Raw genomic sequence first — 144,179 nt, forward strand, 5'->3', positions numbered from 1 at the left:
ACATGAATTCTACTTTGCACGTTCTACATTTCGTAAGCATTTCTACAATTCTCTACATTAGCCCACTACGTATACGGGCCTTCTAAATCTAATGCATGTTCTAAAGTGAATACAGTTACATTTCCTATATTACTTTGATTACATCGGTTAACTTTATGCTATAAGTGTCAACTTCACATTACAACTCCTATGTTTATGCGATATGCTTGTAAGTATGGCTCATACATGTTTTTTATTCAAATTGCGCTCTCTCAGAACCATCCGAATGGAGTGGTCTGCAATGATCTAAATAGACACATCGTAATGGCTTATTGGAAACGTAAAGAGGTGTCTGTGGTGGGTGAGCAACAGTGGAACTTTAATTTATTGAAAAAGGTTGCAACTAAGGACAACATTTTTAGTCAGTCAATCAATCAAAGTAAGCTTTATTCAGTTTTTTGTGTAGAAACCATAACACCAAAATTCAGCAACAAAGACCGTAGTTAAAATATGCAACGCATAAACAAATTAAACTTAGGCATAAAATACATAGATATAAATAGAATTAGATAGAAAGTATTATACCTAAAAACCTACACAACACATAACCAACCATTATCAGACAGGGGAAAAATCAGTCACAGGTTTTACTCAATCGCATAGCGGCTTTCAAAAAGCATACCACATTAAAAAAATTACTTCTTCAGGTAAAACATTGCAAATACAAATAAGGCAGGACGACCTTGAAAACAATTCATTCCTTTAAGCAAAGGTATAATGTATGCCTTCCTTGAAACCTTGTAAAATGTACAAAACATTATAAAATGCAGGGTGGCCTGCAGAGACAGATTATTGAAGCAGTAGGGCTCCAATAGGTGACCTCAATTGCTCTCCCAGGGATATGCCAATAAAAAATTAAAAAGACCAACCCTAAAACTGGTCCACAGCAATTGCTCATACATGTATGCTTTTTACAAATAAAAGATAAAAGGAGTGGGCTTCAACAGGAGGTGGGCACGCACTGGGGGTTTAGAAAGGGCACCCTCTTCCCTTGATACAGACCTAAACAAAAAATGTCCTTAGCCCATTTGTGATCAGACCTCACAATTCCCTCCTGTGAGCTATACAGCTCACTCCAAACTTTACTCTGAGAAAGATCCTTAATATACTTGAGCCAGGGAATCTGCAGAGAACTTCCAGATACATAGTCTTTAAAAAGCTCCTTTTTTTTTTCTTTTTTTTTTTTTTTATCCTCATTTGCCGTCTTGCCGCCCCTTCTTCTCTCTAATCCACCTCTGGGCTGTTATTATCTCTTGTGCTGGATTTAGAGTAATGGGGCATAGACACCACATATTCTGGGCCTGGCATTCCTCTAAGCTATCCTTCTTCCCAGCCTGACCCAAGATGTGTGTCTTCCACCAACTCTCTTTATCGTACTGGGGTAGTTTCAAGTTCCAGCGAGCCAGGCACGGGCTTAATCATTGGACTTTAACATAAAATTAATTTTTTAACCAAACTTTTGCAGGAAGGGTAACCAAAATCCTCTGTTTCTTTTAGAGCGATCTAGCATATCAAGCTTTGCCACGTACCTCATGGCTAAAACCCAATCTAATAAAGTGGGACTAAGTGGTGAGACCCACAATTTACATAACTCTCGGCGTGCCAACAACATAGCGTAAAAAATAAGTCTGACATTATTATTCAAAAAATTATTTTGTAAATCAATTCTCCCAGTAATAATTAATTCAGGGCTTACCTCAATGGGTTGATTCAAAGTTTTGGAGAGGGAATTACTCACGTCTAACCAGAAATTCTTGATAATTGGGCAAGATACAAACATGTGTAAGTCGTCAACATTTGGAGCTTTGCATTTTGGACATCCAACAATCCCTCCATCCTTAAATTTAGAAAGCCTGTATGGAGACCAGTATGCCCTGTGGATAGTAAACAAGAGATTTCGCCTCAGATTTGCCGGTTTAACAATTTTATATAGCATGCACATAGTTACTTGCCATTGGTCTTCTGTGGCGATCCTTGGCAAGCTTTCCTTCCACAGGGTCTCTGGCAAATCAAATGTTCCATCCTCCAAGTCTAGTATTCGCCAATACCAGAAAGCTACTTCCTTCTCGAATGCCCCCGTCTCCAGCTTTGACTCAAACTCATTTTCCACTCCAATCTTTATTTCCAAGTGGCTTGCCCAGCTTTGAATCTGTAAGTATTTATATTTAGAGAAAACTGAGCCCCACTTTTGTTGGCAATTACCCCAAGGAATTAAATTGCCATCTTGAAACAAGTCCTTCCACCTTTGCAGATCAGGTTCCTTTTTCAAACTTAAAGCAAGCAGATCTCGTGTCCAAGAGGGGGCTCCAGGAGAATCCCATATCGGAGCACTATGGCTAAAATACGAAAGATTAGATACTTTTCTAATCTTATACCATGTCTCCGCCAGGTCTCTTAACGTCTTGAGTTTCACCTTTTTAAAAAACTTAGGGTCTCCAAACTTATACAAAAAACCAAACTCATGATAACCTGATCTCTTCAGCATTATCGCAAAAAGGCCTCCAATCTGAGAGTTAACAGGGGTACCCAACAACATCCTGCAATTTTTTAAACAGAAAGCCCATGCATATATTCGTATGTCTGAAGCCGCCAGTCCTCCTTTTTCAACTTTCCTCCTGATTTTCCTCCACGAAATTCGAGAGGATTTTGATGCCCATATAAATGATGTTATCATGCTTTGTAACTTCGCCAGCCATTCCTTTTTGAAGCCCAGCGGAATAGTCTCGAATAAAAAAGTAATCTTAGGTACAATCACCATCTTAACAAGATTAGATCTTCCATATATTGACAGGGGTAAATTCATCCAACCTTTTAACGTCTCGCCAACCTCTTTCCTCACCCTATCATAATTAGTTTTGGCCATATCTTCGATTTTCTGAGTAATCCTAACTCCCAAGTACCTCATCTCTTTTGTTGTTTTAACATCTTCAGTATCAAGGTTCCAAGTCATTATTTCAGTTTTGTCTTGATTTAACTGATATCCTGAAATCCTACCGAACTCCTTTGCCGTATTCACTAAATTTTCCAAAGTTCCAACTAAGTCAGTAGAATAAACAATAATGTCGTCCGCATAAAGTCCAAGTTTCTTGGACCAATCCAACACAACAAAGGGGGGTATCTCTGCTGAAGCTCTAATTTTGCATGCAAGAGGCTCTATATATATGTTAAAAAGCAGCGGTGACAAGGGGCATCCTTGTCGGGTGCCCCGCATTACTCTGATAGGAAGCGTAAGGGTTCCATTTACTAGTACTCTTGATGTGGGTGCATGATACAGAGAAAAAATAGATTGTGTGAACTTATCCCCTAAATTAAGATGGTGCAAAAGGGATTTTAAATATACAAAATTGACTCGATCAAAAGCCTTGGCAGCATCTAACGCAATGACTGCCAAGGGATAGTCATATTTAGAGGCTACATCAATCATACCTATTAGTGAAAAAGTAAGATCTTTTAAGTACCTCTTCTTGATAAAACCTCTTTGATCTTCATGAATCAATTTATGAATGATTTTGCCTAGCCTATCAGCTAAGATTTTGGAAAAAAATTTGTAATCGCAATTCAAAAGTGAAATCGGCCTATACGCATCCATACTTTTTGGGGATTTCCCTGGTTTTAATATTAAAACAATAGTAGCTTCATTCCATGAGCTTGGGATTGCCACTTCTCCTCTAAAGATTTTATTATACAAAAGACACAAAGTGGGAGCCACCGTATCTCCCAAAGCTTTATAAACCTCCACAGGTAGACCGTCTGGTCCAGGTGCTTTCCCTCTTTTGCCTTCCTTGATAACTTTCATCAGCTCTTCCTGAGTTATTTCCCTATTTAATTCCAACATATCCTCATTTGCAAGCGGTGGGATTAGGGGCAGCCAGGAATCAATCTCAAGCTGATCTGGACAGAGATCCTCTGTATAAACATCTGCAAAGTATTGCTGAAACGCTTCTACAATCTGTTTATTTTCTGCAATAACTTGATCTGTCCCTGGTTTCTTGATCTCCTTAATTTGATTCCGTATAGCATCTTTCTTTGCTTTCCACGCTAGTAGCTTACCACATCCCTCTCCATATGAAAAGTGTGCCAACTGACTGGCCTCCCATCTCTCCTTAACTCTTTGAGTAAGTGTTGCAGTAAGTTGAATTCTTAAATCTAAAAGTTTTTTCTCGCATGACCCATCTAGGATGGTAGCTCCCTGCGAGATTCGAATAAGTTCAGCCTCTCGTATCTCTTTTTCTAGATTGGAAACTTGACTATAATATACTCTACGTTTTTTTGCACCTAAAGCTCCCATTCTACCTCTCATAAAAGCTTTGCATGCTTCCCACACTATGTCTTCCCTAGCCGATCCCAGGTTAATCTCCAAAAAAGTTTGTGTCTCTTCTTTAAGAGTCTCTAAGATTTCAGAATCCGCTAAAATTGTGCGATCTAATCTCCAGACCGGGGTCGTGTCTTCTGGTTTCAGGCTTAAATTTAGACCTACAGCAGAATGATCTGATAGATGTGCCCCTATATGTTCTACACTGATAACTTGCTCTTTGATCTTAATATCTGTCAGGAAAAAATCAATCCTTGAACTATGTTTATATTTCTTATTATAGAACGTGTATCCTGGCTGATTTGCTGCTTTAAGTCGCCAAATATCACACAACCCTAACTGAGCCATAAGTGACTTCACTTTAGCAGTCATTTTACTGTTCACTATTGCCCTAGGATTACCAGTTCTATCCAGCTTAGCATCTAGTACTGTGTTAAAATCTCCTGCCATAACAATTTTACCTGAGAAGTCCAATAATTCAACTTCTATTTTCTCTAAGGTTGTAGGATCGTCAATATTTGGGCCATAGTAACCGACTACTACTAGCATTTCTCCCGGCAATCGTAACTTACATATCACCCATCTCCCTCTACTATCTACTAAACTGTTTTCAACTACTATATCAGAACCTCTTCTAATTAGAATAGCCACTCCCTTTGTAACCAAGTCTTGCGATGTGTAGATAGCCTTCCCAATCCATTTTTGAGTAGTGAATATATCCTTACATTCCTTTTGTGTTAAGTGTGTTTCCTGCAAAATAATGATCTGTGCTGGCGAATCTTCTAAGTATTTCAAAATTAGTGATCTCCTTGATTTAACTCGGAGCCCGTTAACATTCCAAGTGAGGAACCTTAGCTCCTTTTTATTAGCCCTGCTCATGATATTTATCATATAGTAACAAGATTTCCCTACTGATTAGGACACAGCAAGATAGCTCATGAGGAATATTTTCTTTTTTTCTCCCTGACCCTGTTCCCTCCCCTCCCCTCCCCACACTCTCAGTTCCCTCCCCGGAAAACCCAACCATTGCTCCCATGGCCCAGGCCAGTGGACGTCTCAGTGGTGATGTCACTTTTTAAATATATATATTTTTTCTTTTTTTTAAAAAAAGCTCCTTGTTTAATTTGGCACTGGCCTAGTCCAAATATCTAACCATTTTTAGTCTGTATATAAAAACCCTACCTCTAACAAAAGAGAGGGACCCATATCATGTTTATCATTTTCTGCTTCTAGTTTGTGGTATTGAAACCATTTGTATGCATGCACGTTTGGTTCCGAATTGTGGTCAGCCTATAAGTTCACCCGAAGGGGAAACTTTATTGACAGTCTATAAAATCCCTACCACCTGTAACATTTCTGTAGCAAAGAAACTGTAGCTGTCACAATAGCATGGGCAGACACTAATCCTTCATTAGCAGCTATTATTTAATCTAACTTGTGGTCCTGGTTGGGTATCACTTGATCACACACCCCAGGAATGCAGGCAAAGGGATATTTTTAGGTCTCAATAAATACGTGTTTTTAGCTGAATAGCCTTTAAGTAAGGGCTTGCCACTAGCAGAAGCAGTGACCGCAGACATTATGTCACCATCTATCCTCATATGTGAACGAGAAATTGCAGCTACTAAAAAAGTATGAACAGCAGCCTTGGCAGCTTCATTGGCCAATTAATCCCTGCAATGTTTACACCAACGTGTTGATGACTCAATGTATGATTTATTTGAGCCCATGGCAAACCATCCTTTAGTGCTGCCACCTTTTCCTATAACAGCTTATGCTTTATAGCCTTTCCTTTGGAATCAGTGAATCCATTCAAGCTCCAGTAAGGTAAATTATCATTAAAGGTTTGGACTCAGTAATAGGAATCACACACAATAAGTGTGAGGAATTCTGAATTTGTATTCTGAAAAGCCAGAACCAAAGCTTTCAGTCAGTCAAAATAACTGTATTTGATTCTTAAGACTCATAAAAGTTTACATGTATACATAATATAGTTCTTAAGAAAACCTATACAAAAAATTCTGTCACAAAATACATGATCAAACTTTAAAAATCTAGGATTCAACACATATATCATCCTCCAGAATCAGTCTAACTCTCCCTGCAAGAATGTCATAATTAATAAGATGAATTCATCATATTAGTCCACCACACATAAATATTAAATAAATACTATAAAATCATTTCAAAACTTAGTTTCATACCGTTTCCTAATCGATAGGGCAGTTGGAGTAAAGTTCAGCATAGCAATGCAAATAGTAGCAGTAGATATTGAACGTAAGAAATTCAAACCTTCTGATAAGAACAGGGTCTAATATCACACAAGACAGGTTTGATAAAACGTGCCCTTGGATCTTTGTAGAGATTGCAGAACAATACAAAGTGAATCGTGCTTTGTTGGGCTAAATTGTTGCACGGACAGGGAGTTAGTCTCTCACACCAACTCACCTGTTTAGGAAAAGATACAAGAAAGTGCAATGTGCAGAGTTGAAGTCTGGTCATAAGGAAAGGTGTATGAACTTGGATGGTAAAAGACAGATAAAATTGCGGCTGGTTTGGGCGCCCATCAACACAATTGCGTGTTTCACAATCCCGACTATACTTAATTCAGCATAATAGGCATTTTTTTATTGTCAATTTCATATTAAGTTGACAATGGAGCCCATAGTTCGTGGTTGCTTTTAAATAAATCCTGGGGCACCCCGTCGGGCCTGGTGCTTTCAAGGAAATACCCTTTGTTAGAGCGCTTATAACCTCACAGTCAGGGAGGAGCTAAGGTCATATGCTGTATCTAAGTTAATTACTAGTCAATCCCTTTGTACATCTGGAGAGACGCAGTTTGGATTAAACTTTTTTGTAAAATGAAGTTCCCAGGCTTCCCCTAGTATTGCTGATTCTATGCTCCTCACCTCGTTTGTGAAGAGGGGGTGATTGATAACCTCCCAGAAACTTTTAGAATCCCAGAGAGCACTAGCTCTTTCAATATCTTCCCTTGCTTGGAATCAGTGAATCCTTTCAAGCTCCAGTAAGGTAAATTATCATTAAAGATCTGGACTCAGTAATAGAAATCACACGCAATAAGTGTGGGGAATTCTGAATTCGTATTCTGCAAAGCCAGAACCAAAGCTTTCAATTCAGCCAGCTGAACAGTACAGTCAACCACATTTTCTGTATATGTTTTATGTTCCTGAAATACACCTGCTTTTAATAACACCTTTCACTGCAGAATATGTAGGCAAGTAATTGTACTTAGTAGCAACCGCGAGCTGGGCTAACCATCAGAATAGATATTGAAAGCATATTCATTTAGATGTAAAATTTCACTAGACATGAGGTATACTTGTTCATACTGCAGGTATTCCTGTGTTTATAAAGTAGGATCAAAAATATAATCTACATCAGTAGCTGGAAAGGAAGTCGCCCACTGGATCCTTCATGGATTTAAACCTTTCGCGTTAGGAACGCTGACATTAGTGACAACCTCTAAGGCGGGAACATGAGACACCACAAATATGCGTTTCCCTTGAGCCAATGGATGTTCCTTCAGGACAGCTGTTTTAACTGTAGTCACACTTTTTTCTGTCAATACAAAACACATTTCTGCATAGGAATACATATGAGATTTATAAGCAATCAGTACTGTTTCTCCTTCATTGCATGAAAAATATGTAGCCACTCCACCCTGAATTATGCATATTACTAATTTGGTAGCGTTAACAAAAGTATGTAAGTGTTTAGACTCAAGTATGTCTGTTTGTAAGTTTCTGAAAATAGTAGTGGGTTCAGTAGTCCAATGTTGATTAGAAATTGATTACGTTGTACAGCAGTTTAACCTGTTGTGCATATACTGGTATGTATGTACTACCAAAATTTAAAAATCGTTAAAGCGATTGAAGCTTTTTCAATGTATTTGGTGTTTACAAGAGAGCACCTTTCGTTAAGAAATGTGGTGCTAGGCCTTTGCCTGCATTTAATAGCTCATATCCTAAAAACAGGACACTGAGAAAGGCAGTTTTAGATTTTGGAAAGAGGAATTTATAGCCATGGTAAGCGAAGTCCAAAATAATACAATCCACTCCGTCAAATATGTGTTTACATCATCTATGAATTAAATGTCATCAATATAGACCAATGCTTCTGATTCAATTTTGAATAAATTGACTTTACTTTGGCTGCAAACCACCTGGGCTGTTCTCCCCCTGTGGGAGCCTGCAAACCTTCTCTGGGATCCTAGTACTTGGAAAAAGTGCCCATTGACTTCTATGGCTTCCTTGTGTCTGGGTTTTATGTGTTGCTGCTGACGAACGAATACTCAACATTTCCTGAGTTTGTCAGTACCAAGCACAGTTGCCATAGTGGTTGCTTTTGTCCTCAACAACATCTTCTTGACCCACAAAATACCTTATGCCATCATGTTTGATACAGGCATACTTTCATTGAGTACATGGCATTCTAGTAAAGCAAAGTACACCCCTCTTGCACCAGGCCAATAGTATGTTAGACCTTTTTTTAAGAAAAAGCTGAACAAGGACTTGTACGTTCCAAAGATGGAGAGCCAGTGCATCATGTGACTGGGCCTTCATTGGCATCACTATGGAGCTGCATTTCTAGCTTGAATTGAAATGTGTTGCTTGGTCCTAAGTGCCCAGGATCTTCAACAAATAAGCCTATTTTTTTTGCTACCAGTATCTTAATAAATACCGGAACTGTTTGAGACCTGGAACAAGCCTTACAGGGTGAAGACCGTTTTTGTTACAGGAAAATGTAATTATCCTCAAAATTTCACGAGCCACACCTTTCTCCTTGAGGCAAGTGATTAAGCCTGGTGCCAGTAATCCACTAGGTGTGTTACGATTTCTTAAACTTACAAACGGAGCAGAGGATAATCCACATTAGTGTCCATGAAGACTAATGATAGGATGCTGCATGACACAATTCAGGAAACTTCAACAACTTCCCTCTTTCAACTGTCTTAAATTTTATTGTTACATAAGGAGTACTGTTCAACATATATATCCTCAAAATCAGAATACCCTACCAAGACGGTGTGGTGTCATGGATGTGTATGATAAATGCAGTTGTGTAAACAAAAACACTTTTCTAAAGAGGGCTCATTTTGGACAAAATATTTTTTGTTCGGTAAAATCAGTTGTGGTTAATTTAATCAACCAATAAATTAGTTATGTGATATGAAACATTAGGTAACAAACATGCAACATGCAATATGATCCTGTTAGATGCTGTTTTGATGTTCAATCACAGGAAAAAGGGAATGAAAAAAGTCACTAATAAACAGTGCCGGTATGTACAAGTCAAGGACCAGTTTGTGGAGGAAAACAATACTGTACATCAGTTGTACTAAACAATTCATTTTCTATTCGAGGTCACTAGTGCCATTGAGAACAATTTTACCCTAAAGAAAATAGACTTATCATCAAGACAGGAGAAGGATTATCTGGACACCGGTGTCTAAAATTATATAAAACAAATATGAATAGATCTATTCCTAGAGTACTTGAACTTAATAAGGGAAATTACATGATGAGGTGGAATTGCTAACAGCGGATAGAATTCTCTCTTCTATGGATATGTTAGTGAATAAATGGATCACCATATCTGGAAGCAATATGTAAGGATTACAGGAGGTGACCCGTGCAAGAATTGGTGGAAAAATGTGCTTTGCTTGTGGAAATGGGTATTTGCAGCTGGTGTACGCTGCAGTTAGCTGCAGAGAAAATTCTGTGTCTACAGTGCGAAGTACCAACATTGGAGGCCATGTGGAGAGGCCTGTGAAAAAGTGGGCAAATCAGGAAGTGGTTGTAGTGCTCAGATAAACAATAAACCAAAGGCACATTACAGAGGGCAAGACTTACTTTGGGTAAGAGGAACGCTGAATTCAGTAAAAAAAAAGGAAATTAATAAAGTTTGAATAAGGCTGTAGTTTTGGGATGGAAGAAACAGTGAAGGTGTAAAGACGGAAGTAGTACTACAGAGGGAATCTGTGGAAGTAAAAGTACATATGAAGGAACATGAGGACAATCACATATTGCATTTGAACACGGAACTAATAAGAGTTACAAAGATCTGTTTCACAGGAAGCTCACAATCTTGATGTGCTGAACCATTAAAAGAACGACCACATAATGGTTACATTGCTCCTTTTCCCCATTGAATTCAGTCCCTCAGTAATTCATTCACATCAAGCAATCTAATTATATTCATATCTATTTGCCATTTGTGCAATGCCACCCCCACAGGTTGTTCAGTGAATACCTCAATCATTTGCCATTTTATGCCTGACTCCTTGTGGCCAAAGTTTAAGTGTGTGAGGCCATGGGTCTATTCACAATATTGCTTATTTGGTTCCTAAGCAGCATTAGGAGGAATTCGATAATCTGTCCATTATAATTGAAATAATAGGGGCACCAGATGGCAAGCATAACCTTGGTGGAATTATAGTTTGAAATATGCTGCAACATTTATTTAGTTCTTTCTTGCTAGAATTACTTTGTATTGTATTTAAATTGGCTGATTGCTCTGTTGGAACATGTACAGTGCCCTACTATCAGTGTAATAATCTCCAACAGCTAGTGAGGGATGCATTACGGGTTTATAGTCACGTGCACAAACAATATGCTCTTTTTCGTTATGACCCTTCTGAATAAAAACAATGGGAATTCTGTCATAAATCTACCTGATTTTAGAATTGGCTCGTGTTTTTAAAAATGCATTTTATTTAATTAATAACATTTCATTTTTTTGTTACTGACTAAATAGGGTTATATGACAGAATATTGAGAACAACAATATTAATTGCCATGAATATTGTGTCAAAAATATTGTTTACAAAAATATCATGTGTATATGCTTACAATGTAAACAACAAAACTATCATGTCAATAATATTGTGGAAAAGAATATCTCCCAAAAAGGTATTGTGTTTTACAAATAATTATTGATTTATAACTAATTTATTGAAAATAGTGAATTACTAAAAAAAGAACACATTGTAAAATAGTTTTAATAAGCTACTGTACATATATATTCATATATATGTAAACATAAAACATATATTTATTCCTAACAAAATAATTTTTTTAAACAATGTGTTAATATATTTACTGTAAAATATTAATACTAACATAAAATTAAAATGAACAAACATCAGCAAGTCCCATAGCGGTTGCAGGTAGCAAAGAACACACAGGCACAGACCATAGCTGCAGGTGAAATAGTGAGATTTATTCACAAGTTAAACAGGCCCACGTAACGCGTTTCGGCCTCCGACCTGTGTCCTTGATCACATATACATGCAAGTAGCAGCTTATAGGCAGGTAAGTGAGTTGCATTATGTTAAAAGTCACAAAGGCATATGTTTTACGGTAACTGTAAAGTACAATTATAGTGCAAACTGGTTTACTGTAGTTTTACTGTGGTACATGACATGCACAATCACGGCAGTGCCCCTAGTTATGGATAGATATCCGATGACGAAATGAGAGAGGTTCAGAGGACAGTGAAAAAAGAAAGAAATGAGAGTGGCGGCGCGGTGCGGAAATAAAAATGAGAAGGAGTTGCGTGGCTTGCCTGTAATCGTACAAGAGTATGGCAAGCGTGGGTGGAAAAAGCCATTAAACCGATGAGATGCGAGTGCAATCTCAAAGCAAAATGAGGAATATAGCCTAATAACAGCACAGTGCTGGTTGAGGGATCCCCACAAGTTTAAGCAAAGTGGCTAATATGAACAGGCTGACGTGCAATGTTACCCCACAGAGCCATCCCAACTGAAAACAGTCCAAACGGAAACCCAACAGGTGACGGGGAAAGCTGTGTGATGACAGATAAGTGTGAGTGGAAAGAGTTAAAACACTTGGAATGTGGAAAAAATGTACATCCAAGGGGTGGGTAGGTTGGACAGCAATTTTAAATGCAAGTCAAAAAAAGGATGCATGCGAATGCTTGCTACAAATGATAAAAAATGGGCACTGTGCAACAAGTTACCGTGTAGTGAAAAAAGATCTAAAAGTGCAAAGTGGTGCAATGTTATATACAGTGACTATCTGCAAAATGTGACAAAAATAATAAGAAAAACAAAAACCATGTGCCCTGTAGAGGCAAAGTTCACTTAGGAACTATGCTCCAATCCCAACAGGGACAGTAAAAAATACTAACCGCTTAATGCACGAATGATGATTCCATAATGGGAGGAACAAGGGAAAAATTACCCTCAAAAAAGCATACAGAGTAAAGATAGAAGTAGAATAAAGATTAGAGATAGAGAAACATATCAAATACATTCAGCTGTATAAATGACCAGAATTAGCATCTATCTAAGCAAGAGCAGAAAATGGCTCTCGGATAAAGCAGTGGAAAATGCAGATTGACACAGAACAGTCATAACAGGCTAGACTAAGGAGACTCAACACAGCAGAGGTTGTAGACAGATAGACTAGCTAGCTCATAGGTAGTTGTATGGATCCTCGCTACTATTAAGGCCGTTAGGTGCCTTAGTATCAAGCTCAAGAATATAACGACTTTCAAGCTGTCCGACTTTCTTCTCACGGTTACCCTCTCGCCTGAGAGTAGGCACACTGTCAATCACAAAATATTGGAGGTGATCGAGATTGTTGCTATGTACCTCCTTAAAGTGCCTGTCTATAGGATAGCTCGGATCGTTGTTAACAATTGCCCTGAGGTGTTGAAGAATCCTGATATGTACCTGGAGTTTGGTACTGCCCACATATTTGAGATCACAACTGCATTGGAGGATGTAAACTGCGTATTCTGTCCTGCATGTGTATTTATGTTGCAGTACTATGGGCTTGTTGCAGAACCTGGCAGTGACCTGAGTAGTGTTAATGCCAAATTTACAGGCTCTACAGGTATTACATTTGCGAAAACCCTTGACATCAGATAGCCAGTTAGTTTTAATCATGACCCCAGGGCTGCTCTTGACTAAGGCGTCCTTCATAGAGAAAGCCTGTCAATAAGTGATGATGGTTTGTTGGCAACCAAGGGGCCAAGAACTGGGTCAGTTTGTACAATGCACCATTGTCGGTTGATGATGGACTTAATAGTCTGTTCCTCTCTACTGTAGGTGATGATCATGCGGGTATCAACTGTGCCTTGAGTGGAGGTTACGGAGTGGCATCTGTCAAGAGAGTGTCTCTGGGTATCGCATTGGCTATAGTTCTGGCTTTCGGTATGGAGGTGATGCTGTAACCTCTAGCTACGAAGCGATCATGTGCCTCATCCTGACAGGATTGTAAGTCTGACTCTGAGCTGCAAATCCTCCTCAGACGGAGCATTTCCCCATAAGGTATGCTATTGATGAGGTGTGTGGGGTGAAAGTTATTAGCATGAAGTGTCGAGCTCCCACCAGTGTTCTTACGATGGAGTTTAGAGTGTAGTGCTCCTTTCTCAATGTAAATAGTGAGGTCCAGAAATTCGATAGAACTTCTACTGATTTGGACATTAAACTCAAGATTGAGGTAATTACTATTGATGGAAGAAACAAACTCCATAGCACTCTCAGTGGTACCATTACACACAACAGATTTGTCATCTACATACCGGAGCCAAGTAACAATGTGGTTAGTCCATGCCTCAATGTGATTTACCCTCAGTACCTGTTCATCAGAGAGTAGTAGTTGATTGGAGGTCAAAGAGATAGGATCAGATTGTAGTTCCTTCATTGTCCAGATGGTGGAGATGTCGGAGACTGTGAGGTTGTAGTCAACTGTATCAGAGGTAGAGGAGGTACTAGGCAAGGGGAGATTAGAGAGCTTGATTTTAAAGAACTTAATGAGTTTCAATTTACGTATAAATTTGTAAATGTCCACACAGGTTCTACTATAGTTAAGCTACTCTCCGTACAGTACGTGAGGCCAAGGGAGAGAAGTTGGGTTTCAGCTTTGCTTAAAACAGTGTCAGTAAGGTTGATCACAGTGTTATATGCATATATGTATATATATCAGTTTTTCGTGGTCCAACCAACCATGACGCGTTTCGGGCTTTACAGCCCTTGTTCACATGCAGGGAATAGCTGATTTTTTGTGACATTTAAAGTGCATTAGTGCCCCGCCTACCGCCCACCTTCAAAGATGGTCATGTGGCTTGACACGCATGACATAATGCAAACCTCGGAACGCATACAGCATAAACTGCAGCCTCTACCCCACCCCTCACAACTCGTCATAGGGCAGGTACCACCCCCTGTGACGAATCGGGAAAGGGTGGGGTAACAATCATCTCCTCTCCCTGACTGACGTGGATCCCCGGTGCTTCAGGGCTTCATCCTGAAGCGCCCGGGCCAAACTTTACCCACACGTCATCAGGGGGTGGAGACTGGAGCTCGAGTCTATGTCTTTGCCGAGCTGATGACCTCACAGACCTCAGGGATGTGAGCTCATACGCCTGGCAAATACATTTGTCTCAGTCACTCAAGCGCCAGGGCTCGCCCAGAGGCAGGAAGTTTAGGAATATAACTATCGGACTGGCTGGCAGTGTGTCAGCACATCAACTGCCTTGCCCCCAACAAACGTGTGTATTTTTTTTATCATAATAGACTGCCCTTAAAGAGTTTATTTACTTTAGCAATGCCGACGCTGGGGGGGATGAAAATAAAGGGGGCGGAGCCCCGACGTCCTTAACCAGAAACCGCCACTGCTGACTGCCCATTTAAACAGGAGGCCATCTGATCATAATAGTGGAGCTTAGCCAAAAATTATTATTATCTAATTCAATGCGAAAGCAAAACTAAACACATTTGGGGCAACAGGATATACGGGACTGCTTCCTAATTATATTGTACTTAAAGAAAGTTGTAAATATCTTCAGTATTATTCAGGCCATTCCGCCATTTACTATCAAATTCTAGAATGAAGCGCGTCTCAAGTTGTCGCAATAACAGCTCTCTGTTGCCACCTCTTCGCAAGGGCGGTACTGATCCCACCACAAAATATGTAAGACAATTAAGATCTTTGTTATGTCTTAGTGCAAAATGGCAGGCTACTGGGTAGGTGGAATCATTGTGTAGTATTGCCCTGAGGTGTTGTAGAATTCTGACGTGCACCTGGGCTTTTGTACTCCCTATGTAGTGTAATCCACAGGTGCACATCAGAACATAAACCGCGAAGTCAGTTTTGCAATCATGACTGCCTTTGATTGGAATGTCCATTGAGCTAAATGGTGTGCGATAATGTGTCTTGTTCTCACTGAATTTACACGCCCTACAGTGTGCACATTTCCGAAAACCAGGCTTGGCCTTCAGCCATGTATCTTTCTGTTTGAGTTCCGGACTACCGACATCTAAACAGGCTCCCATGTTTCTAGCCCTGCGGAAAGTTATTGTTGGTTTTTGTGGTAGGGTAGGGTTAAGAATATTATCGGTGAGAACTATCGGCCAATTCTCCTCACTGCTGTAAGCAGAGATAAATCTAGGACAGGTATTAGCCAATATGTCTGAATCGATAGGGGACTCAATAGTGTCTGTGTCAGCATTGACTTTAGGCAACAGGCTCTCTCTGCTTCTTAATCTTGCTTTAGCCAAAGCTTGGTTAAAAATGCGATCAGAGTAGCCACGTTCTTTGAAACGGGCCCTAAGATCATTGACACAGCTCTCAAAATCTGCAGCAGAACTGCAGATTCGTTTAATCTGTAACATTTCTACAAAAGGGATGCTGTATATTGTGTGCTTAGGATGGAGACTAGAGGCATGCAATATATTATTGCCTGATGTAGGTTTGCGGTGTAGGGTCGATTCTAATCTATTGGCTCTCACATATAGTTGGACGTCCAAAAATTCTATTTGCTGGGGACTAATGTGAGAAGTGAAGCGAAGATTGAGAGAGTTTATATTGATTTCATCTATAAAAGATTTTGCCTCATCTTCACTACCTTGCCAAAGAATGAAAATGTTGTCAATATATCGTAGATATTTGACGATTTTTTCTCTAACCCACACTGCATGCATGGCACCAAGGACCCGCTCCTCCCACCAGCCTACGTGCAAGCACGCGTAGCTGGGGGAGAAGCAGGATCCCATGGCCACGCCTCGTAGTTGTCTCCACAGTTCTTTACCTAAAGCAAAATAATTATTCTTAAGACACCAACTCATTAGTTCAAGAATGACTTTGTTGTGTTCATAAAAGTCAGCTGATCTTGTGTCCAAAAAGTGCTTAGTGGCCCTTAGTCCCTCTTCATGTCCAATACTTGTGTAAAGGGACTCTACGTCCAATGTAATGAGAAGCATGTCTTCTTGCCACTCTATATCCATAATTTTAGAAAGAAAGTCACTGGTGTCACGGACATAGCTGGGCAATTTGGTGGCCAGATCTTGTAAAAAATAGTCAATATAACGACCCACATTTTCTCCGGCACTGTTGATGGCCGAAATGATCGGTCTTCCTGGAGTTGGCAAGGTCTCTTTATGAATTTTTGGTATTAGGTAGAAAACAGGGAGTACTGGGAATTCTTTGTTCATAAATTTATATTCCTCTCCTGAAATCAATCCCTCTCGCCGGTATTTGCCCAAAAGTCTTTCCAAAGAGATCTTTGCATTGGAATATTCTTTCTTGTTCGCTTTACTGTAGCAAGAAGCATCGTGCAGCTGTTGCAAAGCTTCTATTACATAGTCACTCTTTGCCCAGATTACAAGGTTTCCACCTTTATCTGCTGTCTTCACAACAATATTGGGATTTGTGCTGAGCTTCTTCATTAGTGCTATATAATTGGCTTGATGGTAATCATAGCTTGTCTTGTGGCGTTTGCGTGATTTAGTATGCAACAGCTTAATCTCATTAATGATACAATCTTGGAAAGTGTATATGGCGTCTTTGACCATCAAAGGGACAAATTTAGACTTGTTTTTGAACGGTGTGATGTCTGCTCCCTTTTGGATGATATTAATTTTAGCCAATCTGGTCTGGGTGTTGCTGACAATGTCATGACCCATAGGTTGAGAATCAGTGGCCCGGCAAAGGTCATTTAGGGTTAAGAAAGTGGGAACGTCAGCAGCTCTTACCTCTGGCACTCCGTCCGGAGTGCATGGTTCACCGGATTTCAGCTTCTGTGTGGCGAAGAATTTTCTTAATTTCATTTTTCTTATAAAGCGATAGACATCAATGCGGGTTGCCGCATAGTCAAAAGTTTGCGCTGGACAAAAATTAGGCCCCAAAGAGAGCAATTGTTCTTCTGCCTTGTTCAGAACAATATTTGAGAGATTGACAACTGATCTGTTGTTACTCATTTCCTTACTCAAAAGGAAACCAAGTTACAACAAGCACCCTCTATGAAGTCAAATGTCAAGAAAGTTCTCATAGCACATTGGTTATTTCACGATTTTTTCACCAATTTCAACCAAAGGTTCATAAGAAGTAACAGAGCACTAAAGTATGGATCCAAAACAGTACGTTGTTCTTCAAAAATCTTTATTTCAAGCCCATTAAAAGTTTTCCAGCTTTGCACTGCTGACACGTGTTTCGCCCACTCAGGGGCTTTTTCAAGGCAATCTCAGTCAATATGGACAAATATGGCTGTCGGGATGTTCTTATCAGTAAGACGACACAGGTATGATGAGAAAATAATAGAGATCCTATTGATTGTAGTACCGACGGTTGCGCTGTTCTAAATGTAGGTTCTAACCTGTGGTTAGTGCACAGCGGTGGAGATCCGGCCCCTATGCGTACGAACAAAAGACTTATCAAGGTCTTCAGGACTATATGAATACAAGATCTTATCTCCACGCAGTGATTTGCGCTACCCCACAAAAACCTAATTCAAAGTGGGGACTAATCCCTTGCAGTTATCAAGTTGGAACCTACATTTAGAACAGCGCAACCGTCGGTACTACAATCAATAGGATCTCTATTATTTTCTCATCATACCTGTGTCGCCTTACTGATAAGAACATCCCGACAGCCATATTTGTCCATATTGACTGAGATTGCCTTGAAAAAGCCCCTGAGTGGGCGAAACACGTGTCGGCAGTGCAAAGCTGGAAAACTTTTAATGGGCTTGAAATAAAGATTTTTGAAGAACAACGTACTGTTTTGGATCCATACTTTAGTGCTCTATTACTTCTTATGAACCTTTGGTTGAAATTGGTGAAAAAATCGTGAAATAACCAATGTGCTATGAGAACTTTCTTGACATTTGACTTCATAGAGGGTGCTTGTTGTAACTTGGTTTCCTTTTGAGTATTGACACTAGCATTCAGTTGCTTTGTTTCACACCCTTGGTGGTGGGTGTTCTACCAGGCTCTCAGTGCACCTCTTTCTTTGATACTTTACACACAACTTATTCAGTGAAAATATTCGCCAACAGAAGGTGCGGATGTTTTCTCTCAGTGAGAAACGCTACCACCAACATTACTGCATTACTCATTTCCTTCGTTGCCATGGCGCTTTTGTTTTCTTTGTTTGCGCCTCTTTGTCTGGCTTGTTTCCTTCGTTCTCGTCTTTTTTGGTTTTTGCTTTTACTATTTGTCCTTGGCTGTTTAGGCGTGGGCGCAAGTTTCTTAGTCTCTCCGCCACTAAAAAATGAAGTTCCTCTTCCAAATTGAGGGTAGGTGCTGATTGCAGATCTCTGTCAAGATCATCACTTGAACCGCTTGATATTGATAAGGTATCTCTACTTGCTGCTTCATCATTCAAGCCACCGTTAACTACATGTGCGTTGTGTGTAGCCGCAGATCCCATCTGTTTTTTTGGTGTTCCCACTATATTGTTGTCGTTTGGCTACGCTATAATTACGGGCAAACGTGAAAATGTGTCCATGTGCATAGTCGGCCTGATCACGTGCGAATTTGCGTACTTTTCTCGCTTTTATTTTTTCCTCATGTTTTTTGAGTCTGCCTTCCATCGCTTCCCTGAGGTTTTTTGTTGTTTCTGTTTCTTTGATTTTAGCGATGTCATCATTTAGTTTATCGATGTTTGTGAGAATTTGAGCTCTATCAATGGCAGCATACTTTATCAGTATATGGACAAGGTTCATTGATGCTGCCAAATTACTCTCCCCCCATTCTTTTAGCATCAGTGGATTTGGACGATCAAAGCTCGGCGCAAGCATTATGCGTAGTCCTCCGGGAACGCGACCAGCGTCAGCATACTTGGTTAGTGAGTAGTGTTCCCACCACTTAGTGACCTCTAAACGCTTCTGCTTTTCCAGGTTTCGATATAGGGTCCTGATATCCCCGTCGTCATTTTTCTCCGTCCCAGTCGGGACCTTTTGCGATATTTCACCTGTGAAAGTGATCTTTTCGAAAAGTTTTTCCGCCTCCGCCTCCCTCGCACGGAAAGCCTCCGCAGACATGTTGGTTAGCCACGAGGTTTAACAATTATCTGAAACGCGCTCGGCAAGCCACCCGTGAGTCGTTTATGCGGCTTCAGCTGTAGAGTTCTTGAAATATGCCTGAACGACCTCTCCACCTATCGTGCCGTGTGATAGAAACGGTCCCGCGAGACAAAATAGTTGTTGCTGGTTTAGTGTCTCTGCACACTTTCTCAATGCTGTTCAGTGTTAAAGTGCAAGTGCTCCTACTGTAAATTATGTCATGGATTGGTGTTTCCATGATTGACATTGTTGATTTACTGGGAAGTCACTGGTAAGGTGCACCGAGAGTGCCAGGGCCTGTAAATCAAATGCTACTAGTGGGCCTGCAGCACTGAATGTGCCATCCATGGAAGTAGCCCGATAAAGGTATCTCAGACCTGCCACTGCAGGGTTTGCACTCAGTTTTTACTGCCATGCCGACTTGGCAAGTGCATCCTCTTGCCAAGCCCTAAGCTTCCCTTTTATGACCTGTAAGTCACCCATAAGGTAGGCCCAAGGTACCCCTATGGGCAGGGTGCAGTGTATGTGAAAGGTAAGACATGTACTGGTGTGTGTGACATGTTCTGATTTTGACTATTGAAAGGATGTATGTCCCATCGGATAGAATAGAAGATACTTTGTAACATCTTACAAGTATAACTTCCCATTGGGACAAGATAGAGAAATGTTATATAGTATGCATAAACTCAGAATGTAAAAATGCATCTTTTAGGAAAAATGATTTTTATGTTGTGGTTTGAAAATACTACTTTTAGAAAGTGAGTATTTTTTGCTTAGCCATCCTATGTGCCTCTGCTGGGTTGTGCATTGACTGTCTGGCTTTGGAGTGACAGGTACTGGGGATGTGCATTCACTGTAGACAGCCAATGAGGGCTTGAGGTGTGTCATACCTTTCCTGGATGAGTCGGGCTGGGCTGAATAGACCTGGGCACCATTTAGAGTAGTGGAGAGAAGATTTCCTTGCACCTGAATAGGCCTGGTCTGCCTTACACAATGCTGTCTCCACCCTCCTGCCAGGAAGCCAGGCCAGAGAGGACAGAACTGGTTTGGACTAAGCACAGAGACTCTTTGTCACAAGAGAACAAAGGGAATTGTGGTATACATATTGGGGCCTAAACCCCAGAAGTTTAGAACTATTTTAGACTCAGAAACCTGCCAAGAAAAAGAGCTGGAGAAGCTATGAGGAGGAACTACCACTTTGATGTGTGCTTTGTTGTGTTGGCCTACAGCGGCAGCTTCTGTCTTGGACAGAGAAAGGACTGGACTGAACTTTCTGCAACTTCTTTGTTTGAGATTCTCCAAGGGCTTGAGGTAGAGCTTGCCCCCTGTTCAAGAAGTCTCAGGAATAGCAAAGACTTCACCTTCCTCTGGGTACCGTCTCTGGGACCGTATCTCAGTTGCCACAGAGGGAAACCCAACCCGGCGCCTTCACTAAGACCGATACCGGTTCTGTGACCTGAAGGTACCACAGAGGACACCTCCACACTTTGATACTGCACCCCTGGCCTCACAGACTACGATCGCAACAGAGCTGCTGCTTGCACAGAGACCTGTTGGCACCGTACTCCGCACCGCCTCACTTCACTCTGCCACCCTGGTCTCACTGACAACGGTGTTGCCAGCTGACATCACCGCTGAGGTCTGCACCATGGTCAGGGGGCACCGAACATAAGTTACACAAAGCACCGCATGTCCCACACCACAGCCGCGGCCCACCGACGACAACCTCATCGACCGCTGATCTTCGACAGACTCTGCCGCTTGCACCGTGACCGTCAGCACTTCGACAAGCACTGTCCTGCTTCGCACCGCAGCCCTGGTCGCAACAATGCCCCCAGACGACCATCATCGAGTCCCTGCCTGCACCGCGACTTGAGGGAACCGCACGCTGCACCTCTCCGCTTTACACTGTAGTCTCCACGACCGCCTCCACTGTCCCACACTGCTCCGGTCCGCTCAACACAGACCCGTTTCCGTATTCGAGACGCCGAGAATTCTAAGCGTTCGTCACCTAGTAAGTTTACACTTCTATCTTCCTTTTCCCATTCATCCTAACGTTTCTCCACTCGTGATTCTCATGAGTTTTGACACGATTATACCGCAGCATAGCAGGCAATCCACTCTTCGTTTGTTTAATGATGAACTTTATGCTAATACCTTACGTGTAGGTCGCATTTTGCAATAAATTGCTATTTGTTTTGCTTGTGAAGTTTTAATATGGATGAATCACTATCTGTGTTGGTACTAGTTATGAAATATATGAAATATAGGAATATATGCAAGTAATCTGGTACCCAATCTAACTGAATGTTTATGTTTCGACAAACTATCCATGGTTCATTTGCTGACTGCTAAGGTCCTGTATGTTTCCATTGTTCACAGGCCCCTGAGGAAGGGTTATTCCCGCAACCCGAAATGCATCGGGCATGACGTAATGCTTTTAAATTATATAATTTTGAAATGAAGTTGCAAAACATCACCATGATAATGAAATAAAACATATAATGAATTCAAGATATGTAAAAAGCGTTTTCAATTAAACAAGAGCATCAAATCATATTGAAATAAGTTTAGAAACCAAGGTTTCACGTTGAATGAGCGCGTCCTTCGTGATTGACATATCACATATTCTCGGACTATAATAAAATTACCACCTGAAAGAGGGGGTCTGGATTTCCTGGACTTTAAAGCTTATTTTTTTGCATCATTTTAAGCCGGCTTAGGAGTTTGTTAGATAAAAACCAACATTTCCTTTTTTTATCAGTTTATGCTTGGCACTTATTCAAATCAATTCTTAGCAAGAGAGCAAGATCCTAACTATTTTTAGCGGGTAAAATTTAAGACTGCAAGAGATGTCGTACGTATTTGGAATTTGATTTTGACTTTCTGTGACACTTCTTTTTTTCATACTGAACTACCACTTTGGGACAATCCTGGGCTTCCAGATATTTTTAGTGATAAGATAGGGAGGGACTGGGCTAATCTCGGAATTAAGACGCTAGGAGATCTGTATGGTCCAGAGGGCTTCTTACAGTTCTCAACTTTACAAATTTCATATAACATGCCCGAAGTAATGATATACAAATATATGCAAATTAAGGACTATTTGATACAGAAAATGAATCTGAAAAAAATAAACAGTTCAGACATGTGGAGCTGTTTATACAGTACGAAAAAGAAGTCTCTAATTAGTATGGGCTATAACAGTCTTTGTCAATATAAATCGGATGACTGCCCAAGATTGTCGCTAAAATGGACTGCTGATTTAGGAATCAATGTGACATCACAGAATATTTCAAATGCTTTTGTTAATATTAATAAATTAGTCCATTCCTCTAGCTTGAAGCTACAACTATATAGGACGGTTAGTCAAATATACCATACTCCATTAAAAATATCTAAATGGTCACAAAATATTTTAAGCAGTGATCGTACAAATTGCCCTAAATGTGATCTGGTGGCAGCAGATCTCACATATATGATCTATTCATGCCCCATGCATACTAAATACTGGCAATAATTTATTATTTCAAAAACAACTGATCAATATTTCAACCACTGCACCTATGGTATTATTATCTCTACACCCTATGTGTATTAATAATAAGAGTTGGTTTAAAATAGCTTTGTCCTGTGCGAGACTGGTTGTAGCCAGAGCCTGGATATCGCAGAATCCCCCACATACAATCGAGTGGTGGGATCTGCTACATGAAATATATACCATGGAAAAGGCTCTTGCAAAGGGTAGAAGCTTAAAAGCTGTAGCTAAAATCGAAAAGATCTGCGTTAATTTTGTATAATTTATAAAGGATTTACGCTGTATTTTTTGTTTCATACGATATTATAGATTTATGTGGTTTTTTTTCTGATCTTTTAGAGAATGGCTTGCTTTTTATTTTTGATGTATATGTTGAAGTAGTGTGGCTCACTGGTTAGAGGCGGCAGACCCGAGAGCAGAGGACGGCCCGGGACCAGGGTTCGATTCCCGGCGCGGCAGGTTTCTGGACCAGGGTCAGCGGACTCGATAATTCTCTCGCCTCGGTGCCCACTCTGATCAGCGATCACACTCGGCAACTCTGGGCATTAGCTTGCCTCATCTTCACTAACGGCCCCACCAGACCGCCGGGGATGCCTGGTCTCACCCTGGAGATACCCATTAAGGGACCATCTCTCAGGGAAGCCAGGAAGGGTTTCGCAGCGGTCGAAGCGCCTTGGGACCCTACGGGTAAGTAGTGCGCTATATAAATGCCAATACAATAATGATCTGTCCCTGTAATGAATGAAAAAAATAATTTCTTTACTTGTATGTTTAAGAATATTTACTGTATATTTGGACTTGCTTGTCAAATTAAAAATTAAAAAAAAAAAATTAAAAAATAGTTATGAAGGGCGTTTTTTTACATTTTCTACACATTTTCCTAAATAAATCATGTCTCGGGGGCGTGGCTTGTCTGCAGACGAAGATGGTAGCAGTGTAGCGGATCTCCGGTCCGAGCACAGAACATCCAAATGAATCCTGGTCTCTGGGGGATGCATATCCTGCCAGAGAGGTGCAGGAGGTATGGGGTTGTCCCCCCCGAACCTTTCACCCTTCTTCAGGCCTCACAGCGAGGCGCAAAGCCGAAGATCGCAGGAGGCACAGGTGACGGCCAGCAAGGTGCCGAAACACCTTTCCGCCCTTGCCTCTGCAGAGGTGGGATGAAGCCCGTGGGTGTGACCGCCAGACGTGGGGCCTGACCCAGCTCACTGAGGAGGTGAGTGACGGGCTGAAGAGAGGGAACAGCCTGACCGGGGGGCGCTGATGCAGGCTGGCAGGACATGGAGTTGCAGCAGAGTCCATTCAGGGTGACTGAGTCGGCCAAAACAGCTCTTGACCCCTGGGAGACGTGGGGCCCCTCATTTGAAACCCAAGGCCGTGCCTGAGCAGTAGCAGAAATCCGGGTGAACAACGTGGCCACGTACGGGCGGTGGCGAGGGCATGAATAGCGGGGGATGGAAGCAGCATAGGACACGTACTTGACTTGCCCAAGGAGAGGAGGGCTCCATTGGCCTAGATTGAAGGGCCCGCACCGCCGCAATTTCCAGAAGCACAATAAAGAGATAGAGGGTGCGGGAGCCACTAGATCACTGGACCAATCTCCCTTCCATTTGAGTCAGGTGGGCCAGGGTAGGTGTAGACCTGATCTAGGGTCGCACGACTGTGGTCCTCAAAAGGCTGCGCACACTCAGGACTGATATAACTCAGCAACTGGACTCAGATTAGACCCAACACCACTGGCCTGCAGTATGACTGTGGGTAGCATAAACAGGGCACACAAGGGAAACCAATAGTGGCATTGAGATCCTGAACGACCATCAATCAAAGTATCTGTCATGGAAGCGGGCGGTCTATAGGCCCCACATAACGATAACATGGCAACAGTCAAGGAGAAGATGGTGAAACCCATAAGTGTGGGCCCCACCCACACCAACAAGATGGACAACTACGCCATCCCCAAGCCTGCCAAATTGGCGGGAGAGGAGGAAGGAAGGGTCGGAAGCCGTCACTTTCAGCTATAATGTTGACGATCAAGGATGTAAAGTGCTCCCTGGAACTGAAAAAATAGATTCTGTGTCAATTGAAGTTACCTTGATCAGGGCAGATCTTTCCAAACTGTGTGACAGAGTAGGACAACAGCAACTTCTTATGAGACATTACTTTGCCACGAATCACAGGGGAAGATAGAGAGATGCTAGAGGGCGAGCTGACACTTGAAAAGATAAAGGCAGCATTTTGTGCTATGCAGTCGGGCAAAGCAGCAAATGGTCTGCCAGTGGAAATGTACATATCCATGCTGAATGAAACAGCAGAACACCTGCTGGGTACGCTGGAACAGGGAAAACAAGATGGAATACTGCAGTCGAATCAAAAGACCGCGGTAATAACGTAATACCAAAAGTAGGTAAACCACCAACGGAGTGTTTGTCGTATAGACCAATCTCGTTGCTCAATTAAGGGGTAAAAGATCTGCCAAAACTCTTGTCCATGTGCCTGGCTGGAGTGATTTCGTCCCTTTTACACCCGGACCAAGCAGGGTTTATGCCATGCAAAGGAACTAGACTGAACCTCCAGGTTGTTCGGAGTCTTCCATTTAAACGGGGAGCGCGCCGGGGACTATTCGGCCCTCCTATCCCTAGACACTAAGATGGCCTTCGATAGTGTGGAATGGAATAATCTTTTCGCAGTCTTAGGTCAGTTTGGTATGGGCCCCAAATTCATAGGGTGGGTTAAACTTTTCTACCAACAACCACTGGCCAGAGTATGGGTTAATGCCACAGTGTCTCGAGTGTTTGCCTTGCACAAGGGGACAAGACAAGGTTGCCCACTATCCCCAATTTTATTTGCTTTGGCCTTGGAGCCACTGGCAGCATGGATACATCAAGATCCATTGATCTGGGGGATACTGATTGGGGAAGAATGGGAAGAAAGAATACAGCTTTATGCGGATGACATCCTTCTATATGTTAAGAAACCGAGACAAACAGTAGACAGAATACTACAGATATTTCGCATATATGGTGACTTCACAAGATATCGAATCAACTGGGACAAATCATTGCTCTTCCCCTTGGCGGGGGAAAGACCTGTGTTAACGACCAGGTGTGTAGTGTCAATTGTAGAACAAGGCATTAAATACCTCGGGAAAGATGCCCAGGAATTCTATCGGAAGAATATGGGCACACAACTAGACAGATTCATAGCGAACGCTGCCTCTAACCATGGTGGGCCGCGCTGCGCTGTTCAAAATTATGGCTCTCCCACAACTACTATACGCAAGGCAAAAAACACCATATAAGTTGCTTCCCTCCTTCTTTCAAAGGGTGAATTCGGAATTGTGAGCTTCATTGTGGTGCGGATCTGCACCATGGATAGCACTGTGCAAACACCAGAGAGGGATTTATGAAGGTGGGATAACAGTGCCCGACATACAGGTTTAATGCTGGGCGACCCACTTGGTATCAATAAACGGATAGATATTAGGAGAAAGGGCCAAACCAGCATAAAGGGTGGATAGATCGCCCATGGATTTGAAAGGACAACAGGCAATATTATACACCAGACGAGCAAGGGGGAATCTACCAGCACGCACTAGAACAGTGATAAAAGCATGGTATGCAGCAACAAAATATTTGGGCTGGGAAGGTAAGCTTACTGGGATGTGCGCAAACTGGGGGGCTACACCAAGTGGGAGCTGCTGGGCTTGGAGACCCTGGAGGATGTGTGGCAAGGACAGGCATACATAACATTCAAAACCCTGCCAGCAGAATACAAAATGGGGATTGGCTAAGATACACCCAGTTAGGACATGCACTGTAGGAATACATCAGGGAGGGGAGACTCTGAAGGAAGACTCTCCTTTAGAAGACAGGATATTGACGGAACAGCTACAGAAAAAAAACATTTCATTGCAGTATAAGAAGATAATTAATAATGTCCCAGGCACCCTAGGCACACTGAGGAGTACCAGGGAATGAGAGGTTGGCCCCTAGAGGAAGAGGAATTGACAGAGGTGCTACAAGGCCCGCAAGAGGTGGCAATACGAGCACGGTTCCGATTGATACAATTAAAAGTTCTTCACAGAGTGTATTATTCTAGATCAGTGCTGCACTGAATGGGGCGTAGTGAAAATACACATTGCCAGAGAGGGTGCCGGGCACAAGGGACCTTTATCATTTACTTTGGAATGCACACCCCTACAGACATACTGGCGGAAAGTAGCTGAGGTGATGGCAGTAGTCATGGGCGTAGAGGTATCAATGGAGCCAATATGGTTCCTATTACTGACCGCAGGGGAAGAGGACTAGCCGGGACACGTAAGGCAGTGGTTGGCGAAAGGGAATATAGCAAGGAAATGGGGGGCAAGTGCCACTCCGACAGTAGATGAGTGGAAAAATGATCTAGAATGGTGCTGGCAAGCAGAAAGCACAGTATACAAAAGTAGAGGGTGCCCCAAGAAATGGTAAAAGATATGGGGGCATGGGAGGCCTACAGAGGTTTATAGGGAGGATACTGTATAAGGCAATGCACATGAACACTCAACATCGTTGTAGTAACAACATTGTATTGCAGATACCGAACAAATGTATAACCGAAGAAAATAGTAACATAATATAACTGCATCTTGTATGTACAGCTCCTTGAATACTTACTGATAAAAAGAGTTATATAAAAAATCATATCCCTAAGCCTACTTATCCAAAATGTGATGTTTCATTTTGTGTTAATCATTAAATAGGTCTTCTTTGTAATAAACTGGTTTGGAAATTTTCCAATCGATATCTTGAAAGTAATCTTGTTTTGGTGTTGCTTGATACGTTTACAAGGATTTCCCTGAGGAAAATCTTGCTTCTTGATGCCATACCTACCAGGGGTAAGCCCGTTTTTTTCCTCGTTGAAGCTGTATTCACATAACACGCACTGGTTTACTAATTGTGTGTGAGTTCTTATCCTGCTCTCCACCGAGTTAAAAATCCAGGAACTCAAAATGGAGCATTAAGAATGTTTGCCTAACCTTTTATATCGAACCCTGATAGAAGATCACTCTGAAGGAAAATGTGTAACTTGGCATAATCCAGTTTTCTCTATTTTTCTCAGCAACCTTGTTTCTGAGTCTAAGTTGGACATGTAGTCCCACTCATACCCCTTCGCTAATGTATTTTATTGCTTTGCTTACATGATGTGTAGTTGAAATAAAATCAGAAAATGAGTGATCTAGTACCCAAATAAAAACATTTGCAGCTGTAACGTGTCAAGAAGTCACCCTCACACGATGTTGTAAGAATGGTAAGGTAAATTAAAAGATGATGTATTCAATTATCTTGTTGAGTGTTACTGGTCCAGAGTAACTTGAGAAGCACCATTTTCCAAAGCCTTCCACAAAACCCCATGGCTATAAACTCCCAAATTTTAGACTAGGGCATCGCAACCGGTGATTCCTAAACGCTGGATCAGAGAAACTAAGAACCTGTACCGCAGAGAACTCGAGGCTCGCTGCAAATTCGACCTCCCCCGCATATCACAACAGTCAGCGGCCTCAATGATCACTATTCTGCGTCTATCTCAAACATCCTGGATGATCTAGCCCACTAAAGTTGAAAAGAACCCAAATCAAAGACAGAAACCCCTGGTTCACTGGATACCTTAACAACGAGAGGAGAGTCCTACGACAAGCTGAAAGATCCTGGAGGCAGCACCTCTCTGCCGCCCATCTAAAACTCCTCCGCCAGGCCAGAAATGCCTACAACAGGTACATACTCGTCCAAAAAAGACTTCTACAGAACTGCACGAAAGAAGGCCAAGAACAGACCCCAAATGCTCTTCGAACTGGTCAAACACCAATCCAACAAACTGGCCAAAACTTCAAAAGAAACTCCTAAGTCTCTTATGTCCTCAGAGGAATTCTCCTAATTCTTTGCTGCGAAATTCTCAGCTCATGGAAATGAACTCCACTCCATCACATTACCCCAAACACCACTCGACCCGCATTCTCCAGACACATCGCCCCCACAGGATTCACCCAAAAACCATGCTCACTGGACTGACTTCAAACTCTATGACGACGAGTCAGTGTCCAAATTCCTATCTTCCCTAAACCCTAATAACCATTTTAATGACCCGCTTCCTTCAAACTGCCTAGCTGCCGTCGCCCAATCCATTATTCCTAGCTGGACTACAATAATTAACGCCTCTCTCTAAAAGCCGGCTAAGTCCTCCCCATTCTGAAAAAGCTGTCACTGGATCCAGCCTACCCTGACAACTTCAGACCCATCTCCAACATCCCCCTCTTGGCCAAAGTGATGGAGAAATGTGTGCAACAGCAGCTAAGTCAACACATCAACATCTTCCACCTGCTTGATGACTTCCAATCTGGATTTAGACCAGGGCACAGCACCGAAACCACTATGCTCCACTTCATTGATGATGCTCTACAAGCCATTGACCAAGGCAAAACCTGTCTCCTAATCCTCCTGGACCTATCCTCGGCCTTCGACACGGTCAACCATGAAAAAACTACTTGAGCGCCTCAAATTCCGGATGGGTTTGGATGGCACTGTTCTAGAGTGGTTCAGATCCTTACTCCATAACCGGTCCCAGAGATTCCTTGTCAACGGCAACCTATCGGCACCATCCCTTGTCACGGTTGGAGTCCCTCAAGGATCAACACTTCCCCCACCCTCTTCAATCTTTACCTGGAACCGCTTACCGAAGTACTACGAACTGCTAATATCTCCTATCATATGTACGCTGATGACACTCAGATCTACATCAAAACCTCATCGCTCAAAGAGATCCTCTCCCTGAACGAAGTCTTGAAACTCACTGTCCAATGGCTCGCATCCAATCAACTCAAACTCAATGCAAAGAAAACTGAATTACTCCCGATTGCCCTGCCTAACACCAACCCTGAGATTCAATCATGGATTAAGACTATCACAGCCTTGAATTGCCCACCAACCATCGTGGATTTGGCCAAATCCCTGGGAATCACCCTCTACAGCAATCCGAACATGCAGGACCATATCAATTCAATGGCCAAATGAGCTAGATTCCACCTGAGCTATCTTACGAAACTGAAACCCTTCCTCGATACTCTTGACCTAAAAATGGCAGTCCAAGCACTTGTCATCTCTACACTGGAACATGGCTGTTCTACCCTCTCGGGTCTACCCAAGATCTTCCTGGCATCTCTAAAAGCCTGACTAAACGCGGCCGCCAGCCTACTCACCGGCACGAGGAAATACTATCATATTTCCCTGCACTTGAAAGCTCTCAATCAATCAATCAATAATACTTTATTTGATTACAAAATATAATCATAAAAGCACAGAATAAAAACACTTGTTAAAATATTAAAACAACAATTAAAAATTGCTACAGAGAGGGGGATAACACCGTGTACATAAACATCAGACCACAGGTCATTTACATGTTATCACATCATGATTGTTTTCCTGCATTTAAAAACATTCTTTAAGAAAACTGTTACAGAGGCTACTACAAACATAGTTTCTAATTGCTGCAGTATAACATATGCAGGCCGGCATGTCCTTACACCTAATAGTTTTAAAACCGGAAGAATCCATGTTTTCCTCTGCATAGTACAGAATTTGCAGAAATATGTATAGTAGACTGGTCTGACATATCATCACACGGACATTTGCAGAGCTGTTTTGACCAGTCATTTGTGTTTGAGAAAGTTAATAATCTATGGAGTGTACCTAAATGGAAAAGTATCAATAAAAATCTTTTAAAATCAATCGTTATAAGGTGTAGGTATGGCTGGAGACTAAAAGATATTAATGTGAGATTGTGTTCTTGCACCATAGGTTTACTCATTTCCACGCACAATCTCCGTTCACTCAGGAAGCTCAGACACATTTTCTTAAGAACCTTCCTACTCATACTAATCATGTTCGGCGGATCTTCATAAAATTCCTGAAGACCTATGTCATAGAAAAATGTTTTAAAATACACTAGGCATTTGATTTGTTTCACCCCATCCAGCCCCCTACAGTCATTTAAGATCTCACAATTAAAATTAGTTTCCTCTGTTGTCCATATCCTATGCCACAACCAAACTGGTTGTATCTTTATACTGTCTTCCAAATATGACAAACCAAATTCTGAGTGGCAAATAAAAGAGGAGGTGCTTTTAGGGGCCATCAGTAGGAATCTTAAGAATATATTTTCAGCTACCTGCAGCGAACTTACGTCCGCGTAACCCCATATACCTGCTCCATATGAGGCAACAGTAACAGATTTCGCTTTATAAATGTCTAGTAACTCCGCTGTGGGTCGCCTACCTAATTTCCTACTGAAACTAGATAGTGCAGACAAAGTGATCAATAAAAATAGATCTCGTCTTGGAACCCCCTGGGCCACAATTCATTATAAACGTTTTGGCAGAGTTAATAGTTAGACCTCTATCTGTCATGAAATTCGTAAAACTAGTAACCACCCTTTGCAGTCCCAATGGAGTGCGGGCCATAGGACTGCGTGGTCCACATATAGCAGTGCGGGGATGGGTTGTTTACCTGCCTCAGGAAGATCTTTACAATCCTGAACCAAAAACGTCTCAAGATTATTTATGTATAATGTAAAAAGAAATGGGGCAAGGACACAGCCTTGCCTCACGCCCCGTTTTACTTTAAAATGACCTGTGCATTCCCCACCCACCCCAAACCTCACCGATGCCCTTGCAAAAAATATCTTATAATGGAGATTAAAACTAAGACGACTCCCAGTTCTTCTAGAATAACCCACAGTTTGTTATGTCTAACACAATCGAATGCCGATGATAAGTCGCGCTTTAATGTTAACAGTAAAGCGCTGGTGCCGCGATTATACCAAAAGTAAAGAAATAGATGTTTTTTTCTATTCCTTTACTTTTGGTATAATCGCGGCACCCGTGCTTTACTTATAACATTAAAAGTAAAGCGCGGGTCCCGCGCTTATACCAAAAGTAAAGAAAAAGTGGCAAGCGCGGCACGCCTGTGTCTGGGTGCGCGCATAAGCTCCTCCCACTGCCTATAGGTGTCTAGTACGCGCACCGACACCAATAGGCCGTGGGAGGAGCAATGCGCGCGCCTCTGGCCAATTGCATGCAGTCTTTTACAATAAGAAGCATTCAAAGGCCGATGGGGGATCTGAAAAGGAAACGCACACGCATCAGCGTGTATGATTCCTGGGTCAGCTCACATTCTCCGTTTTTCACCTCCAAAGTGCCTCGCGCTGCGTGGGTACTGCTGTGCAGTGCAACGCTAGACCTAAAAATACAATCTGTGCTTTTAAGTCTCATCAAATGGGCAGTATTCTTCAAAATGTTTCTGAGACGCAATCTATCGCCAGTGCCATAGAGTGTTGTTACTGGCTGGGGGCAGTCGTGGAGCCCACTAAAAAGTATATGCCTGGTTATGATCCTGCAGTAAGGCAAACCCTAGAAAGGGCTTGGCCATATGACATGTATCATATAGCAAAGGTGGCGACGTTGTCTAGTGGTTGGATAATGAATACATCTGGACAGGTCTCCTGAGTAAGCCTCCGTCTGGTAACTGTTCTGAAACATCGAGTCAGTCTGTGTTTGAAAGGGGGCACGTGGCAAAGTGAGCCTCGCAGATAAGACGGCTTGCTGTGCACAGGGATTTAGGTGACGTGCACTGACTTGGGAACGTCATTTGCTTTAGGATGAAGTAACATAGCGTGGCTATGGCAACATTCTGTGCACAACAGAGAAATATAACAACGTGCACACAGGCGAGGCGAGGCGTCTTGTAGTCAACATAGAAGGGTGAGGTCGTACATTATGCAAGTCGACGAGGTGACGTTCTATGCATATAGAGAAGTGACTTGCACATGGGTAAGTGAGTTAAGCCACGTGACGTTAAATACCTGGTGAACTTAATATGACCATGGAAATGTTTTTGACAGAAGAAATAATTAGAAGGAACTGTAGATTTAAAAAAAACTTTGTAAGAAAGTCGGTGTGCAGTTTTTCTGGTCGTGCATGGCAAATGAGCGTCACTAGCGCAGGTTGAAGTGACATGCTCTCCACCGCTAACGACGAGAAATGACAGGGACGTAGGGGATGTTGTGGTGATATCAGAGGTGAGCGAGCCAACAAATGAACGGGGAGAGCCGAGCCAGAACGGAGCCAATCGTCTGCACCTCTAGACGTGCTGTTTAAAGGTTGATGAAGTACACCGCCACTCGCTGTCTTCCTCTGGTCGGTGGTCCGTATCTGCACCGAGACCCTCTGGCCAGGAAGCCGCTGCCAGCCGCGAATGCTAAATTGGGGTGAGTCACGTGAGCTTGTTGCCAGGGCTGAAAGCAGCGCGAGACGTTGTGGGTAGAGCGAGCCTGTGGGAGCTGGACCTGGCGCCGCCGCTGGAGAGCAACAGGGCCGCGCCCAGCCTCGGGTAAGCAGCAGCCGTGTCTCGCGCGCGCCCCTGTCCTCCATCCCCACCAACCGCCGGCCACGGTACGGCGCTTCCGTGTCCTCGCGCTCTGGTGGACATCCAGCGCACATTGCCCTTGCATGGCAGTGGAAGCACAGCACGGGCAAAGCCTGGCAGTGGAGGCAACAAGCACTGCTGCATGAAAGGGAAATAATTTACAATAACCACGAAGCGCTCGCTGACATTGCTGCCGACAACACCCATTGTGCACTGCTGCAAATCACTCCCACCGCTGCAAAAATGTCTCCCCCCCCCCCAATGTACAGTACTACAACACATGTACATTGTATTCCGTTGCAAATCATGCGTCACTGTGGACTGCTGCAAAACGTCTTACTGCTATATTTACTTTCCGGCTTTATGCAAAACGCACTGCTGCAAAAATGCTACCCTGTAGAACGCTGCTAAAATAAACAGTTAAATATGTTGTTGTGAATTCGGAACGCTCTGTTACCGCTTATCGCTTGTGGGTTTACCCCTAGAAATATGCATTCACGCGAATTGTGCTGCAAAACATGCACCTTTATATAGTGTACTTAAGGTCGATGTATATATAATTTAACTATGCGCTGTTATAAAAATATATACAACTGCACAGCAATGCAGCATTTTTGTCTGATCCAAAATGACAACAAAAGATAAGTGTAAAACAAGAAATGTGTGCTATCACACAACGCCTACAAACACATGCTCCTGTAAATACATGGATACAACTGGCACAAAGTAACCAACAATGTATGCTGTGCATAAAACCACACAACATTGTATTTCTGCACAACATGCAAACGTGTACAATCCTGCAAAGCACATACATTTGCACATGATGTTTTCTATATTAGTGCATAATGCTACTTTGTACTTTTCTTTAAAGTATTATATATGCCTCAAAATCTTGATCTATTGTTATAAAACGGGGATCTGTTTATGCTTGAAAAATCAACAACTCAGTACAGTGCATGCGCCTGTTAGTTGTAAACACACGTTGTACATAACTTCAATATTCCATCCACATTATGTACAGTTTAAGAAACGCAGCTGAAATGCAAAACACTATGCGGCTGTACATCATGCATTTGCGTTCTGCTGCAACAACGCCACACTTTTAAAGCCTCAACCATGCGAAATATGCTGCAATATATACGTATTCAAAAAGCAAAACCGTGCTAACAATTGCACAGTGCTCTAAACGGGTAAACTCTATGGTACGGTTAGAAATGGCATAACTAAGTGCTATATGCACACATCAATCGTTCTAGTGCTCATAAACAGGGGAGGCAGTCGTCCTTCCAAACCTACAGAACTGCCCTAACTCAAAACAATGATTAAATCTGCTGCAAACATGCAGCATTTATTTTCTGATGAGCATTGTAACCCTTCCTGCTGTTATTGACAGAGAAACCATACATGGAGTGGCAAAACACACCATTTTGTACTTTTTAAAACTACCAACACTTTAGGCTGAAAATAAACACTTCGCCTCCAATGTTCGATAGTGTTATGACACCGTCTGCGAAAGCAATCATAGCACTCTGCATATGCAAACTATGAATTGCTGCACAACATCAAGCATTGCAACTCTTGATGGATGCTGCAATATGTGCACAATTGTATTACATATAACACGTGGCACAGAAGTAGTTCGAAGCTGTAAGAATGCACCCTTATTCACTGCAACCATTTATTCTACTGTACATATACACCAATTTGTAACAAATAAAAGTCTGTATTAGGTTGTTACAACATGTACTAACCAGCATTGGCAATTCTAATGAATGTGCCTTATGAATGATAGTGCCTTTATTGTTTTTGATTGGTTTGGGCACTCAGTTAAGTCATCTTACATGTACCATGCCACTCGTCTTTGTACTCCTGCATCTGTTCTTTCATCCACTGACTCGTTCTTGCAGTCTCCCTCTGACACAGCAGCAATAAAAGACAAATTCCACAATGCATGCAAGCTAAATTAAAAAAAACAAGTAGAAAAAAGAAAACGTGCTGCTGTCTAAACACAGCCAGCATATGCTTTCAATAACAAAACTAAATATAGCAGTGGGCCGTTGTCTTGCAGAGGTATTGTAAATAGTCTATCTTTGTTTTAACGTCCCATCATGGCCACCGCATTTCGACCAAAAATGTTGGCCATCTTGGAATGGTAAAACAATGGTACACTATGGCAACAGCATTCCATAATGATCTTCTGATTTAGTTGACATGGTCTTGTGGGAAATTAGCGAAAAGCAGTGACCTGTTAGCACTCTCTGAAGAGCAGAGGTATCCTCTTAAAAAGCATTAAAATAAACAGAGGCAATGCAAAAAAATGAAAGCGGAACTATAATAGGAGAAAATTCCAGACTACATTACTGGCCAGCCTTGAAACTGAAGCACACTAATTTTCAGGTAGATGAACGCATAAGAGAGCCAAGGACTGATGTGGACGGAACCATAACCTCATGCAGTATACTCATGCAGTATGCATGATGGGAGCAGAGTGTAAATGACGCCCAGACACCCCAGTGTCAGAACAGAGCTGACCCAGACAACGTATATACACGCATGTATGTATATATAATACACACACATATACACGTTGAATTATTACTTTATTGCCTTATTACCAGATCACAGCAGCCAGTTAAGAAGAGATTCTAGCAATAAATATTACAGTGTAAATCTTCTTCACCCCGAGTTTGTCAGAGATGGTAACTAACACTAAAATCCCTCCATACAAAGGTAATCTGCAATATTTCATATAACAAAACATCTCCTTCTGTCTTTAATACAGAGAAGTAGCAAACAAACCATAAATGCTTATTGACTGTTAGAATATGCTTTTCATAATCAAGATGTCAGGCCTGCTACCTTTGTCCTAACTTTTCTTAATAAACAGATCAGACCTTTGGAATTGGAAATAGTTTTTCCTAGGGACCCAATCAGGTTTATAGTTGTTATCATTGGCTGATCACCATAATGTACTGAGGCTTTCTTCATAGCACTTAAGCTTTTCCGTAAGGCAGTAATAACATTTCATAGTATTCAAAATGACAGTTGGCAAAGCAAAATGCTATCTCACCTAGACAAGTTAAAAATGATTCTGACTGTGCCAATCTTCTTTCCTGCTGGGGGCCATTACAGGGGAAAACTCACCGCCTCTCCAGTCATAGGGCACAGTACGTTCCCGCAATCCCCAGGCACCAGTCACCGGAGCTCCTCCCCTCCGACTTGGGGGCTCCCCGAAGCCGTTTCCGCATTGCGATGCCTCCCATGCAATCCAGGGCAAAGGTGGCAGTCCGGCATCCGTGGGTTCAGTCGCGGGGATCGTTGGACAGCACTAAAGGCGGGGCGTAACGCCGGCACTCACGATCCTCACCAGCAGACGCAGAGACTCTGGAGCGGTGGCAGGATCCCCTCGTGCCAGCGTTGACCGCCGATGGCACGGTCGGGCAGCAAGTCGGTGTGCGGCCGTTGGCTCCGCCGTCTCTTTCGGCCCCAGGAGTCAGAGGAGCGCCGCTGGTCTAGGCTCGATAGCGATCAGGAGTGAGGAGACACCATTTTTTGAGAGACCGCGTGCCAATCCACCTTGGAGAAAGCGGGCTTGGACAGATACAAGAAAAAAAATTCAAGTTTAGAGACTGGCAAATGGGAAAAGAAGGCACTGAAGTTTGAGAGGGGTCGAAAAAAAGAATCATGCCCTCCTGGTGAGCGGGAGCAGGACACGCAAGAGCTGCTCACTGCGGAGACCGAGGGCATTGCAGGAAGGAAGAGCACGAAAGGCAACGGGAGGAGAAGGACGTGCTTATGAGAGCACAACAAGGGAAGAGAGTTACGGGAACAGAAGATAGACGAGCCTGACAGGATGCCTGAGACTGCGGCACAATCACAGGAAGAGCGTCCAGCAGCCTCCTTTCCTCGGAGTCTGCCAGTGGCATCGGAGTCAAGCGGGAGAGAGGGAGAGGGCTGTGGAAAGTTCCCGCCGGAGAGAGCTCTGCGCTCCTTACATGGCCCTGCAGGGCTGGAAGATGTGACTGCGGCCCGCTGCTTATCTGGCCGCAGGGCTGCGCTGCGGCACCGAGGCCAGCATTGTCATGGTTTACCCATAGCAAGGCTTTCCCTTCTACGCCACCGCGGATGTGACGTCACTTGGCAAGTGCTTCATGCTGTGGTGTGCCAATCTAGGATGCTGGAGAGGTTGACTCTTTCGCATCATTCAGCATGGAGCACAACCTCAGTTGGCTGCCCCTGCTATTGTCACCCAAAGGACAATAGGAGCAGCTGCAGTCCCTGTTGCACCTCCTGCACCCCCGCAGGGCTGGAGAGGAATAGCCAAAGTCCCAGTGTCATTGCGTGACTGCGGAGCGCTGTGAGGTGGAGAGGATGCGGAGTAGCGGCCAGAGCTGCCCACTTTGTCGCCGGGGAACCGGGTTCGAGTCTCGGCGTCGGCTCAACACCATGTGATTCCCGGCAAATCACTTCATCTCCCTCCTACCTTCCAAAAACGAATGTGTCATAAGTAACGTAACTGGTGTTAACGTAAAGCACCCCAATACTTTCGGGTCAAGATCGCGCTATATGTAAAAATAACTGTGAGCAGAGCCTGGTGCATTCTTCACAGCCCTTCTCCTCTCCCATAGTACATTGGGGCAGCTCTGTGGGTTTCATGCAGGGTCATGGACCCCGCTGATTTCCAGCCAGAACTTGGGGTGGCAATGCCTAGCGCCCCCTACTGTGCTCTCCGCTCTGCAATTTTGTTTGTTTGCAGTCTTCTGCATGACTGCGGAATCAAATGCTGGGCTGGGATCCTCACTGGACTCCCTGCACAGCTGGATGAGGAAGCCCTGCACTTCTAGTGTACTTCCTGCAAAGCCTGGGCCGGAACAGTAGGGAACACGGAGTCACTTCCGTGCTTCCTGCGAGGCAGGGACAGTTTGCACACAGTCCCTGAAGTACTATCCACCGTGCGGGAGAGAACGGCCGACCCCCCTCGCCTTACTCCCTGCAGGTTTTAGCTCATAATTTGCCACGCGCACTGCTAAAACCATGCAGGCGAGCCAAAAATACTTTATTGATGTGACTCATCCTGTGTCAGAGAGGTGTTGCCAATGTAAACAAACACACGGGACGCGCACCGATCGTCGTGCCAGAAAAGTCTCCGATTGCGGGCCAAGAAGCCTTGGCGCAGTGTTTGAGGGACACCTACGTTTTCCAGAACCCAGCAGTCACCAAGGGCTCAGCGTAGCGGCGAGGAGGAGCAGGATTTCAGCTGGATATTAGTCAGGGCCAGCGAGGTTGTTCCTGCCAACAACAACAACAAAAAAATGGCAGCCGCAAATGTCTGAAAATTTCGGATTCGGGGGCGTGTTTTTGGCGTTCGGAGTGACGAATGAAGTCACAGTCGAAAGAACGCAAAAAAACATGCCCCCGAATCCGAAAGAGATGGGGCTTTAAAGGAGTGACGCCCCTCTCCTCCAATGGCTGGCCTCCATTTAGGAAGCCAGCCAATGGAGGAGAGAGGCAGGTTCAAGCCCCCATACTCCAAAACATTAAATCTCCTCCCGGAGACTGCACAAGCACAGCCTTCGGTCCGTGACCTAAAAAAACAAGGAGCAATCAATCACCGCTTCTTTTCAGAGCATGCTGCTACCGGACTCACAAGGAATAGAGCAGATGTGCTTAGGGGCAATCTTTGGTGGTCTTGAGATCGCGAAACGGGTGGGGTAAAAAGTCCTTGGAAAGCACCGGTAGGCCAACAAAGTAGAAAGTAGACAGCAGGTCAGCTCATTCAAAATAGTTGAAAAGTGGCAGCCCTTCCTTCAGCCCAGAGGGCAGCAGGCCAACACAGCAAAGCACAAAAGTGGAATAGCGTTTTTTCCTGGCAGCACAGCTTTCCTCCTGGCAATGTGCAGATGTAGAGCCACATCGAGTTAAAAGTCCCATACAGTGTCTTAATACTTGGGGTCAGAACCCCAGTACCTATACTCAGAAATGTCTTTGATTAAGGGGTGACTTCAAAGGAACCCTTAGAAGTGTGCAAAAATCCCTTTCTGCCAAGCCCTGGTTCCAGTCGATCATAGGGGATAAATCAGCCCTTTGTGTGAGGGAAGAACACAATCTATTCAGATGTGAGTGTGAACCAAGTCTAGGGTCACAAAAGAATAGTGCCAGGTTCCTAGTGTGAGCTTGAGGCAAGCCTTTTGAAATGTAAGTGGAGCAGGGTTAGCTCCTCCCCAACCACCCTGGCAGGATGGCCCACACAGACCACACCTATTGTACACTGCCTGGGCCCAATACACATGCTTAATGAGGGAAACATAAACAGGCTCAGACAGCTGGAAAGTCCTATAATGCAGCAGAAGCTTTTGGGCAGAGTAATGCCAACTTTTTAAAAGTGGAATTTTCAAAATTGTATTCTAAATTTGACTTTATCATTAAAGAGACTTTTAAATTAAAATCCATTTAAGTCCAAACAATAATAAATTCTACCTGCTCCCAATCAAATGTTAGCACTTATTAAATGTAATAAGGTAAGCTGATGTTATCCAATAGGAGAAAGAAACCTTACTGTAGTGAAAAGCAAATTTAGGATATTTTCACTACCAGGATATGTAAAATGTAACCCAGCATGCCCTATTTCTTAAATACAACGCACCCTGCCCTATGGGTCTTTAGGAGTGACTTATATGTATTAAAATGGATGGTTTAGGCATGGCAAAAGGTTTATTTTGCCACATTAAAATGGCAGTTTGGAACTGCACTACAGGCTGTAATGGCAAAAAGAGATGTTTTATGGGGCTACTTTAGTGGATAGTAAAATAAGTGCTGCAGGCCCATTAGTAGACTATAATTTACAGGCCCTGGGTACATATATTACCATATACTAAAGACATAGAAGTAAATTAAATGTGCCAATCAGGTGTAGGCAGATGTAACCATGTTTTGGGGACAGATCACGTGCACTTTGGCACTGGTTAGCAGTGGTAAAGCACACAGAGTCCTAATGCCAACAAAAACGAATTTCAGAAAACAGGAGCAGTGAAGGCAAAAGGTCTGGCGTTGACCGTGCAGAGAGGGCCAAGTCCAACACGTGGCTTATATGTTAAGCTACAAATATGTGTCCAGATCTGCCATTACACTTCCTGGAGCTCCTTTCCAAACCAATTACTGATATACCTTCAGCCTTCATATAAACCCCACAATTTTGTTTCACCCATGAGTCTACGCTGTACTGTTTTAATCGCCTACCCCAACAGTTGATTCTATACTGTCCTCTTTCAATCGTTTTCACTCAGCAGGTTAAAATGTTGTCACTTAAACTGTAGAGTACATAGCACTGTACTAGTTGCAATTCGACACCTTTTATTAGCCACACCTTTGGAGGCATTCATGTTCCAGTATATTCTTTTCAGTTGCGATAAGCCATCAAATTCACCATTTACCCAATATATGTCCAGTTGTGTCCAGAGAAGACTTAAAAGTGACATTTCTTGGAAGATGATTGCTCTCCACCCTAGTATATACCTGTTAACCTAAATACAAGGATTGTTATCAAAAGTAGAATATAGTATGGCATGATGCATGTGTTTGTGTACATGGAGTGTCGGGAGATAACCGACTGTTCAGTGATCTCAACTTGTGATCCTGCATGAAGACAAGTAAGGCTTTGCCCTCCTTGTCTATCCTTTGTGGTTACATACCGGTGTATACACCTATTCCAGTTGATCCATGCAGAATTTCTGTCTCCCGCAGATGAATTTAAGAATAAAGTCTCCTGTATTAATCAACTCAGATCTTTTTTCGAAACAATCTTTTTATTGAAACAAGTATTCGATCCATCATTACAATCATCACCATTCTTAAAAAGTTTCCTGACATCATAGGTCCCAAACTCACGGAAATATTTGATGCTATGTTTTCCTCTAACATCTTTCCTTCCATCTGGAAGAAAGCGACTATTAAACCTCTCCTTAAGAAGAGTTCTTTAGATCCCTCTATAGTTGCCAACTATAGACCTATAGCCTGCCTCCCTCTCCCCGCCAAAATTGTTGAAAAGATCATGAATATCCAAATTTCAGATTACATAGATCACAATAATTGTTTGGATAACTCACAATTTGGATTCCGGAAGGGACATGGGACGGAAACCGCGCTTATCAAAGCTACGGATGAAATCAGGATAACACTCGATGGGGGAGGATCGGCAGTGCTTATCTTGCTGGACCTGTCTGCCGCGTTTGACTTGGTCGATCATTCTATCTTGATCGACCGTGTCTCAGTGGTGGGGATCACACATGGTGCTAGGGATCTTATTTCCTCTTTTCTTGCTGATCGAGTACAATCCGTCGCCTTTGGCAATTTCACTTCACCAACTTTTACTCTCCCTTGCGGTGTCCCCCAGGGATCCTCGCTAAGTCCGACACTTTTTAACATCTATATGTCGGACTTGGCGAGGGTCATTAAATCCCATCACCTGGCGGTGACATCCTATGCTGATGACACCCAGATTGTCTTGGCTATTAATAAAAACGGAGATAAAGTGGCTTCTAATTTTAATTCAGGAATGCTAGCAATAAGTGACTGGATGTCCACAAATTGCCTGAAGTTTAACTCCGATAAAACGGAGGTGATGGTGTTTGGTAATCTCTCCCCAGTTTGGTCACCCACTTCCGCTCTTAGTCAATGCTCAGGAAGGAGTCATAAAAAAACTACAGTTGGTGCAGAATGCTGCGGCCAGATTGATCACTGCGACCCCCAAGTTGACCCCTATTTCCAGCACTATTGAACAGCTTCACTGGTTGCCAGTAAAGAAAATAACTAAATTTAAGGCACTCTGCATTGCCTATAAAGCAATTCACTTCCTAGGACCTGCTTTCTTAAAAGATGCCTTTTGCCCTTACACCCCTGTTAGATCCCTCCGCTCATCTACTGCCGGTCTTGTGCAGGTCCCAAGGACTAAGAAAGTCTCCTGGGGTGACAGGTCCTTTATCTTGACTGCCACCAAACTTTGGAACAGTCTTCCTAGCCAAATCAAAACCTGCACTTCCCTTCTTTCCTTTCGCAAACAGATAAAAACTTGGCTTTTTAAACAGTAATCATTTCATGGATAGCACAGTGGACACTCAGCGCCGAGACACCCTCGGGTATTTGTGCGCTTAACACATTTTCTAAAATAAAAAAAATAAAAATCAGTGATCATTGAATAGCCTTATTTGAACAACATTCGGGACGCGAGGTGCAATGTGGTGCATGCTTGGTAGATCTCTGTTGTAACCCATGGCTCTTTCTATACAGTTCATCTGTATTACCCTCACTTTTGTCCTCGCAACTCGGTTAGGTCCTATATTTCCCCTATGCAGTCCAGATTCTTTCCCATTTCTTGGCAAGGCCTCTACTCTCATATACCACATTTTCTGAGAGTTGGCACCAATTGGTTATTTACAGCTCTCCAGGATAATCCACTGTTTTGTCGCCCAGGTTGACCAGAGGGATAACAGATTTATTTGTCATCTCCTCTTGTCTTCCTCAAGTCTTCACCACTCTGTTTTTTTAAGCAGTAGGCGGAATTGATAGGGAAAAATCACAGACGACTCGACCCTGGAGAATGTGCACTTTTGCACTAAGTTCAATTAATTTTAGCCACAAATCAGTTGGTTGTACTTTGCACACAAGCACATCCTCATTGAAATTCACCATTGTAGCCTAGAGGCTGTTTCAGCTGCCTCCCCCAGGCTCATGATCTGGCCACCCCAGTGGCTTAGACCTTTTTCCAGAGTTAGGACCTGATTGGCAAGGAGCTTTATTTGCATATTGTAGACTCCCATTCCTTGAAACTCTGGTATGAAAAATGTAAACTAGAGGGTCTTCCAGTTGCTATATACACTCCACCCTGAGGTAATCAAAAAGCTGTCTTTGGTTGTTTTGCACTGTGCTCCTCCAAAGAAGAAGCAATTGTTTCATAATGAACTCATTTTTGTTCCTTTCAGCTAGGAGGAGTGGTTAAAAGTGGGCAAATAACTGACGTTCAGATCCTTAGTCAGTTTGTGGAGCTGCTACTATGCAAATCAATTAATTTTCCCTCTCATCTTCACAGAAGCCAAATATATAAGTAGCATGGATGATCCACAAGGATGGGCTGACATCTCTGTTTTTCTATTTCTATAAATCTACTTACACTATTTGAATATGTAGGAGGCCTGATCTAGGGGTCTCAGCTTAGGTTTGATGTCCATAAGCTTAAATTTAATTCTCACAGTTTTCTGAGATGTTTTCATTGTTCACTATTCAATGTAGTTTGCATAAAAATATGCAGCAGAATATATTGTTTAGTGGATATAACTGGGGACACTTAATCTGCCATTTGTTGGAGCCTGCTGGAAGGAGCATCTGAAAACCCAGCGAAGACTTGCCTACCTCTCGCGGAACCCGCTGCGCGGGTCCCGCTTCGTGTGGGGCGATCCACCAGGAACTGCTGGGAAGCACGACGGTGTCCCTGAGAAGGCGAGTGACAGGCGAGGCTGCGAGCGAGAGCAGGCGCTGGACCGGGACTACAGTTCCCAGGAGCGCTTGCCAGACCCAACTCTCAACACCTGGGCCGCTCTCCTTGTCTGCTCCTCCCCTTCCCCTGCGCTTAAAGACTTTGGCGCTTGTGAGGCACTTGGGACACTTAATCTGCCATTTGTTGGAGCCTGCTCGAAGGAGCATCTGAAAATCCAGCGAAGACTTGCCTACCTCTCGCGGAACCCGCTGCGCGGGTCCCGCTTCGTGTGGGGCGATCCACCAGGAACTGCTGGGAAGCACGACGGTGTCCCTGAGAAGGCGAGTGACAGGCGGGGCTGCGAGCGAGAGCAGGCGCTGGACCGGGACTACAGTTCCCAGGAGCGCTTGCCAGACCCAACTCTCAACACCTGGGCCGCTCTCCTTGTCTGCTCCTCCCCTTCCCCTGCGCTTAAAGACTCTGGCGCTTGTGAGGCACTTGGGACACTTAATCTGCCATTTGTTGGAGCCTGCTGGAAGGAGCATCTGAAAACCCAGCGAAGACTTGCCTACCTCTCGCGGAACCCGCTGCGCGGGTCCCGCTTCGTGTGGGGCGATCCACCAGGAACTGCTGGGAAGCACGACGGTGTCCCTGAGAAGGCGAGTGACAGGCGGGGCTGCGAGCGAGAGCAGGCGCTGGACCGGGACTACAGTTCCCAGGAGCGCTTGCCAGACCCAACTCTCAACACCTGGGCCGCTCTCCTTGTCTGCTCCTCCCCTTCCCCTGCGCTTAAAGACTCTGGCGCTTGTGAGGCACTTGGGACACTTAATCTGCCATTTGTTGGAGCCTGCTGGAAGGAGCATCTGAAAACCCAGTGAAGACTTGCCTACCTCTCGCGGAACCCGCTGCGCGGGTCCCGCTTCGTGTGGGGCGATCCACCAGGAACTGCTGGGAAGCACGACGGTGTCCCTGAGAAGGCGAGTGACAGGCGGGGCTGCGAGCGAGAGCAGGCGCTGGACCGGGACTACAGTTCCCAGGAGCGCTTGCCAGACCCAACTCTCAACACCTGGGCCGCTCTCCTTGTCTGCTCCTCCCCTTCCCCTGTGCTTAATAAATTGACACTGCCTATACCGCTGCGCGGAAGCGCGCGGGAGCGCCGGGAGAGGGGCCGAAAGAGGCCGGGCTGGGCCATATCCCTTATCTTTTACTTCCAACTATCACTCTGATTAATGCGATGCCCTCGCCGACACCACGCGAAACTCCATTAAGGGAGGGGGGCAGCAACACAGGGACGCTGGACAATTACTTTAAAGCCGCCAAGGGAGATGCGGGAAAAGAAAACTCTCTGGAGAGACGCAGGGCGGAGCGGCGGCGCTCCATTGAATCTATGAAGAGCAGACCCTTGACTGAGATCATCCCGTATCCTATTTCCCAAGAGGAAGGTACGCCCCCCAATAGTTTAAATCCCCCGACCCTTGAGGATTTCCCCCTCTTACTTCGGGAAATTTCTAGCTACCCTGGGTTGGTGCCCGCTATGTCCATTGACACAACTCCTCCCACGACTTGTGTCACCCCCGTTAATTTGGTTACCCAAACTCCCCCTTTGCATGTAACCAAGAAAACCAAGCCAAAACAAAGTGTTGTGGTGGAGTTGCATAGGCCCCCACCTAGCAAACGGAGTAGGAAGTCAATGGGGGGGCGGGGGAAAACCAAAGTATCCCATCTAGATTTTGGTAAAAAACATATAAACGCACTCCAATCTGGGAAGAACAATGAGATTGTGACTATCGCTCTTCCCTCTAAGGCCCCAAGTTCCAACATAGCTGACACCAACAACGACCTAGTAGCCAATACATCCAATATAACTCCCCCTCTTACATCTATAGGGAGTATAGAATTCCTACTTCGTTCCCTTCTGCAGCCTATTAGCGATAGCCTCAAAAAAGTTGAGATTAGGCTCACTCTACTAGAGACATCTCTTACTACCTTGAACACCTTAGTTAGTAAGCAATCCAAAAATGTGGGTTCTCACCTCCCCACAGGAAACCCTCCTAAAATAGGAGCCCCACAGGGTGCTGACAAAGTCCCCCCACAGAGTGTGCCTACTGCCCCCCCCCCCCTGCAGCCATTAATGGCCATTTCAGTCCAGGCACCGCGCAGTAATTCAACCAATAGGCCTTCACAACCAATAGACCCTGTCCCTCAAAGCTCCCAGATAGGGATTAACGATGGCCACCAAGTAGCCGGCAGCGCCCCTTTACTCTCCCCGGGCCGCCCAGCCCAAAGACCACGGAGACCAGATCTGCCGCCAGAAGCTAATAGTCTAACGGTGGTCCTAGCAGGTGCCCCCCATCTAAGATCAGGGGAAAATGAAGACTATCAATCCCTAAAGAAAAAGGTCATTAAATGGCTAAACTGGAATCGACCCCTACCATCGCATTTCAATAATGAGATTATTATGGTTAGAAGGGTCCCTTGGTTAGGGAAGACCAGAAAAACAATAATAGGGGATTGTATTTTGGTAACTTTTAAAGATCCGGGCACTGTTCTGCATATATGTGAAGGAATAAATAGATCACTGGACTCCACTATTCAGACCCTTCCAGTATCCTTCTTTTTCCCCCATATTCACATGCATTATGCTCCACCGCATGATGAATGGACAAGGGTGGAACGTAGACGCAGACACAAGGATTATGTGCAACGCCCAAATCTTCATTTGCCGGACACACCCTACTTTCATTTCAACCGTTTCAATTGCCTGAATGGCTTGGATGGGGTCGATTGACTTTCCACTCACAAGCCAGTGACCCGGGATTGCGGCTCCTGCAGACTTTTTGAGCCATCTACCCCGATTGTTGGTAAAACCCTTGGCCCACTGAATGATCCAGTGCTTCTGGATAATGGCACCAGCAGCCTCTTTGATCTATCTGCCCACAATGTTGACAATGCCTCTGGAATACTGAATAAATCAATACTTGTGGAGAACGGCTCCTGTAGACTTTCTGAGCAATCTGCCCCTACTGTTGGTAATGTGTCAAAACTTCCGACTGCAGTAGAGTCTGGAACCATTTCTTCTAACCCTCCTGGCGCGGCAACTGACACCCCTGAACATTTGAGGCAAATCTGCTGGAATGTTGCTGGACTGGCCAATAAACTGGGTGATCCGGACTGGGCAAATTATATTGAGACTGGAGACGTATGTATGTTCCAGGAAACCTGGGCCAGAGAGGACTATGGTCACCAAGGCTACATGTCATTCTTCATTCCAGCGAGGTGGGAAGGCAAAGGCCGTCCGTCAGGGGGGCTTACGACCTGGGTCGCATCTCACCTGGGCTGCGTGGCTACACGGTTGTCGGCTAACTCTGAAGATATCCTTGTGGTTTCATTATTATGGCCTAACCAAGCCAAACTTTTGTTCATCAACATCTATTCTAGGCCAACGGGAATTGCAAAGGAATCACCGACTATAGATGAACTCTCCAACTATATATCTGATTTACCAGGTGATTCTTTCTATGTAGTGGGAGGGGATTTTAATTCTCACTTCGAGCCACTCCCCGGCCTTCTGGACGGGTTATCATCGGAAGAAGAGGCCAGATGGGCAGTGCCCCTAGTGGAAGCTCCACCCCCGAAGGCTTGGACCCCACTAGCACTACAAATCACAGCCCTCACCCTAAAGTTCGGAATCAGAGCTTGCAACGGGCGAATGAAATCCGACATACCTAGTAAAACCACCTACAATAGACCGGGAAGAGAGTCCCGTCTGGACTATGTCTTGGCCCAAATGGTGAAGTGGCCGACAATCCAGGACTTTAGGGTGAGGGAAAGGACCGACAGTGACCACAATGCACTTGAGCTTGACCTTGCCCACCTTGGCCCCCAAGCTCCCGTGACTAACGCGGAAGGGAATAATCCTGCGCTTCTCCTAGACAATAGCAGGAGAAGAATCAGGTGGGAGCACTTGGTGACAAGCAAGAATAAACTCCCCATGTTCTATGATGGGATAACTCCCATCTTGGAAATTGTGGGGAGCTTGGATACCGAGGCAAATAACAAAGACTCCCAGGACAAACTGTACAAGGCGCATGAGGACCTCATAAAAGCTGCGGCACCTCATTTCACCTGCAGTTCACGCAAGCCAAGAGGGGGGCGGCAAGGCAAAACATCATGGTATAACCCAGCATGCAGACGGGCAAAAACAGAACTCCTCAGATTAATCAAGGAGGGCTCAGGGGGGGATAGCCTTAAGCAAAGCAGGCGAGCTTACAAGAAACTCGTTGCCCACGCTAAGGCCGAATGGGAGGAAAACCAGTGGGAAGAACTCACCAAGGCCCTAGCGATCCAAAACCAACGCCTGTTTTGGAGGATAGTGAACGGGGGATCGGGGAATTTAAAATCGGCACTAGAGCCCAACATTGCCCCAGGGGTGTGGCAGGCTCACTTCCAGTCCCTATACAGCTCTGAGCCGGGAGAATCTCCTGCTGACACTGAGGTGGGCTGGCCGGGTTATGAAGGGGAGCCAATAACGTTGGGCGAGGTCACTGCTGCCATTTCAGGTCTGGTCTCCGGAAAGGCGCCAGGACTGGATCGTTTACCAGGGGATATGTTTAAACAGGAGCCCATTATCTGGGCCCCTTACCTTGCCGCCCTTTTCAATGGAGTTCTTGGCGGCATGGAGATCCCTAGTACTTGGCTGGGGGCAGAGGTGGTCCCCATCTTCAAAAAGGGCTCGCCTCTCCTCCCAGCCAACTACAGACCAATCAGTTTAATAGACGTGGCACAGAAACTGTTTGGTAGGGTTCTCCTGAACCGACTCCAGGACTGGATGGAGGAGGTGGGTGCCCTTAGCCCCTACTAGGCTGGATTCAGGAAGGGGGTATCCACAGTGGACCAGGTTTTCAGATTAAACCAAATCTATTGGAGGGCAGCAAAATTCGAGGGCGGTAGTCTGTACACAATTTTTGTGGACTTACGGCCCGCCTTCGACCTGGTGCCCAGGGGGAAACTTTGGAGCGTCCTGGCAGAGATGGGCGTTCCCCCGGACATCCTATTGATCTTACAGAGGCTGCACCACAATAATTACGCCCGAGTGAGGTGCGGGAGGTCGGGGGAACTGACCGATAGATTCCCCGTTGGCCGGGGGGTAAGGCAGGGTTGTGTGCTGGCACCGACCCTGTTTTGCCTCTTCGTCAACGGAGTAATCGCTCACCTGAACGCCACTGACTATACTGACGCCCCCAAATTAAATGGCAGCAGGGTGCCCGCAATTATGTTTGCGGACGACACCCTGCTGCTATCTAAAACCCCTATGGGTATACAGAGGATTCTGGATTCCTTTGTGGCCTTCTGTACTGATAGGGGGCTGGAAATTAATGCGGCAAAAACCAAATTCATGGTCTTGAATCCGAGCCAAAAACTGCGGCCAAATCCGCAATTGGGAGCTGCATGGCTCGAGAGAGTAGCCACCTTTGAATACCTTGGTGTGACTCTTAACGAAACCATGACTTGGGGATCCCATCAGAGTAGGGCTAACCTCAAACTTATCCAAACCACTGGAGGTATCGCTCGTATGATGACCGGTTCAACATACCGTCCATTGGGGGCACTAATCCAGATATATAAGGCCCAGGCTAGGGGAGCGAATTTGTATGGGGCAGAACTGTGGGGTCACACACCTTGCCGGAGTCTGTCACTAACGGAAAACAAGTTTATAAGACAGATAGCCGCACTCCCGACCAGCACTCCGCTCCTCCCCTTGAGGCATGACTTGGGTTTACGACCGTTAGCAGATGAAATAAGCCTGAGACCCATAGCCTTTTGGCGCAGGCTGTGGAGCAGCAATGACCTTGCTGAATACAGGGCGGAACTGGTTGAACTTCTGAATCACCCAAAAGCGCTCAATATCCCCTGGATCAAAAACATCCAAGTCACTTGCATGGAATTAGGGCTCCCTGACTTATGGACTGAGCCGGCGAATGCCGCACTAAACATCTCCAAAAGGTCCCTGGCTAACGTATATCACGAACACAAATTCGCCAGGGCCCAAGCTACCCAGGAAGAAGGGTCCTTATCCTCCGTATTTCTGCAAAGCAAGGATCTGTATAGGTTTGAGAAGGTATTGGATCCTATTTCCCCTGTACTTGCCAGAAAGCTGTTTCTCCAATGGAGATACGGCACACTGCCCTTCCGGTCCTTTACAAGCGCCTGGTCATCGGCTCCCACCACAAAGCAGTGTCCGGTTTGTGATGCAACGGAGGAAACCGACTTGCATGTGGCTTTTTTCTGCCCAGCCTACAAGGTAGCAAGAAAATACTGGCTTCTCCCGTTGATAAGGAATATGGGCTGCAGGGAATACGCACCTATGTACAGGATTTTAAAATCTGATATTTCTGGCCCAACTGTTTTTGCTTTAACAAAATTTCTAACCAATGTTTGGCATACGCGTAACCGCATTTTAAAGGTGTTGGGTCCCTCTTAAAATTTTTTTAGATGCATAGTTTGTATAGCATTTTTTAGCACATGCATTCCAATGGTTTTTATCTGTTCATGAAATGATTATCTGTGATTGTATATGTGTATTGTGTATCTTTTATGGCCAAATGGCCGAAATAAAGATTGGAAATGAAATAACTGATATTTGATTAATTTGACTGAACTTTAAAGAACTGGATAGGGTCAGTGGGAATGAATGATATGAGAGTTGGGTAGGATCTTGGTAGTTGCCGAGTACTTTGTTTTTGCCTCTTTGGACTTAAAAATTATTCACTGTTGAACTATCTTTTTCTCGGCGTATGACAGCATGCATTGTTGTTTTTTTTGACCTTCAGTAGTTGCTGTGCTTGGTTTTCTTTATTGCCAATTCTGGTCTTTGTGACAGAAAAAAAGATGGATCTGATGGGCCAAATCTTCTGTAGGAAGACTTTTTTAGTCTCTTGAAAGATGACAGTTTGGGTAATCCTCAACTTTTAATGTGCACCATACCTATTAAGAGACGTAGTACTTTAAGCATGTGTTGCAGAGTGTTCCCGAAAAATTGCCTTACATCTTGATGAACTTACCATATAGCATAAACCTCCTGAACTCAGTTTTGCACATTCATCTGGGGCTGCTAACCATACGTGGGCTGGCAGGAATGTATGAGTCTGCATCAGTTATGCCTACCCGTGCACCCATATGCTACTACAAGGTGCATGAAATCTTCAATCAAATTGTCTGCTCCAGTAGATGCTGGTTCAGTAATTCAATGCACAGTTTTCTGATCAGAACTCTTATGGTTGATTTAGAGATCAAATATTTCCACATTGGTGGCATGTGTGTAGATACTGTTGTAGTAGTTCAGCACACCACAAGCGTTATGGTGATTTCAACCTCCTTGTTGGTTCACACGTGTGGCAACACTCTGGTTGGTGATGGTGCTAATTTAGAGATCAAAGGAGAGGTATGAACTTATTTTGATTTGATATTACTCTCCATAGAGGTATTAGAGACTTTGTTCTTGGCCATGTCACTTCAAAATAACGTACCCAGTTTTTTTTCCTTCAGACAGAGATAATGCTTCATTGTGGTATTGTTTTTTTTCAGTTTTTCAAAAAAACAATGGTTCATAAAACGCCATTTTGCCCTAATAAGGATGAATTATCTGAAGTGAATGACAATCTAATCAAATATCCTATGGCATAAGGTTTTTTCTAAACAGGTACGGGCAGGGACACGTGAACATTGTTAGGCAATTCGTTTATTTACAATATTCTCTTTATTATTACAAGCAGATTATAGATCCAGTGCTAAAAAAATAAGTGAAAAGGAACGTGATGTGGTGAGTGAAAGAGATTTTAAAAAGCATACATCGCATTGTCAACAAGAGCAAAAACTCATACAATTTATTTTACAAGAAATACAGGTGTTTGGTTGTAAAAGGGTCGACAGCGTTTCGATCTCATTTATTTAGAGATCTTCATCAGGACAGATATGTGAGCAAGTGGTATCTTTAAGGTAAAAACAAAGCACGGTTCAGATTTAAAGAAATGGTCCCATAATAGAGCCAGCTAGCTGTGTAAATTAATGCTTCATACACTTACATAATCGAATAGTGAAGGGCTGGCTATATAGGAAGAATGACAGAAGGTAAAGAATATTTAAGGGTTTAATGAATGAATCACAGAGAAAACCAAGAAATTAGAGCTGAAGGGCCTTGCAGTGTGCTAAGGGCCTGTGGAAGGTAGCAACGCAAACGTGAACAACCATGAATGAGTGTGGGTGAGTCATGCCGGAACAACTGGAGGGGGTCGGCCAATTTGCGACTGCTCATGCAATAGTGGGAATGAAACACTTACTCAAGGAACCAACCTAAGGTTGCATGACAACTCCTGGTGGAGCGCGGTGACGTGGGCTGTCAGTGTTCAATTGAGGACAAGTCCTAACAAATTGAAGGAAAGGGTAAATTGTAATTTAAAACTGCGGTCCCTATCGCACATAAGCACCACAGGCAAAGTCTGCAGGTTTGCACTTACTTGCAAACTTATTGAGGGACCAGTTGTGAGTGGTTCAGGGCCTCTGAATGCCTGGAAGCCTGCTTTATGGGGAGGAGAGGAGTCAAACCCCTGTATAACTAGGTTGTAGTCAGTCACCACACAGTTGATGTGACGTAAAATTAATTTAAAGGGAGACCAAGGTAGTAGTCAAGATAAACTGTATACCGGGTTAGAGGAATCACAGAGGACAAGGACTTTTTAGGAGGAGTCTTACCGCAAAGTCAGTAAACCGCAAGACGGGCAGGATCTCCATCAGCTTCGGAAGGGCTTCTGTGCCACGAGGAGGGAACCTAGCCAATTAATAAACCAGCGCAGAAGCATCTACTAGACTGCTAGACGAAGAGCTACACGGAGCAGGCGCGCACCGATGCACACTTTTCACGAGTTAGTGAAAGGAAAACCACTGCAGGTTTTTAATACCGCTCAAGGGGTTCAGAAGGTGTGTAGCAAAGGAAACCCTCAATCACACAGTGATCCAAGTAAGGAACTTGAGATAGAAAAAAGGAGAGTAATTAAAGATAGAAAGGAATCAATTAAACTAATGTGACAGGACAGCGCCCTTGATGGAGACAATTACATAGATCAGCATATTTTTAAATTGTCAAAGTATAGACGGTACAACCATTCAAGAATAATTGGTAAAAGGAACACTAAACATTTGATACAGGAGTATATTCAGACTCGGAGTTAGTCCTATACTGATTCATTCTGTTGTATTTTTGGTCTGTATACAATTAGGACACAGTTGAGGGAAAAGGAGATTCAAAGAATTGCATTCCACTCCTCCTGTGTTTTCATTCCATAGATAGGCAATTGAAAATCCATTTACGTTCCAGTCTATTCAGAATCAGTTGTTTGTTGCCACCTCTGGGTTGTGGACGCAAAATGTCGATTACTTGCCAGGTGAAGCCATTTTTTGGGAATGTTCTTTTTCAAAGAAGTGTTCCACTAGAGGGGCTGTGATGACTGTGCAGCGGATCCTGATTTTGTGCTGGGATATGCTTGCCTTAATTTTCTGTCTGGTTTGGCCTATGTATACTAAATTACAAGGACCGCGAATACAGTAAATAACATTACATGACTTGCAATTGGAGAAAAAACTGAGCATTTGTTTGATGTTGCCATACTCAAAGACTTTGGTATTTGTGGTAGAAGCATAGGCCAAACAGTTGCTGCATTTTTAGTGACCCAGGACGGGGGGACGTCCTAGATACGAGTGGATAGTAGTCTCAGTCCGCTTAGGCTTGTGTGCTCTCACTAGATGGACTCTAATGTTGCGACCTCTCTTAAAGACAAAAGGGGGGCTTTTCAAGTGATATATTAGCCGTTGTGAGAACTGACCAATGTTTTAGGATGCTTTGGTCAATTTGTTACTGATGGGACAAAAAGTAGTTACAAATGTGATCTGGACATGGGTGTTCTTGGTTTTGGTTGCAACAGGATCTTTCTATGGGAATACCAGCCGCACTTGAGTGAGGGTTTTACGAGGCATCATGGATAGCCCCTGTCAATGAGTTTCTTGGAGAGTACTTCCTATTCTTAAAAGAAACCCTCTTTGAATTTACAGTTGCGGCGAATCCTCAAGAACTGACCGTATGGAATGCCCTCCCTTGGGGCTCTGGGGTTCGAGCTTGTGTATTGGAGCAGAGTATTACGTTCCGTAGGTTTACGAAACAATGTAGTGTATAATTCACCTTCAAGGGTTTTCACAGTAACATCCAGATAGTCAATTTGTTTGTTGCTAAATTGGTACGTGAACTTAAAATCTGGTTGGCAGGTATTGAGCCATTCGCAGAATGTGAGAAGTTCTGTGTTGTTTCCTGACCAAATCATGAAAACATCGTCGATGTATCTCCTCCAGAGACGGATTTTCGTCAAGTAGGGGTTTGCTCATGGAGGATGTGTGTCTGTTCATGTCATCGACAAACAGATTAGCAAAATTTGAATCAAACACGTCCCCCATTTAAGTGCCTTTGCATTGTCCATAGAATTTGTCATAAAATAAAAAAGTTTTTTGTCAAAGTCAATTGTAGGAGGGAGATAATGAAGTTAGTAGGGACTTGATGAGGAGAGGATCGTGAGTTAGCTAGGGTGTCTTATAATCTCAATGCCCTAACCTTGGGGTATGTTGGTGTATAGTGATTCTAAATCTAATGTGACAAGGAGTTCATATTCAGGGTCAAGGTTTTCCAGATCTACCAGATTTTTAAAGTGAGTAGTGTCTTTTACATAGGACACAGAAGTCTGTACAAGGTCACGGATAAAGAAATCAATGTACATGCCTAGTGGTTCCAAAATGGAACTGCACCCAGAAAAAATGGTTTTGCCCTGGGGGTGCCTCTAAGTTTTTGTGGATTTTTGGCAGAATGTATAAAACAGGGGTGCATGATATCTTATTGTTGAGGAAAAGGTATTCGTTATGGTTGATGAATCCTATTTCTTCTGCCTCTTTAGTGATGGTCTTAATCAGGTTCTGTAGCTCATGCAGAGGATTTTGGGCAAGGGCTTCATAGGGTAGTACATTGCCCAGCTGAGGAAAGATTTTGTTGTCATAGCTAGTCTTGTCTTGAATCACTATTCCACCTCCCTTTATCACAAGGTTTTATGACTATATCGTCCAAGAACTTAAGACCACAAAGACTCTTTTTTTTTCTTCCATACTAATGTTATATAGTGTAAAACTGTATTTGTTTTTCAGGTTTTCTAGATCTTTTAGCACCAAACGTTCAAATGTCAGGACTTCAGGAAGCATGGAGCTAGTGGGGGGATGGAAAGTTGATTTTGGGCATAGTCCAAAAACATCCTTTTTGGGAGGCACCACTTTTTCCTGAAAAAAGGATTTACGTCAGATTTTTCTGTAAATGTGGAATATTTCTGTCTGTAGTGTAAACCAATTAGGTTTCTCAGTGATGACAAATGAGAGGCTTCTGCACAGTAGAGCAATCTCGGCTGAAGACAACATGTATTTCGATAGGTTAAAGATAGGCATTTAATTAGTTGTGGACAACTGGTGCATGGTGGGTAGATCTAGTACTGGTACTCCCATTGGTAACGTTGTTGTCTTGTTTTTCGTTCCCCTTGTGGGAAATTGTTCCTGTTCTTTGCTCTGCCTCGTTCCCCAAAGGACTGTTAGCCTCTCCCTAAAATATTCTGTGCATGAGATGAGGTACTAGGCCCTGCTCCTGGGCCAGAGGTGTCTGATCGATCCAGCTGAGGAATCTGAGAAAGTAACTGGCTGCCTGTCCTTAAATCTTCCCGAGGCACCAGTAAAGTTGTTTTGCGTGCCCTGTGGGGTGACATAAAAAATTGTCCTGTACGTATTGGTATGTTCTTTCTTTGTTGTAATTCTTTATGTCCTTAGATACGTTTGTGGATTTTTTGTGGTGTTCAAATTTTTGAAAGTCTAGAATTGTTCTTTCAAGTTTGCCTAGAACTGCTTTGGCGTCTGCAAAGTGTCTAATTCCAGTATTGCTTTTTTTAGCTCTTGTATTTCTTCCAGTTCTTTTTTACTATGTTCTAAAGCAATATCGATCCCTAGAACCATCCAATGGCCGGAGCACGCAGTGCAAATCCGTGTTTGATTTTTTTGTTCTGGATGAATATAGCAGGGATGTTGCAAACTTGTAGGCCTATGGAGATTATATCTGCTCTTAAATATTCAGTAAGCATGCATGCATGTAATTCTGTACACATGTGTTTCTTCTTGAGTCTCGCAAGTGGGGATTTTCTCTGTTGCAGTATCTGTAGGGGCCTCTACTGGGTTGGGGGTATGGAACAAAGAAGGGCCACTGATGATTTATGCAATATACTCTTCAGTGTGGGTAAGGGTGTCTTAATTGGACATTTTATGACTTAGGACAAAGGGTAACACGTTAACAACACTACGAAAATAGTACAACACAAAATAACTGCAAAAAAATTACCAAAAACCAACACCACTTCGTAGTGGTAACCCTTTCAGTTCAGCAACTGCGCGTGTTATGTATTAGGGAAATGCACGATGCTTTGCCTTCGCTGTCCCCTACTACGCTGTGGGAAAACCTTGAAGCCTATGTTGAGGGAGGCAGACGCTAGTTATTGCACAGGCTAGCGATGGCAGAGAGCCTACGCCTCAGTTGAGCTGGAATCCCAAATGGCAGAGTCGCTGCACAGAAGGGCAAGTGGCACGTAGGCAACTGGATCTCTTGCAGATTCAATACAAACAGATATTTCTAGATGAAGCTAAATTAAAGCTGAAGTAAAATGCTCCACAGATTGTGTCAGGGTGTTTCCCACTCCCCCATACCACTGGGTTTGGAAATCCGGAAGTACCCTACTTCCAGATCCACAGAAAATAGCCAGCAACTTCACCACCCAACTTCAGAAGGTGTATATGAGGAGTGAGGCCCTTCCCCGGGAGCAGATTGTTGACTTTGTGTAGGCCCTGCCCCTTAAGACGCTTACTGCAATTGAGCATGAGTCCAAGGATGATGCCCTCAGCGGGGAGGAACTGTTGCCGACACAGATGGGCAGGTGGCACGATTGAACACCTGGAGGTCCTCAGGCCCTCATGAGTTTTATAAAATATTTACGCCCAACTTCGAGACATATGTTGGGGTGGTTCACAAGGTGATTTGTAACCTACAGATTGGTGGCATGCGAAGATAGTAGTAGTCCCCAAGCCCGGTCGGCTTGGATGAACTCACTTTTTACCGCTCTATTTCCTTCCTTAACCTTGAAGTAAAGATCCTAACAAAACTACTTGCAATTTGGCTGATACATCTGATCCCAGATTTGGAACATCCGGATCAGGCAGGGTTCATGCCTTGTCTCACCATTCACTACAATACGTGGCGCCTATATAACGCATTAGCACTTGCCGACCGATCGGAGGGCCCATCCATGTTCTCCTGCCTGACACATGCAAAGCTTTTGACTCCGTGAGTTGGGAGTACCTGTTCATTCTTCTTCAGTGTCTCAACTTCGGCCCTAGATTCTTTTCTTATATTCAGCTGATCTATGCTGACATGACTGTATCAGTTCGGGTGGCAGGTGCTCAATTCCTAATGCCATGGGGTACGAGGCAGGGTTTTCTCCTCTACCCACCTGCTTCAATCTTGCCATAGAGCCCCTGGCAGTCTGGATATGGATGATTGCACAGGCGCACAGCTGTGCAAGGGGAGCAGGGCTTCCAGACAGAGTCACACTATACCCTGATGACTTTCTTTTCTTCCTCACTTGACTGGATGAATCAGAACCCCAGGTTCTGCATATTTTTGGAGATAAGTCAATTCTTTGTGTTAACACATCCAAGTCCACAGTCTTTGTGGCCGGTTTCAGTCCATGCGATGTTTGCTGGGCATCGAGCCTGTAGGTAGCCTCGTCTGGCTTCAAATATCTGGGCATATTTGTAACTCCAGACACGAGCTTGGCGTGGTCACGCAATCGAGATCCTGTTGTAACTTGCCTACAGGAGAATATCAGAATCTGTCCTGCCACTGTCTCTGACTGGATGGCCTGCTATCTTTTATATGGTATCACTGCCCTGGCTCCTTTATCAGTTACAGAATTTCCCATATGACGTCCCACGTCAGTGGCTTCATAAACTGAACTCCATCCGCACCCCTTTTCTTTGGTGTGGGGGAACTCCACATATAGCTCTCAGCAAATGTTTTACGTCCACATACTGCGGGGGAATCACCACCATAGATATTGAATCATACTACTGTGCTGCCCATCTCCTCCTAATCAGTGATTGGTGGTATGATCATTCTCACCATGCCAACCCCGTTTATGTGCTGGGGCGGTGGGCAATGGGACTATCCCTATTTTCTCTTGTCTTTATGGTGACGGCAACAGGAGTTCTCTTCTCCTGGTAACGAGGGTCGTATTTCCATCTCTGGTGTTTCTCTCTCCAGTGGATAGGGTGGTGGGGCAGACTGATGGAATCGACACCGCTGTGAAAGTGTGAAATAGGCACCAACAATCCCTACTATTTTTGGCCCTAGCTCTGGCCAAGCGTGACATAGCGTGAGAGTGGCGGTCTGAGACCTCCCCATCCCTTGTAGTTTGGAAGGAGGGACTGGATCATTGTATTAGATTGGAAATAGCGGTATACAAGGCTAAGGGTTGCCCTCAGAAACACCACAAGATATGGCAGAGGTGGCCAGACTATAGGGGTGTAGTGTTGGAGCCTCCAGACCAGAAATACAAGTGAAAGAATGAAATCCGGACTTTTGAGGGATAGTAGTGGTCTGGAAGGGGGCGGTGTGCAGTTGCTTCGTGTTAGGAATTAGTTTTGTGTCATTACGGGATGTTTACGTGCAGGTGTTTACTTTCTTTTCCCATATGATGTCATTGTTCGTCGTTTGATTATTTATTGGCTTATCGGGCCTCATTGCTTTTGTATACCTTGCAAAATAAATAAAATGGGTTTTAAAAAAAATGTATTCCCTTGTTTACTTCGTTTCTTTTAGATCTCACACATAATGGACACAGCAAACCACTGTATAGTTCTTCTGCAGCAGTTGAATATGCAGCGGGAGTTTGGCTTTCTCTGTGATTGCACTGTTGCCATTGGGGATGTGTACTTCAAGGCACACAGGGCAGTATTAGCAGCTTTTTCGAACTACTTCAAGATGATATTTATTCACCAGACCAGGTAAGGTTTTATATAGTTAGTATTGTTTTGTAATGCATTTTTTTCAATTGTTAACCAGTATTGTGCAAGTATTCTTTGTTTATGACGGCACCACTGTTTGTTTTTTACGATGTACACCACAATCGCCATTAAGGGTTGCAAGCCTTCCTATGGCATACTGTACCTAAGATTCTTGTAAAATATTCCAGAGGTTCTCATGTTTTTTGTGTCTTTGTTTATTTAGAGAGGCCTGATACATGAGGCACTGCACACTTCTACATTGTGCAAAATGTATAGAATTGTGCTTCTCCCTTATTCGCATATGAGACGTAAGCGTAGAGAGTGAGCCACATGGGTAGTGCAGATGCAGCTCAGTCCATCATTCATTGAATATGTAAGTGTTGAGTGTGTATCTTTCTGCATCTTACATATTCATATGCTCCCTGCATCAACAATCAACTGTACCCTCCACTGCTGATGCCCAGATAAGTATATTAAATGGATCATCCTTTTGTTTTACTGTACAAACGGAAGATTGATCCCTATCGAGGGGATTGATATGATTTTGTTACAATTAGGCCTGCAAATCTAAACTGAAATACTCTCAAGGGCGGATGTGCAATGGAATGCTCTGCGTTTGCTTCTAATGTTGTTCATCTGAGAATGCACACCCTCAGATATCCTATCTGTGAATTGAAAGCACTCAAACCTTCGGCATGTTTACTCGCATAGTAGAAACTTTAAATGGGTATCTGTGAGTAACACAACACTTTCTGACCTCTTGTCCTTCCTCATACTGTAGCATTTTCAGAACTAATTATAACTCTGGCATTGATCTCTCGGGCTTTCATTCATCTCGTATTGAGACTCTTTTTTTTTCTCTTTTTTTCTGATACCTGTACATTTCTAGACCTGTTTGTAAAAGGGTTGTGATTTTAGAGACTATATAGTGACATGGCAGTCAAGCCAGATGTGCACTTCACTGTATGGATTCCTTTCACTAAGCCAATATTGTAACTACTGTTATTTGGAAGATCACAGATATCGCAAGTGAATGCAGTACCCGATTCACAAAAGGACTTACAACTCGCAAAGTTACAAGTGTGGAGTCTGCACTTGTCGGGGAATCTCCGCAGTCAGGGCTTTTGGAGATTTTGCCCAAGTGCGGAGATTCTTCCACGAGTGCGAGTGCGTAGACGCCGAACTCGGAACTTGACAAGTAGTAAAAACACTTTGTGAATCGGGTCCGCAATGTTTGTCTTCACATATCTAAAGCCCACAAAAATGAAACAGTAAAAACATGGTAATCACTGTTTCAAAAGCAGGCTGGTGTGCCATGAGTACCCCTTTATATAACCTCAGGGACAATGGGGTGAGCAAATAGGTGAGAGATATACATCTTCCTTTCTGCATTAGAAATGTGTCCTTCATCCGCTTTCATCCTCATTTTCTGTGATAAACTCTTATCCAGATACAGCAAATATAGAGGTGACTCAGAGCTCAACAGAACCCATTCAGAGGGTGGGGAACTGCTGTGCTTCCAGGGGTGAAGCTTCAGCTGGCTCTTGTCAGTGGTTCTGATGGCAGTGGTGTCACTGTGGCACTGCCCCTCTTGAAGGCTTGGCCTCCGCCACTCTTTAGGTCTCGACCTACAGCATTGCTTTAGCAATGCTTATTTTTCGAGATTATAGTAAGGCTCTCAAAAGTCTACCCAAACTTCTGCGGATCGGGTACAGTTCATGTCCAGGCGCGTGCACATCACCAGCCACATCCACCACCATGCCTCGTCATCAGAATTCAAAGGAAGCCGCTCCCCCAGCTGCCATCTGGCTCCTTTGCTCCCTTCTCGTCAGCTTTAATCGATCCTGCGCCATGAACCATCTCTCTTTCCTCTCGCTCCTCGACCCCTCCCCCGCCGCAACACGGCCACACAACTTTTATTTTAACAGCACGGTGCCCATTTAAGGGACGCTGCGCTTCAGTTCGTCGTCTTCTTTCCTCACTAACATGGCTGTCTGCGAAGTCCGATTTTTCACAGTTGGTCAAATCCAGAAGTCATGTATAATTTTAATTACACCTCATCACGAATTAAATCTGGTCTTGTAATTTCTCTTAAGCTCTTGTTTTATTATCTCTGAACGCGTGCGTTCACAGCCGCCATCTGCCTTCTTATTGCTCGCCCCTTTACAGAGCGCGTCTCGCGGCTGCGCTTTCACTTTCATGGCCACGTAGCCGTGTCTCTTTCACAGCCCCGGCCAATGCTTGTTTTACATGTGAATAACAGGCAATGGCGGCTGCATGACTTTATTTGCCCTTCTTAGTTTCAATTAATGGCAGCCTGTGAGGCGGGGACTACCTCCGATGCTTCCTACTCCCCCGAGGGACTGCAGAGGTGGCGGCTGTAGCGTGCGTTTCTCTGCCTCTAGGGCGCACAAACTCCCGAAGCTATGCTCATTCCCGGCTGTTCATTGTGGTAGTTTCCAATAGGACACCGTGCCTCGTGTAAGCTTCATAAAAATATAATAATTTCTCATACATTTGCTGTGATTATGACGTATTGCATGATACAGCCCTCTGTCACGTTCAACATTCTGCACTATTGAGATAGCACTGTTTAGGTGTTTCTGGTCATACTATACATCGCATCATTTTATCTTTCATTAAAACCATGCCTACCGTATCCCCGTTCTTCAACACTACAAACAAACTCTCCCACCGCACACACTCCTCCAAATACTGCAGAGCATAGCCCCAACCCTGCACTCAGCATCTCAATGTCAGCAACTCCCTATTCAACTCCTCCCCACTTTCCACCCCAGGTCACCAGGTCTCGCTCTCCGTGGCAAAACCGAGACCTATAGACATCTGCAAATGTTTGGACACCCTCCCTCATCCCTCGCCTAGTTTTTTTTTCGTCGTTCTGGGTTGCTAGGGTGAATGGAACATAGCACAGACGAATGAAGTAGATTTGCAAATGCTTTTTCTTATTAGCTACTTTTTCTTTCTTTGTTTAAATTTCCCACCTCTCAATTACGACCTCTAACACCGGTTTGCACTCTCTACCACCATTTCCGCAATTGTACTTCCTGCTCTCCACATTAGCCTCAACCCTTTGTGGAATCTGGCAGTGCGTTCCCAGAAATACTGCACCACCGACTCCTGCGTTAATCACTTGTCTCTCACACCGTTTGTAAGCAGGTGACGCGCACTATATTAAATAAACAGAAAAGGTTGGCTGATCAGGATAGTATTCAAGCGAAAATCTAGATCCACGCAGCCAAGATGTACTACGTGGTCAACAGTTTATATTCCAAAAGAATTTATTTTCATTTGCAATTAAATTTTGATGTTTTCACAAAAAATGGCATAAAGGGAAAACTGTCAGCACAGTCAGTTCAAAAACATGCAATTGTGTGTACAATATATACAAAATATACAGATATACAAACACTGAAGGTGAAGAATCAAAATCAACATATCATGACACCAAGAAAAGGTTTTGGTACAACAAATGACATTTCAAACCAATTGCAAAGTGAGATGACCTTTACACAGAACACGTTATTTACGCGTTTACAAAAGACCAGTCCTGTACACTAGAATCCAGTGGACAGGCGGAGCTAAGATGGAGTAAAGTTGCCTGCCTGTCTCACAACACCTGTGATCGTGTTTGTATATCTGTATATTTGTATATTTTGTATATATTGTACACACAATTGCATGTTTTTGAACTGACTGTGTTGACAGTTTTCCCTTTATGCCATTTTTTGTGAAAACATCAAAATGTAATTGCAAATGAAAATAAATTCTTTTGGAATATAAACTGTTGACCACGTGGTACATCTTGGCTGCGTGGATCTAGATTTTCGCTTGAATACTATCCTGATCAGCCAACCTTTTCTGTTTATTTAATTGTTGAGATCCGGGCTGGCCAGTTGTAGGATCCATTACCTCCATTGGTTCACTGTGCACACTATATTAAAGCACTTACTCCGTGAAAGTGACACTATTGCAGGGTACTTAGAAGCAGATTAATGAATGCAACTCCCAACTTAACCCACGTAAACAGCGATGCTCTGTGCCACGCCCTCTCACTCCCCACCTCAGTGGCGGACTCCCCATTCTCCCTCTATGGCACTCTCCAGGTGGGCTGGGCTGCAGGTGATGGTGGGTGGACTGCTTTAACCCACCCATGCCCCCCACAACCCCTGTTGAGATAATAAATGCAGGAATCCAAGGTATAAATAGGATTTATTATCATAAATGATAACAACACCAAAGACATCCAGTAACCATGAAGTCCAGCCTTCAAGCCTTCAACTGCTCTGGAACAGCACGGCACGAACCTAAGACTCTAGAACATCAATAGAGTCAAAGGTAGGTTCGTGCCCTAAAGGCATATTAACATAGCAACAATCATCATAACACATCTTCCCCCTTTAATCTAAATTTAAAAAAATAAAATAAAATGAAGAATACAACTTATTTCGAATAGAAGCTATAAAATCTGATAACCATATAGGTTTCTTTCGTAAACGTTTAGTGCCAGATGAGCACGCATTCTTTTGAACAGTATCTTTCCAAGAAGGCACAACTGCTAAATCTTTACTGTTGACACTGATATCATTGTTGTTAAGATTGTTGTCAACTACTTCAGTATTGTTGTTAAGATTCTTGTCATTATTGTCAACTACTACAGAATTATCCAGAACAACTTCCATAAAATCATTATTCTTCTTGACAGCAGTATCTTTATATAAATCCTTATTCCCTTTGAGTATTGCAATTTTACTTAAATTCCAAACTTTCCCATTAGCAAGCTTTACTGCATTCTTCAATACCTCCTTCACTGCAAAAGGTCCCATATACTGACTTTCACCTTTCAATACCCTCCATGGTTTTTTCACTTTTAGTAGCATATCCAACTTGAACAATAGGATCTGGCCTAGGATTGCTCCTTAAATCAAAATTGTGTTTGTTAACCAAATGGGATTTCTCCATTCTCTTCTTAACTTTACTAAGATCCACTTGACATCTGTAAGATGAAATTAACCAAGATGGATTAATCTTAGATCTTGGTAACCTACCCCTCATAATTTCGAAAGGAGCGCAATCAGTCATGTCATTAGGAGTGATCCTATATTTCCAAACACTCTTCATCACTTGAATTTTCCATTTTTCATCATCAACACCAAACATTTGTATTGCACCTTTCAAAACTCTGTTGAACCTCTCTATTATACCATTACCGCTTGGATTATATAAGGAGGTGGTACAATGTTTGACACCAGTTTTCAAAAAGTAATCTTTAGCCTTGTTGGACAAGAACTGTACACCGTTGTCAGTAATCACACGAATGGGTAAGCCCTCCTCACAAAAGATTTAATCAAGAAACAACAATACACTGTCTGTATCAACTTTCCTCACAATTTTTATAACAGGCCATTTAGAAAATAAATCAATGGCAGCAATAATATACTTATTCATTTGACCAATAGGACCCATAATGTCCATCGCAATAGAATCCCAGGGACCATCAGGGACAACATGACCTTTCAAATTAGGTTTGAAAGTTTTCAAAGACTTGTCAGAATTCGCACAATGAACACAATTCCTGACAATCCGTTCAACAAAAATGTCCAAACCAGGCCACCAGAATAATCTCTTAACCGACTGCTTAGTTCTATAAATACCATTGTGAGACTCCGGACCGTGCTCTACAATAATATTCCTCATACCCACAGGAGGAACAACTTTCTCACCTCTCCAAATAATGTCATCCGAGAAAGATAATTCACTTCTTACTTCCCAAAATCCTTTCTAATCAGGAAGAAGATTCTTTTTGCTGGGCCAACCCTCAACCGTAAACTTCTTTACACTTTGTAACACCTTGTCTTTACAAAATTCCATTTTCCAATCATCCAATTTGATAGGTAAAGAACCTTCATCATGAATAAGGGCAATATTGAATTCACACCATGAATCCTGAACACATTCCTTGAGGGGAAGAGGAAACCTAGACAAAAAATCCGCAGTAACGTTATCTCGTTCAGGAACATATACAATTTTGTAAACAAAATCCTGCAATCTCATGTATAGGCGTGCAATTCTAGCAGAAGCTCTAATCATGCCATCAGTAGTGAGTAAGCGTATTAAAGGTTTGTGATCAGATCTAATTTAACACTCCTTCCCCCATACAAAAACTCTAAAATGTTCCAAAGGCCATACAACAGCCAGAGTCTCCCTCTCTATGGTAGAATATTTCATTTCAGTAGGAGATAAAGCTCTTGATGCGTAAGCAATTACTACTTCACTATTTTTTCCAACTTTTTTAATCGAAACCGCGCCTAAACCTTTTGCATTGATTCAGAAAAGGGGGTGGTGATGAACAGAGTGTCTGAATTAAGCAGACCACTCTTACCCAGTCCAAAGATCAGGGCTTGATCCATCACCGTTATTTATCTCACTGCACCATCCCAGTTCAGAACCTGGCTATATGCAAATCAGTCTGTCCCTGGCCCAGTGCATCATGGGAACAGGGCAGGCTAAACTGCCAAGCCAATTCTTCACCAGAAAGGAGACAAGCTACCGGGGACCGGTTTCTGGCATTTCAGCCGTCGTCGGCCCGGCTTGCTTGAATCCTGATGGTGCAGTGAGAAAGGGACTCATGTCTGAGTATACCCTGCCACACCTATAGTGGCCAAAAACGATTCAGAAAAGGGGGTGGTGATGAACAGAGTGTCTGAATTAAGCAGACCACTCTTACCCAGTCCAAAGATCAGGGCTTGATCCATCACCGTTATTTATCTCACTGCACCATCCCATAAGCGTGGAAGGGTATACTCAGATGTGAGTCACTTGCTCATTGCACCATCAGGATTCAAGCAAGCTGGGCCGTCGACGGCTGAAATGCCAGAACCCGGTCCCCGAAAGCTTGTTTCCTTCCCAGTATAAGAATTGGCTTGGTAGTTTGGTTTGCCCTGTTCCCATCATGCACTGGGACAGGAACAGACTAATTTGCATGTAGCCAGGTTCTGAGCTGGGGTGGTGCAGTGAGCTAAAAAACGGTGATGGATCAAGCCCTGATCTTTGGACTGGGTAAGAGTGGTCTGCTTAATTCAGACACTCTGTTCATCACCACCCCCTTCTCTGAATCATTTTGTCCACCATAAGCATGGAAGGGTATACTCAGATGTGAGTCCCTTGCTCATTGCACCATCAGGATTCAAGCAAGCCGGGCCGACGACGGCTGAAATGCCAGAAACCGGTCCCCGGAAGCTTGTTTCCTTCCCAGTATAAGAATTGGCTTGGTAGTTTGGTTTGCCCTGTTCCCATCATGCACTGGGACAGGAACAGACTAATTTGCATGTAGCCAGGTTCTGAGCTGGGATGGTCAAGTCAAGTCAAGTCATAAAATTTGTATAGCGCACTACATACCCAGAGGGTTTCAAGGCGCTTAGGAAGGGGAGGGGGATTATTTGTCGAATATCCATGTTTTAAGCTGCTTTCTGAACGCAAGGTGGTTCTGGGTGAGGCGAAGGTAGGCGGGGAGTGAGTTCCATGTTTTAGCAGCCAGGTATGAAAAGGATCTGCCTCCCATGGTGGTCTTGTTGATGCGAGGAACAGTGGCGAAGGCTTGGCTGGAAGAGCGAAGTTGGCGGGGGGGGGGTGTAGAAGGACAGTCGAGAGTTGAGGCAATCTGGTCCGATGTCGTAGAGTGATTTGTGTGCGTGGGTAAGCAGTCGGAAAGTGATCCTCTTATTGACGGGAAGCCAGTGGAGGTCTTTAAGGTGACCAGAGATGTGTTCGTTGCGTGGGATGTCTAATATCAACCTGGCTGAGGCATTTTGGATTCGTTGTAGTTTCTTCTGGAGTTTAGCGGTGGTACCTGCGTAGAGGGTGTTTCCGTAGTCCAGTCGGCTCGTGACTAGAGCGTGGGTGACTGTTTTCCTTGTTTCGGGGGGGATCCAGCGAAATGTTTTTCTGAGCATGCGAAGAATGTTAAAGCAGGAAGAGGATACGGCGCTGACTTGTCTGTTCATTGAGAGTGAAGAATCCAGGATGACGCCAAGGTTCCGTGCGTGGTCTGTTGGGATGGGTGCTTTTCCGAGGGCTTCTGGCCACCAGGAGTCGTCCCATGCGGAGGGGGATGTACCTAAGATGAGGACTTCTGTTTTGTCTGAGTTCAGTTTCAGACGGCTTTGTTTCATCCATTCGGCGACTTCTTTCATTCCTTCGTGTAAGTTAGTTTTGGCGGTGCTGGGGTCCTTGGTGAGAGAAAGGATCAGTTGAGTGTCATCCGCGTAAGAGATGATGTTGAGGTTGTGTTGGCGGGCGATGGCTGCGAGGGGGCTCATGTATACGTTGAAGAGGGTGGGACTGAGTGAGGATCCTTGAGGTACGCCGCAGATGACTTCAGAGGCCTCGGATTTGAATGGTGGGAGGCGGACTCTTTGGGTTCTTCCGGTGAGGAATGAGGTGATCCATTCAAGTGCTTTTCCTTGGATTCCGATGTTATTGAGGCGTTGTAGAAGGGTGTTGTGGCAGACTGTGTCGAATGCTGCAGAGAGGTCAAGGAGGATGAGGGCGACTGTGTCTCCATTGTCCAGTAGAGTTCGAATGTCGTCTGTTGCTGCGATGAGGGCGGTCTCAGTGCTGTGTTTGGCTCGGAAGCCAGATTGTGATGGGTCAAGGGATTTGTTGGTTTCGAGGAAGGCGGCGAGCTGGTTGTTGACGGCTTTCTCGATGACTTTGGCCGGGAATGGAAGAAGCGAGATGGGGCGGTAGTTTTTGAGTTCGGTGGGGTCTGCTGTTGGTTTTTTCAGAAGGGCGGTGAGTTCAGCGTGTTTCCAGTCTTCTGGGAAGGTGGCGGAGTTGAAGGAGCAGTTGATGACGTCTCGGAGGTGCGGTGCTATGACGGAGTCTGCTTTGTTGAAGATGTGATGAGGACATGGGTCTGTGGGTGATCCTGAGTGGATGGAATTCATCAGGCGGATTGTGTCCTCAGTGGAGATTGGGTTCCAGTCGTTAAGGGTGTTCACGGGGGGAGAATGTTCAGCAAATGGTTGGGTGGGTTGGTCTCCGGGTTTGTTGTCGAAGCTGTTGTGGATGTCTGCAATCTTGTTGTGGAAGAATGAGGCTAGGGAGTCGCAGAGGGCTTGAGAGGGGGTGATGTCGTTGGAGTTGGCCGAGGGGTTGGAAAATTCCTTGACGATGTTAAAGAGTTCCTTGCTGTTGTGGGCGTTGTTGTCAAGTCGATCCTTGAATGCTGTTTTCTTGGCTTTTCGGATCAGTTGGTGGTGAGTGCGGGTGGCGCTTTTGAAGGCGTCCTTGTTGCTGGTGGATGGGTCTTTTTTCCAGGCCTTTTCAAGGGAGCGGCATAGTTTCTTGGACTTCTTGAGATCATCGTTGAACCATGAGGCCTTCTTGTTTCCAAGTTTGTGTTGACGTTTTTTAAGCGGTGCTAAGGAGTCGGCGGTGTTAGATAACCAAAGGGTGAGGTTGGAGGCGGCTTCGTTGGCGTTAGAAGAGAGGGCTGGGGAGGTTCGAAGGAGTGATGCGGAGATCTGATCCGTGGTGATTTTGTTCCAGTTTCTCTGTAGAGTTGGTTGGAGGTGGATGATGGGTTTCGGCTTGTTGTAAGTGAAGTGAACGCAGCTGTGGTCAGTCCAGAGGAGATCCGTAGTGTGGCTGAAGGAGACATGGTTGCTGGATGTGAAGATGGGGTCGAGTGTGTGACCTGCGATGTGGGTGGGGGTAGTGACAAGTTGTTTAAGTCCGAGGTTGGCGAGGTTGTCTAAGAGGGTTGCGGAGTTGCGGTCGTTGATCTTTTCGAGGTGAAAGTTGAGGTCTCCCAGAAGGATGTAGTCTTTGGAGGGGAGCGCGTGTGGGGTGATGAAGTCCGTGATGTCTTCACTGAATTTTGAGCGGGGTCCTGGTGGTCTGTAGAGGAGGGTGCCTCTGAGAGTAGTCTTGGGGTCGATGTGGATCTGGAAGTGAAGGTGTTCTGAGTTAACGAGGTTGGCGTCAGAGCTGGTAGAGATGGTGATGGATCAAGCCCTGATCTTTGGACTGGGTAAGAGTGGTCTGCTTAATTCAGACACTCTGTTCATCACCACCCCCTTCTCTGAATCATTTTGTCCACCATAAGCCTGGAAGGGTATACTCAGATGTGAGTCCCTTGCTCATTGCACCATCAAGATTCAAGCAAGCCGGGCCGACGACGGCTGCAATGCCAGAAACCGGTCCCCGGAAGCTTGTTTCCTTCCCAGTATAAGAATTGGCTTGGTAGTTTGGTTTGCCCTGTTCCCATCATGCACTGGGACATGAGGTTCCGTGACAATTGTAAGAGGTGTTTTCAACTCGCACGAATATGGTCGAGTCTGGTATCTATGAACCGCAAATGACGAGTTTAGTAAGTGTGCGCAGTTTCGCTGTGCTAACTTAAACCGTTCGTTTGTTATGTGGGTTTTTCATCTGTACCCACGGGTTCCATCTTAGATACGGCATCCATTTTGTCTCTTGCCCTCAAGTAGCCAGCGAACGGACGTTGTCCGCTTCGCGACCCTGGGACTCCCAAGATATTTGCGGAAGACACATGTTCTTTGTAAGTGTCTTTATGACGAGGGGGATGCTACTGTAAAGCAGATGGCGCCGCTCGAGGCTCATCTTGCCGCACGGACTTATTGTCTCAGCCGTGCATCTCATTAGGCACGTCCCTTTGATGCCTGTATCTCGTGTTTCCCGATACCTCCCCTTTTACACCCTTTCCGATCTCCCCACTGTCTCCGTCTTCCTCTACACCTGTCCTTGTTCCTATTTCGATCTATTTTACTGCTGATTGGAATTTGCTAATGGTGGGAAGATGGGTTTTACAGTTGGGAACCGCCAAATGTTTCCGCACTTATGTTCCGGATCTCATGTGTTTCAAAGTGACCAAAGCGACCCCTCTGGGGGATAATGATGGGAACCGGGTTGTAAACTTTTGTGTTCAATGTAACTCTATGGGTAAAAACTGTATAAAAGGAGCGATCCACAGAACCAATTTGAAGCAGTCTCCCCAAGTTGCACGTGGTGTACTTGTCGTGACTTCTGTGTTCCCTGCAGCAAATAAACCTTGAATCTTTGACGTCGAAGGAAGTGTCCCGTGTCTCTGTGATTCGTACGCCGGAGCAGGTTACCCACGAAGGTTTCAGGTGTTGTGCCCTGGCACTGCTGGGTCTTAAAGAACCCAGTCCTTCAGTTGGCGCCCAACGTGGGGCTGCATCAGTGGTACCGGTCCAAGCCCGACGATCGTGAGGAACTTCGTGTGAAATCTCCGAGGGAAGGTGCACTCCGCTTCATCGATCCTGTTGTCGAAATAAGTGGCCCGAAGACTTTTCCCGCGAAGATTCCCGCCTCCGGACGGCTGCGACGGACTGCTGCCCTGACTGTAGACCTGTTTTGGCGCCTGGCGTAGACCTTGGTAGAGCGAGACGATTGACGGGCCTTCCTGGTGACGCCATCGATTTTTGAGTTAAGTATTTGTGGGTCGCTCCCAGAGTCCTTGGTTGTTGACACTTTAGCGAGTGTTTTTGTTGTTAGCACTGTGTGAGTGTTTTTGTCGGTGACACTCTGCTAGCGTACTTTGTTGTGTTGTTTGACGACTGCAGCCGCCAAAAACCGAGGGTTTTGTTCTTTGCTGGGACTTGGTAAATCCCGTAACCCTTGAAGTTTGTGAAACTCGGCTAGTGTGCAAGATGCCTGGTCGCAGTACTTTGTTTAGTTGTTTCAGACCTTGTGGTACGGATTCCCGACTGGAGGACTCGTGTCCGATACCTCCGGTTGGAACTCCCACGTATGAGCTCTATAGTAAACATGGGCTAGGCCCAATTACCTTTAACGATTACTGGATTAAATACACAAAGAAGGACGGCGACCTTCGTTGGCCACCTCATGGTAGCTTCGAGGCCCCGATCTTGGATAATCTAGAGATTAAATTGTTCGAAAGAAAGTCAAGGCCGGCCATGTTTGATGCCTTTCGGTTGTGGCGTAAAGAAGCCCGACAGAAAGAAATCAGACAGACTAAACGTAATCAGCGAGATAATGTTGCTACCATAGTGAAGAAAGCAGAGCAATTTCAGCGAGATAAGGAGGTTAAGGATAAGGAAGTATTTGATAGACTACAGCGTATGACCGTAGATAAATGTTATCCTGCTTTGCCTGCGGAGTCGGAAAAGAAGGAAGAGCCAGTTGAGGATTCTTTAATGTCTTATCTTATGAAGTCACCACCTCCGTACGTACAGGGTACTGCAGTTCCTGTGGTCCCTGCCGTACCTATCCTTCCGCCTATTCTTCCTCCGCCTGTTCCTCAACCTGCACCTGCCCTTCCGACTGTTCCTGCTCCTTTGCCTGTTGCCATCCCTACTGCTCCTCCGCTTCCACATACTCCTGCTCCCGCTACTGCTCCTGCTACTGCTCCTGTTTTGTTAACTCCTGCTGTTGCTACTGTTTCTACTCCTTCTCTTGTTAGTCCTGTATCGTATGCTTCTCCTTCTACTCGTTCTCGCAATTCTCCTCTTGCGGCTAGTTTCTTTCATTCGCTCGGACCTGTTCATGGGTCCGCTGGTTCCGACGGTCCTCAGAGACGTAGTCAGCTTCCCGGAAACAGAGAACGCGTTGCGCTATATAATATGGCGATGGGTTGGATGGTAAACCCTCTTAGATGTCCACCCCGTGTTGTCCTTGATACATTTTGTCAATTCAATATACCAACCCAGAGATATGTGTTTAACGAAATGTGTAAGTTCCTTCATGATCAGATAGCGGCCGATGCGCCTGACGAGGTGCTCGCCGCTCTGTCTGATCTTCAGCTTCAGTTTGCAAATGGGCTGATAGTGGATACCAACGTTCGACGTGCTGTTGAGCGGTTGCTATCACTTCGTCCCGCTCCGATACCTCATGCATTGTTCGTTGAGGATATTGAAAAACAACCAGACGAGTCTGGCCAATATCCTATGCGTGAAGTTCCGCCGGTTTGGATACCAGCTGATCCTGCTGCTAACCCGGCGACAGTGGCGCATTTCCAGAGAGTGTGGATTCATCTCCCATGGAAACGATCGGAAGTGCTACAGGTGAAGCAATCTTTGCCTGATCCACGCAAAAATCCTACAGGGTATTATAAGGAACTATCGCAGCTCGTAGATGCTACGGTAATGAATCTTGCCGATATCGATATGTTGTTCGGCAATGTCGTACCGCAACCGGTATGGGCTAAGATTCGGCAGGAAAACCATCCGAATGAATTAGGTGGTGATTGGGCTGCCATTGTAGCGGCAGATGCCGGACAAGTGGCTGCTACTAAACCCGACCAGTTGATTACTGTCAAGAAGTAACCTACGCAGGTCACTTATTGTCAAAGGAGGGGAGGAGATTGACCCCAGAGAGAATTGCAGCAATTGCGCGAATGGCTGTGCCAAAAACCCAAAGAGATGTGCGTGCCTTTCTAGGTATTACATCGTACTGCAGGCAATGGATTCCTAATTTTTCATTGCTAGCGAAACCATTGGTGGCTCTTACGTGCAAGGATGTTTCAACTCCTTTACCATGGACGGAAGAATGTCAGAAAAGTATTTCTGAACTACGTGATTCATTGTGTTCGGCTCCTGTGTTAGGTACTCCTGACTACAGTAAGCCGTTTACGTTATATGTTCACGAGAGGGAAGGTTGTGCTTTGAGTGTCTTAACGCAACCTTTTGGTGGTAAGCAACGTCCATGTGCATATTTTTCCTCGACCTTGGACCCAGTAGCTAGAGCATTGCCGAGTTGTTTACGAGCAACAGCGGCAGCTGCGGTCTCCATCCGACAATCAGCAGGATTGGTCATGGATAATATGCTTACGGTGATGGTTCCGCATGCAGTCGATACTCTTTTGAATCGAACGAAAACTCAGCACTTGACGAGTGCGAGGTTGTCTGGGTACGAGTTGACGTTATTGGCAAGCCACATTCAAATAAAACGTTGTAATGTTTTGAACCCGGCAACTTTGTTACCAATTAGCACAGAGTCAGATGAAGTAGCAGAACATGATTGCTACTTGAGGACCGAAGAAGAAACAAAGGGTCGAGTGGACCTTAAAAACACCCCATTGGAAGATCCGGATGGCACTTTGTATGTGGATGGGTCATGTTTTAAGTTGCCGAATGGCGATGTGACTACTGCTTATGCTGTTGTAACGTTGAATACTGTTGTTGAGACTGCGAGGTTGAATCAGAATTCTGCCCAAGCTGCAGAATTGATTGCTCTCACTAGAGCATGTGTGTTAGCAAAAGGGAAACGTGTAAATGTGTTTACCGACAGCCAATACGCGTTTGGCGTCGCTCACAGTTTTGGACGATTGTGGAGAGAGAGAGGTTTCTTGACGTCGCACGGTACGAAGATTCAGCATGGCCAGCTTGTGAATGACCTTTTGGATGCATTGACTTTGCCTACGCAAGTTGCGATCGTTAAATGTAGTGCGCATCGTAAGGTGACGGATGATGTTGGTCGTGGTAATGCGTTTGCGGATGAGATTGCTAAGGAGACTGCCCGGAACCTTAGCACTCGGATGTATGTGACGAGTTCGGTTAGGTGGCCTACAGAATCGAGTATGTGTGAGGACACTATCGAAAGTGTGAAAGAAATTCAGAATGAGGCCACCGAGACTGAAAGGGCGAAGTGGAAAGAAAGTACGGGAAAGTTGGATGCGAATGGTTGTTGGATTGATTTGACTGATCAGAAAAGATGGATGTTGCCGGATGCGTATGTGCTGGCCGTTGTGACAATGGCGCATGGGTTAGCACATATTAATGCGAAAGGTATTTGTAAATTGTTGTCTCCGGTGTGGGAGAATGATGGCATTACGAAATGTGCTGAACGTCTGGTGAAGAATTGTATGGTGTGCATGATGTACAATCCTGGCAAAGGAACCCCAACTCCTCCTGGCAGTTTTGCTCCCCCTTCATGTCCCTTTGAGGTGATTCAATTGGACTTCATCCATATGGAGCGATGCAATAACCTGAAATACGTTTTAGTTGTGGTTTGCGCATTCTCCCGATGGATCGAGGCCTATCCTCTCAAAGACAACACTGCTTTGTCTACTGCGAAAATCCTACTGAAGGAATATTTTCCTCGGTATGGAATGCCTAGAGTCGTGTGGTCAGATAACGGAAGTGAGTTTGTTGGAAGTGTGATGAAGAGTGTGTGTAAGGGCCTTGGAATTAATCAGAAATTCCACAGCGCCAATCATCCCCAGTCAGCTGGATTGGTTGAAGGGTACAACGGCACCCTTAAACTAAAGTTAGCGAAGATTCAGGCTACGACTGGTCTTTCGTGGCCTGACGCTTTACCTTTAGCATTACTGTCAACTAGGGCGACTGTACACTCCCGAGTAGGGCTTAGTCCCTATGAAATAGTGTTCGGCCGTCCTGCGAATGTGTGGGGGGTTCCTAGGCCAGGAATGTTTTCTGATCTTGAGTACCCAATGTTGATCGATTATCTACATGACTTGACTGCTAAACTGAGGTTAATTCACCAACAGGTTTACGACGCATTGCCGACGCAGACGGAGGGTCCAGGCCACCAGCTCCAGCCCGGAGACTGGGTGGTGACGAGAAATTTTTCACGCAAGAATAACCTAGACCCGAGGTTTACCGGACCCTATCAAGTGCTCCTGGCCACGAGGACTGCCGTTCGTCTCGAGGGACGTAAGAATTGGGTGCATGCCACCCACACCAAAAGAGTCCCCATTCCTTTGCCGGCAGACCCGTGGGTAAGGAGAGGCATTGCGTCATCTGAAACAGAAACATTGCCGGCGTTTGTACCTTTCAGCGACGCACAGCCTGTTGGAGAATCCTCAGCGCAGCAGAAAGACACTGTTGAACAATTAGCATCAAAAGACTCAAGACCAGAACACTCAACTGATCAGCAGGACGCTGTCTCTTCGACGGATCCTTTGTTTGACGAACAGACACGTCCTGGGAAAACCCGATACTTTTTGCGATCTCGCACTAAGGACAAATAAAAAGATCTTGCTTTGCCGTATTGACAACTGCATTATCCCGTTTTCCGTGATCAGTTTTGAACCTTCGTATTACTGTAATTATTTCTGTATATATATTGAGCTTCATTCCTTGTACTTTTTGCTTCCACAGCTGAGAGACTTTGTTTTTGCATATATACATATTGTGCATTAAAGGCCGTAGGGCCGCGCGCGTACTTCCTTCTGGATAGTAGGTCTTGACGCTAGGTTAAAGGCCGTCGGTTCCTGGGAACTCCTAGGGATTGACTATTGCTACACAGAACGAAGTGCGTCAAGAAACGTTGCGGACGGTCGTAGGGAATGGCATTCTCGAAGCTGAATGATTTGGAGGGAGCTCAGGTTCACAGATTCAAGCTGCAGCAACTCAGTCGTACCAAATGTTTTATATTCCAACTGTTTGTATTATTCCTGACTGCTTCTGCATTATTGGCGGGTGGGGTGTATTACACGATGTTTTACTTTTTACCTTCTGCTACACCTACTCCTACTCCTGACCCTAAACTTACCTCTACTGTTTCTCCCCATTCCTTTCACATGTTACCGGAACCTGAGACAGTTGACTCGAGTGGTAGAATCGACAGCTAATATTACTGCCAGTGCCCTTGGTAATATCACCACAAAACTTCAGGCGGATAGACTTATGACATTACAAAACCGTATGGTTTTAGATGTCATCTTAGCAGATCGAGGTGGGGTATGTAAGGTGATCCATTCGAGCTGCTGCATTTTCATTCCAGATAACGCTCCTACTGTCTATCAAGCCATCTCGAGGTTGCATAAGATCTCCGAATCCATACAAGTGGATGTAGGGGATTGGACGCTGCTTGGATGGTTTTGGGGCCTGATGTCGACTTGGGGTTGGAAGATTCTGATGATCATCGGAGTCGTTGTAGTGTTCCTGTTCACGTGTTGCCTTTGTGTGCAGTGTGGTCCTGCCTTATGTGGCCTCTGTGCTACAACGTGTATAAGACAACCACCTGTTACCAAGGGGACTCGGTTGGACAGAGCTATGCTACAACAACATCTCGATGGTCTGTTGAATATCGAATATGATTCCGACTAGTGCTTGCCTACATGAGGGCAAAAGGAGCGTCTGAGGTTCCGTGACAATTGTAAGAGGTGTTTTCAACTCGCACGAATATGGTCGAGTCTGGTATCTATGAACCGCAAATGACGAGTTTAGTAAGTGTGCGCAGTTTCGCTGTGCTAACTTAAACCGTTCGTTTGTTATGTGGGTTTTTCATCTGTACCCACGGGTTCCATCTTAGATACGGCATCCATTTTGTCTCTTGCCCTCAAGTAGCCAGCGAACGGACGTTGTCCGCTTCGCGACCCTGGGACTCCCAAGATATTTGCGGAAGACACATGTTCTTTGTAAGTGTCTTTATGACGAGGGGGATGCTACTGTAAAGCAGATGGCGCCGCTCGAGGCTCATCTTGCCGCACGGACTTATTGTCTCAGCCGTGCATCTCATTAGGCACGTCCCTTTGATGCCTGTATCTCGTGTTTCCCGATACCTCCCCTTTTACACCCTTTCCGATCTCCCCACTGTCTCCGTCTTCCTCTACACCTGTCCTTGTTCCTATTTCGATCTATTTTACTGCTGATTGGAATTTGCTAATGGTGGGAAGATGGGTTTTACAGTTGGGAACCGCCAAATGTTTCCGCACTTATGTTCCGGACCTCATGTGTTTCAAAGTGACCAAAGCGACCCCTCTGGGGGATAATGATGGGAACCGGGTTGTAAACTTTTGTGTTCAATGTAACTCTATGGGTAAAAACTGTATAAAAGGAGCGATCCACAGAACCAATTTGAAGCAGTCTCCCCAAGTTGCACGTGGTGTACTTGTCGTGACTTCTGTGTTCCCTGCAGCAAATAAACCTTGAATCTTTGACGTCGAAGGAAGTGTCCCGTGTCTCTGTGATTCGTACGCCGGAGCAGGTTACCCACGAAGGTTTCAGGTGTTGTGCCCTGGCACCGCTGGGTCTTAAAGAACCCAGTCCTTCAGACAGGAACAGACTAATTTGCATGTAGCCAGGTTCTGAGCTGGGATGGTGCAGTGAGCTAAAAAACGGTGATGGATCAAGCCCGGATCTTTGGACTGGGTAAGAGTGGTCTGCTTAATTCAAACACTCTGTTCATCACCACCCCCTTCTCTGAATCATTTTGTCCACCATAAGCGTGGAAGGGTATACTCAGATGTGAGTCCCTTGCTCATTGCACCATCAGGATTCAAGCAAGCTGGGCCGTCGACGGCTGAAATGCCAGATACCGGTCCCCGGAAGCTTGTTTCCTTCCCAGTATAAGAATTGGCTTGGTAGTTTGGTTTGCCCTGTTCCCATCATGCACTGGGACAGGAACAGACTAATTTGCATGTAGCCAGGTTCTGAGCTGGGATGGTGCAGTGAGCTAAAAAACGGTGATGGATCAAGCCCTGATCTTTGGACTGGGTAAGAGTGGTCTGCTTAATTCAGACACTCTGTTCATCACCACCCCCTTCTCTGAATCATTTTGTCCACCATAAGCATGGAAGGGTATACTCAGATGTGAGTCCCTTGCTCATTGCACCATCAGGATTCAAGCAAGCCGGGCTGACGACGGCTGAAATGCCAGAAACCGGTCCCCGGAAGCTTGTTTCCTTCCCAGTATAAGAATTGGCTTGGTAGTTTGGTTTGCCCTGTTCCCATCATGCACTGGGACAGGAACAGACTAATTTGCATGTAGCCAGGTTCTGAGCTGGGATGGTGCAGTGAGCTAAAAAACTGTGATGGATCAAGCCCGGATCTTTGGACTGGGTAAGAGTGGTCTGCTTAATTCAAACACTCTGTTCATCACCACCCCCTTCTCTGAATCATTTTGTCCACCATAAGCGTGGAAGGGTATACTCAGATGTGAGTCCCTTGCTCATTGCACCATCAGGATTCAAGCAAGCCGGGCCGACGACGGCTGAAATGCCAGATACCGGTCCCCGGAAGCTTGTTTCCTTCCCAGTATAAGAATTGGCTTGGTAGTTTGGTTTGCCCTGTTCCCATCATGCACTGGGACAGGAACAGACTAATTTGCATGTAGCCAGGTTCTGAGCTGGGATGGTGCAGTGAGCTAAAAAACGGTGATGGATCAAGCCCTGATCTTTGGACTGGGTAAGAGTGGTCTGCTTAATTCAGACCCTCTGTTCATCACCACCCCCTTCTCTGAATCATTTTGTCCACCATAAGCGTGGAAGGGTATACTCAGATGTGAGTCCCTTGCTCATTGCACCATCAGGATTCAAGCAAGCCGGGCCGACGACGGCTGAAATGCCAGAAACCGGTCCCCGGAAGCTTGTTTCCTTCCCAGTATAAGAATTGGCTTGGTAGTTTGGTTTGCCCTGTTCCCATCATGCACTGGGACAGGAACAGACTAATTTGCATGTAGCCAGGTTCTGAGCTGGGATGGTGCAGTGAGCTAAAAAACGGTGATGGATCAAGCCCTGATCTTTGGACTGGGTAAGAGTGGTCTGCTTAATTCAGACACTTTGTTCATCACCACCCCCTTCTCTGAATCATTTTGTCCACCATAAGCGTGGAAGGGTATACTCAGATGTGAGTCCCTTGCTCATTGCACCATCAGGATTCAAGCAAGCCGGGCCGACGACGGCTGAAATGCCATAAACCGGTCCCCGGAAGCTTGTTTCCTTCCCAGAGTAAGAATTGGCTTGGTAGTTTGGTTTGCCCTGTTCCCATCATGCACTGGGCAGGAACAGACTAATTTGCATGTAGCCAGGTTCTGAGCTGGGATGGTGCAGTGAGCTAAAAAACGGTGATGGATCAAGCCCTGATCTTTGGACTGGGTAAGAGTGGTCGGCTTAATTCAGACACTCTGTTCATCACCACCCCCTTCTCTGAATCATTAACCACATTGCTGCTGCACTGATTTTTCCCCAGTGCTGGAAATTGCCATTTTGCTGTTTCCATGACGAGCTCAGCTCGTCATCAGCACATGACACCCGTGGGTGATGACGAGCTGAGCTCGTCATCAGCATCGAAAGGGTTAAACCTTTTGCACTGGCATCTGTAGTAATAACACAAGAGAGTTTGGGGTCAAAACTATTGAGAGCAGTAGCCTTACCAATGTCAGCTTTCACATCAATAAATTCATTTTCACACTCCGAGTCCCACACAAATTTGTTCCTAATTTTTAACAACTGTCTAATATTAAATACCCTGCACAAAAAATTTCGGACAAACTTTGAGTAAAACTCAGTCAAGCCTAGAAATGACCTAACGTCATCCTTTGAATTTGGTGAAGGAGCTAATTGAATGGCTTCTACCAGATCAGGTTTGGGTTTGATACCCTCTTCACAGAGAACATGACCAAGATAAGTAGCAGATTTAACACAAAACGTACACTTTGAATGCTTAACAGTAAGACCATTCATTGAAAGTTTGTTCAAAACCATTTCTAACACTTCATCATGAGCAGACTTGTCGTCACTGAAAACCAAAATATCATCTTGGAAACACACAATGTTCTTACAATCACTAAATAAATTATGCATGATTCGCTGAAAAACAGCGGCAGCAGAGGCGAGGCCAAACGGCATCCTCTTAAATTGAAAGCATCCGAAAGGAGTTATAAATGCAGTGTATTTTTTACTGTTTTCATCCAAGACAATCTGATGATAAGCAGACGACAAGTCAATGCAAGAAAAAAAAATTGCTTTGCCAATTGAACCCAACATCTCATTTATACGAGGAAGAGGAAATTGATCCACAACAATATTATTATTTAAATGACGAAGATCAATACATAGCCTAATATTACCATTGGATCGTCTGGCTACGACGATGGGCGAAACCCACTCAGATGACTACATTTTCTCTATGATATCGTTCTCAACTAACTTTTTGAGTTCTTTTTGTACCTCATCCCTTACTGTAATAGGAATATTTCTCGCCTTATAGATCTTTGGAGAAGCACTTTTCTTTTTAAACTATTGTATGTTTAAAATTATCCAATTTCCCAATACTGTCCTTAAAAACATCAGGAAATATGGTCAACATAGTATTACTACAATGACTAGAATCCCCAATGACCATTACTGGTTCGGGACTGTTGGGGTTAAGGACAATATCAAGTTTACCTTGGTCAAACCATCCTAAAACTGAGGGTCCACTTTTTGATACATATAATTTGGCAGTGCATTCACGACCTTTAAATTTGAACACTAAAACTCTAAACCCTATGATGTCAATCTTTCCACCTGAATAACCAATTGGATTAATATCAGCAGGAAATAATGAAGGACCAAGTTTTTCTACAAATTTGGATTTCCATACACCCTCGTTAACAATAGAGTATGGAGAACCGAATCAGCATAGATTTGTATTTCTACACCTCCAATCAACATATCACATATAGGTTTTTTCTTTATCAAATTATCATCCAAATTCAAAATAATAGGAGACTGGTCCAAAATATTCAACATGTAAGACTTTTCAAAACGTTCTTCTTTGTGGTCAGTATCACTATCACAAGAATCACCCTCTTCAACTCATTTAACTTTCTTAGAGCTGCGTTTTTTACAAGCCTTAGCAATATGACCAAAACCCCCACACACAGAGGATTTCTGCTTGATTGCTGGACAACCTTTGAAATTTGCCAAATGTGAACTGCTATCACACCTATAACATCTCAGCTTGTTATTATCGCTAGTACTACTTTTTGTAGAGTAATTATTTTTTTTATTGCCACTTTGTGTTTTCGAAACATCAACTTTCGCAACGACATTCTGTTTAATGTTCCCCTCGTGTTTGACTATTTGGCACTTCTACAGGACATTTCCGCTTTTCTGACAATAGCAAGAATGTCTTCCAGTTTAGAATCGCCATTGATCCAAAGTCTGTCTTGTATTGAATTATCCTTTACATGCGTGACGACTTGATCCCTGAACAAATCCTCTTGTAAACCTCCAAATTGACAATCCAATGAGAGTGTTCTTAAGGCAGAAATATAGTTGTCAACTGATTCGTCAGTATTTTGCTTTCTTTGAAAAAATTTGTAGCGAAGAATGCCAATGCAAACTTTAGGGGCAAAATAACGATCAAAGTCATTAATAGCTGCTGTAAATACATTCTGATCGTTGCCACCACTAACTTTGGGCATTTGGTTGTAAGCTTTAAGTCCCTCCGGACCAACAGAATGTAAAAAAATTCCTTTTTTCTCAGCAGCAGACATTTTGCCTTTAGCATCCAGAGTATCAATATAGTCAATAAAATAGGCCTTCCATTCTGGCCATTGCATGCAGGGAGTACCTCCTGCCGGCCAAAAACACAGTGGAGGTGACAAATTGTAGCCTTGCGAAGTAGACATGTCAAATGTAATAAAGTATGTACAGAGAATTCCAAGTGAGTATGCGTATACAAGAATACTCCGTGAGGATTCTAAATGACAAGTAGGCTTTCAAAATTATAAAAAAAAAATGTCTTAATAAAGACTCAGGGTAGTTTGTACAGCAAATAGTAAATAAATAAATGACGAAAACCCTCACCGAAAATCCCAAGTACTTGAGCAATTTCGACTTCGGTGCATGCACTTGTCAAAGGTTCACAAAGTCACAACCTTGACTGCCAAAGTCCTAAAAGTGCTCTGACGGGATTTTTAAAACGAAAACTTACTTTAAACTCAAATGTCCCAAACGCTGAATCGTCCACACACGAGTCGAAAGGAAAAAAATATATTTACTTCTGTGAACGCGTTGCTATGGGAATCCAAAATGGCCGTCTTGCGTGGCGTGGTGATGGGGCGACGTCTTCACGCTGTGACATAGGCCCTTAAAATCCCCAAATGGTTGTCTTGCGTGGTGACGCGGCTTCGTCCCCAAGAGCGCTGTGACGTAAACTGATACTCAGCGCACAGACAGCAACCAGAAATGCGGGACTCGAAAATACCTGGAGCGTGCAAGCCAACGGATAGCGGTAAACGGTGAGTGAAATTTCAAAGAAAAACAACAATTCTCCACCACTTATTAAAATCCAAATTTCGCACAGCTAGTCCAAAGTTAATGAGTTTTCAGTCTTCCATAAGCGTTTCCAACCTTTACTTGACGAGTTAACAAACTGCTGAAACTTCGTAAATGTTGAGAAAAAAAAAACGGAATCTGTACAAAACTTGAGATTTCCGAATGTCCGATTGAATCTAAGTAAAGGTTTCTTCAAGAATGGAGAGAAAGCAAACCAGATTTGAAGTTAATGTAATCGGAGAAAATCTGCACGCAGAAGGTTCTAAAATCACGGTGATGTTATCTGCCACAATCGTCGCCAACTTTGTTAAGATAATAAATGCAGGAATCCAAGGTATAAATATGATTTATCATCATAAATGATAACAACACCAAAGACATCCAGTAACCACGAAGTCCAGCCTTCAACTGCTCTGGAACAGCACGGCACGAACCTAAGACTCTAGAACATCAATAGAGTCAAAGCTAGGTTCCTGCCCTAAAGGCATATTAACATAGCAACTATCATCATAACAACCCCATACTATTAGCAGCCTCCAACAGGTGCTTTTAACATTCTTGTTATTCTTTTGAGACTGTTCCTTATTCGTTTCCTGTTCCACTAGAGCTGACGACTTTGGAGCTGGGGAACCGGGTTCGAGTCTCGGCGTCGGCTCCACATGCTAGGATTCTGGGCAAATCATTTAATCTCCCCGTGTTTACCAAAAAATAATGTGTTCTTGTGTAAAGTAACTGGTGCTCATGTAAACTGCTCCAATACCTTCGGTTCGAGTTGCGCTATATAAATATGCAATATATATATATATATATATATATATATATTCACTGAAAAAACCATAGGTTATAGACCATATATAGTTAGGAATTAGCATTTACAAAACCTTATTTTACTCACACAAAACCATTGAAATTTGCATATATAGTTAGTTGCACTAACTATATATCGCGCACCCGCAATCCACTGCTGATCATGTCACATATTACATCATTCATGACATGGTCAGTGACATCACTGATGACATCACTGATGACATCTCAAATGATATCACTGATGACATCACTGATGACAACATGCAGTGACTCTATGTTTCTGTAAAGTTAAAATATGTCTTACATATTGAAGAATGAGTGGATGTATAAGTGTCTGGATGAAGGATTTAGTAGGTGCATGACTGACTGTACGAGTGAGTGATTAAATGTGTCTCACTGAATGCATGGGTTAGTGACTAAACTGTCTTAATTTGTGCATCATTATGTCTGTTGTTCTGTAAACTGCTGCATGTGTTGATCAGTAGCTATATGAGTAACTATATGGGTTATTGATTGGTTGCCCAAGTATTTGTATGGGAGACTGAGTGTGTGTGTGTGTGGGTGGCTGGGAGGTGTATGACTCTGTGCATAGATGTGTGAGCAGTTGATTCACTAGATGTATGGGTTCAAAAGTGCATGTGGAAACAGCTGTATGGGCGGTAGACTGTGTGCATGAGTGTATTGGTGAGTGAATGGATATCTCAGTGCTACATGTCAAAGTAAGTACATATGTAAAACACAGTACATGTGAGAGTTGACATATATAAATAACTGTGCATAAGAGCCAGTGAATGTGTGAGTGGCTGTATGGATCATTGTGCACTTGTATCAGGGATTGTATAAGAGAGTAAATATGTGTTAGTATATGTTTGAATAAGTAAGGTGTGTATAACTGTATAGTTGAGGAAATGGAGGTGTGATTGATTCTTTGCATGACTGACTAGGTGTGTGAGTAACTCCATGGATGAGTGACAGTCTGTGAGTGTCTGTTTACACTGAGTGTATCTAAGGTTATATTAGAGTCTGAAGAGGTTCATCGTATTATCACATGAATGATGTTATCAGTGATGTGATCAGTAATGTCAAATGAGATGTCATCAGTGATGTCATCAGTGATGTCATTTGAGATGTCATCAGTGATGTCATTTGAGATGTCATCAGTGATGTATGTCATCAGTGATGTCATCAGTGATGTAACTGACCATGTCATGAATGATGTAATATGTGATATGATCAGCAGTGGATTGCGGGTGCGCGATATATAGTTAGTGCAACTAACTATATATGCGAATTTCAATGGTTTTGTGTGAGTAAAATAAGATTTTGTAAATGCTAATTCCTAACTATATATGGTCTATAACCTATGGTTTTTTTCAGTGAATATATATATATATATATATATATATATATATATATATATATATATATATATATATATATATATATAACATTTCTATGGCAAAATGAAACCCCTCATTTTGTTCCTTTGCAAATTAAATGTTTTAAGTGTTAACACTTTATTCCAATCAAGATGACTTCAGGTGTGCCATACTTTTGTCATAAGTAAGACTGTTAGCGCTCTAGTTGTTCTTTAGAACACTCTGGGACATTCTGTCACTGGGCTATAGTTGGGCTACATCTGGCTGATATTTGGGCTACATTTGTTTTTTTTTGTCTCTGGTGGCCATCTTTGGGCTACATTGGGCTACATTTGGGCTCTAACATATATGTAGCCCAATGTAGCCCAATATATATTTTTCAAAGTTAATTTTCGTAAAAACCACTGGAGCATATATCTTGAGACATAGCAAAGGCACATCGGGCTACCAGTCCCTACAATTTTGCCAAGTTTTGTGGAAATCCATTCAGCCGTTCGAGCTAAAAATGAGTCCAACCGCCCTATGGAAAACTCAATGTTAAAAACACATTTTGGGACCCCCCTTTTTTCTCGGCCCCCGCTTGACGAAACCCCCCCAAACTTTCAGGGGACACTCAGAAACAAAATGTGCCATTTTCCTGAAAATTGCACCCAATTCCGTCCATCAACGCCAAAGTTATTCAACATAGAATTTTCAGAAATCCCTATTCAAAAAAATCCTAACTATATATACCTACTGGCGACCGCCAGTAGGTAATATATAACATTTCTATGGCAAAATGAAACCCCTCATTTTGTTCCTTTGCAAATTTAATGTTTTAAGTGTTAACACTTTATTCCAATCAAGATGACTTCAGGTTTGCCATACTTTTGTCATAAGTAAGACTGTTAGCGCTCTAGTTGTTCTTTAGAACACTCTGGGACATTATGTCACTGGGCTATAGTTGAGCTACATCTGGCTGATAATTGGGCTACATTTGTTTTTTTTTTGTCTCTGGTGGCCATCTTTGGGCTACATTGGGCTACATTTGGGCTCTAACATATATATAGCCCAATGTAGCCCAATATATATTTTTCAAAGTTAATTTTCGTAAAAACCACTGGAGCATATATCTTGAGACATAGCAAAGGCACATCGGGCAACCAGTCCCTACAATTTTGCCAAGTTTTGTGGAAATCCATTCAGCCGTTAGAGCTAAAAGTGAGTCCAACCACCCTATGGAAAACTCAATGTTAAAAACACGTTTTGGTACCCCCCTTTTTTCTCGGCCCCCGCTTGACGAAACCCCCCCCACCTTTCAGGGGACACTCAGAAACAAAATGTGCCATTTTCCTGAAAGTTTCAGCCAATTCCGTCCATCAACGCCAAAGTTATTCAACATAGAATTTTCAGAAATCCCTATTCAAAAAAATCCTAACTATATATACCTACTGGAGACCGCCAGTAGGTAATATATATATATATATATATATATATATATATTTTTTATTGTATATGCTCTGGTATGCAGAGCCGGAATATACATTTGTCAGGCACTTCTTTGACCAGCTCAATGTGCTTCCAACAACACTTGATGTGCCTTCACATATACCAACATTTGTAATCCGCCGCAAGGGCGAGTTTACACCACACAGAGGTACAACCCAGAAGTGACTCCAGGTGCCACACATGGCTGGGGACCAGTTGCCAGGTGTGCTTTAAATCTAATCCATCCAGATTTCTCAAAAGAAAAAAATAAACTCAGCATGATTGCAATAAAAATGGACGTTTAACCTTTCTCCTCGTAAAAGATCTCGGTGCTGATTGCTAGCATATAGAATTTCCTTTAAATCACTTTGCGTTACAAGAAAAAATAATCTGAGGTCAGTTCGCAAACATTCACGTGAATTTCAGTAATGCACCCCATGTGAACGTTATGCTTAAGCCTGGCCATAATTACTCATTCTTGCCAGTGGTCAATTTGCTTGTGACATAAATGGGCCATGCAAATTATGCGATTCGCAGAAGCACCATTTTTCAAATGCTCTGGTGCAAAACTGTGCATAAGCAGGTGTACAGGGCCATGTACAAAATGAAAAAACACACACTCTCACTCTCTTGTTTTCGTTGCAGACTGGATGCATTTTATTGATGCATACATCACATGCATGAATACTGTCGCTATACAATGCAGTCTAGTAGTCAGAGCCTCTGGAACTATGCAAGAGGGGAGTATCACATTTTACATTACTCAGCAAGAAAGAACAAATTATGCATTGTAAAGCGGTGCATTTTGTAACAGCATTACTGCATTATTTTGTCTTTTTTACACATGTTAAAACTATCTGGGCAAGGGTTCCACCTCATCAGTAACAGTATTAACAGGATGTATGTCGTTACAATGCATGCTTTTTTCACGCATGCCTTTACAACGCAGGTTTTACAACGCAAGTCGTTACAACGACTTGCGTTGGGGGGGTGCTGGATAGTGAATAGTTTAATTTACTATTCCAACTCCAGTCCCCGTGGATAGTAGGGAAGGTTTTGGATAGTAAATTAAACTATTCCCTATCCTACAGCGCCCTCCAGCACAAGTCGTTGTAACGACTTGCGTTGCAATTCCTGCGCTGTAAAGGTACTGCGTCGAAAAAGTTTTGTTGTAAAGGATGTTTCCCGTATTAACAGTCAAATACAACATAGGCAATTGAAATGTGACCAGTCCACTTTGGCAAGGGCCTTGCATCCCACTGTGCTGGAACACATTGGTGCATTTTTAGTAACTTTTGATCCGTCTGGGCTAGAAACAATGTTTTGGTAAAGTCTGCAAATTATGTGGCAGATTATTATTGTGTTGTGGAGTGTGGGGGTGTGCGGGCCGGAATAACAGGCGTGGAGGCCGGATATAATGTGCTATGATTAGCAAGAGTTTTATTGAATACAGAGAAGTCAAGCCCTTGGACACGGTGGGTAGGTACAGGCCTCGTGGGTCGGGTTGGGGTTCCTAGCGAGGAGGGTCCGATGGTGAGAACACAGGCAGGTCTTCTACTGCAGGGCTGATGTCCTCCTTCCTGGTTGCGGGCGTTGGTGTGTCCCTCGGAGATAAAGGAAAGAGACACAGGGCTGTTAGTTCCAATGGTCACGGAACTCGGTCGACTGACACCGGCACCGGGGAGTGTGAGGGATGGAATAGACCGTGAGGGAGGGCGGTAGGGCAGGGTAAGAAGGGAAGGAAAAGACGGGAAGTAGGTATAGAGTGCAAGTTGGGGGGGGGGGGGGGGTTGTGCGTAATGTACTATACAGTGTCGGGGTGATTCTACTATACAGTGGGGGTGCGCGTGACTTCTGTTCAAGATTTACACTATTTATACTAACTACACGGGGAGAGGGAAACACGGAGAATGATAACGGTTTACTCACGTGCCCCGCCGTAACTCTCATCCGAGTTACAGCCGCTTTCCAGCCACCTCCTGAGGACGCCACCAATCCTCGCACCAAACGTCTTCCTCTTCTTCCTCCTCTCGCCTCGTCCTCTCTCCTACAATCTCCGCTGTCGGTCCTTCGCGTGCCGCTAACTCCTGCCACGAGTCCACCGCTGGGAACCTCTCCTCCTCTGAGTCGCCGGCTTTTCTATCATCCGATCGGGTCCCTGAGGAAAGGCTTCCGGGGTCAGGCGGGGTCACTTCCGGTCCTTTAGTTGCCGTTGTACTTCCGGGGTCAATCCATGACGCTTCCGGTCCGCTGTGCTCCGGTGGTGCTGTCGGCGCCTGCAGGGAGACAGAGAGAGGTGTAGCCTGTTTTGGCTGTGGGTTAGTGATGCCGCCCGTATGGGCGTCCCTACGGTATCGCTGTGCCCTGGAGGTAAGGGGCGCCCCTTCACATCCCCTTTCCCTGGGATTGTTTCTTGTAGGGGTTGGGGAAGGTGGATACCGGGAGAGGTAGTCTGCATTACCCTGCTCTAGCCCTTTTCGATGTAGTGTTCGAAAGCGGAAGGGTTGAAGAGAGAGAAACCACCTGAGTACTCGATCATTGTTACCCCGGTTACGTGCCACTCGATCATTGTTACCCCGGTTACGTGCCATCCACTCCAGAGGGGCGTGATCAGTGTACAGAATGAATTCCCGCCCCTCCAGGTAATACCGGAGGCTTTCGATCGCCCATTTAATGGCGAGTGCCTCCTTTTCAACCACTGAATAGTTGGTCTCTCGGGGAAATAATTTCCTACTAAGGTATAGGATAGGTTTTTCAGCACCCTCTGCGTCTTTTTGGGACAGCACAGCCCCCAAACCCTGGTCAGACGCGTCGGTTTGCAATATGAAGGGCTGGGTATAGTCAGGACTCATCAGTACTGGCTCAGAGGTTAGGGAATGTTTGAGTAGGTGAAAGGCATGCAACAACAAGGGGGTGGGGTGCTTGAGGATCTCTTCCGTTTTCGTTGTTTTCTTCAGGAGATCTGTCAGGGGGGCTGCAGTATGGGAGAAATTGGGTATAAACCTCCTGTAGTATCCCAACATACCCAGGAAGGCACGGAGATCTTTACGGGTTTGGGGAAAAGGTATGGCTTGGATGGTCCTGACCTTGCTGTCCTGTGGACGGATATGCCCCATACCCAGCAGGTACCCTAGATACTTCACGCTCTGTGCCGCTAGAGTGGTCTTGGAGGGGTTAATGGTGAACCCGAAAGCACCTAGGGAAGAGACAACCGATCGCACATGAGACAGATGTTGTTCCCAGGTGTCGGTATAGATGACTATGTCGTCTAGGTAAGCGCCTGAGTAGTGGGAGTGGGGTTGTAGGACCTGATTCATGGCCCTTTGAAATGTCGCTGGGGCTCCATGAAGCCCGAAGGGCATTACTTTAAACTGGAACAAGCCCTCTGGGGTGGAAAAGGCGGTCTTGTGTTTGTCCTCTGCTCTTAAGGGGATCTGCCAGTATCCCTTGCAGAGGTCAAGGGTACTTATATATTTAGCCCTGCCGATGCGTTCGACCATCTCGTCTACACGTGGAAGGGGGTATGAGTCGAAGGCTGAGATCTTGTTCACCTCCCTGAAATCAATACAAAATCTGGTGGAGCCATCGGGTTTTGGAACTAAGACTATGGGCGAATTCCAACTACTGCAGGCGGGTTCTATGATACCCATTTTTAACATTTGATTGGTTTCCTCTTTTATGACAGCTCTACGGGCTTCCGGGACACGGTATGGTCGCTGTCTGACTATTTTCCCGGGTTCCGTATGGATGGCATGTTCTACTACAGTAGTGTGCCCCGGTAAGGATGAAAACACTGTTCGTACTGATGACAAGGACTGGCACAAGTCCTGTTTCTTGCACTCCGATAGATCTGCATCAAAGCAGCATTCAAACGGGAGGGGGCTAACACCAGACAAGACGGGACGGGGCCCCTCCCATTTCTTTAGGAGGTTGATATGGTATATTTGGGTGGACCCCCGGTTGACGTCTGTTTGGACTTCATATGTGACCGGAGTCACTTGTCTGGTGACAGTGAATGGACCCTGCCATTGTCCTAGCAACTTATGGTCCGAGGAAGGAAGGAGCAACAGTACTTGGTCCCCGGGAACAAAAGACCGGGGTTTGGTTCCCTTGTCGTATTGTTGCTTTTGAGAGGTTTGGGCGGCCAGGAGGTTCTGTCTCACAATCTCTCTGATTTCTCCTAAATGTGTTTTTAGATTGTTGACGTATTCGGGGAGAGGACGGGTCCGATCTGGCTCGGCTTCCCAGGCCTCACGAGCCATGTCCAAAAGAGTCCGGGGTGCCCGACCATAAAGCAGTTCGTAGGGCGAATAACCCGTGCTGCTTTGTGCTTTGCAGCAGATGGCAAAGAGGGCCAAAGGAAGCATCTCCTCCCACCTTCTGCTCTCGAGACCCAAAAGTTTTTTCAAGGTGGTCTTTAGCGTGGCATTATAGCGTTCCACCAAGCCGTCCGTCTGGGGGTGGTAGGCGGAAGTTCTTATTTGTTTAATACCCAGATTAGAACAGACTTGGCGCATAAGAGAGGAGACAAAGGGTGTGCCTTGATCGGTCAATATTTCCCGTGGAAACCCCACCCTAGAAAAAATGGAAATGAGAGCTTTGGTGATGTTCTGGGTGGTTGGTTGACGGAGAGGCACAGCTTCAGGGAATCGCGTGGCGTAGTCCACTACCACTAATGCATACCTACAGCCGCTTTTGGAGGGTAACAGGGGGCCTATGATGTCCATACCAACCCTAGTGAAGGGGATGTCAATCAGAGGGAGTGGCTGGAGGGGAGCTCTCGGTGGTCGGTACCGGCTGGTTTTTTGGCACACCGGGCATTCCCGACAGTAGCGTTTAATCTGAGCACACACGCCTGGCCAGTAAAACTTCTCCAAAATCGCCTCTCCAGTCTTTTCTTCACTGAAATGTCCTCCCAACAGATGGCTGTGAGCCAGAAAGAGCACCTTATCTCGAAACAGCCCTAGGATAACCAATTGAGTATTGGCCTGAGTTCCTCCCTTCCGATACAAGAGTCCGTTCCGTATGAAGAAGTAAGGACCTACTTGTAAGGGGTCCTCATTGGGGAGCGCACGACCCCAGGCATCCTGCAGTACTGGATCCTCTTGCTGTGTTGCGCGGAATTCCCGGTCTGTTTCCCACGGATGATTGTCCACCTGTGCGGGACAGGCCAAGGCGAATTCCCTTTTTTCTTTTTTTCTTTGGGCTTTGGTCTTCAAGGGTTTAGGAACCTCCACTGAAGCCGGGGAATCACGGGAGAACGGGGCCTCAGCCCACCATTTCTTCAGGGAGTCGGTGGTGTCCTGTAGGAGATGGGGAAGACCACTATAGTCGCTCCCTAGAATAGCCTGTTCGGGTAGGTTGGGCACCAAACCGACTGTCAATAGGCTTCCTTTGTCAGTAGGCTGTTGCACACATACTTGGGCTGTCGGGTAACATTTTGTGTCTCCGTGGACACATTTGATGGCCACCGACCCTGTCACAGGTCCCACTGCGTGAGGTAGTTCTTGGGGACGCAGAACACTATGGCGGCACCCTGTATCTGCAAGTGCCATCATTCGGTGTCCGTCGATCTGTACTGGGCAACGGAAGGGTGGAGGGGTTGATTCTGTGGTGAGACACACATAGTTCCTGGTCAACCCTATCTCCATGGGTTCCTCCTTTTGGGGGCATATGCGGGCTATGTGCCCGTATCCACCACAATGATAACATTGGGGACCTGGTTGAGGTGGTCTCGGCCTGACCGGATAGGGCATCAGTGGGGCTGGCTCTGGTTTCCGGACCACCGGAGGTGGTCTTGATGGTCGGAGATGGTTGCCACGGGAAATGTGGGTAGGGTGTTCTTCCTTCACCCGCTGGGATTCCTGGGCTCGATTGTAGGCACTGGCTATTTCGCCAGCGCTGTCGAGAGTCAACCGGGCATGTTGGCGCACCCACTTCTGCGTGGCGGGATGTAGGGATGCTAGGTATTGTTCAAGGTATATCTTGGCCATTATTTCTGACTTGCTGGATGTCTCAGGTTTTAGCCATCGGTCGGCCAAGTCTTGTATGCGGAATGACAATGCTCGGGGATTTTCTTGGGGCCCCTCCTTGGCCTGACGAAGCCTAACCCTGTATGTTTCATCATCTATCCCCAGACGTTCAAATATGCACTTTTTGATATCAGCATAGGGGGTTTGTCCCTGTATGTTTGCTTGCTGATATGCTGCTTGCAGTTCTCCTGTCAGTAGGGGGCCGAGATAATGACCCCAACGATCAGCGGGCCAGGTAGCGGCCTGAGCCAGGCGTTCGAAATTGGTGAAGAAAAAGTCAGGATCTTCGCCAGCCACATATTTTTGCAGGACTACAGAGGGAAGAGAAGTCATGGGTCTTTGTTGTCCCATGACAGTCGTTAACATCTCCAGGGCTTGGTCCTGGGCCGTACCCTGCCCTTTCAGGACGTCGTGCAATTGTCCCCGGTCATCTTCAGCGGTCTTGAGGAACCGCTCCATCAGCTTACCGAGAAGTTCCTGGCCTTCTGCCAGCTGTTTGACCGCGGCCTCCATGCTTCCTGGCAATCCCACTTCTGACACCACTTGTGGAGTGTGGGGGTGTGCGGGCCGGAATAACAGGCGTGGAGGCCGGATATAATGTGCTATGATTAGCAAGAGTTTTATTGAATACAGAGAAGTCAAGCCCTTGGACACGGTGGGTAGGTACAGGCCTCGTGGGTCGGGTTGGGGTTCCTAGCGAGGAGGGTCCGATGGTGAGAACACAGGCAGGTCTTCTACTGCAGGGCTGATGTCCTCCTTCCTGGTTGCGGGCGTTGGTGTGTCCCTCGGAGATAAAGGAAAGAGACACAGGGCTGTTAGTTCCAATGGTCACGGAACTCGGTCGACTGACACCGGCACCGGGGAGTGTGAGGGATGGAATAGACCGTGAGTGAGGGCGGTAGGGCAGGGTAAGAAGGGAAGGAAAAGACGGGAAGTAGGTATAGAGTGCAAGTTGGGGTGGGGGGGGTTGTGCATAATGTACTATACAGTGTCGGGGTGATTCTACTATACAGTGGGGGTGCGCGTGACTTCTGTACAAGATTTACACTATTTATACTAACTACACGGGGAGGGGGAAACACGGAGAATGATAACGGTTTACTCACGTGCCCCGCCGTAACTCTCATCCGAGTTACGTCCGCTTTCCAGCCACCTCCTGAGGACGCCACCAATCCTCGCACCAAACGTCTTCCTCTTCTTCCTCCTCTCGCCTCGTCCTCTCTCCTACAATCTCCGCTGTCGGTCCTTCGCGTGCCGCTAACTCCTGCCACGAGTCCACCGCTGGGAACCTCTCCTCCTCTGAGTCGCCGGCTTTTCTATCATCCGATCGGGTCCCTGAGGAAAGGCTTCCGGGGTCAGGCGGGGTCACTTCCGGTCCTTTAGTTGCCGTTGTACTTCCGGGGTCAATCCATGACGCTTCCGGTCCGCTGTGCTCCGGTGGTGCTGTCGGCGCCTGCAGGGAGACAGAGAGAGGTGTAGCCTGTTTTGGCTGTGGGTTAGTGATGCCGCCCGTATGGGCGTCTCTACGGTATCGCTGTGCCCTGGAGGTAAGGGGCGCCCCTTCACATGTGTGAAACCCATAATTATGTGATAAACGCTGTGGCATAGGACTCGCATCATTCCACTTCCTCTGTCTATAGTGGAGAAGGCTAAAGGACATAATTTTCTTTTAAGAAAATTAATTAGGATTTCTGCCACTGCTGACTTTTTAGGCAACATATCTTTACAATCATGGGAATTTTATTCCAATTGTGAGACACTCATTCCTACTAGACTGGTATTTTTGTGTCGCTCTACTACCTAGGGACATGGTGATTCGGCGGGGCTCGCCCCTTTGCCCCCCCCTTTTCCCGGTGTACTATTATACCCCATTGTAAGTTCTGCAGGTCGTAAAGGATGACAACCTTCAGTTCGCTTCAACACACTCCCGCCATCTTCCTGCTGTTAAACATCTGGGGCTGGCTTGAAAGTGACCACAATCTAAAGGGGCCAGCGGACAGGTCAGCTTCGATTAAACCAATTGGAAGAGCGCATCTCACAAGTGATTTGTAAAGGAATGTACTGCACACATTTAATTATGTAGGCATATGGCGATCGGGCACAGTGGGAGTAAATTATTTAGTGGTACAAGTTCTCCATTTTTTTCTGCGTATTTTAAGACTTGACTTTTTTAGACACATATTGTCTCTCTCCTGGAGGCCTCCGCCTAGCCCAGACTGTCCTTTGAGAGGGGTGTGTGTGCTTGTAAGCGGCAGCACCCACTCCTGGTACTTCTTTAGGAAAATATGTAATTGTGGAGAACACACAACCACACCCAACCAAACACACACACACACAACCACACACACAACCCCACACATACACAACCACACACACAACCACACAACCACACCCAACCACACACCCAACCACATACACAACCACACACACACAACCACAAGCACACACACAACCACACACACAGCCACACCACACACATAACCATACACACAACCACGCACACACAACCACACACACACACACACACACACAAGCACACACAACCACACACACACACAACCACACATACACACAACCACACCCCCAACCACATACACAACCACACACACACACACACACATAACCACGCACACAACCACAAGCACACACACAAGCACAAACAACCACAAAACCACAAACACACAACCACACACACACAACCACACACACAGCCACACCACACACATAACCATACACACAACCACACACACAACCACACACACAACCCCACACACACAACCCCACACACACACACACACAACCACACACACACACACAACCACACACACACAACCACACCATAGTGCACACTTTCACCAGGCACAAACGCCATCAATCGTCAGTGCACGCTTTCACCGGGCACAAACACCACCAGCCGTCTGTGCACGCTTTCACAAGGGACATACACACCACCAGCCATCATTGCCCGCTTTCACCAGGCGCACACACACACTACCAGCCATCAGTGCACAATTTCTACAGGCACACACACCACCAGTCATCAGTGCACACATCAATTGTTAACACATTCACAATTAACTATTGTAGCAATCGCAGTATGGCTCACTTTACTTTTAAACATATTCATCTAAAGCGCAGCATGCCACCATTGCTACAAAAATAAACACACTTTTTTTTGGCCTGCAATTTATAGACTTTTGTTGCCATTGGTGTTGCAAATGAAAGAAAATTCTACTTTTGGAATTTGAGAAAACAAAAATTAATTTTGAGCAGGCCACAGAAACTTGATACGTGCTCGGCATTCATCTATGCGTATTGTGTATCTGCTGCAATGGTAAATGCACTGTAGGCACAGAGATTCCTGTACTGCCACAAAGGCAGGCATATATCTAAATATGGCATTTCACCAGCCAAATTTTAGAACAACCCATTAGCTAAAAAAGAGCTCTCTTTTTTTTTAAACTCCTCCATCCCAAGGAATAATTGCATTTTATATCACTCTTAAATTTTAGTTTTTTTGATTACTCAGACGTGACATGGCTCCTGTTGAAGTCTGTGGACTACTTTGGTTTCACATCCTCATCAACGCAACCCACCCCATCAAACCAAAGCCAGCATCAACATCTTTTACAAATGGAACAACATAGCAGAGGCTGGACCCACACCTTCAGATCTAACCAGCCTAGCCTCACAGGTGTCCTACATAAAGACCTTCCCACTTTCAACAGCTGGGTCTCAGACTGAACCAACAACTTGGCTGCCATGAAGAAAATCAGCCATGCAAGATCTTACACTCAAGTGTGCTGGAAGAACTAAGAGACTCCAAGCTCTAGTTCAACTAACTTGAAAGAAGATGGAAAATCTTCTGATATAACACCTCTGGAGACAACTACTAATCTGCACTCCAAAGGTACCACGCCTAGATAAAAAAAGCCAGGAAAGTTGCCCTGGTAGTATGACTAGAATCCTGATCCAACTGCGCTAAATAACTTTTCATCATCATCAAAGAATGCACCTATTACACAGCAGCAAACCAACACCATCACTCCCACACAAGACCTCTGACCTTTCTGACTTTTTTCACAACAAAATACTCCAGATCTACACCAACTTTGCACCCTATCCCACTGTAGAAGAAATCATGAAACCCCCCACCACCACCAAGAGTAACCACCTTTTAATGAACTGGAGCCCTCACACCACAGAAGACAACGCCAGAATTATGTAGACCATCCTTTCAGGGTCCCCCACAGACCCCTGCCCCCACTATATTTACAACCTGAGGAGAACATTGATTTGCTCCAACCTCATCACCATCATCAACTCCATCCTTAGCAGAACCATCCTGGATAGCTGAAAACATGCAGAAGTGACAGTTCTCCTGAATAAACCAATGGCTAACTGACAAGAACTCAACAACTACAGACCCATCTCGCTCCATCCTTATCCGGCTAAAGTCCTGGAAAAAGAGATCAACAGGAAACTTTCCACCCATCTAGAACAGAAGCACCTCCTGGACTCCACTCAATCAGGGTTCCGCAACAACTACTGCACGGAAACCGCCCTCCTGGCGGCAACAGCCTGTCCACTATGGACAGAGGGGAAAACTCTGTTCTCATCCTGCTCAACCACTCCACGGTCTTTGACAGTGTCTCCCCTGGCACCCTCATCACCAGACTCCAGGACTCAGGAATTCAAGAGCCTGCCCTGAGTTGGATCGCTCCTTCCCCTCCATCAAAGTGCAGTGAATTAGGCTCTCCCTTTAAACCTCTGAACACAAGAAGCTCGTCTGCTGAGTCCCCCAGGTTTTCACCGTCAGCCTGTTCAAAGTGTACATAACACCCATTGATCACATCATAACAGACCCCCAGCATCAACATGGTCTCTGATGACACTTCGTTCACCCTCTCCCTAACCGACAAGACCACCACAAGGACCAGCTTCACCTCCTGCATGTCTAACGTGGCCATCTGGATGAAATCGAACTGGCTTAAACTCAACACAAACAAAGCTGAGATCCTAATGTTTGGAAACAAGACCTCCCATTGGGGTTCCTCCTGGTGGCCACACGAATTACATAACTGTGGTCAGCTGTTGCATGCTTGCATACCCCTCACCTGATTATTTCCAAAATGTTGTTGAAAATGTGGCAGGAGCAAATATTTATCATTCTTTGATTGGTCAATGATATTGCTCAGTGTTTGTCCCGTGGTATGGTGGTTGGATTCATAGGTATTTAGTGACAACCGTATTGAAAAGAAATTATAATTCAGTAATCGAGATGTCTACCAAATATCATTATTGTGTATGGGGCTCTTTGAAAGTCCTTGTCAAACTGCTGCTGAAACCTCTATCTCTCTGTTCATGTAAAATCGTGTGGTTTCCGAAATTTTCAAGAGAAATAGATCTGTTTTGTGTCTTTGTGCGTTATTTTTTGCTCATTTTGTGGTAATCCAAACATACAAACAATACTGCTGCATAATTTGGCTTTTTAAGACTGTCATGATTCTTTATATACCATTCCCACACAGTTGCTTCACACATGCTGCTAATACGAATATGTGAATTTGGTATAACTGGATAACCAAGTAAGAAAAATATAAAGAACTACAACCTTTCACTAAATAAAGAATGATTAAATACATTAATTATAATAATTGTTATGAAAAGGGATACATTTTACTATAATAAGTCGCTTATGTTTCCACATACATATTATGATACTTGTTTCGCAAGGATACTTTTTGAAACAATAAATAGCAGTGAATATTCATGCCATTTTATCAATTTGTATTTTTTCATAAAAGTGATGTAAGCAGTAAGCTCAAAATGCAGAAATCGGTGTTCCAATTTTAGGGCCTCAATACGATGGCTGTGGGACCGCCACTGTCAGGCGGTCCCACTGCCATCGGCCTCTGCAGATCCGCCCGCCGCATTAGGATGCGGCGGGCGGAGGCATCTGCCGAAGGGACCATCCGCCTTGCATCCGACGGGGCTCCGTCAGACCGTCGGAAGGACAACAATCCCTACAATAAGGGCGGTGCCTGCTCTGGCACCGCCGTAGGGATTACAATGTCCCTTTCCACCTGCCATTTCATGGTGGTCACACGCCATGAAAAGGCAGGTGGTAAGTCACTTTGGCCCTCCGCTATGGGATCTGGGGGCACCTAGGATGCCCCCCTGAATATCTCTGCACCATGTGGCAGGCACCACATGGTGCCTGTCACAAGGTGCAGGGATGTTTACAAACATGACTCTTAACAGTGAGGCTTGTGCTGTAGCCCTTTTTCAGGCCACAGCACAAGCCTCAATGCTAAGAGGCGTGTTTCCGACTGCCTCCGCTGTGGTTGGATCGTAATTTGTCTTGCGAGACCGCTGACTCCCTCTCACCCAGTCCCGTTCCCAAGAGGATGGCAGTCGGGCACTCGTCCGACCACCATCATAATCAGCCCCTTAGTTTTCAGCTTGTGTTTTAATGGTGCCACTAATCAGAACTTTGTGTTAGGTTTCCATCAGCACCCTTATATCTTATAAACAAAATGTCTATTTTTTTTTTACAGCGAATGCATCAAGATCCAGCCTACTGACATTCAGCCTGACATCTTTAGCTACTTACTGCACATCATGTATACTGGAAAAGCGCCAAAGCAAACAGTTGACCATGTTCGGTTGGAAGAGGGAATTCGATTTCTGCACGCAAAAATCCTTTACCATGCTGCGACTGAAAGGAATCCTATATTGTCCACTGATGCCATACATTCGTCAAATTTATATGGAATCCAAATCTCCACTGCTCAGAAAGCACAAAAGGAAAACGTTGATGTTAAAGAAAAGCCACCATCTGTGAATGGAAACCGATCTACATCCCAAAGCGATCACCCCCAGTTACAGCTCTCTCTCGCCATAGGTCTGGAAGGTGTGAACTCCGAACAACAAAGCTCCCATCTTCCTAGCCAGGCAAGCGCCACGGTTCAGCCTGCAGAGGATCTTCCAAAAACTACAGTGCCAATTAAGCAGGAGAAATGTGAGCCTGAATGTGTGTCTCTGAATGATCCATCGGCTTCTTCAGAGATGGAAAGTCAATGCATCCCCAGAACTAGTCTCCAGATGCATCTCTGCAATTATTGTGGGGAGCACTTTGAGTCCCGGGACGGTTTACAAGAGCACACCTACACCCATGTTTCAGGGTCACATCAATTTGGTGTCCCTGCAACCATTTTGCAGAGTAACAATGTTGGTCAAGTGAATACTCTCATCGAAAACAGTGAGAACAATGAAAAGCTCAGGGTTGGTAACATCCAGATGAAGGGACTTGAGCAGCACTCAGAGCTGACAACCCGTAGCAATCTGGAGCCGCTGCAGCTCAACCAGTTGTCCCTCACGTCGAAGGAGACTGAACCAGTGGAGTTGAACTGTAACTTTTCTTTTTCAAGAAAAAGAAAACACAGTTGCACAGTCTGTGGTCACAAATTTCTCCGAAAGAGTCAGTTGCTGGAACATGTGTACACACATAAAGGTAAACCATATAAATTTAGCAGATACCATAGGTTTGGGAACCAAATGGGTCAGACGTTTCAGGCGCATCATATCCTTCTTTCGGGTGGTGCACAAAAAAAAAGTTGTATTGCTCCAGTTCCTGTAGACTCATTTGGGACACTTGAGCCCACTGTTAAACTGGAACACGTTAATACTGATTTGATAGAATAACTTTTCCAAGGCTGCTGAGGTTGAACAATAGATTTTGATATTTTGGTGACAAAACTAGTATTTTTCTGGCTTTCTAAATCATACAGGGCATTTCTGTTTTTTATAACCTTGGTATTACAGCCATTATAGTCTATTCGGGTTTCCTGCACAATCTCTACTTTCTCTCACACTGCAATTTAATTTTGCTTCATAATATTTTCCCAAAATGGTTCTGTTCTCTTGTCCTCTTTAGGATTCCAAGTCTTGTAGAACAACTTTGTTTAGGATGTAGAACGCTGAAGATAAGTCTTTCATTTACAGTGTCAGTTCAGAACCTTTACCAGGGTTGCAGTGATTTTTATATCCTTATATAGATCCTGTTCCTACACAAACCTGTTTTTTTTGTGTACATTTGCAGAAAGGAAAATGTAATTTGAAAAAGGTTTTGGGTTTTGGGGATTCTCCACCTTTCCAAAAAATACTGAAACCAGGTGCCTTTTTTAACCTTTAGATTTTAACGTTTAAAGGAATACCTATCTCTTGTGAGGGAAGTTCTGAATATATAGTCAGGACTTCTGCTTATGAGGGTAGACTTTCAGAATCAGTGCAGCTCTGTTTCAGCCCTACGACCTGAAAATAATGTGAATGAGGCGAGTAGGAACAGTAGTGCCTTTTCTGTGTCATCACAGGAGGTGTGGACCATTCACAGTAAGTCTTAGTCCGTCACCTGATGCCCTGACTCATAGCCAGAATTTCTATCCATCCAGTTGTTAATAGTGATGCACAACTCTGTGATCCAAGCTTGTCAAGAGGTAAATATTGCTTTTACACTGGCCCTCATCTAGGAGGCTTTCACATTGGGATACTTTTCTATCACATCTAGAGGAATAAACATTTTCTTCTCTTATTTGAAAGGTGTTTTAACAAATGACATGACATTAACACACAAAAAACAGGGACCTTTAAAATTAAATTGGAGCAGTCCTGTAGGACAAGTAAGGAAAGTCAATTTTTTCAGTGCCATGTCCATGGCAAATATCACTGTCTAGTTTCTCCTTGATTTCAGGCTTTCATTCAGCTGTTATAAGTTGTTTGTCCATTTTTCTGTTAAAGCTTAACACTCATCACATTGAAATTATAAGTCTGTTGTAATGCATTTTATTGATGACTTTTTTCCTAAATCAAATTGAGACCAAATGTGCATTTTATATTTCACCGATATACTAGCCAGATTAATTTGTTTATCAATTATTTAAAATCAAATTATTTTATTCAAGAGCTGGAAACTGAGATATTCTACTTTTTTTACATCCAGAAGTACTGGTCCATTTAGGTATCGGACAGTTTTGACATCACAGCCTTCATTTCGTGGGACTCCATACTGCAAGTCAGAAGATGGACATCCACCGCTTTAATATGTTGGTGCTTTTTGTAGTCATGTTTACCAACATTGTGCTGTAGTATTGCAAAACAAAATTTGCACATTTGTTCTGGCTTAATGTTGTTGTTTCTGGTAATCTGTAATTATGCAAAATAAGTGTTAAACCTGTTTATTAATCAAGGAAGTTTAAGAAACAGCCAATTATGAGTTCCAATAAGTAGTATTTATCTTCAAGAAAAAGAAGAATTCATATGTCAAGCTTTTGTATCAAAAGTGAATAGATTCTCTTACTTGCTATTTGTTTGAATTCACTGTTCTGTTTTTTTTTCTCACCTAAACAACCAGCTGGTCAGATACGGGATAAAAAAGAAACACTTTGCCCAGGTGGTACACCATTTAAATTATCTGCGTAGCTGTGAGAAACCACCCTCCCTAAGTTCTCTCACATCCACGGAGCATTATGTTCCCAAGTTGCTGAGCTGTTTTCCAAATCCAATGAGGTATCATAAACACAAACTGCATTTTTCTCTTTTTTTCTCTTCTTACTATGCTTATCAACCAACTATTTTATACATGCACCATTTTGTCCTTCAGAAGCAGGTGAAGAGTAATCTCTTCCCATTTTTCCAGTTTTTTAGGTCGAGCCTGAGCTGCGCATGTGCTGCTCTGCCGCATGCTGTATTGGAGTATGGAATAGAAGTCCCCCCCCTCTTTCCCCCATATTTGTCATTGACGGGTGTCATTGTCCTTCAAAAATGCTGGCTACCGAGTTCTTTATAGGTTTGTTAGTCTCTCCTTTGTACTGCCTTGTCTTCATTTGAAGCCTCCCATGAGGACTGGCCCTTTTACTTCGGTTGTTACACGGTATGTCTTTTTAAGTATGTAAGCACTATTTTCTTTAATGAGTTTCTCCTACTGCAGGCACAACATGCTTTCATGCAACATTTAGCACACCATGCAGGCTTTCACTTTCCAAGCTGCTAGAACAATGACGTCCGCTTCTTTGAATAGGTCTTGTATTTACAAGAGTTTGACCTATTGCCATTGTAAATCTTGTTCTTTCTGGGAGTACCACCTGGAGTTATACACCTGCTCATCTGCCTTTGCACAATAATTTAAACTGTCTGTCCATTTCTTGAGAGTGTGTGCCTTATGCAATCGCCAGTGACATGTGATATCCTTCTTGGCTATTAATAAATCCAATGAAACAAATAAATGTGTAGCATAACTACCACCCCACTTATCATTGAGACCCAGGATACTGATTTTAGGATCAGATGTCACTTGTATCTGCACATTTTGTGCAGCGTACTGTGTAGCTGGCCCCAGTATTGTTGTATAACCAGGCGGGTCCAAATCATGTCCTAAGGTAACTTCACATCGTATTGTACTACGGCTACAGGAGAAGATTCCTTCACCTGAGCCAGAAGGGTAGAGAGGTGTTCCTAGATGGGATGCTTCCTCCAAATTCAAATATTGATCCACAATGGTATCCCACCTAGTATAGAGACGGTCTGGCACTATTCTCAAGTCACAGTGCACCAACCACTCATGCGCGGGGAGGAATTAATTCCTTTTTGTTAAATACCCTTCACACACTCTAGTAGTGTCATGCTTCATCATCGGGTTCACCCTGACTCCTAAAGATCAGGGTGGGCTCAACTGTATTTCAGGGAGCACTTAAGAGAAATTGGCCGGGGAGATTAAAGATTAAAACTCTTCCTCCGACTTCAGGTATCCCTTTATTAGCGGAGTCCTAGGGGATATTTAAAATAGAAAGAGGGGGTTGTAAGGTGGTAATGGTCCTATGACCCTAATGCCAACATGTTTCAGCCCTATTAATTTGTCCAAACAGGTCCTGGACTTTCTTCAGGGCAAGTGGATTTTCCTCCCTGGTTTTTAACTAGGTACTTTCCTATATTTCAATACAGATGCAGAAAGCTGCACTCATAAGAACCTGTAAGTAGAATACTTATCTCTCATCCGGTAGCGTATGGTTTCATGTCCGCCCTTTTGCGGAGGTTCTAGAATGTCTCAAGGGACTGTGGGTAAAGGGGGGTAGCCTTGTGGTTGGTCTTTCATCAAAGGTTCTGTCCGATGGCCTCACCTACTTAGGTCCGCGTCCGTGCAAATGCCGGGAGATGCGGACCTAAGTAGGTGGGGTGCCAGAATACACCCCTGCCTCACACCTCTAAAAAATTTGAATTGCTTGGTACACTCTCCATGCCTTCCATAGCGAAAAGAAGTCAAGGCATCTGAATAAAGATTTCTTCAAAAGATAACCATCAACACATGGACTTCCATATCTTCCATTATTGTCCATAACATGGAGACACCGACGGTGTTGAAGGCGCTTGTTAGGTCCATAAATGCCAAATATTTGGATCCTTTTTTGCCTAAGTAATAGTTGTTAGTTTAGGTATTGTTCGATTATACCAGTACCCTTTTGACACCCATATTGGACATCGCATATAATTCTATCTTCTGCCCTGTCTTCTAAACGTGACAGTAAGATTCTACCAATTATTTTTAAGGTGGAATGAAGTAATGAAATTGGTCGCAACAGCTCGTATCTAGTCTATCGCGCTTTTTAAATATGGGGACAATCACTGAATGTTCATGTTTAAAGTAGGCAAATCCTTCGCTCTGCCCTGTGAGTATGGAGTAGCATGTGTGCAACATGAGGTAAAGGGATCTATATAAAAAGGACTGGTAGACCACTATCCTGAAAGCATAAACTTTTAGAGGATAATACTATATATATTATATAATTTAGCTGGTCAAAATGAGTACGTTTAGATGTAATGCCCACTACATTCCAGCACAGGACTTCGAGAGATGCCATGGTATAAACCGAGTTGATAGCACAGGAAAGAGTAGTTTCACATCCCTAAAACTGGATTACTATGGGCCGGGCTATGTAGTAAATAGCTATGTTCTTTCTCAGGCGGGTGACGTGTAGCTATAAGTTGAAGTTGGATGCGTAGCCATTGGGGCAGCAAGACAGGGGTTAGATGATTGAGAATGGCTGACACTGTAAGGTCTTACAGACTCTGAGAGTTTATAAAATAGCCCAAGGGAACAATGGACATTTTACTAAGCTGTTCTGGATGTGAAGTCAAGGTAGATAATACTCTCTCCGTATGGGAAGCTAACCTGAATTTCACTACCACGCAGTCATCCTCGCTGATTTTTGGGCTTTCACCAATCCAGGAGACATGTCGAACCATTCAGTATGTCTGGGTCATACCCCAGATGACAGCCCAACCAATGTCTAACTTTATTCCACAGCTCATCCCACCCTTCATACTCTTCTTTCTTCAAGAGGGTACATTCTGGAGGTGAATAACAAATGTGGTTGCTTGCGGCAGAAGTTGTAGGTGAGTATTACTGATGGTGGAGTTCAGTTTGCCTTGTACCGTATACTGGGCAAGGTTATGAGAGGTGGCATTCAAGTTCCACGAGCTGCTTGACCTATTGGATGGGGCACACTGCTGGCCAGGGCCAATCCCAGGGCATAGTGTGGGGCATCCACTCAAGCACTTAGATGACCAGTTATTTTCTCCCTGCACACAGCCCATCATTCTCTCGGTTAGGGAGACGAGCACTCTTATGTGTCTCCTTAGTTACAGTTGGACAGTCATTAGTACCTGGCTTGATGCAACCACCCTGGTTTGTAGTTATTTGATCAATAGCCATTGACTCAAGTGTATTTAGTTTTTTGAGTATTGTATTAACACTTTCCTTAATCTGAAGTACTAATGGTTGCAATACTTTATTTGAAGACGCCTCCAACAACAGCTTGAAGCTTACTGGATCAAAAGATGATACATTGGCATCTAAAGGGTTCCTTTTCCCCCTTAGTGATGGGCAAACCCAGTGGTATATTTTTGTTTTCACGTCCATTTCTTAGGAACATTTTTGATTTTTTTAGCAGGCAGGAGACAAATGTTGTCACTGGGAGATGTCAGCTCGATGCATAGAGACATTCAGTACACAGGGGTTGAGAAAATCTCTAGCACCAGGGGGTATTTCCTTCCACGTGGACTTAACTCTTGTCCGCTAAACGGCTGTGTCTGGCGTAAGACGCTGTGTGGTCACTAATCTCTCGTCCACACTACTTATTTCTTTGTTGATTGCTTTTATGGCATTTGATAAAAAAGTCACAATACTGTCTGTTGCGGAAATCTCATTTCCTGCTACTGTAGGCACTGCTTTCCTTTTGCTCATGCTTAGTTTTCTTTATCAGAAAAGAGGGAAGCCAAGGGTTATGGCCCAGCCTCTTCCAGTCTCTGACGGGCCCTTCTTGGCCTGGTGTTTGCCCGTGTGCATTCCGGGCGTCCCATGCAGCAGTACTTCTATGCTCCTAATATGGTGACCCCACCTCCTCCTCCAAGGTGCTGCGAGTGCAGTCTGGGACGGCGCATCTATGGACCCCAGACTGCAAGAAAGTGTCCAAAGTACGTCCCTTCAGAGAGTCACTTTCCATAACTATATGGATCTCTTCCAATTGAGTTTACCATTTAGACCCTTTCTCCAGATTTAGGCCTTTTTGCATATCTGGGACCTGGAAAGGAGTACCTGGCTTTGTGGATTCAACCCATGGTAATTGACAAGCTCTTTGTATTCAAACCAGCTTTGGGTACTGATTATCCAGAACACCATATTTGTGTATCCTTCTGTTGACATGAACGTTTCCCTGCCAGTTTCAAAACATCATGTTTCACCAGCAGAGATAATCCTGTGCTCGTTCCTGTACAAGTAAAATAAAATGATGGTAGATTGCTTCATCCTGGAAATATGAAGTTCATTTGCTGTCCCCCTGCTATAACATTTGTCAATGAAGACCAACTATCTGCCCTCATGGTGGAATGCTTTTGCTCATTTACCTTCAGCATTGTACTGCTAATTCTAGTCCAAAGCCGGGGTGGCCGTCTCTATAGAGATGCATCCAGTGTACAAGATGGTCAAAGGTCAGTATCAAAACTTGCACTTAATAAGAAACCTCTTCTTCAAGAAAGAACAAAGAAAAAAGATGAGTAATTAATTCTAAACTAAGCCCCAGCATCAGTGAGAATAAAAGTGGGTGTAGAAGTGAAGTAAAATATATGTACTTTGCTATTCCAATCTCGCCCGCAAATCAAGAAGTATCTATGGTTTATAGCCTGTGCTCATGTCATGGAAAGTGGTTCCGAGCAGACTTCACTGTCCTCTAGAGATTCTTGCATAAGTCATTGCCCATGTTTGTATGTTAGAATATCTCATGGAAAACTATTATGCTCCAAAAATAACATACGCAAAGTATTTATCTTCACAGTATTGTGTAGGCAAAATAAAAAAGGTGAGCGTAGAGTTACCCATCTATCTCCACATCCGCGTACCTTGAAGATGTATGTGTCAGAGAAAGTTGGATCAAAATCATCATGCAGTTACCGCTCATCACTGGATTTTGAGTTTGCCTTCTTGGACAAACTTAGCATGTGCAAAGATTATGTGTGTGCTACGCACTACTTGCCTACTGCTGCCAGTATTCTTAACCCCTTCCGTGCTCCCGTCGGCCACTCCCTCCCTGGTGCTGCGAACGGCCCTCGCAGCCCCGCCCGCTCATTAGAACGCCCGCACAGCGGCGGAATTGCAGCTGCGGTTAAGGCGTTAAATCAAGTCCTGTATGGACCAAGGAGCAACAGTGGCATTGAGTACAGTTGTTTGTCACCACTTTGTATTTATTAAAAGCATCAATCATCCCGAGGGATATCACAGTCCTGGAAAGCATTGCAGTGATATAGTAGTGAACAAATGGCCTGGTAGACTAGAGTAGGGACCAATGTGCAAGCTGCAGGTATCATTGTTTACAAATTAGGGAACAGTATTGTTTTCAGCTTCTTTCTGAATGACATAATCGTCTGTGCAGTGAAAGCCTAGCGGGAGTTGGTTCCAGTGAACGGCCGCCAAATTGGAGAAGGATTGACCTCCTACTCTGGTTTTCTTAATACATTTAGTTTTGACCAGAGCGAGATTGCAAGACCTCAGTTGTCATGTGGGAGTGTAAAATTCAATTTGTCCTGCAAAATTCGAAGGTCAAGCTTGTGTAATGCTCTATGTGCATAGCACATGAGTTTAAACTTGGCTCTCTGGTGCACAGGCAGCCAAAGAAGCTCCGTCAGGCACTCTGATGCCGAACTATACTTGCTTTTATTACAGACAAGTTTGGCGGAAGAAAAGAAGCTTGGTTTCTAAAGATAACTATCTTCAAATTCCAATGAACGTCTTTCATAGTTCTTACATATGTGTCTTTTCAACATAGTGTTTATGTATGTTGTAAAATTGACTGCCTAGAGTACATTAGTTTCACGACCAAAGCTTAATTGAAACGTGTTGTTACAGCCCATCCATGTTTAGTTGTGTTCTTGCCTAGAGTCTCTCAACTTAGTTTGTTTTAAAAATGCTAGCTTTCTGTTTGGGTGGTAGTACTTTATAGAGAAAACCCTATGGATGAGAACACCTTTTTGCCTAATTACTGGATATCTCCCTCCTTCACCCAGTGAGTCTCTACATTCTAGTGGCAAGTCTGGTAACTGCTTTCCAAAGCGATTACCCAAAACCATGCACAGCCACCACTCGCATACCCTGCACAGTAGTGCAGTGGCTCCAGTCCCTGGATTTCGATCCATTTGGACAGAAACGTGCTTCTCTCTTGCTCATGGCTTCGGTAGTTGGCACTTCTCTTCATTCCTTCCAAATATATTGCTTGAAAAAACAAATGTGCATCTGCGTCTCAAACCTTTAGACTCATTGCAGTGTTCTGTTATTTTTCACTGGCCTACTGCATCCTGGCATTATAAATAGCTGGATTATTTGTTATTTTCTTACACACACAGAAATACCTGGGTTTAAAAAGAGCTAGAAAACCTTAACTGAATAGAAATATTAATTTTTTAGGACAAATTCCCTCACCCACCCTAGGTGGTATGCTTCATCATTGGGTGTCTCCTCGCACCCTGACAGCAGATCACGATGTAGGCTACAACTCCCTCTCCGAGAAGCAGGAGCTCTTCGGATGTTTTGAGAGATTTGATAGATCCCTATGGTGAACTAAAGGGCCATGAGGCTTGCAGAGTTTGCCATATGTGAAAAAGGGATTAAAACTGACGCCAGGGCAGGCATAAAACTTTATTCATGTGTGCCTGTGTCAGGATTAAAAAGAGAAAATGGACACTGCTGGTGTAAAGAGTGATGTATGTGCCACACCCAGTAAGTACCAATACACCAGGGTGAGAAATTTACCATGTTTAGAAAATACCTCTTTTTCTGACTTTGACACCTAGACATAACCTACAGATGCAGTATTTATCACATCAAATTCTGCATATTATGCCTTTCTCCTGTGCATTTTTCCCTTATAAATTTTGGTGGGCGTTATCTGGTCAAACTACCAGGGAAAACAATGAGGGTGCTATAATTATCACACTCCTCAAAATCTTTATTGCAGCACAAACACCTTCAGCGTTTATTTCAATCATGCCTTCTGTATATCATAATCATTTATGCAGTGGCTTATTAAAACATCTTTTCCTACAAAATAAAAAAATCCATACTGTATGGTTATATTTTCTCCATGTGTTAATTAAGGTTAAGTCAATGGGTCCAAACATTTGTTCTGCCACCACACCAAACAATACGTCACCTTAAAACATAGTTGTATTTCTAGTGACAATCACACACTTGAAATGTTTCACTTTTTGTCTATACTCTAGATCTTTTCCTCCCTTATCTGTCTCGTGGTCTTACATAATGTTTAGACAAATGTGTAAGGTTATTTCTACTCTTTTGAGCTCCTTATTTTTTGTGTCTTATATTTGTCTACGTGTCACTTTGCCCATATTGCGTGTATTTTTTACGCAGCAGTCTTGCCTAATATGTAATTAGCAAAATACTATAGTTCCGTCTATCTGCCTCACTGCCTCTTTTATTTGATAACTGTAGACTTCCTGCCAAATGGTGTGTTTCTAAGACTGTGTTTTTGTGGATATCGGAGTATAAGCTGTTATCCCTGCTGCGTACATACATCTCTGAGAACGCCCTACTTTACAGGAGCTGCAGATGGCAAAATATCTTCCATTCAGGGCTCCTGGGTTGTACAACTGTACCACACAGGTAAATACATTGCATGCCTTTACTACGCGTTTACTAGCACGCATGCTTTTGCCGCGAATATCCATGTACAGCGCATGCCAATACCAAGCATTGTTTTTAGATTTAAACACAATGTATTTGTGGGGGGAGACCCCCCACCCCCAACTTACCTTAAATGCATAGTATTGGCATGTCTTGTAAATGCGTATTCGCAGTAAAAATATGGGTGATAAAAATGCGTGGTAAAGGCACAGCGAGGTAAAAACCTTGTTTTAAAGGCTGTTTCCTGGCTCATCACATGGATGCTGAATAAGGCTGCTGCAAGATCTCAAATAGAAACAACGTGCATAAGTACAAGATGGTGCAAAACGTTCTCATGAGAGGTGCGCTTTGTTCAATGCGTTTTCTCATTGCGTGTTTTTTCAATATTGACCTAATCAATATGTTACTGTTGTCTCTGTGTCTTGGTTGCTTGATTTTCATTATGTTTGAGCCTGGCAAGATGTGCTCTTTTTGGGTTTAACAGATCTATTGGTTATAGCCTTCATGCACACAACCGATAAGCGTTGGTTATTGAAGTCGGTGCTTCTATATCTGAGCCATATGGCTGTAGTCTGCACACCCAATGCATGCTGTTGTTGTTGTTCATATTTCGGTTTTGGAGCTCTGTTAACTCCATATGCGATTTTCCCCTTGTGTTGTGCTGATAATTGTAATTTTTTTTATTGATTTATAGCTTACATTGCCCATTGACACATTGTCTGTCTACATATTTATGATTATTGGTACACATTAATTTTGTACTTTTTCTGTTGTTTCTCCCTGCATTATAATCTCATCTAATTTGAGTTTGTGTCATTCATGGGTGGTTAGGTGCATTTGTGCCACACCCAATTCACGCTGGTTGTTGAAGGCAGACCAGATGCATGTTGGTTACGTTTTTCTCCCTTTGTTGTACTGATGATTTATGCTTTTAAAATGTGTTTCTAGCTGACGTTATACATTGACACTTTATCTGTTCTCATGATTTTAGTAATTGGCACATATCCATTGTGTACTGTATCAGTTATTGTTCCTTGCATCATGCTCTTTCATAATTCCAGTATGTGTCATCCTCTTATGGATAGACACAATTATTCCATACTATTTCTCCATGAATTTGTCATCTTGCTGCATGTTCTGGTATTTCCAATCAGCCTGTGTCAGTGTTTTTATGGTTTTGATTACCATTTTACTGTGTTGTGCTATTGTCACATCGATAGTTTTTTCTCTGTGGCCATCTGGTGGGCTTTGTGTTGCTCGGGTGCATTTCCATGGCCGTCTGGTGGGCTTTGTGTTGATTATGTTGCTCTGGTGGGCTTTGTTTTGCTGGTGTATTTCTGGATTTTAATGATGTCCTCATATTTTGTGTATATATATTATATTGGATAAAAGTTATTGTGGACCACTGAATGTTGCAGTTTGTTCTTCTTTCCTGTCTTTCTCTTTCTGGGGACATTTGTGGCATTAGTCACAATAGATGAGAGTTAGGAAGTATGAATAGGCCAACATTCCAACTAAGCGATTTTGTTACTCCTAATCCAAAGCTCTTTTCTATTTCCAATATCATCCCATCATCCTCTCAAACAGCATTCACCCCAGTAGACAATTTTGCAATATTTTAAATGGAACTGGTGAGGGTGAGCATTTGCCTGGGGCAGAGAATAGAGATGTGTAATGAGTGCCAGCTATACATATTTTTAAAGACCAGCTTTAAAAGTTGTTTATGTTCCTCAAGTGCATGGTCATTTTAGTTCCACTAGAACTTGTAATGTCAGGTACCATCTCCATCAGAGTTGCAAGGTCTGTGTTAACCTACAGATTCAGAACGTTTCACCCTGGGACACCGACTGCTAACAGCAGGTGCAAATCCAGGGCAAGTGAGAAATGGGAGGGGGTAGAAATCGGACCCTGAATTACCTCAATTCTAAGGAACCCTAAGGGTCTCATTTGTAAATTCCAGTAAACCCACTACACCTCCTCCTGCCACTAGAGTTACCATAACTAGGATGCATGGTTACTAGTTGGAGTACTAGGGCATTCGGAATGAGGCTCTAGATGGGAGGGTACCCACTCATTGGTGATAGAAGAAAGCTTGAACTATGAGTAAAGAAAAACACCTGTTAATGTACTTCTGAAAAATGGTTTACTCCATTAGTGCTCTATTCTATCAAACACCAGGATTTACATTGGGTTGCAGAATTTCTCTGCACAGAATGTTTGGAAATGTTTGGAAATTTAGGATACTGTACATTTCAGGGACTGGTGTCTGTGGTGGTGTGAACATGCATGCGGTCCACTAATGTATTTACAACAAATTTTAAAAAGCCACCAAACTGTTTCCCCTGAGAGTAGTATTCAGATGTTAGTAATCGGTGGCCAAAAAAGCTCATACAGCCAATTTTAAATAAAACAGTGCATATATTTTTGGAAGATGCCATTAGCCATTGAATGTATGGGTTTTCAAAGTTGTGAGTTTTCTGGAAATTAAAAGTGTTAAACCCTGTGGAGCATTTATTGGCTACATAAGCGATAATCGTGTTTGTACATCAAGCCGTTGCAAGACATCATTTTACTTGCATTGAAGAGAAAAGATTGGGCTTCAGAGTGACAATAAACTAAACATACATCCTATATTTAAATTGCATATGTATAGTACATGCATGAACCATCCTCTTTTCTGAAAGTCAAACTTTGTAGACGTATCGGTCAATAAAGCAGGTGGGGTTACGCCATAACTCACCAGGAACCACACAAGAAAAAAAAATGATGCACCCTTTGTATGTGTACCTTTTACAACCAGTGAATCACTGTATCATAGACATTTGAAAGAAGCAATCTCTACTTCACTTCTAAATCTGTAAATCTTTTTATTGTGATACATTTTTGTAAACCGATTGTCTGCTGTGTGCCTATACGGTCTCTTGTTGCAGTTCATTTGTAAGAACAAATAGTCGTAAGATGACAAGGTGGATAAGTGAATAGACATAAGTTCTTATATGCAGCTATAATGAAAGCTTTATATTCTTTTAAATGGATTGTACTTTTGTCATGTTCATTCTAGTTTTACATATAGCTTGCAAGGTTTGCAGCACATGTTGTAATGAAATTAGTTATTTACTTTATAATGTCCAACCGATTTTAGGATGAATATTAATGTTGTTAAACTATCCTTTTTTATCAATCATTTTCCTTTTTGTGGAAATAAAGCGACTTTTTCACCATTTCCTAAGTAAATGTTTGTGATTGGTACTTTTCTATTTCCTAATGTTGTTAAATATTTATATTAGCGCAAAACTCCAGGAAACGGCAATGCACCACATCTTTTACAGACAATGGCGCAAATTTCGGGCTAAATGAAAGGAGAATTGCACTCGGGCTGGCAGGTTCTATTGAGACAAACCTATTTGGGCAAGACAATGCCAGGCACAACAGACAGATTAGCTATGCAAAAGGGCGTCCAAAAGGAGGTCAGTCTATTAAAAGCTTAACATCCTTCTGAAAGCTTTACAACCTGAACTTCTCACCTCTCCCATATATTAAATATACCTACCACTACAGATCAAAGCTTCTTAACTCTTTCCCCTTTCCATTATGAATTTCTTAATTGTCCTCTACCTGTTACAAAGTCACTTTCCCTAACCCCTCCTAGACACCTGCATTCCAGACCTCTTCTTCCCCTGCCTTTTCCTGGTCCCATACTAAACCTCATCGCTCCAGTGCTCCTCCCCTAACCAAGCTACGCCCTGTCTTTCGAGTTGGCTCATTCCTCCAGAGACTCAGATAACTTACCTAATACTGACTTGCATATCTGCCCTACCAGCAACAGTTACAACAAACATTTGAATTACAATAGGTCTCTCAATTGCGAGATTTTGAGCTATTGGCATTGTAAATGACATTTCATTTTATTTATGTGTTTAAAAAACCTGCAATAATAAAAGGCATTGTCATTAACAATGCCAATAGGTCAAAATTTTGAAAATGCGAGACCTATTGCCTTGCAAATGCTTGTTGTTTACAAGCACCCCATGCCGCGCTGTCACGTTAATAGAGGCCACGCCCCTTTCTTTAGACGAGCCACATCTAAGAAAGTTCAGCGGCCGCTATTAATGTGAAAGCGCGGAATGGGATGTTTTTATTAAAAAAAGCTTTTTTTGTCAGGTTGACAAACAAATGCTCTTTCTTGTTAAAGCGCTCCATGCTGCGCTTTCACTTTAATGGCGGCCGCAGACTTTTCTTCAGACACGGATCGTCTAAAGAAAGGGCTCTGGTGTCTATTAACGTGATGGCTCGGCATGGGAACAACAAGCTAAAAATGAATTAATAGTAAAAAATAAAACATACGGCGCATATAAACCATAGGTGCGGAGCTCCTTTGGCGTGCCACGCTATAAACAAACAAACAAAAAAACATTACTAATAATATAAAAGCGTGCTGCGATATCATGGGTGGAATAGGGGTTAGATCATTAAAGAAAAAAGTGCTCACCGATTACATAACACAGACCGTGTAACAGCACAAGTTATAAAATATAGTTGTTATGGGAGGTTACAAACGCAGACAAGGAGGTACTAAGGAGGGACTACTAAGCCTATTCACAAATGAAAAGCAACAATTTTGCAAGGACGGTAACAGGTGCCAATTGAAAAAATGGGCGGGGTGTCTATACCTCAATACAGCATTCCTCCCAGAGCAGCGCATGCGCTGCCCATGCTCTACCTAAAAATAACCAGTAAGAGAAGCATGCCAACCAAAACATAACACTTCTCCAAAACACTCCTACCTACTTCACCTCCATATAAACTGTTAACCATAACCCACTTCCCCAAAAGGATATTTAAAGCCAGAGGAAGGGTTATTTGTAACACCAGGTCAGAATTGTTTGTAAACACGCAGCTCGTTATGTTTAGATCTAAAGGTATAAGAATGCCATTGAGGACGTACCTTACACACTCACAGAGCGATAGGTTGTTCTATGTCTCCTTTGGACAATACTGATTTACAATCCTGTTGGACTAATGCTACTAAATGTACTGTAATACCTGTAATAGCTTGTGGAGTCAACAGATCGATAAGTTTGGTAGAGACTGTATTTCTTCTGTGTGTAGCAGCATGATTACAGGATGTGATGTAAGCATTGTTGATTTATTGTTTATTGACCCTGTGTGCTATATTATATGGTAACTCAGTAGATGTGATATATAATGTTTTATTAATAAACATTTTCGAGGAAAAAGTCAGGAAGGGTGTAAATCTACGCGCTCTCAGGTGAGTAAGAAGATAAATAAAAAGTCTGTAAACTCCTGTGCACTCACCTCAGCTCTTCTTAAACCCATTCATCCGTCTCCATCGTGTTGACGGCATCACCCAACTAAAATGTCTGGTAGGTGAGAGCGGGGTGTCCTTTGAGAAGAACTGCCCCCCATGGTTCCTCTAACACTAGCACTTACTACACTGCTACAACACCCAAAGGTGACATGGCTTGTTTGTTTCAAGATTGTGCGCCTTAGTATTATCCTTCTCGGTAGATGCACCACTCTCTAAGCGAGTGAAGCCACTCCTCGTGCATGGAGATTAAGTTAACTTAAACAAGATTTGAGCCCTTTGAATCGAACTACATTCCACAGGAGTGTAGCACCAGCTATTTTCAAAACTATGCTATACTGAGGAGAGTCATATTAATAAGAGGCCACCCTCTATACACTTCTCAATGATAGCCCTCAGCAGACCTCAAATGGAACAAAACAAGAGAAGTAGGGGCCTATTCAGAAAGGTAAGTTTACTGTTACACCTTTGTGTAACTTTACCACTTTGGGCTATTCACCATTTCTGAGTGTTATGTAGACATACATGTCCTAAACCCCTGACTTCAGTGGGTGAAACTTACAAGTGTAAAATACTACACAGGTAGACATCACCACAGGGCTGAGATCTCTGTAGGGTAAAGTATAGAAAAAACATTTAATTACGTTTTATAAAATCAGAAAAAATATTTTTGTGTTATATATTAATGTTAATTATTTTATATATTTATTATAAAATGTAAAAATATATAAAAAATGTTACAGCATTATTAACTTAATCCTACATAACCATTTATTTAAACTGAATATAGTAAATGTAAAATATTTTTGGGGGAGGTTTAATTAAAATAATTCACACCAAGTAAAAAAAGTATATTTAAAATGTATAAAGTGATGCATAGAACTAACTGTAATTTAATTATTGAAAATAAAAATTAAGGTTACATAATTCAAACATAATAATTTTTATTTTTCAAATCTTTTCGCAGTAAATAAAATGTATTATATTATTAAAAAGTTTAAATAATATAATTGAATTTAATATTACTACCTATGGGTTTTATTTTAAGTCCATTCCTCCATTATTTTCCATAAGGGAATGTTGCAGAACCTGTGAGGGGCCTTTGGTGGAGCTGGACTTACTCCAGCCTGACATGAAGTATATTTGCGATTGTTTATGTCCTTTTGGCCGTGGTAACTATAGAAGGACAGTTTGCGAATAGGAAGGGGCACTTGCGGCCGCCGTTATTTTGAACCATTGCACCACCGAGGTTGGGTTTCCACAGTACTCAATAAGGAGCTGCAGTGGGAAAAGACGAACCGGTCGCCCTCCACTCAACATACAATATGAATACAAAGGCCTGTTCATCAAAGGCTCCTCGTGTTGAGGACAGTTATATATGTGGAGGAGGGGGTGCCATCACTCTTTTCTCCATAAAAACTCCTCACTTTCACCAGAGGTAGTGTCCTCCCACTTTACTGCCTAAAATTTCCTTAAAAAGCTTTTACATATGACAGTCACTATACCTCCGTACCCCTATACATATAGGGATGTACCTTTGATAATATATCAAAAGAAGGTCACATCAATCTTTGTGTGAACTTTAAGAAAGAAATGTGAAAGGACAAGATGGCACCTCACAATAGAGCTTGCTGATTGGTACTCACCAGCTATGCCCACTTATCATTGGTAGCCATCTTGCCTTAAATAATAAAGATGTGTCCCAAAAATTAGTGCGAAAAATAAAAGTGTGATGTATGTATCGCAACTACCACAAAAAACAAGACCCTGTGAAAATAAAATGTAAATAAATAGCTCAATTACCAACTTTATTATTCACTTGTGCACCTATTCAAATTTAAAACCGGCTGCATTTATGCACACCACTTCGTACTAGGCCGACATGTTTCATTGCCAACACTGCTTTAAGGCAATTTCGTAAGGGCAGTATGGTCATCAATCACCAATCATGGACACTGGTGTTGTTCTATACAGTGACTGTCAAATGAAAAAAGAGACATAGCCTGGTTACTAAACCAAGTTTTTCCCTCTCCAGAATTAAACATACGTCATTACTCAATACACACACTATCATTACCATGTGGGAGCCAAAGTCACTCGTAACAGCTCTCCACTTAATCACAATGAGGGTAACTCCAACCGTGAGTCTCTCTTGTGGGCCTGTACTCTACTGTAGTACAAGGTCTGGAAACAATGAAGACATACAATTATTCAAACAACAACAGTTTGCGATCATGGCTGTGCCCACCCCAATATTTTTTATGTCAGTTTAACTTTTCCACCACGGACAGGTATCATATTTAAAGATATTCAATCCATAAATTTAACATCACCTATAGTTTAAGTCTGTCTTCAACATTACTGATGAGCCTGGTACTCTGTTACTCACTTCAACCCTGAGGTGAACCCCTGACAGCCTTACTGCCTTCTCAACACGGAGCGCGTTCTATCATCCCTTGCTCCCAGCGGACAGACGCTTCGGTTTATAAACACATCCGGCGCAGTCAACATATCACGTGACTACTCTCACACCGTGGGGGCCATCTTAGAATAGGTCTGACCCAACCCAAGTGTTTATGGAACTCCAGACACACTTCCGCTACACATCGGTACAGAGAGCTTAAAAACCGCTTATCTCTGGTGACGATCCCTCCTCTCACATCCTTACTGCTTTTTTTAACCCAGAGCGCGTCTACTCATCCCTCGCTCCCAATTTACAAATTCTGTAATAAAATTGTTGCGTTACCTGGTCAACATATCACATGACCTATCAACTACCTTGGGGGCATCTTGTAATGGAGAAACAGCCATTCTCCCTCAATAAAAGAGTTATATCAAGTCTTTCTTTTTCACATTCACTTACAGTGTTATTGGAATCTCCTCCAAATCACAATAATTAGCAACCAACAGAGAGTTTCAAGAGTAGGCCAACTGCATGGTACATAATGTTTAGCCTCTGATTTTGTTCCACTCAATAAAATAGTTTAATCCGATCTGATCACATTTTTCTTGAAAAATCCAACGTGCCTCTTTAGTGGCCAAGACCTTGTCTATGCTGTGTGGGTCCCCTACCACTTTTTCTAACACAACCCACGTACAGGAGTGTTTGTATTAATTACAGGGTTGTACCAGTTTGGTGGACAATTTCCCCGCTTTGATAGTGCTCAAGTGTTCCTGCACTCTAACTTAGATTTTTCGTGTAGTGAGCCCTATATAGTGTAGTCCACATTGACATATCAACCTGTAGACGACATTCATCGTATTACAGTTGCTGAATTGAGTCAAGTGCCATACTTTTCCAGAGCTCAAATCCACACTAAGGGTCTTCTTTGTAAGATTACATACTGAACATGAACCACAAGGGTAATGTCCAGAAGGGATAGTGGTTTCTTTCTCGTGCGGTTTAGCGGAATGTACCAGTTTGTCCTTGAGGTTACTTGACCGTTTAAAAGCAAATCTCAGGGGTGGCATTTTAAAATCAGTTGTAGATAATAAGGCCCAATGTTTCCATATCGACTGACGGATCTGAGTCGCCAGTGGATCAAAAGTCATCACAACTGGCAGGCAGTCATCTTTAGTCCTTACATTTTTTTCCAACAATGCACTGCGGGGTGTTAAGAGCTCTTTTTCTAGCCTGATTAACAATCTTGCGAGGATAACTACTCTGCTTGAATTTCTCACATAACACTTCTGATTGTTCAAGGTATAACGTAGTTGTGGAGCAGTTTCTGTGGTAACGGAAAAACTGACCAATCTGAAGGTTATCTCATAGTGCCCTCGGGTGGTATGAGTGGTAGTGCAAGAGAGAGTTTTTATCAGTCGGTTTCTGATGCACACCAGTACATAGTGTGTTATTTTCCACAGTAATGTCCAAGTCGAGGTACACCACCTTCTGACTACTGTATGTCCACGTAAATCGTAAACTGGCATCTTGACCATTTAACCAGTTAAGAAACTCAAGTAGAGCCTCCTCTCCACCAGACCAGATATATACCACATCGTCTATATACCACTTCCAGAGGCGGAGATTCCTCTGGAAGGGATTAGACTGGTGGTAAATGCAGTGCTCCTCAAACTGGCCTCCATAGATGCAGGCAAGACTGGGCTCCAACGTTGCGCCGATAGATGTCCCGTGGTTTGTAGGTACAAGTTATCTTTATAACTAAGATAGTTACGAGTTGGTGACAGTTCGATACACTGTAGTACGAAGGACTGTGATGTATCATAGAACCACTCCTGTTCACCCAAGGCAGGCGCTGTTGCCACCAGCGTGGCATCATGGGATATACAGGCGTAGAGTGACTCTAAGTGGGTATTCTCCAAAATGTTTAAAACATCTGTGGTATCCTGGACGAATGATAGTTGGTTCACCACTGACTCTCTAAGGAAGAAGTCGGCAAACTGAGATACCATCCCAGTTCTGTCCTTCTAACACCATGATGAGCCCTGAAGTTGTAGTGTTCGAAAGTAAGGTTTTGGAGGCCTTTACAGCACTTGAACAAAGTAACAGACATCAGAAGTTTAACAACATGAGTCGGGACGACTGGCGGGAAGTCAGTAGCCTACAGAACAACCAGTTGCTCACCAAAAAAATCAGCAGATAAGGGTGGTGCAGTGGTTGTTATGAACTCTACAGACTACGATGCAGAGGTGTTGAGATTGTTGGGGGCACGCAATAACTATCAACCTCTCATTCGTGACCCAGTGAATGAACTTCAAGATACCATTAAAGAGATGGTAGGAATAGATAAGGAGAAGAAATGAATTACGGTGAAAGAAGCAGAGTTTCTGATTAACAATAAGCCCACAACTCTGGCATTCTATATCCTGCCAAAAATACATAAACCTCAGCGTCCTCCTCCTGGCCCATTGTGTCGGGGATCCATTCGGTTTTAGAACCATTATCTAAGTTTGCCGACTTCTTCCTTAGAGAATCAGTGGTGAACCAACGATCATTGTACCCGATCAAGCTAACTGACGCTACTTTTTCTGAATCTACACGCGGAGCGCTGTCCTGCTTTTTTAATCTTTTACCGAGAGAAACTCCAAGTGCATTGTCACTGTTAGTCCACAAAGGGAATCTACAACGCTACGGCTGTGGCGTAAAATTAATTGAGCCCCTCTGGCCTACCTACATACCCCATTGGATTGACAGCCTGTCCACACATTGAGTACCCAGATGGGTCCTCATGTGAGTAAACCCTTTTCCTCTATTCTTAACGTGTGGCACATCAATTTCACAAGGCTGCGCAATCATAAATTCAGATGTTCCTTCATCAATAGTCCTGAAGAGACCCCACATTGTTTTGACGAAACGTCATTGAACAAACGGAAGAAGCAAACCATTTTCCCAGTATACAGCTGCTGTTCACATGGAATTATTTTGATAATGTTCGACTTGTACAAACTGTGGAAACCTTGTATATAATATTCACACTGTCACTTAGGTTCCCTTTGTCACTTGGGACACTAAGCACAAATGTTGTTTTGATGTATGTAATGTTTACTCCTAACTTTATTGTTCAAAAAATCCATAAAATATACTACACTGGAATCGGTGTGTTAGTAGTTCCTTCACACTCTGCCATTATCTAACCCTCTATATTACGATTGTGCTTATGTATCATAACCTCATAGTATATCATTCCACAGGAACCACTGTTTTTCCTATATAACTATTACCCTGGTTCCTTAGTGAGTAAGGTTCCCCGGTTTCTCTTGTACTCTCAAAACATGGCATACCAGCGAACCAACACATACAGTAGGAGTGACAGCAGAAGGACTTTCATGATGCTGAGATGGAATATCATGTACGTGTCAGTACTTTCATGTTCACTCACACCACCTATACATTCCTCTCAGTAAGTTACACATCCACTTCAGTGATCTGTCTATAACCAACATGCCACTCCTGACTTTACTGTACATGTTTTGTGAGCAATTGAACTTGTACTAGTCTGTTCTGCTGAAAGCGTTCCTTGAGGATGGGAAGATTGCACGTTCTGCCTTTTGTGAGAGAGGGATGCTTGCTTTACTACTGCAAGGCTGTACATGCTGTGTGAGAAAGCAATGCTTGCACTGCTGCTGCTTGAGAGTGTGTGTCCTGTGATGAGTAAAGCTTCCACTGCAACTGGTCTAGCTGTACCTGTCCTCTGAAGGAGGGAAGCTTAAACTGTTTCTCCTCTAGGTATACCTGTTCTTTGAGGAAGAGGTGTTTTCACTGCTGCTGCTCCATCCTGTGAAAAAACAAAGGCCACATTGAATGCATGGCATGCCATGCCCTCTGAGCGAGGGACTGTCTCACAATGTTTGATACCTGTAGTCCTGAGACAGGTGCCCAGCTTCATTGGGGTAATAGTCCAGCACTGAAACGTCAACAGAAGAAAGAAACACAGTTTGTTGCTCGACTCTCCTGTTTTTATGTGTGGCTTTAGCCAAGACCTTTTGATCTTACTAAAAATTATATATAATATACTTACTTACTTATACATGGGGACCTTCAGCCGGCCCTCTATTGGTCTGTCATTTTGTAATTCAGAATTTCCTTCTGCCCACTACAGCATACAGCATAGCCACCGGCTAACTTCTTTGTGAGTGGTGTCATTCGGCCACTTCAGACCGAGTAAGTACCTCCACTCTCAGAATAGTGCTAGTGATTGCTACGCTGTGTGTTTTCTGAGACCAGAAAATAGTTTTGCTTTTAGCTAATGCTTATTTTTTTAGATTGAGCAGGTACCCAAATAAAGACTTTAAAAAAACATAACACCACAAACTTTGACAAAGCCAAAAGGCTGGTGGACAATGCCAGCCCTACTAGCTTTTCTAATGCTTGTTAGTCTGGTGGCAGTGAGACACCAGTAAGAAACATGTTTAGCTCGCCCAAACACAATTGTAGTAATGGTTTGACAGTTTCACAAAAGAGGAACATAATGTCGATGTAAAGGACATAACTTTAAGCATTACTAGGAGACTGTCCAACGAGTGAGCAGGAGTTCTCTCATACTCCCAGTGCTAGAGGTGGAATCCAGTGATGAATCATAATACTCTAGGTAGCTCAGCGGTCATTTTCATATGAGTCCATGATTTATGGTAATTCCATCAGAGGTCTGGCTGTGTCTTCTAGGACTGTATGCTTAGGTCTGTTTATGGAGAGGTCGCTACAGTCTTTAACGCCTCTCCCTCCCTCATTGTTGTGTTAGTTATCTGAGTTGTACTTGTCCTGTATGTGTGCGAGAACTGTGTTGTTCCTTCTGTTACGGCACCAGTGCTTTATTTACTGTTTGCACTAGGATCAATAAATGAAAAAGTGAACTCATAAAATATTTAAACTGTTTACTTTTGATTTCACATATAAAAAATGCAGTTTTTTTTAAATGACTAGACAACTCTGTCAAATATTTAAACATAGCTGACAAATGGCTTAATGTCATCATGTCTAACACGTTTCTCCAATCCGTACCTTTTAGTTAACAGTACTTTGCATGCTTGTGTTTCGAGCCCACCATGACAGTGATAAAAGCAAAACTACAAGCCACACAATACAAGACGGTGTTTGCTGAAAAGCATAGTAACAATCAACAGACTCATAAAAAGCTGAATAAAATGTATTTCCTTATTTCCAACTCTTTTTTTGTAGGCAGTCAAGGCTTAAACACCTGATTGGGTGAGATGGCAGAGATAGCCTTTCAAATGAAAACATATGGTTGCTAATAGACTAACATTAACATTCATTGGTAAAGCAAACTGGCATGTTATTTATCAGGATAGTGTGAACAGCAGCAGATGAAAGGGACCAAAGAGATAGAGAACGGAAACCAATTCTTTCCCAAGGTGTCCTCACCACGGAGATTAGCATGACCTAGGTAGAGGGCCTGAAAGGTGTACCACATGCTGCAGGTGCCACCGCATGAGTACCAGCAGTGGAAAGTAGCTTACTCTTTTGTGGATGGGTGCATTTCCCTCCCCAACCTTGCCTTAACCACTCCTTACTTCTCCTTTAACCCCTCTCTTTTAGTAGTAAGCATTCCCCATTGTCCAGCCACTCCTGTCTATCCTTCCACATTCACTACTAAAACATATACTTTCGTATGTGGAGATCTCTGTAGTAAGGCAGAGATCCCCACACATAAAAGATACGAGAGTCTGAGGCGATAACCTCGGCAGGTAGGTGTCTAAATAGCATTTTGTAGTAAAACGTACTACAAATTGCAGTTTTGAAGAGGCCCTGAAAAGTGAACTCAGAGCTCCATCTAGTGGATTCGACAGGATGATCATAGGTTACTGTAGATCTCCTGTTGCATGTTTTTACCACAGATGCCCGAATTAACAGTCGTCGACAGTGGACCTTAATTTAACATTTCCTCCTTACAGCGTTTTATCTATACATGCAGTTCCCTTGGTACAGTTGAAACGAAACACCCTGCTGAATAACACTGACATGGTACTAAATAACTGTTAAGCACTAATCACAGATTATTTTAACACCCAGAATTAAACAAATCTGCTGAACGTATGTCGAGGGAGCGCTCTCAAAAGAAAACCAGATCTTTTCAAGAGTTTATACAAAAGCTTCTGGTCAGTTATTGTAACAAGAGTCCGTTCTTTTATTTATCCGCCTCAATAGAATTTGAACAAAACGGTTGCTATGGGTGTTTCTACCTTCTGTCTTCTTCCTGAAGGCCGGCAAAACAAACAAATGTTATATGACTTCATCCAGGAAAAATAAAAGTGCTATTAGTCTTATAAACACAGGAAGAATTGTTCAATGGGCATTCAAAGCCACAATGTCAGTCAGTCTAGCCCTGCTAACTAAACCTTCCATACCAGGTCCCAATCATCTGTGAAGATATTTTAACTACATTTTCATGAGCTGAGAACTGGTGCCACAATCACAGGGCCCCCGGCAGGCATTGCGAATCCTTTTCTGCCAAGTGCCAGACAAAGACTAACACTTTTTTCCTTCCTGTAGTCCTATAACGCATGGTAGGGTATGTCTCCACCTTACAGGTGCACTTGCTAAACCCCTCCAAACATTAACACTGTATGTACTCCTCCTAGGAGACTCCAACTCTCAAACCAGCTGCGAACGTAAATATACTTCGGTTCCCCCAGCTTGTGTGGGCGTGTGGAAATGAACAATTGACTTCACTACCCACAATCCCTCTTCAGCACCCTGTGAGATTTGGAGATGCACTGGCAAGCGTTTAAGAGGATCTATTTTCATCTCTACAAAGACCTTCCTGGAGTTCTAGTCCGCCTAAACATCTTGGCAGAAGATTATGCAGTGGCCCAGCTACAGCTGACTTCATTTCACCCTTCCAGCCTCCCTAATGGAAACTTACCCTCTCCTAATTCAACTTACGGTAGCCTTAGGGATGTAGCTCCACTTTATGACGAAGAAGCCGAGATATTTGGTTCTCAGGGCGTCCTCTGGGACATGATGGTTATTACTCAGATCTTACAGAATGTAAAGAAATTGCACAAAGGGAATCTAAAAAAAGGAAGGTGGAAGTGCAAGATGGGTTGCTTGATCACCAATATGGCAGCCAATGTAACTGGATATTGAAAGAAGGGGATACAGTGGGTAGAATGGGGCATTGCTTCTTGAATGTAGCAGCACATATAGTTTATGGCATTTCAAATGAAAATATTATAGATTAAAACTCAGTCTGACACAGACAGGCTCTAAAATATGTAGCAGGGTCCCCGGGGTTGAACACAAAAATGACAGACTTGAATAGGAAAGATAAAGCTTGCACCATCCAAAGTTCAGTCTGTCAGGGCCTGTTGTGGACTTGAGGACCTTTCACCTTCTCACCTCCATAGAAGTTTGAAATGACCAAGACCTCACTGAACAAAGAAGGCACTGAATACGATCACACACACTCACGTGGACTGACAGCCGCCTGCACAGTCACTTTGAAACGCCTCTGACAGCTGTCAGTGCTTGACACAGTGCACTAACACCAAGAGGAAAAAAAGGCACATAAACCAGATTAAATGATTTACTTTTCAAAACTGCTGCTCCACAATAACTGATGGGAATGTCCTCTGCTGCAATCCACCACCACACCCTTCCTGCTCTCTCCCCCTTACCTTTTATGAAGCCAGTCATCCAATGACTGGTGGCCTCACAGCACTTTTCCCACTGGCTCACTCATCCTCTCCATGATGGACAAAACACCACCATGAGAACCAACTTCACCAACCGCATGACCATGGTAGCAGACTGGATGTGAACCAACTGCCTGAAGCTCAACTTCGACAAGACAGAAGTAATGGTCTTCATCAGCAAAACCCATAGGAGTCCACTTGGTAGCCGACTGAGCTAGGACTAGCACCCACTCCCACAGGCCACGCAAGAAATTTGTGTATCATCCTAGATGAAAAGCTCAAAATGATGGCTTGTCAACGCAGTCTGCACCTCTTTCTTCCACATCCTATGCATGCTGCAAAAGATCTTCAAATGGTTGCCTCAGAACACAAAACGGGCCGTCGCACAAGCATTCATCACCAATAGGCTGGACTACAGCAACACTCTGTAAGCCAGAATCTCCAAGCAACTCCTACACAGACTCCAGACCATCCAGAACACCGCCACAAGACTCATACTCGACCTCCCATGCCACACCTACATCACACCGTACCTCATGAAGCTTCACTGGCTTCCCATTCACAAGCTCAGCCAATTGAAACGTCTCACACACACATACAAAGCCCTATACAACACAACCAGAATACCTGAACAGCTGCATACAGTTTCTCCAACCCACCTGACACCTATGCTCTGCCTCACTCTTAACCACGCACACACACACTCATGGAATCTGCAAAACTGGAGGTCGCTCAATCTACATCGCACCCAAGGCATGGCATGACCTCCCTGAACACATCAAAGCCTCCTACTCACTACTTGAGTTCTGCAAGAAGCTGAAGACCTAGCTCTTCATATAAGCACCTTGGGGACCACACACCTGACCAAGCGCCTGGATACCCTCTCTGGTGATTAGTGCACTATACAAGTCAACATAGCATATTATGTTTTGATGTTGACAAGTCATTTTAATGTATTGATTGGAGTATGTTAGTTAATGAAAATCTTAATTTTAAATGTCGTTGACTATGAAATTCAGTTTTGTACCTGGACTTCTACTGATCTGCCACCACAATGTAGGTACATAAACTTTAAGATTATGTGTAAAAAGATGGAGAGTGAACATAGCTGTGCTGCACTGTGCATTTTACAGATGTCTTCTTACAAGGTACCAAGTTACAGAAAGGGTGAAGCATTATATATAAAGCTTTGAAGAGAGTTCTGTGGCTCGCAGTCAGCCAGTGTAATTCTGTAGATTAGCATGCTCAAACGTTTGAGTCCAACAACAACAGGCTGCAGCATTTTGGGTATGCTGAAGTTTGGACATATTCTTATGATGTAGGTAAACATTATTTCCAAACGTCAACCATTCGTGCAGTAATGCATTCACCACCAGGATTCTTTGTGGGAAGGATAGAAATAGGAGCACTCTTTTCAGCAGTCTTAAATAGTGTAAGCAAGTTTTTGACCCTGCTGAAGATCCGGGGTTTGAGTTAGAAACCAAAATCAGACAGGGTACCTAGGTACAGAGCATGTGTTCAAACTTGGTTTTCCAGGTTGGCAAGATCATTGTCTTTTATTATTATTATTATTATTATTATTATTATTATTATTATTATTATTATTATTATTATATTACATGTTAAGAATTAGGATTTTTGTGCTCATCTACAACTGGACCATATTCAAGGAAGAAATTAAATAAAAGGAACAATTAGGCACAGGCCTATGGAATACATTTTTTACCCCATTTAGAGCCAATCCAGAGACACTGTATTCAAGAAGGCATTGTAATGGTCAAGGATGTTAAAAGGTATTGGAATGTCTAATAGTATCAGGGCATGGACACCGTAGTAATCTGCTGTGTAATGAAGATCGTTGAGTACAGAGGTGCCCACTGATCTGGTACCCAACAAGGTTGAAAGCTACCAACCAATTTCTGGTTGGATTCCACAAAAGCCTATAGTGGACCGTAGCTGCTCAGAAAGGAACATTTGCAAAATAGGGAAAGAGGGAAATGGTCCTACCTGAAATTTGCTGGCTTATCAAAGATAAAGAAATTTAGCAGCTCAAGAAAAAGAATACCATCTTTCTCTTTCACATGATAGTGAAGTGATACAGCATACATCGTTATGAGAGTCATTTGGCTTACCAGTGGCCAAGAGCTTTACATAACCAAGTACTATGTAGTGATTTAAAGGTATTGAGCAGGACCCAGTTGATAGAGTAATCAGAATTATCTGGAAATACTGTCTGACAGAATTTCTTCCCTTATCCTGCCTCTTCATGTAAAATAATTGATTCAGATTATATCAATTTGGCCAGGGGTCATGCAATTGACCTTTTAAGCTCTTCCAATTATATGATAATTGCAGCATTGGCAAATGTAAGAAATTGGGTCATTGATTAATTGGTGTGGAAGCCTTCTCAGAACCCAACCACTATCCTTGTCAGGGTGAACTGCAAAAGTCACTAAATTAACCTGTGTGTAACCCTCTGGTAGCTTGGCACAAGGCAGTCAGGCTTAACTTAGAGGCAACATGTAAACGTTTTAAGCAGCACATAAATTAATAAAGTGAAAACACAACACAAGAAAAATCCCAAAGCAATTTAGAAGAATAGAATACATTTTAATAACTACAAATGATACCAGAACAACAAAAATCCACTAATTAGAACCAAAGACAAGCAATTCTTAAGATTTGAGTGAAAACAGCACAAAGAGCCACTTGCAGTCATCTGGTCGGGCTAGACTAGGGGAAAGTCACAAGTTCAGGCCGGGGACCAGGAATTCATTCCAGCAGAGTGCAGCAGGGCCCAGGCAGGTGCAGACAAGTCCAGTTGCAGCAGGTCAGCTGGGTAGTTGCAGGGAGTCCTCAGAAACCTGTTTTGCCCCTGTAGCTCACACAGGAGGGCAGCCAACTGACCCTTGGAGTCACTCTGGTTAGCCTGGGATGAAGGAAAGCAGGTCCAGTGATCCTTCTCTGACAGCAAGGCAGTCCTCCTTCTGTAACTTAGTCCAAGAGTGCTCTCTAGCATGGCTATGGAGGTCAAATATTTATACCTGTGCCTGCCATTGTGTTGGTGGTCTGCCTGTTCTACCCCCAAATCTGGTTCTTGAAAGGCCTTAACCTTTCTCTGTCAAGCCTACAAACTATCTGGGGGTGAAAAAAGTCAGGGCAAGCCTGGTGCAAGATTCCTTTGTTTGTGGAGGAGGCAAAGCTCTTTGAATTGTAAGTGCAGCTGAGTACAAGTCCTCTCGTCTGGCCACAACCTAAGCCCCTTTGTGTTACTGTCTGGAAGCAATACACAACCCCAACAGCCGAGCCATTCACAGTTGTGACCCAGAACAGAAGACACAAATGGTTGGAACCAGAATATGCCAACTTTCTAAAAAGTGCAAAAAACACAGTTGATGGACAGAATGTAGAACAATGTCATACATTCACCCCAGTACAGGGATCTGGGCCCAAATCCATCGTTTTGTTGCACTCCACACCACCCTGGGTTAGACACTGGCTATATGAAAATCAGCTCTGACCCTGTGCCTCATGGGAACAGTCCAGTCCGAACTACCGAGCCATGTCTTTCCCAGACCGGAATCAAGCATCCAAGGACCGGTTTCTGGCTATCAGCCTTCATCAGCCTGGATAGCTTGACTCCAGTGGTGTGGAGAGCCTGGGACTCACGTCTGAGTATACCCAGCACATTCGGGGTGAAAATTGCAAAAAACACAGTTGATGGATAGAATGTAGAACAATGTCATACATTCACCCCAGTACAAGGATCTGGGCCTAAATCCATCGTTTTTTGCACTCCACACCACCCTGGGTCAGATAATGGCTTTATGCAAATCAGCTCTGACCCTGTGCCCCATGGGAACAGTCCAGTCCGAACTACCAAGCCATGTCTTTCCCAAACCGGAATCAAGCATCCAAGGACCGGTTTCTGGCTATCAGCCTTCATAACTTGACTCCAGTGGTGCGGAGAGCCTGGGACTCAAGTCTGAGTATACCCAGCACACTCGGGGTGAAAATTGCAAAAAACACAGTTGATGGACAGAATGTAGAACAATGTCATACATTCACCCCAGTACAGGGATCTGGGCCTAAATCCATCATTTTTGTGCACTCCACACCACCCTGGGTTAGACACTGGCTATATGCAAATCAGCTCTGACCCTGTGCCTCATGGGAACAGTCCAGTCCGAACTACCAAGCCATGTCTTTCCCAGACCAGAATCAAGCATCCAACGACCGATTTCTGGCTATCAGCCTTCATCAGCCTGGATAGCTTGACTCCAGTGGTGTGGAGAGCCTGGGACTCACGTCTGAGTATACCCAGCACACTCGGGGTGAAAATTGCAAAAAACACAGTTGATGGACAGAATGTAGAACAATGTCATACATTCACCCCAGTACAGGGATCAGGGCCTAAATCCATCGTTTTTTTGCACTCCACCCTGGGTTAGACACTGGCTATATGCAAATCAGCTCTGACCCTGTGCCTCATGGGAACAGTCCAGTCCGAACTACTAAGCCATGTCTTTCCCAGACCAGAATCAAGCATCCAAGGACCGGTTTCTGGCTATCAGCCTTCATCAGCCTGGATAGCTTGACTCCAGTGGTGTGGAGAGCCTGGGACTCACGTCTGAGTATACCCAGCACACTCGGGGTGAAAATTGCAAAAAACACAGTTGATGGACAGAATGTAGAACAATGTCATACATACACCCCAGTACAGGGATCTGGGCCTAAATCCATCGTTTTTTTGCACTCCGCACCACCCTGGGTTAGACACTGGCTATATGCAAATCAGTTCTGACCCTGTGCCTCATGGGAACAGTCCAGTCCGAACTACCAAGCCATGTCTTTCCCAGACCGGAATCAAGCATCCAAGGACCGGTTTCTGGCTATCAGCCTGGATAGCTTGACTCCAGTGGTGTGGAGAGCCTGGGACTCACGACTGAGTATACCCAGCACACTCGGGGTGAAAATTGCAAAAAACACAGTTGATGGACAGAATGTAGAGCAATGTCATACATTCACCCCAGTACAGGGATCTGGGCCTAAATCCATCGTTTTTTGCACTCCACACCATACTGGGTTAGACACTGGCTATATGCAAATCAGCTCTGACCCTGTGCCTCATGGGAACAATCCAGTACGAACTACCAAGCCATGTCTTTCCCAGACCGGAATCAAGCATCCAAGGACCGGTTTCTGGCTATCAGCCTTCATCAGCCTGGATAGCTTGACTCCAGTGGTGTGGAGAGCCTGGGACTCACGACTGAGTATACCCAGCACACTCGGGGTGAAAATTGCAAAAAACACAGTTGATGGACAGAATGTAGAACAATGTCATACATTCACCCCAGTACAGGGATCTGGGCCTAAATCCATCGTTTTTTTGCACTCCACACCACCCTGGGTTAGACACTGGCTATATGCAAATCAGCTCTGACCCTGTGCCTCATGGGAACAGTCCAGTCCGAACTACCAAGCCATGTCTTTTTTCCAGACCGGAATCAAGCATCCAAGGACCGGTTTCTGGCTATCAGCCTTCATCAGCCTGGATAGCTTGACTCCAGTGGTGTGGAGAGCCTGGGACTCACGTCTGAGTATACCCAGCACACTCGGGGTGAAAATTGCAAAAAACACAGTTGATGGACAGAATGTAGAACAATGTCATACATTCACCCCAGTACAGGGATCTGGGCCTAAATCCATCGTTTTTTTGCTCTCCACACCACTGGAGTCAAGCTATCCAGGCTGATGAAGGCTGACAGCCAGAAACCGGTCCTTGGATGCTTGATTCCGGTCTGGGAAAGACATGGCTTGGTAGTTCGGACTGGACTGTTCCCATGAGGCACAGGGTCAGAGCTGATTTGCATATAGCCAGTGTCTAACCCAGGGTGGTGTGGAGTGCAAAAAAACGGTGGATTTAGGCCCAGATCCTTGTACTGGGGTGAATGTATGACATTGTCCTACATTCTGTCCATCAACTGTGTTTTTTGCAACTTTCTAAAAAGTGGCATTTTCAGAATTATGACTTAAAATCCGGCTTTATCATTATAGAGGATTTTAGATTACAATTCATTTAAGTGTACACATCATAGCTCTAGCTTCTCTCAATACGAAGTTGTCACCTATTAAATGTAATTAGGTAGCCAAGTGTTAGTCAATGGGATAGATGGACCATACCACAGAATTTAGAGGTTTTTCGGCCCACATCACCCCCACCTAAGATAGGTCCACTGGCTCCCGATCCACAAGAGATGTCAATTCAAAATGCTGATCCACAAATACAAGGCCCCACACAACCAAGGACCACCATACATGAACCACCTCCTGAACTTCCACCAACCCTCCAAGACACCTGCCTCACTCTCCCTCGCTCATCCCTCGCCTGCCGAACCAACAGTAAAGGTCACTCATCATACCTTTCTGCGAAGTCCTGGAATAGCCTCCCCCTCCATCTCCGGACCTCATCCTCGCTGCGGGAATTCAGGAAAGGACTCGACCTGGCAAATCAACTGAGCACTATGCTGCATGGCTCTCAGCGCCTGGATACCCTCACCAGTGAATAGCCACGCTATACAAATCCAGTTTGATTGAAAACATTTGGACATATGATCAGTGACGGCTGGTATGTAAGGAAGGCAATGGGGCAAGGGACAAAAATAAAAGTAAAAAAAGAAAGAAAGAAAAAATAATCCCACTTACCTTCTATGCGTGACGTCTCCTCCTCTCTCGGGTCTTCTTCAGGCAGGCAGGCTCCAGTAAACTGCAGTAGCCAATCCTGGTGCTACTCTCATGCTGCATGAGAGCAGCATTAGGATTGGAGGAGGGGCCTCTCTGGACACTTCTGAGGGCACTGGAGCCCTATGCTGTCTCTAACCCAGCTGTCTAAGTCAGCTGAGTTAGAGAGGTTTAAACTGCTCATGTTCGGGTGGCCGTCGAAAGATAGCTGGCCAAAAAGACATGCACACTTTAAACCCAAGTGCCCTGCCTATCACTGCTTTCTGCTGCTGCCTGACTGGCAACAGCAAAAAGCCATGCCCCGTCCTTTTTTTTAAATTAAATGGTAACCCATTTTTTCTTCTATCCCTGGGGGCATTTTTTTAGTGGGGCGACCCTCCTCTGCCTTAACGGAGGACACGCTCCTGCATATTATAAAAGTAAAGGTTCTTGTAAAAAATGGGATTATTATTTGTGGCGGGTGACTACCCATCTCAAGTAACAATCACAACCCTTGTCAAGATGAATCCTTAAAGTCACTAAATTAATCTGCGCTCAATCCTCTGGTAGCTATGGTACAGAGCAGGTAGCCTTAATGTCTGCATATAGTATTTATGCAGTACCAAAACAGTAATAAAGTCAAAATGCAAAACAATTAAAATCTCGAACCGCATTAGAAAAATAGAATAAAATGCAATAAACAAAATGTCAAAAATTCAACAAGGGAACCAGAGATATGAATTTTGAAAGATTCAAGTCGAATCAATGCCAAAAACCACAAAGCGCCAATAATAGTCAATGGTCGTGGTAGTCTGGTACCTAGGCGCAATTTGCAACTGACTACAATGATGTGCGATTGGATGCACTAACTAAGTTCTTCCTGGTCAAAAAATTGCCTTCTGACTTTGTCCATTACGTTCCAATTCACCACAGGAGAATGCTTCTTACACCCACCCTAGGACCTAAGGAATTGAACTTAAAACTCACATGGTGTCAGGTAGAGGCCAACAGAGGGTTTGCAGTCCAGGTCCGGTTGCCACTGGTCAGCTCGGTACTTCCAGGAAAATGCCTCCTGTAGCTTGTTCCCTGTATCTTGAACTGGAGGTCAGTCTTTAGTGCCCTTGGAGTCCACTTTTTTGTTATAGGTACAAGAGTGAGCAGGTTTAGTCTTTCAAGGTTCCTCTCAGGTTACAGACTGCAGGTCCAGTCCTCTTCAGGCCCAGAAAGTGTTATGAGATGTGTGCTTGGAGGAGCCACATTTATACCTGGCATTAGATAGTAGGTGGGAGTTACTCCTGGGCACACTCTAACCAATGGGGTAAAAGATTCCCATCCATCCCTACAAACTTTGGGCATTTTCAAGATGGCGAAAATCTATGGCCACACTAAACTTGGGCTTGAGGGATAGGGATAAGTGGAGAGTGTCCTTCCACATCTAACACTAACACTGACACAGCCACTGTACCTACAATATTTCCAAGGGGAGACGTCTGGTCGGACAAAAGTAGAGTCCTTCACCAACCAAACAATGGATCCACACAAATTGTCTTGGTGTCCTGTTCTCTCCCTTTTCAAGCATGCTCCAAGAGATGTATGTGAAACCAGCACACCCGTCAAGCAGTATTTGACAATGAAGCAGGATTTGACTGTAATGCCAATAAGGATACCTACAGCCTCCACCATGCATATTCAGAGGAGTCATCTCTGCACATTGAAGTAAGCCTATTGTTTACTCTAGGGATGTATTTTACACCTATTCAAAGGAAATTACTGACTGAGAGAAGTTGGAGAGCCAGTGCAAATTAGTTCCCAGGAACTTCAGGCAGGGAAAAGGTACATTTCTGAAAGTTACTTTTCTTAATATTTATTAAAACTCTGACTTCACCATTGAATTGGATTATTAATACCTAATAAAATTTTTTAATTATATTTCAATCTGGTTCCTTTCCAGAGATACAGTATTAGTATTTTAATCTGTACTCTGGTTTACTACAAAAGATAGCCAGGGCTGCTACAGTGAAAATTGCATTTGGATATCACTGTAAGGACATATCAACATTACATTCTTAAATGTCCTACTTTTAAATACCATGCACTCTGATTTGTGGGCTACAAGGCATGCACAGGGGTGAATTACTAAGTAAGTAAGGCTTTACCTGTCAAAGAGATTTATTTTGACAGGTTGAGTTGCAGTTTTTACACTGCCACAGTCTGGCTAAAACGATAGGTGATGTTTGCACTGTCAATGTAGTGGATGGCACAATAGGCGCTTCAGTCCATTTTTGGTGTTTAACTTCCAGGCCTGGATACATTTTGTACCATATACTAGCAACTTCTAGGCACTTAAATATACTGTTCTATGTATTTTATTCGATAAAAAAATATCATAAAAGCATGTACATCCTGTGTTCATATTTAAAAAAATCAGTGTATCATACAGCTTGATAAATAAATTCATCAACACATTTTCATTATAAATATGTATAATATAAAAACATTCAAATTGAATAATGATAAAAACAATGTAGCAAAAGAAAGACCATCACACTACCTGGCTCACGCTTTTCACTAGGAGCTTAGAGCGTATTAGCCATGCGCAACCCAAATATTTTGCAACACCGCAAACTAAGGTGAGGGAGGTGGTATCAGATTTTAGAATGCGTAGCTCCACCCTATAATTCTTAGAACCCAGCTTTTTACAAATTGATTTAAGCCATTTATTTCTTGCAGACCTGTATGCGTGGCATGAAAAGAGGAAATGGGTGATCGACTCAACGGGGGCTATGCAGCCAGGGCAAGAAGCAGCTGATGTATTATGCCGCTTCCAGGATGCTGTTGTTTTGTTCAGCTGGAGGGTCCCGATTCTCAACTTCATGTAGAGCGCCCTGTCCCTTGGAATTTGGATAAAATTAAGAAAGGGTTCAAGTTTCCGGATGGGTTTGTGTTCCACGAACCGCTCAGTGAGAAGCCCCAGATTGGAAGTGCGCGCCTCCTCTTCCTGTACCCATTTCCAATAAGCAATTTTTAAATCAAATTTTGATGGCGGGGTCCGGTTTGTCCATGCCTCCCCAAACCCTATATCCAATACAAGCTGCCTGAGGTTGAAAATCCATTTAATCTTGTTCCCTGTATCTGCTGCTATTAGTTCGCTAAAGGCGGCAGCATAGTTGGCCAACTCGGGGGTCCTTCTTATGCGTGCACAAAATAGTAGGGGGCGGAGGTATGCAATGTCCTTGATAGAGCGTTTTCCCAGATCCTGGAATAGGGGCTTCAATGGAGTAGAGGTTGGGAGAGAAACCAAACCTCTAAAAAACTTGTTTTCTGATCTCACGAAATATACCAATTAGGGGTATGCCAATTTGACAATGTTAAAAGGGGTAGCACAGACACTTTACACAGTTTTAAAGCCAGCAAAAATATAGGGTCCAGCAAAAGGCGCAAAATCTGGTGTGACCACCAGACAACGTGGATATCCTACTGTACTATTGAGGGACAGAATACGAAGTGACACCTTTCATGAAGGTGAGGGTTGCCTAATGCATGGTTTGTCTAGACAAATGTAGACAAGTGAAATAATCTAGTGAAACTGTGAACTGAATGATTCATAAATTATTCCCCATCGAAAATAAAGGCGGTAGGGATTTAAAATAAAATAACATAGAAAATAATGTTAACTTAAGCTAAGTTATTTCAAATAGTTAATAATGTAAATAAATATAAATCTGAAAATTAAACATTAATTAATTATAAAATATTTTAAGAACCTTGTTGAATTTATAAATTAATGTAATGTTAACTTTATTAAAATATAATTAAACTACCTTTAATTAATAAGTACCTGTTAGTAATTATTAACGCTATGAATATTTGTTTTTGCAAAACGTATTTCTTTAGGTGGGAATTTATTTTTTGACTTAATCTTCCAAAAATATTTTTAATTTAATTTAATATAATTAAATGAGTAAAGAAATGTATTTACAATTAATTTAATAGTACTGTAGCACTTTTTTTATTTTGTTCTACATTCAAAATAAATATATACATTTAATTTACATTAGTAGTTAACTTAAAAAACACATTTACTAGTTTATTGTAAAGTTTAATAAACGTTTTAAAGATTTCCTGTGCCTGACCAAAGGGGAATCTCCACTTGATTGTGGAGTCTCTGTATGGTAAAGTGTAGGCAAAAGTAGAAATGCTTCTTTAACTCAAGGTTACTAAAAATATGTGTATGTTAAATATTGATGCAAATTAATTGTATATATTTATTTTAAATTGAAAACAAAATAAAAATGTTACGGCACAATTAACTTAATTTTGACTTCATTAATTTAATATCTTAATTCTAATTTTATAATGGTTGGAAATGTGTGGGGCTGGAGTAATGTACTACTGTTTTGGGAACCTTCGTATTTGTCTGTGGTAACTTTAGAAGTGCAGTTTATGAATAGCAATAGGCCTCCTCATTTGTAGATCAGTGCATGTCCTTCCCTAAACCCCTCTCTAACACCCGTGACCTCTCTGTAGTCCTCCCTACACCCCTTCCATTTCGTAGCAAGTATGCCTCTTTTTCCAGCAGCTTCACCTGGATAATTTGTTATCAAAAGACAAGGATGTTCAGGGTATGCAGCAAATGCTGATCCTAAGCCTGAGAGCTAAACAGGGGCATCCATTGCATTGGCCATCGTGCAGGATACAAAGTTTCAAAATACACTTTGTCTGTAGACTGTTATAAGCCCTGCTGGTGCACCTGCCTCTCAGCATGAATGTAGGATGATAGAGATTCCCCCAGTTACCTCCATTGATTCCTCACAGAAGTTAAGACACCAGTGGACGTGGTCACCAAAACCTCTTCTTGGGTAGGAAATAGGCAGTCGCGGCTCCTCAAGGGAGTGCTGCGGGGCGGTGGGGCGGAGGAGGGGCAGGGTGGGGGGTAGTAAACTCTGGCATACGGCCCAACCGAGTTAAGTACATAAATAAAACCAATTACATTGTGCTCGCTGCAACCCAATCGGCGGTACAGCATGCGCAATGTAATTCTTTTTTAAAATGTATTAATGTACTTAACTCGGTTCGGCCGTATGCCAGAGTTTACTACCCCCTCACCCCCCTGCCCCTCCCCGACTCACCGCCCGCAACACTCCCTCGAGGAGCCGCAACTGGAAATAGGCACTAACCTGTTCTCCTACTTGGTGGCCTCAGATGGTCCCAATGCATAATGGAATCTCAGTTATGATTAGGTAATTGATTAACTACCCACCCATCCTGCGAGTGATCAAACAATACACTTATTAAAAATCAACACCATGTACATACGTGGATGTGAGATCTTCATATTGATTATATAAATACACATCGTTTGAAATCATGTGAACCTTGCTTGTGTCTTATTATCTCAATGCACTGTATCTGCATGTAGGACTAAGCGATCTAGCCATGTTTATTCTTCATGCAGTACATTATTCATGATCTGTTATGAATAAGATTCTACCCTGTAATAGCCATTTCAACTCTCATATTTTATGGTGGGGAAACCATATCTGATTAATGCCACGTTCTTCTTGACAGTGGATTCCCAATCAAAGGATCTAGCTTTTAAAGTCCTTTTATACCCTAGTAAATCTAACAAATTTGTCTTTAGGTACTTCAACCTGTAAATCATGTTTTAAGTGCAATTGTAGTTAAAAAAGTAGTTTAGTCTATTATTCCGCCTACCTCATAACTTGGTTTCATTATTTAATTGCTGATTTTCAAGTGAGGGAAATACGCCAGGCGGGATATCTGCCCTCTGTTAAACTCTAAATAAGGCCCTAAATAAGGCCTAGAGTTTCTTTGATGCTTTCTGGACCTTCAGACTTTAGGTCTCAGGTCTCAAAATCTGACCTGAGGAGGTCAATGGTTGTCAGGTGATTGTCTAGGGAATCGTCTTTGCCCTTGCTAATTCAGTCAGTGTCATACCCAAAACAGGTGACTGTATAATCTAAATGTTGACTCAAAAGTTGTGGAACCGTGGAGGTGACGGTATAATCTAAATGTTGACTCAAAAGTTGTGGAACCGTGGAGGCTACCTGAAATTCTGCTACTTCGATGATAACCTGCCACCCATTTCAGGTATTGTGCGCTCGTGGAGTGACCCTACAGAGAGTAGAAGAGGGGGCATCATTGTGACTTTGTGTTATCCAATTTACCCCCTGGGGCATCTCTTCTGTAGTCTACCTCGGGGAAATCTGACTCTTTTGGCTAAGACTGCTTTAGTTAGCATCTGTTATTCCTCCTCTCAGTTAATACCCTCCTCCAGGGCTTCATCTTTCTCACACACAAATGCAACCTTAAATCAGCAGCCAAACAAAACATTTTGCTATTTGATGCTGCACATGCTCCATCTACATCGCCAGTTCAATTTTCATTTGGCACATTAACATAAGTTATTATTTCATGCCCCCAGCAATCACACTGTATGGTTAAACGTTGGTTTTTCAGCATCCACCTTTATTTAAAATAATCAGTATTGCAAAAGGTCATAAAACAAATTCAAGGGAAACCCTTTATGAAAGTATAAAAGATCTACGGTGTTTAAAATGCGATCTACTGGTTCCAGGCATAGAATCTTATGTATTTCAGAGAGTTCAAAACCATATTCAACTGAAGGTGAAGGCAAAAATAAATGATGGTTTGACGTGAGATGGATGAAATTAGACATTGAGCCACAGATGTTAATTTGGCTTAATTCGAACATTAGAGTAATAACAGATAATGATCTATTCCTGAGTAAGACCTTGCAACACAGCACTGGGATTTGTTGCTGCAAAAATACAAATTGGCTTCCTACCCTTCTCCTCTTAATGTACATACAAGTCAATGTCGAATTTTCATCTGGTGTAGATAGCTTCAGACAGTGGCGGCTGATGAACTTTGAAAGTGGTAGGCGTAAATACATTTCCGTATTACCTCAAGTAAGCACAACCTTTTTCTAGGAGCTTCAGGCGGATTCTCCAACTGAGAACATTTTAGGTTTAAATCTGTTTATTGTCAGATTATCAACGACAGCATTAACAGGTTATATCGCTGAAACATTCAGTACACTTACAATACTGCGGATAACTCTATAAATTGTAATCCTTTTCAATACTTGCATTCTTTATTTGATATCTGCTTTTTAAGCCCTCAGGATTTTGGAAAAAGTAAACTTAAACCCACTCAAATAGAAAGGGGGGGGGGGGTTCAGAGAAAGAATCTACAAACACGCACTGAGAGGTAAACAAGCTGAATTCTTTTTTTCTAACTTTATTTTGCATATTGTTATAAAGATACATGGCACACATTTCAGATTCATCCTAAGTATCGGTGAAGACAATTATCCAGAGGAATTTGGCTCACATCGATGTCTCTGGATTGATCAAGCAAAGTCTAACAATGTTTCACCACCCACAATAGCTGCCATGTCCCCCCTCCCATCCAGATTTGAACATTATATATTATGCAAAAATGTACAGCAATAGAAAGCACCAGCGGCACAAGAATGCGACTTGTTGATGGTAGGCTTTGTAAGTGTTTGGTTCAAGGTGGGTCACCCTCTGTGCCTCTGTGAGGGACATCACCCATAGTTCCAAAGCCCTCAGTATTTTCGACATCGTTAGGTGTAATTCCCCCATTCAATGTTGTAGTCGTATGTGAGTTGTAAATGGATGCCATGTTGCATCCAATGTGCCCACCCTGTCCCTACTGTGAGCTTTGCCATGGCGTAGAGATTCCACACCTTCCTCCACCACAGATTAGGTGAAGGTGCTTGAAGCTGCTTCCACATTTTTGCCATGCATAGTCGTGCTGCTAAGAGTAAGTGGCCTAGTGGAGTCGGCATGGGAAAGAGCTTATCTGCTCCTGGATCTCCCAGGATGACTAAGAGAGGATCGTGGGGCAGTGAAATGCTAGTGATGGAGTGCACCATGAGTAGGACCTCATCCCAAAATTCACACTTGGGCATGTCCACCATATGTGTAAGTAAGTGCCCCGTTCCCCGCATCCCTTCCAACATAACTCCAAGCTCCCAAACATTCTATGCAAGCACACTGATGTAAAGTACCCAGGCGTGAGACACACAATTGATGGACGGAATGCAGAACAAATCAAAAGATTCACCCTCGGTCAAGAGATCTGGGTTAAATCCATCATTCTTTTGCTCACAATGCCACCCCAGTTTAGACCTGGCCATATGCAAATCAGTATTGATGCTATGCCTCATGGGAACAGTCCAGCTTGAACTGCAAAGCCAAGGCGTGTCCTTTTTTTAAGAGTTCTCTTTGTAGCGGAGATAAATGAAGGACTTAGAAGCCCTCGGTCATATTGCTCCCCAAGCTTCATCTGTGATGTCTGTGGACACTTCCCTTTCCCATTGCTTAATGTTAGCATGTTTCTTTGGTGAGTTGAGATTGAATGTGTAACTTTATAGCTACAATTAGCCCCCACGCCTAAGATTTGTGAGGAATAAGGAGTCTATGTGTGTCTCTTCCCTTTGCATGGCTAAGCAGGCGGGAGGTCATGCGGCCCAGTGTCGTGCCTGCCTAATCTTATAAACGTCTCTTCCAGTCAAGGTGTATTTCGCGGCAAGGTCCCCATTGGTGCTCAGGCACCAAACGTCGTAGAAAGCTCTCAGCTTGGGAGATTGATCGCGATCCCAACAAAAGGAACGGGTTTGGACTGTGTCTGGGGGGAAGTCTGTATTGTGAGCTAGAGGGGTAAGAGGAAATGGATAGGACGGAAAGTTAGTCTCCCATGAACTTCTTCCTAGTAAGTTAAGAGTGTGGATGTCAATGGGAGAAGTAGGGCGTTGTGTGTCAAAGTTGACAAGGAAACCACAAGAGGTCATCCAGGCGGACCAAGGAAAAGGCGAACCCAGGGCTTACTATCGGGGTTATGGTTCCAATCTAATGAGGGACAAAGCAGCAAAGAAAATAAGTGGCAAAAGCAAAAAGAACAATTGATGGACAGAATGCAGAACAATGTCATACATTCACCCTAGTACAGAGATCTGGACCTAAATCCATCGTTGTTTTGCTCTCCATGCCATTCCAGGTTGAACCCAGCCATATGCAAATCAGTCTTGACCCTGCGCCCAATGGAAACAGTCCAGCGTGGATTGCCATGCCAGGTCCTCCCTGGACTGGAAACAAGCATACTAAGACCGGTTACAGGGTTTCACCCCTCTTCAGCCAGGGTAGCTTGACTCCAGTGGCATGGAGAGCACAGGGTATAAGTGGCAACATCTGGCTATCCCAGTCCGCCTACTGATGTGGGCCGGAAACATATCTGTGTTTGCATCGATTTACGAAAGGTAAAGGGGGGGCCTGGTGGACATAGAGCAGAAGGGGCATACAATTCATTTTAAGGCAGTTGAGCCATCCCAGCAAGAAGATCTCTAGCTTGCCCCACCTGTAAATGTCCTTGAAAAGAGTGGTGAGCAAAGGAGGGATATTGCTGTCGTATAAGACATTCGTACATGACGGAAGCTGGACCCCAAGATACGTGATAGCTAATGTCACCTATTAGACATCCTACCTCTGAATGGGCCCCAGAGGCTGTCCTGTGGGTCCACCACCCCCGTACCACAAGATTTAGAATAGTTAATCTTGAATCCGGATGCCCGAGCAAATATATCGAGTTCCCTCATCAGCGCAAGGATGGATGAATCTGGGTCAGTGACAAAGCATAAGAATCATCCATGAAGAGGGCTAATTTATGCTCTATGCCATCAATCAGCACACCGTGAATCACAGGATTGTGATGGATATTTGCTACTAAGGGCTCCATGGATAAGGCAAAAATCAGGGGGGACAAGGGGCACCCCTGATGTTCCCTCCAGTGAGGGTTATAGTAGGCGAAAAGTAGGGATTGATCTGTAGCTTTGCGGCTTGCTTTTTAACAAGCATTTACATAGCCAATAGATCTAGCCTTTGTGACCTTATAGGTGTTTAGCTAGACCTATTGGCTTTGGCAATGTTTTTAAGCTATGATGCTTAGTGATACTGAGGTGGTGGTGCTGTATTGTTGCTTAGGTGTAGTGGAGTGTGCAGTGATGCTGAGTTGTTTTGCTTAAGTGATGCTGATGTGGTGCTGCACTGATGCTGAAGTGGTGCTGTGTTGGTGCTGAATTGCTTTTGAGGTAGGGGTGTGCTGGTGCTGAATTATGGCTGCGCTGGTGCTGAGGTGTGGCTGTGTTGGTGCTGAGGCGTGGCTCTATTGAAGCTCAGCTGGTGCTGCACTGGTGCTGAGGTGGTACTGCGCTGATGCTGATTTGGTGGTGCAGTTGGTGCACTGTTGGTGGTGAAGCGATGAGGAGGTAGTGCTGTGCTAATGCGGAGATGGTGCTGCTTAAGTGGTGTGTGCTGATGATGAGGTAGTACTAAGTTGGTTCTGCACTTGTGCTGATGTGGTACTTAGTGATACTAAAGTGGTGCTGAGCCAAGATGAGGTGGTGGTGCTATCTTGGTGCTTGTGTAATAGAGTGATGCTGAGTTGTAGTGAAGTAATGCTGATGTGGTTCTGTGCTGATGCTGAAGTGGTGCTGCGTTGCGACTGAAATGTGCTGTGGTGGTGCATTGGTGCTGTGCTGGTGTTGGTGTAGGAGAAGGTGAGGGATTGTGTGTGCTTTTAAATAGTGGGGGAGAGGGTCAGGGGAGGAAGCTTGTACTCTTTTACAGATTGCTGTATATTAAAGCTTTGGAAAATATTAAATGGGCTGGGGAGAGGCCACCTTGCCTTAGACCTGCACATTATGAAATACACCTATGGTGTGCGCTTGTAGCAATCTATAGGCAAAGGTGTGGGAAGGAAGCTTGCAGTACATTACGATTGTTGGGGATCCATCGTTTAAATACGTTAGCTGAGTTGGGGAGAGGTCACCCTTCAGTAGTAATCTACAGTGGAATTAATAGGGAGAGGTCACCCCTCAGTAGTAGTCTGGAGTGGAATTAACTAAACCTGTGGGTATTTTTTTGTGAAATATTTACATCCACACAGTAAAGTGGTGTTCCGGTACTAAGTATGAACACCGAAAAGCTTGCAACCGAGCACGCTCCAAACTGCAAAGTCTTAAATTATAAAGTTTGAAAGTGCACAATGCGTTAGGGCGCTGTTTAGCCAGCTTGAATTTAACACTGAAGTGATCCCAAAAAGAAATTAAACATGAGGTGTGCTGGGGAGAGGTCACGATGATTTAAAAATCCTTGTTTGAAAATGTTAGTGATGCTTTGGAACATGAAAGCAATGTCTACAGTAATACCTATAAATACAAAACCGCTCCAACCTGTGCAGCTCTTAGTGCATAGAGCAGTTGTGTACAGTACAATTAAAATATTTTCGGAGTCCAGAAAAGCCAGACCACTCCGAAGTGGACAGGCTTATTCTTTAGAAAATGCAACAGCTTTACACGAGCACAAGTTACATTCCTTGTTCTTCTGTAGTTAGGGAGATGCGTGCATTTGAATGGTGTAGTAATTACATATTGTTTTAAAAGTGTGGATGGCTAGCTGCCAGCTGTTGGTGTAAATACATACATTGATTGACTTGCATACCTTGAATATACATAGAGAGCTGAAGAATGTAAACTCTTCTATCTCGGCTGCCTCAGTCACCAGTTAAGTGTAAAGCAGCGGCTGTGTTATTGTTTCTCCTTGATGCACTACTCCCCAGTGTGCAGTGAGGCGGGGCAGTGTCTGGCTTTGTTGCCAGTGACTCCACGCCTGACCAGCTAGGACACTGCTGTGATAAAAGGATTACTCATTGTTTTGGATTCAGCTGTTTGAGGGGAAGGGAGGGGGTGAGGAGGGCAGTGGCTGGATCCTGCTGGCTGCAGCTGCACAGGGCACATAGCCCCATTATAGGCACAACGCCCCACCCACACCACAACAGAGTAGGCAATCATGAATAAATACACAACACAACTTTTGTTAGGAGAAAATATTGCTGCAGGTTTATTCCATACCAAAGTATGCAAATATGGTGGGTTATTTTAGGGCGATCCAAGGGCAGGCAGCTGATCCAACCTATGCTGCCCTGCCCGCCTGATGCGCGAAGCACTGTGGAGAACCCAATCAGCGCTACCCTTATGGTGGTGATCCCTTTACTGGATCACGTGACACATTGGTCTCTTATTACTCACACCCCTTTCAGGGCAGAGCGTAGCAAAGCAAGCCTCCGGTTGTTCAGGCCCCCATCGCCCGAAGGACTAAAGGGGCGCCAACGTAATTGTTCCAGGACCCTCCCACAAGGTTCTTGGGATTTGGCTCTGGTACCCCTATTGTGCTCTTGCAGAGGTACCCTTCTGTACACATACTGCTCCCCGATCGCCCTGTAATTCCGCTACAGCTCTGGTGGTGGCCCCGTCGCCTAAAGAGCCCCCCACCAAACAGCAATTTCTCACTTGCAACCTGCTATTTCCATGGCCTCTTGCATGTCCAAGAGGAACAGGTCCATACAACTTGTGACAAGTGAACCCCATCAGCATCAAAATAGCCTTTCACCTTCATTTGGATCAGCTCATGTCTAATAAACCCAAAGCCTCTTTGGTCTGTGAACTTGCGCCTTGCACTATACACCCTTTTGCTGGAATGATCCACTGCTTCATTTGACTTGTCCCCGTGCCAAGCCATTTGCAGCACTATTTCAGACCAGAAGAGCTCACATTGCCCCATGTACTTGCTGATCTTCCCCAGGTCAGTAGCAGTAATACCTGTTTACCC

At 43.8% G+C, this 144,179-nt stretch overlaps 1 protein-coding gene across 3 annotated transcripts; it reads left to right on the forward strand.

Annotated features, from left to right (window-relative positions):
• Positions 1–33,497: 33,497 nt before the first annotated feature.
• Positions 33,498–101,839, forward strand: ZBTB25 (zinc finger and BTB domain containing 25). 3 transcript variants are annotated; one of them, XM_086937928.1, is made up of 4 exons: positions 33,557–33,640; positions 59,134–59,318; positions 98,605–99,560; positions 101,046–101,839. In XM_086937928.1, exons 2-4 carry the CDS (start codon positions 59,146–59,148, stop codon positions 101,078–101,080), a joined length of 1,164 nt encoding a protein of 387 aa, XP_086794054.1. In that variant the 5' UTR covers positions 33,557–33,640; positions 59,134–59,145; the 3' UTR covers positions 101,081–101,839. The 3 variants fall into 3 exon arrangements, with proteins under 3 accessions (XP_086794053.1, XP_086794054.1, XP_086794052.1); XM_086937927.1 differs by lacking the exon at positions 33,557–33,640 and adding an exon at positions 33,498–33,518 and having other exon boundaries at positions 98,605–101,839; XM_086937926.1 differs by having other exon boundaries at positions 98,605–101,839.
• The last annotated feature ends 42,340 nt before the right edge of the window (positions 101,840–144,179 follow it).

This window comes from Lissotriton vulgaris, chromosome 9 (assembly GCF_964263255.1).
Source record: "Lissotriton vulgaris chromosome 9, aLisVul1.2, whole genome shotgun sequence".
NCBI lineage: Eukaryota > Metazoa > Chordata > Amphibia > Caudata > Salamandridae > Lissotriton > Lissotriton vulgaris.

Bases quoted from the DNA above. Each gene is read 5' to 3' on its own strand.
- ZBTB25 (XM_086937927.1), top strand. From the start codon at position 59,146: ATGGACACAGCAAACCACTGTATAGTTCTTCTGCAGCAGTTGAATATG. The intron at 59,319-98,604 runs GTAAGGTTTTAT...TTTTTTTTACAG, and splicing joins ATATTTATTCACCAGACCAG to CGAATGCATCAAGATCCAGC.